This window comes from Pleurodeles waltl, chromosome 7 (genome assembly GCF_031143425.1).
Source record: "Pleurodeles waltl isolate 20211129_DDA chromosome 7, aPleWal1.hap1.20221129, whole genome shotgun sequence".
NCBI classification, from domain to species: domain Eukaryota; kingdom Metazoa; phylum Chordata; class Amphibia; order Caudata; family Salamandridae; genus Pleurodeles; species Pleurodeles waltl.
The window spans coordinates 1,475,923,867-1,476,047,708 of record NC_090446.1 but is presented as its reverse complement, the minus strand read 5'-3'; the positions used below and the strand labels follow the sequence as shown (position 1 = coordinate 1,476,047,708).

Sequence of the window (123,842 nt, the reverse complement as noted above, 5' to 3'; positions counted from 1 at the left end):
AATTACCTGTACGACTTAAGTTAATTGTTTTTACAGGGGAGAGGTGTTGTAGTATCTATATAGTATCCTGTATAGTGTTTTCTTCTGTATAGTGTTTTCACTGTTTCTTTTATGCTTTACATGTATATATACATGTATACGGTAGGTATCACACTGTACACTAGGGTAATTACCATACCTGTCAACTGGCTTAGAGTTTGATTTATATTTCTTTCAGATGGATTAGAATGCTCACTCACAGTTGTGGGTTGCTGTGAGTGACAGTGATCAGTTCTGCAAAATTATCTCACAGGGCAGGATGGTGCTCTCTTTAGAGAAGTTGATTGATTTTTAGGAGTGGTCAGCCCCACATGGACTTCTGATGCTTTCCAATATAGACCTATGTCTCTCTTAAATAACACCATGTTTTTTTCCATGAGGGTAAAGAGAAAAATAAAATTTCTCCGCCAATTATGCTTCCAAACCAACTCCTGCAACAACAACAAAGTGATGGATGAAATGCCTGAATTAATCTCAGCCACTGGAAATTGCTCAGGGCTGCACCCCAGTCCATCATTTTCCGCCCACCATTCCACCATAGTTTGTACCCAACCATATGCATATCAGTCTTAATCATGCTCCAATAGAAACAGTCAAGCCAAACTACCAGACCAAGTTCTCCCTGAACCGGAACTTAATCAACCCAAGACTGGATTTGTCCTGCTTAAGGCTCATAAGTTCGGTGTGCCTTTGTTCCAGTGGCACAGTGAGCAAATGACCCGCATTTTGGCACGCCTGTTGCACTTAAGGCGTCAACTGCAACAACAAGGTAATGGATGGAATGCTAGAATTTATCTTAGCCGCTGGCAATCACTCGGGACCGCATCCACGTCCACCGCTCTTTACCACAATGCCACTTCAGTTTGGAACCAGTCATAAGCAAATAGGTCTTGACAAAAAATATTGCAGCTGTGTTGCTTCTGAACCATATCTTTGCAGAAATAAAAATAATCTGATCAAGAAGGGAACAGAGAAGCTTTTGGCAAGAGAATTGGTTCTTAGGTCCCAGGTTCAAACTATTCCACAAAAGACCTTCAGCTTCATGCCTGATTGTCACAAAAGCTGAGGTTAACAAAAAGGGATACAAAAGGTGCAATGACGCAGCAGCATTCTGCTTGTAGATATGAAACATGAAAATGAAATAGCGAAAAAGCTCTTATTTATGACGTGGAAGGGTCAAAAGCAGTTTACTGCAAAAGCTAAAATAAGTTGTAAAAAAATTACTGGGGTGGGGGTGGTGTAGGAGAGGAGCAACAGCGGAGTTGGTCATGGTAGCAGGTTAGGGGAGGCACGAAAAAAGGAGCACATGAAGGAGAAAGCAGCAAGGAGGGTGGGGGACATGGACACGAGGGAGAAAACATGGGAGGAGCATACGAGCAAGAACAACACAGAGCACAGGAGGGAGAGAAGCTCACAGGTAAAAGATAGGAACATGGAGCATCGTGAGGAGAAAAGCACATGGAAAAGTGAGAGCAACACTGAGCACAGGAAGGGAAAGAAGCACACGAGGGACATGGCTGGAAAGCATCCACTCTCATGAAGTAATTAAGTAGAACGACAAAAAATATCCCTAAAAGTAATCAGTGAAGGGCACTAGTAAAGAGGTTATGCTACAGAGGAGGAACAAATGCAGGAAGAAGACTAGCCACCAAATAAGAAGAAAGCAAATCAGTGATAATAAAGCCAATCAAAAGCAGGTCCCAGCCCCATCTCTCCCTGTGCTGCTTCATCACTCTTGCTCCTGTCTTCTCCTTGCTTTTCCCCCATTTTTTGAGTGCCTTCTCCTTGCTTATCCCTCCTTCTCACTAATTTCTCCTGCTTCCCCTGTCATTGGTGTGCCCTCTCCTTGCTTTTTCCCCATTTTGCTGAGTGCCCACGCCTTGCTTTTCCCTCTTTTTTACTGCGTTTTCCTTGCTTTTTCCCCCATTTTTTGAGTGCCTTCTCTTTGCTTTATCCTTGTTTGTACTACTTTCTTCCTGCTTTTTCTTCTTTTTTTGTGTGCCTTCTTCATGCTTTTCCCTCATTCTTACTGCTTTTATCATGCTTTTTTCCCCATTTTGTGTGTGCCTTCTCATTGCTTCTCTCTAGTGTTCACTGCTTTCTCCTTGCTTCCCCCCTTTTTTTAGTGTGCCTTCTCCATGCTTTTCCCTCATTTGAGCTGGTTTCTCTTAGCTTTTCCTCTGTTTTTCTGCTACGTCTTCTTGCTTTCCCCTCATTTTTACTGTTTTCTCTTTGCTTTTTCCTTCGTTTTTTGTGTGCCTTCTACTTGGTTGTTCTTGTTTTCACTGCTTTCTCCTGGCTTTTCCCTTCCTTTTTGTGTGCCTTCTCCTTGCTTTTCACTCGTTATTACTGCTTTCTCTGAGACCTGCAAGCACCTGGATAACCTGTCAATTGATTACCTGCTCTTTACAAATCCTGATTGATGTACAAATGGGACTTCCTCTATTGTTCTTCTGCAAATAAGTGATTGAGTTTCCTTGTTTAACAGATCAAGATGTTGGTGTGACCTCCTGCGAGGAGGATTTCTGGTAGGTTTTTGAACAAATTCCAGGGTATATCTCGGCTGGATTATATTTAACACCCACTTGTCTGAATAGATATCCTTCCAACAATTGTAGTTACTGGATAAGTTGCAATGCTGTTGCTGAATGCTTGCGGTAAACAGTACCTGAAAATTGCCACTGGCGTCTGGATGTAACGCAGTCTTGTAATCTGTATATCAGACATTCTATCATCAAAAGGCGTGAGCAGATTAATGGGAGGATTACAGCATTGGTACCATTCTCAGTCAGAATGCATGGAATGGCTACAGGATCTAGTAAAGTATGTTACAGCAGTGGCTGGGAAAACAGATATAAACAAGTTACTACAGAGGTGGCCTCTTCCAATTCATTCAGAGAAGCCCAGGGACTTCATAGGCTTCTGTCTACTTTCAGGAATCTAAGGCTGATAAAAAAGGTAATTGACCAAAGTGACTACCTTCGCTGAATGGGCCCTCCAATAACTACGAAACAACAGGACGCTGAAACAGAGTCTGGGCCTGGGCCCTTGACCGCAATACCAAGAACTGAGTGGTACAGATTTCAGGAAACATTCAGGCACCAAACATCCTTTTTCAACCAGACCCAGTTACCAAAGTCACCCAAAGGGCTGCTAAGCTCCTTAAATGCATGGTTCCTGCAGGGACCCAACTCCATCTGGCTCAGAGGAACGAGCTGCACTGTTGCCTTGTGAACCACCCCTTGTGGATCGCCCCCACCATGTAGGCTGAAAAGGCTCTGTGTACTGAGCACATCTCTGCTTCTGTACACAGTGCTAACTCAGAACAGAGCTCACCAGCGATGGGATGTTATCCAGGTTTCGCGTGACAGGTGTGGGGTAGGCAGTTTCCCCTAATGCCATCTAGCTGGAGTGTGTCTCTCCATGGTTGCGAATGCTAAGGTTTGCTCCACAGGTGATGAGGAGCAGTGGGTGGAAAAGAAAAGGGGGTGGCCATGTGAGGAATGCCATCCCTGGAGTCCTTCCTCCTTCGCCCGGGAGACTAGGCGTGACAAGCCTTATAGCTAAGCCTATCCGAAATATTCCTCTCTCCCTTGCTGCTGTCTACGATGATTTAACCTTCCTGTCCTGTGATATCATTTCCTGTCTAAATAACATCAAAGGAGCTTGGGTGGAGATCGGTGTGTCACAACACGTTCTTTCTCCTGATTTGTCGTCACATTCACTGCCCACTCGGTTACATTTTTGTCCGTGTTTTTTGCTCTTTTTCTGTAGCAGGATTCCTGGGATTCTTTTTTCAGGAATACTTTGAGTTAAACCTCAATCCCAGTGTTTACAATGCCTTTCTGCTGAACTTCTACATTGACTATCAACTAAAATCAAGAAGTACCAATAGTACATAGAGGGGCTTGTCTGCCCTTTGTGTCTTTTTCCTCTCAAATGGCACCCACTTGACACCTTGTATGTTAAAATACAGGGTGGCACCATGGCTGTTGCGACGAGTCACCCTTTTCTTATGTATTTAGGAAGGAAACTAGGGAGACACACGGAGTCCAGCTCTGAGCCTTAACTGGACAGTTAAATAAGCCAAAGGGTAGAGCCAATGTTACCTCGAATGTATAGGGAGACAAAATGGAGGTCTGATGTGGCCCAGTGAGCTATTAGCTGCAAAAATCAGTGCATAAAAAGGTTAAAATCTAGGGAGACCATGCAACAAAAGCAACATTACTACCCCTAGCAAAACCAGTTCACCAAATTGTACTGCACCTGAAAGCTAGTAATCCACCTCACTGCACTGAATGCTAGGTTCCCTACCCACCAGACACCACTGCATCCTACTGACAGTAACCCACACATCACTGCCCACTTCACAATGCAACAGTAACACACCACGCTGCACTGCATCCTAGAAATACCAACCTAGCACGCTGTACATAACCAGCCTGCTACCCTGAATCATAGCTTCACTACCCTACTGCACTGACTGCATTTTGTGGCCACTAACCCACAATGCACTGTATGATACTAATCTGGCATATCTGGCATAATAAAAACCATAACAATCATCATCTCATAATACAATATGTTTAAAGATAAAACATCTCTAAAAATCTATAAAATTCCGTAAATTCCTTGGCCGTGAAACCATGCGAGGATCTAAAATCAGTTTCTTAGTTCTAAGATGCAAAATCCATCCAGGGATAGCTAGAGGCCCTATCTACACAGTGCTGCATCCTAGGGACAAAGCCTGATTGCACTTCATGCTAGGGTACTGACAACTCTGCTCTTGTGAGGTGCCATCCACCAGTTCCACATAGTATACTGTGTCACAGGGACACTAGTCTATTGCATTGCAGTTGTATTCCATTATGCCATCCTAACCCTGATGGGGCACCAAAGAAAATTTGCCAACACCAAGCAGGTGCTTTGTCTGGAAGAGTGCATGTCTGTCACGATTAGTGTTTTGGTGAACACAAGGACTAGAGTTGTGCTCTTGTTGTGTCGTGAAAAATAGTGAGACTGCTCCTGTGTTATATGCCGAGGTTCAGACGGATAGAAAGTACGAGAGTGCAATGTGGCCTATGAGGAAAGCGTGTTGGCGTCCGGCATGCATGGGAGAGACGATAACAAACGTGTAGCCATGCCTACATCAGGGTGCAGGAGAAAAGACTGAGAATAGTCATGCTAACCTACGCAGGTAACCAACATCTTAGCAAAGAGTTCACCTCATTCACAAAGGGTAATGTGTGCACCCGGAGGTGAAGGGGGTACTTTTTCTTTTTCATCAATTATAGAACACGCTCTGGATTCAACACAGGTCTGGCCGGACACCAACATAGAGTCCTAAATCCTGATGTATATTCTGAGGAGCACGGGCAGCAGTAGGAGAATGCAACCCATAGGAATGTGTATTTAACAACTAGCCACAGTTTATTCTTTGATGGGTCCTCCATGGAGTGACAGAGGAGCAACCAGATACAACCAAGCATGGTCAATGAAGGAAGAGTCCACCCATACCTCAAAGGGAACAATTCCCAGTAATGGACATTGTGCAACCAGAAAGCGTGTACACCGGAGGGATTCACCCACTCTTCTCAGAAAGCAACCTAGAGTATTTATCATTATATAGTATATGCTCTACTGTCAGGTGTGGCAACGGAGAAGCCTTTGCACAGTGAAATATAATATAAGCCTGAGATGTCCACCCAGGTAAGGCTGGGAGAATGTATAAGGAATGAGCGTTCTACAACCAGCTTCAGTACATGCTGTGGTGGGTCCACTATGAAATGACGCAGGAGCATTATAAAACCAGCCATAATCCATTGCTGAAGACTTCACCCAGGTGTGACCCAAAGGAATGGGTGGCATACAACCAGCACAGGATAAGGTCTGATGGGTTTACTCTAGACCACCAAAGGAGAAGCAATTATGAAACAGCCCTAATATATGCACCTTGGAGCTAAAGAGGAGACACCCATTGGAACGAGAACCACACAACCAGCCATAATGTATACTCTGGTGTGTCTACCCTGGAGTGACACAGAATCAAGCATCACAGAGCCTGCCATTATATATGGTAGAGGAATCAACCGGGTATGGCCAGGAGCAATCCATAAGAATGGCAGTATCATTGGCATAACAAAGGCCCCTGCAGCCCCCGAGCTCCAGAAAGCCCCCTCAGCACAGTACACTATGCATGGGCGGCAGGCCCCTCACTGGATCCAGGTGGGAGGGGGCTCCCTCCAGGTACTTTGCAGGGGGAGGGGGCTCAAGGTTCGTTACGCCACTGGGCAGTATACAACCAAGCATAGTATATTTTTTGCTGAGCCTACCCAGGCATGACAAAGGACTAGCCACTATGGAGCTGGCCCTGCAAGATGCTCTGATTAGACCCGGCAGAGGTCAAAGCCATGGGACTAGGCAGCATACAACCAGGCAAGCTGTATGTTAGTAAAGAAAGGAACACAAATGAGGTGAGTGTACTGTCCTTATTTCACTATAAAGTTGTACAGTGAAAGGGATGGAGTAACAAAGGGCATTATGTTTCTCAAACAATTCTAACAACATCTTGTAGTGTTTTGAAACTGCACAAAAACCATAATTTAAATGACCAAGGTGGCTCAGATTAGGGCTAGACTCATAAAGCCTTAAATAATAAAAGTGGATCACTTTTTCAGGACATCCACAGCACGATATGTATTTTGCACTTTTTGCAAATTACCGCAAAGTTTCAGCCACCTTAGGCCATCTGGCAAAAGCACAGGCTCAATGACAACTTATCAATCAGACAAAGAATGTGGTGGACTGTAATACTGAACTAGCTCCGCATTACATGAGGATACTGCGCTCAGGGCAATGATCAGTCCTGTGAGACTAGGTGGTGATTTTTTACTAGTGAGCTCTAAAGTATCTTTAACCATGAATAAACACACACAAGAAATCCACACTATACATTCTAAAGACTTTAATAATAGCAATGCCCTCATCTAGTGCAGATAATATGTATAGATGTAACTATGAAGACAAACACAACAGTCGCAAGGAAAGCAACTAATGAGCAACATATTTAAAAGAACTACAACTGTGTGAAGATGTTTCAGTAATTCATTGTATAGGATGATGGAAGTAGTCATTGTTAACATCCCTCTCTCTTATATCTTAGTACCAAAAGTGTCTGCTGTTTCTTGGAGTGCAGTTCAAGCCCACATCCTTGGCTGACCAACAAGGCTGTTGTTTTCTGCTTGGTCACTTGTGGCACTGGTTTTGGCATTCACCAGGGGTCTTAGCTTTGCCATTGCCGCGCTGATAAGACAGAGTTGGCTCAGAGGAGTCCACAGCCTTCACTAGGGATGTAGCAGCTCAACTGGTACAATTCAATCTCAAAGGAAGCTGCAGATTCCCCTGGGCCTGAATCTTATGCCAGGCTTCAGTGCACTTCTCTGATCATTGTCAAAAAGGGCAAATGTAAAATGCAAGAAGGAGCATATTAATTCTGTTGCACCTTCACTATATTCTATCACACCTTATAAATCATATTATACATGAATAACTGATGTGCTATCAAACTATAATAAAGCAACCTTTACATGTTAGACATGTGCAGTCAATACTGAATGCAGTGCAAATTTATAAAAGAAAAATGCAAACTCAGAAACATGAATATATGAAATGCAATTGGGGTACATAAGCAGAAAATGCAAAGATAATGTCAAGCAAATATATGACCAAATTTACATACAATGAAATAAGGGGACTTGATTTGCATGGGTGGGTGTATCTGTAAATCCAACACCCTTAATATTCGGCAGTTAGACTAACTCAGCCCAGTTCATAAAGATGCAATGCCTGTCTTCGATGACATTCGGCAGTTATCCTTTTAAGTAAAGATCATACTTTAACAATGAACGACTGGGTGTGGAGAGATAACCTCACCCCTCCCAAGTTATCTTCATAGGTTAAACACTGTGATAATCTGTTAGGCAAACACATATCTTACCTTTTATTGGGGAGAAAAACTTGAAATTGTTTCCAGTAATTAAAGTCACAACACTTAAATACAGAATAGCACAATAATGGACAACAAATTTAATCTTAAAAGCACAAACAGGATTAAAGTTTTGTGTTTATCCCATTTCATCACAACCATTCCAACACATATACAACTTATCAGCTACATAAAAACACTACTACTGATGATTATCCAACTCAAACAATCATAAAACAAACTGTGGTCTGTTGTGGAGTCCTTGAACCCAAGGCACGAAGATACCATAACTCCAAAAGCATTGTTGGTGCAATAAAGAACAAACATGCAACATAACTTAATTGTGCAACGGAAGACACCAAGTTCTGATGTTATAAAAGCCAGAATTTACTAAATATTCTGCAGTCATTTGATTGGATTTAGACTGACATTTTTGTTTCCTTTTGACAAATATATTTTAATAATAAACAATTTTGCCAGAATTAGGAGAAATGAAACCACAGTGCACTCACCTCTTTTCTTTTTTTATACCAGAACACGAAGGAGGACACAATCTGGGTTATTGCAATTGCACATCTGCAACTCGACGGACATGTCAAGATTGCTAAACGTTTTAACTGTTTTGAATTATCCTCATTTATTTTAACTGCTAAGGTTTGGGATGGTTAGATCTAACAAGGGGCTGCTCTATTGACTTAGCTCTATGACTTAAGAACATGGGTTTACTAACCCAGCAAAATAACAATCAATCATTAGCAAAGCTAAAAGGTTTGACTTACTTTTTGAGTCATTAGTAAAACATAAGAACAACATGCTGCAGTGTAAAAAAAAAAAAACAATTGCTTTTTGTATACAACATATCTATAACAATACACCACATGGCAGGGCAAACTCATAGATGGCAGAATTGAGATGCTGAGGTCGAGGTTGTTGGAGCCTTCGGTCCCTGAGGCTCAATTCAGGAGGCCAGCCAACAAGCACTGGGAGTCACTCTTGGGTCCTCGGTTCAAGAGATGCAGATCCAGTCCTTCTCACCCAGGCGACAGCGCAGCAGTCCTTCAGAACAGCGGTACAGCAGGGTGGCAGTCCTTTCAGCAGCACAGCAGTCCCTTTTCCTGGTAAAGTATCTGCATCTAAGAAGTATACGGAAGAGCGGGTGTCTGAGGTCCAATATGTAAACCAGTTCTGCCTTTTTGAAGTGGGAGAAGCTTCTAGAGGCATGCCTTTCTTGCCCCGGCTTCAGTCTAACTACTGGGGTATCCAACCCTTTGTTTAAAGGAAGGACATAGCCTATTCAAGTGGAAAGGGGCTGTGACCAGCTCCTCCCTCCTATCCTGCCAGTTATCCAGACACACCTAGGCTCCCTATTGTGTGTGACTGTCTAAGAGGAATACACAAAGCCCAACTGTCAGCTACACCCACTTATGCAACCCGGAGACAGGCTGCAGGTACCAAATGGCTAAGGCAGGAAAATGGCAACTTTTTTAAAGTGGCATTTTCAAAATTCTAATTTAAAATTCGACTCCACCATAAGTTAGGATTTTTCATTGCAATTCCAAAGACACCAAACATGATTGAATTACCAATTCCCATTTGGAAGTTATAGCTTATTATATGTAATCAGGTAACTCCACTGTTATACTATGGGAGAAGCCTTGCAGTAGTGAAAAATGAAGAGTTTTTCACTACAAGGACATAAACTTGAAAGTGCATGTTTACTTTTTAAATACATTGCACCCTGCCCTCTAGGATGCCCAGGGCCTACACAAGGGGTGACATATTTATTACAAAGGAAGGTTTGGTCCTGGCAAAAGGTTTAGTTTGACATCTCGAAATGGCAGTTTAAATCTGCATACACAGGCTGCAATGGCAGGCCTGAGGCATGTTTAAAGTGCTACTCAAGTGGGTGGCACAATCAGTGCTGCAGGCCCACTAGTAGCATCTGATTTACAGGCACTGGGCATAGGTAGTGCCACCTTGCTAGGGTCCTACAAATAATGAAATATGCCAATTGGGCAATGATGGCTCCTCTGTATGGGCGGAGGAGCGCTGCCCCCCGCCAGCAGCGGCAGCTGCAACTGCAAAACCTTTTAAATAAAACAATAATAAACTTTGTTTATTATCGTTTTGTTTTAATGTGAGCGGGGCCACGGGGCTGACATGCCCCTGAGATAGCATTTGTGTTTGGCCGCTCGTCTGGGCCGGCCAAACACGCATGCGCTGTAGGCTGTCTCCAGACCGGCAACACATGGAGAGAGCCTGCACAGGCTCCCAGTCTGCCTTGGAGAGCCCTGGCTGGGTGCTCCCAGCCAATCCTGACGTTGCTTTGGGCAGCGTCAGGATTGGCCGCAGGACAGGCTGGGAGCCTGTGCCTGCATCCCACCAGCAAGAAAGAGGAGCATGGCGCGGGACTGCGCAGAACAGGTAATTGTTTTTTAATTTTTTATTTAATTAAATTAAATGTTAGCGCCCCCGCGCCTCCTCCACGCCCCTTCCGCGGCCAGCTAGCCGCTACTACAATTGTGTATAAGCCAATGTACCTTGTCTTAAAGAGAAAGCAGAAGCATTTTAGCATTGGTCAGCAGTGGTAAATTGTGAAGAGTCCCACGGCCAGCAAAAACGAGAGCAGCAAAACTGGAGGTCTGAAAGCAAAAAGTCAGGGGGGGAAACCATGCCAAGAAAGCCAGGTCTAACAGTTATGAGGCAGAGTTATTTTGGGATGGTAAAAAAAAGTCCCTGTGCATTGCAGTGCAAGCACTGCATAAGATGCAGAATGTTACACTTAAGAGCCAAGAGCATCGGGTCAGAGAAAAAGACTCCTCTAAATCTAGTTTAAAGACCTGGCAAAAACAATAAACTTGGTAATATCAAACCTGAAGTCTTGTGCAGTACGCGGGTCCGCTGCTGCTCCTGGCACCACCCATCTCCTCTCTTTCCAACAGGAAGAGCAGCAAACACTCCCATCACCTGTCCCTTCTCCTACTCTGCCCTCCCCGCACCCATTGCATGCACTGTGGCCCCCGAAAAAGCCACTGCACTCATTTATCACCTGTTTCAACAGATGGTAAATGGGTACGGATCTTGGTATAACATTTCCACCCAATGGAGGACAGTATGGATTTAGACCTGTTCTTCCCCGTTTCAGTGGTAGTAGTTTCTAATCCCTGGATTAAGCTGCTGGGATACCGGTATTTGAGCATTTAAATAGGGGAACTCCCAAGGAGGACCTCAGTGACTTAAAGTGGCTGTGAGTGAAGCTTTCGAAAATCACAGGGGATCATGTAAATCTTTGGCCTTTGATGGATCAATCGAACATGAAGCCCGAAGTTCAAGTTTGAACTTTTTACAGCACTTCAAACCTGCAAGATTCGGAATTCCGTCCTGGACAAATGCAGTGTTGCTTCTAATGATGAGGTCGTGTGGAACAGACTCAGACAGTGAAGCAGCAGCACCTCCTTGCGTCCATCGCAGGTACTGCATGCGTTCAGGCCCAGAAGGAAGTAAACCTACTCTTTTTTCTGAACAAGGCGGACTTTGTACAGACTAGCAACTACAAGGGCACGGGATCAGACTATCAAGGAGTATATTAACGTACAGGTAGTTATAAATTAAGTGTATTTGTTTAGCGCTTACTAAGCCTGACGAGGCGTTCTCACATACTGGTGGATCTCAGCAGCACTGCCATTACCCGGTGTGACAATGTCTGGGCATACAACGAATAAGGCAAACCGAGGTGAGGCTCATATTTGGAGGAGCCGGAGGGCGTTATGTGTAAATAGGTAGGTCTGGGGTATGTGCGATGGAGTAAGGCATATTCTTGTCTTGGTTAAAATCTAACCCCAGCCAATACCGTGACAAGAAAGGCCAGCTTCACGTCAAGGAAAAAACACATATGTAGTAGAACATCTCTATATTTATTCACCAAAATAATTAAACATGTTTGGCGGTGTGACATGATGCAAAATAGCTTCATTGCTAGGAAAAGAGACAGAATACAATCAAGGGTTATACAACTAAATAGTCTTCATAATGCTTAACTGGCCAATGAGTCACACCCAACCTTCATACAACAAAACAGTCTGGTACTCTGACCGTACAAAATGAACAATCGTATCACAAAACAGTTCTTAACTGCTAAGCAAAGTGAACAGTCACAGTCAAGGTTTATGCAACTAAATCGCCCTCCAGCGCTTGACTGGCAAACAAGTCAAGGGCAGTACAACAAAAATGGATGGCGCAGCTTGGCAGTGACGGCACAGAATCAAGGGTTGGAACACAAGATGGACCGTCATCACTTGCCAGGCTGACACAATGGTTACACAAGAAATGGCTCATCGCTGCTCGGCAGAGTGCAGAGTTCAAATCAAGAGTTATACAACAAAATGGATTTTCACTTTCACTGCTAGGCAGTGTGACATCACACAATCAAGGGTCTTCCAAAAATGGCTTGCCACTTCTCTGAAGAATAACAGTACACAACCAAGGCTTGGATAAAAAAAGCGGTGGGTCTCTCACTGGTAGAGTCCAAAATGTTCTAGCTATTGTGTCAAGAATTTTAGATTCTATTAAGGACACGGAGGCGAGGATTATGCTTCTCTTTCTTCACTGTTTAATTCACAGCATCCAGCAGCATTCTCTTCGGCTACTTTGGCCCTTTGGGTTAAATGGCTGTTAAGTGAGGCTGGTATTGATGTGTCCACTTTTGGTGCTCATTCAGTTCGTGGACACATGGCCTCTAAGGCTTTTTCCACTGGTTCTCATTTGGAGGGTATTATGGCTGTGGTGGATTGGTCTTCTGATTCAACTTTTAAAGTGTTCTATCACAAACCTTTTATTGATGTGGCATCGGGTGTGGTTAATCAGCTTTAAACTAGCGTAATCCGAAGCCTCAGGTCCTGCAATAGAATACAAAATTGTCTAGCTATCGCGTCAAGAATTTTAGATTCTATTAAGGACACAGATGCAAGATTATCCCACCCAGATGAAGAATAATTATTAATATGTTCTTGTAATTTCAATGTGCACCTGTTTTTATGTATTATATCTGAAATGACCCTCCCGTAATAATGGTATTTAATGTGGGCTTATGAATTTCTTGTATTCAATACGATCTAACGCTTCGGCTACTTGAGTTCTGTTATTGGCTTCCTACGGTGGATAGCTCTGGTTCATTGGACGAGGTCGGCTGTTCAGAAGTAGGGATCTACTGCTACAATCGATGTCAGGTTGGGCTCCCGTTGGAGCTGTGGATGTTCCTCGATTGGGTCCTGTTGTTGCAAGGCTTTGACTGTTCTTGTTATGGGACCGATATTAAGTAGAGCAAAGAAAGGAAGATGGAAGATCATAAAGAGGTTTTATAGGGCAGGAGCTCTGTGGTTGATCACATGTTTTACAATGTTATGGGAAATGTAGTCTTTGTTAAAAACTTTAATTGATTGGCTGCTGTGAATTAAACAGTGAAGAAAGAGAAGCATAATCTGAAGCCTCCGGTCCCGACATAGAATGGCCTCATACAATCACAGATCATGCAAAAGTAGGTTTCTCACAGCTTGGCTGAAGGACAAGTTACTTTACAACAACATGGCTTGTCACTGCTTGGCAGGGTGATGGGATACATTGAATCCTTATTGTTTACATAACAAGAAAATGGGTTATCTCAATTTCATTCTGCACTTAATTACATTCTAAAGAATCGCGAGAGCCAGAAGTGGGACAGCTGCAGCGGCCGCTAGGACAGGAATTATCCACATCCAGGACAGCGGTTCTGCTGGGGCAGCTCTCTTAATGCCTTCAGCATGAGTGAGGATGGTGTTGACACTTCGAAGATGGTTCACCACGTCCTCCATAGTTACCCGAATATGCGGATTTATTTCAAGCATACGGGGGACAATGGCCGCATATTTCGATCCATGAAGCAAATTTTGAACATTTTGAGGACTGCAGTGATCCCACTCAAGCACGTACCCCAAGATGACTTCGGCGATCACCTTCCCCATCGACCAGACATCAGACTTTCGGGTACGAATGTTTCCAGCGTGGGCCTCCGGGGCGGCATACTGACGGAACCCCCTGTTTTGACCGCTGGAGAAAGGATTGCCGCTCTCAGTGTAGTTAACAAACTTGGCTAATCCCAGATCAATAATCACTGCCTCTTTTGTTGACCGTCTGACCTATAGCAACAGAAAATATATTTGTTTTATTGTGGAAATTAGTTGAAGAAATTAGGTCAAGGTAAGATAAATCAGCAAATGACTGACAGACCAGTGCTTACAAAATGTACGTAAAGCCGGAGAGGTCTCAATCTTATAGTGGCCAGAAATAGTGACCCTAAATGTAAAGACAGTACAGTCTGACTGAACAGCAGAGAGTAGCTTATTCTAGTGGAAGGACGAACCTATAAAACTAGGAGTTAGGTAAGGATCAGCAGTGGGGTTGTGCCCCCCCCCCCCCAGGGGATTCAGATTACATCACAGACAAGGACAAGACTCCTCCTCCTCCTCTGTGGGCCCAATGAGCAGCTCTGCAGGAGAAACGGGGAGGCGGGGAGTCATAAAATATGTCACTACTCAAACATACCCGCCCTCCTGCTACTATTTTTAACCTAAGTTAAACTTTAGAAAAAATAGCTGAAACCCAGCCGCCATCCCCCACCTTCCTCAGACATTAGAAGAATACCTGGGGCCCCAACACCGTTCCCCACCTCCCACAGACTATAGAAGAAAACCTGTGCCCAGGCATCAACCCCCACCCCCTCAGACAGTAGAAGGTCTGGGGCCCAGGCTCCATCCCCCTCAGCCATCAGAAGAATACATGGAGCCCCACCACCGTTCCCCACCTCCCACAGACTACAGAAGAAAACCTGTGCCCAGGCATCAACCCCCTCCCCCTCAGACATTAGAAAGTCTGGGGCCCAGGCTCCATCCCCCACCTCCCTCAGCCATCAGAAGAATACCTAGAGCCCCACCACCGTTCCCCACCTGCCGCAGACTTTAGAAGAATACATGGGGCCCAGGCTGCATCCCGCACATCCCTCAGAATTTCGAACAATACCTTGGGCCCAGCCTCCATCCCTCACCTTCCTCAGACTTCAGAAAAATACCTGGGTGCCAGCCACCTTTGCTCACTTCCCTCAGGCACTCCTCACTAGTTCCTATCCTAATAGTATCTGGCAGGCTACCACCCTTTCCCAACTTCCCCAGGCATTATCTCCCCTTAGGTAGAGGTGGTGGATCACCACCTACCATTCCTCCACTTCCCCAAGTCCTGTGGAGGGAAGTCATGAGAGGCAGCGCATCAATGCTGCCATTCCGCTGCCTGCCTCTACTCAACAGTATGATGACACAGCAGTGGCCTCACAGCAGCAAATTACAGAGGACACATCTTCTCGGAAGATAATGACTTATGGAAGCCATATAGAGCATGCTATTACATATTTTCTATAGAGAGGTTTGATTAGGCATCAAAGTCTAGTTATGTAAAGCTCGACTGAAGCTTGGAAGGCCAAAGTAGAAAACACAGAGGTATGGAAACATATTTATCCAGGTCTATCCAGCAAGTCTTAGTGTAATGCAAGTAAGTTACTTCAGGTGGTTAATGCACTTGATCTGCATATAATCTGTGAGCAAAGGCTTGAATCATCATAAAATAGCCAAGAGGATTGTGAAAGCTACACAGTTTTGCATCTAACTGATCTCAAGTTTCAGTACTGATAAAATACCTCTGGGGGTTATGCACAGGCTGCAAATTGTATGTAACCTGCAAGGTATGCATTATAATCTTTGCAGGTTTTAACTTAATCCAATCTTCATTCTTCTAAGATTGATGAAATGGGTCCCTCTGAGTTAGGAAGTCGTACACGGGGACTTTTAAGTTCAAATAATATTTCCTTTTATTTAATGTGCAAAATAAATGGTTATTATTAGGGCAATTACACACACAGAACTACATACAGAACTTGAAATTATGATTTGCAAAAGGCTTGTGTGATCTTACCCTTGTTCATAGTTTAAAAACAAAAATGACTTCATTAATGGACTCCAGTTTACTAAATCAAATGGTTTGGAAAAGTGATTGGTCAAATTTAGCCGCAGCTAAACGTGTGTTGCCTGGAACTGCCTAAACTCACTTCCTGGAACTGGGGCAGGAGAATATTTATCTGAACCTGTTCGGCCTCCGTACCCTGAGCAGCACCTCTACTGATTAAGTCGGTGAAATCTGTCTAACACTCTTCTCCCCTGCTTGGGACTGTGGGATTTGTGTATTTTTCCACCATACTTCTACCAAGGGGGATTCTCAGGTTCTCAGTAACAACAAAGAGCAGGACAGAAACATGAACATAAGTGAAATATAGACTTGTATGTAGATGTTATGAAAAATGATAAGCAATGTGACATTGTTTTGAGGGCTAGCTGAAGCATTTACTGATTTTAAAACTTTTTGTGTCCCATTACGATTTGAGGCGTTATTTATCGCCCCTGATAAGGAAAATGTCACTTACCCAGTGTACATCTGTTCGTGGCATTAGTCGCTGCAGATTCACATGCTGTGCACAGTCCGCCGTCTGGTGTTGGGCTCGGAGTGTTACAAGTTGTTTTTCTTCGAAGAAGTCTTTTCGAGTCACGCGACCGAGGGACTCCTCCCACTTAGGTTCCATTGCGCATGGGCGTCGACTCCATCTTAGATTGTTTTCCCCGCAGAGGGTGGCTACAGGCTCCTGGGGAGGCGGGTGGGCGCATGTGAATCTGCAGCGACTAATGCCACGAACAGATGTACGTAAGTGACATTTTCCGTTCGGTGGCATGTGTAGCTGCAGATACACATGCTGTGCATAGACTAGTAAGCAGTTATCTCCCCAAAAGCGGTGGTTCAGCCAGTAGGAGTTGAAGTAGTTTGAAATAAAGTTTTTAGTACAGCTTGACCTACTGTGGCTTGTTGTGCAGATAACACATCTACACAGTGGTGCTTAGTAAATGTATGAGGCGTAGACCATGTTGCTGCCTTACATATTTCGTTCATTGGAATATTTCCTAGAAAGGCCATGGTAGCACCTTTCTTTCTGGTTGAGTGTGCCTTTGGTGTAATAGGCAGCTCTCTCTTTGCTTGAAGATAGCAGGTTTGGATGCACCTAACTATCCATCTAGCAATGCCTTGTTTTGAAATTGGATTTCCTGTATGAGGTTTTTGAAAGGCAATGAATAGTTGTTTTGTCTTCCTAATTAGTTTTGTTCTGTCAATGTAGTACATTAGAGCCCTTTTGATGTCTAATGTATGCAGTGCTCTTTCAGCTACCGAATCTGGCTGTGGGAAGAACACTGGTAATTCTACTGTTTGATTTAAGTGGAACGGTGAGATAACCTTTGGTAAGAATTTTGGATTTGTCCTTAGAACTACCTTATTTTTGTGTATTTGAATAAATGGTTCTTGTGTGGTAAATGCCTGAATCTCACTCACTCTTCTTAGAGATGTGATGGCAATGAGAAATGCAACTTTCCACGTTAAGTATTGCATTTCACAAGAATGCATGGGCTCGAAAGGTGGACCCATGAGTCTTGTTAAGACAATGTTGAGGTTCCATGAAGGAACAGGTGGTGTCCTTGGTGGTATAATTCTCTTTAGGCCTTCCATAAACGCTTTAATGACTGGTATTCTAAATAGGGAAGTTGAATGAGTAATCTGCAGGTAAGCAGATATTGCGGTGAGATGTATCTTTATGGAAGAGAAAGCTAGATTTGATTTTTGCAAATGTAGTAAATATCCTACTATATCTTTTGGAGATGCGTGCAATGGTTGAATTTGATTATTATGGCAGTAACAAACAAATCTTTTCCATTTATTTGCATAGCAGTGTCTAGTAGAAGGTTTTCTAGCTTGTTTTATGACCTCCATACATTCCTGTGTGAGGTCTAAGTGTCCGAATTCTAGGATTTCAGGAGCCAAATTGCTAGATTCAGCGATGCTGGGTTTGGATGCCTGATCTGTTGTTTGTGTTGTGTTAACAGATCTGGTCTGTTGGGTAGCTTGACATGAGGTACTACTGACAGGTCTAGTAGTGTTGTATACCAAGGTTGTCTTGCCCATGTTGGTGCTATTAGTATGAGTTTGAGTTTGTTTTGACTCAATCTGTTTACTAGATATGGAAGGAGAGGGAGAGGGGGAAAAGCGTACGCAAATATCCCTGACCAATTCATCCATAGAGCATTCCCTTGGGATTGATGGTGTGGGTACCTGGATGCGAAGTTTTGGCATTTTGAGTTTTCTTTTGTTGCAAATAGATCTATTTGAGGTGTTCCCCAAATTTGAAAGTAAGTGTTCAGTATTTGGGGGTGAATTTCCCATTCGTGGGTTTGTTGGTGATCCCGAGAGAGATTGTCTGCTAGCTGGTTTTGGATCCCTGGAATAAATTGTGCTATTAGGCGAATGTGGTTGTGAATTGCCCAATGCCATATTTTTTGTGTTAGGAGACACAACTGTCTCGAGTGTGTCCCCCCCTGTTTGTTTAAATAATACATTGTTGTCATGTTGTCTGTTTTGACAAGAATGTATTTGTGGGTTATCATGGGTTGAAATGCTTTCAGCGCTAGAAATACTGCTAACAGTTCTAAGTGATTTATGTGAAACTTCCTTTGATGTATGTCCCATTGTCTTTGGATGCTGTGTTGATTGAGTTGTGCTCCCCACCCTGTCATGGAAGCATCCGTTGTTATGACGTATTGTGGCACTGGGTCTTGGAAAGGCCGCCCTTTGTTTAAATTTGTACTGTTCCACCATAGAAGCGAGATGTATGTTTGGCGGTCTATCAACACCAGATCTAGAAGTTGACCCTGTGCATGTGACCATTGTGATGCTAGGCATTGTTGTAGGGGGCGCATGTGCAATCTTGCGTTTGGGACAATGGCTATGCATGAGGACATCATGCCTAGGAGTTTTAATACCATTTTTGCTTGTATCTTTTGTGTTGGATACATGGCCTGTATTACCTTGTGAAATGTTTGAACCCTTTGTGGACTTGGAGTGGCTATCCCTTCTGTTGTGTTGATTGTCGCTCCTAAGTATTGCTGTGTTTGACACGGCAAAAGGTGTGACTTTGCATAGTTGATGGAGAAACCCAGCTTGTGAAGGGTCTGTACGACATACTTTGTGTGACGTGAACACCTTGTTAGCGTGTTGGTCTTGATTAGCCAGTCGTCTAAGTAAGGGAACACGTGTATTTGCTGCCTTCTGATATGTGCAGCTACTACTGCCAGGCATTTTGTAAAGACTCTTGGCGCAGTTGTTATTCCGAATGGCAACACTTTGAATTGGTAATGTATTCCTTTGAATACGAACCTTAGGTATTTCCTGTGGGAAGGATGTATCGGTATATGGAAATACGCATCTTTTAGGTCTAATGTTGTCATGTAGTCTTGCTGTTTGAGCAGTGGGATTATGTCTTGTAATGTGACCATGTGAAAGTGGTCTGATTTGATGTAGGTATTTAGTGTTCTGAGATCTAGTATTGGTCTCAGAGTTTTGTCCTTCTTTGGTATTAGAAAGTACAGTGAGTAAACTCCTGTGTTTTCCTGTATTTGTGGTACTAATTCTATTGCGTCCTTTTGTAGTAATGCTTGAACTTCTAGTCCTAGAAGATCTATATGCTGTTTTGACATAATGTGTGTTTTCGGTGGGACGTTTGGAGGGAATTTGAGAAATTCTATGCAATAGCCATGTTGGATAACTGCTAAGACCCAAGTGTCTGTTGTTATTTCTTCCCAAGATTTGTAGAATTGGCTTAGTCTTCCCCCCACAGGTGTTGTGTGAAGGGGTTGTGTGACTTGTGAGTCACTGTTTATTTTGAGGGGTTTTGGGGCTTTGAAATTTTCCCCGATTTCTTGGGAATTGGCCTCCTCTATATTGTCCCCGAAAACCTCCCCTTTGATATTGGCCCTGGTAGGTAGGTGGTCTTGTCTGTGAAGTGTTGGTTTCTGTGGGTTGACCCCGAAACCCTCCCCTAAAAGGTGTTTTCCGAAATGTGCCTCTGCTCTGCTCTGCGGGGAGTAGAGTGCGCCCATGGCTTTGGCTGTATCGGTGTCCTTTTTTAGTTTTTCAATGGCAGTGTCTACCTCCGGCCCAAACAATTGCTGTTCATTAAACGGCATATTGAGCACAGCCTGTTGGATTTCGGGTTTGAACCCAGAAGTGCGCAGCCATGCGTGCCTCCGTATTGTGACTGCAGTGTTTATTGTCCTTGCAGCTGTATCGGCTGCATCCATGGAAGACCGTATCTGATTGTTCGAGATACTTTGTCCCGCTTCGACCACTTGTTGCGCTCTTTTTTGGAACTCTTTGGGTAGGTGTTCGATGAAATGTTGCATTTCATCCCAATGAGCCCTGTCGTATCTCGCCAAGAGTGCTTGCGAGTTGCCGATACGCCACTGATTTGCTGCTTGTGCTGCAACTCTTTTTCCTGCTGCATCAAATTTGCGGCTCTCCTTGTCTGGAGGTGGTGCGTCGCCTGATGTATGAGAGTTGGCTCTCTTACGAGCTGCCCCCACAACTACTGAGTCGAGTTGTGTTGTAATAAATATTGGGTCTGTGGGCGGTGCCTTATATTTTTTCTCCACCCTTGGAGTTATGGCTCTGCCTTTAACTGGCTCCTGAAATATTTGTTTTGAGTGCCTTAGCATTCCTGGGAGCATGGGAAGGTTCTGATACTGGCTATGGGTGGAGGACAGGGTGTTAAAGAGAAAGTCATCCTCAATAGGTTCCGAATGTAGTGAGACATTGTGGAATTCGGCTGCCCTTGCTACAACCTGTGCATATGATGTACTGTTCTCGGGTGGTGACGGTTTAGTTGGATACGAGTCTGGGCTATTGTCAGACACTGGAGCGTCGTAGAGGTTCCATGCATCGGGATCATCCTGGCTCATTGTGGTATGAGCTGGTGAGTGCGTTAGTGGTGGAGTTTGCGCCGGTGATGCATGTGTTGATTGTGGTGGAGAAGGTGGTGGTGTTACTTTCTTTACCACCTTTGCTTGTGGTTGCTTGTCCCCTTGTTGGAAGGCAAGTTTCCTTTTCATCTTGATTGGGGGAAGAGTGGTTATCTTCCCTGTGTCTTCCTGGATGTGAAGCCTCCTTTGAGTGTAGTCAGTTTCTACAGTTTGAAGCTCTTCCCCAAATCTATGCAATTGGGTGTTTAGTCCTTGTTCCTCTGTATAGGAACTAATTTTCGGTTCCGAGGCTTTTTTCGGTACCGAAACCGTTTCGGTAGTCTTTTTAGGCTCCAAAGAAGTTTTCTTTGATTTCGGCGTGGTATCTCGGTGCCGAACATCTTCTGCACCGCTGTCTCTGCGCCGAAGTTTCTCGGAGCCGGTGTCTCGGCTCCGAGGTTGCTGTGTGGCGGTATCACGACCGGAGTCGGATGACTTCGGCACCAGCATGCCCTTTTTCGGTGCCTTGACTCGGTCACCAAGTTTTTGGGTTAAGCCATGGCCTGTTGGCAGTGGCGTCCCCTGGGCTTTTGTGGACTTTTCGTGAGTCCTAATTTTCGACGTCTTACTCACGGTTGCTATGTCTTTGGCGTCGGATTCCCCCGAATCCGACTCGTGGATGGAGAACGCTTCCTCTTCGTCCTCGAACCGTTGTTGTCCTGTCGGCGTGGACGCCATTTGCAATCTCCTGGCTCTTCGGTCTCTGAGCGTCTTCCTCGACCGAAACGCTCGACAGGCTTGACACGTATCCTCCTTGTGCTCGGGGGACAGGCACAAGTTACAGACCAGATGTTGATCCGTATACGGATATTTATTATGGCATTTAGGACAGAAGCGGAACGGGGTCCGTTCCATCAGTCTTGAAGTCGCACGCGGTCGGGCCGACCAGGCCCCGACGGGGGATCGAAATTACCCCGAAGGGCCACCGGAGCTCTTCAAGATTCAGTGTCGATTTGTTCTAACTAACCCGATACCGAACGCAACAATACCAACGATTTTTTCCGAGATTCTAAATAACTTTCCGACCCGAAACACGGAGCGAAAAGGAACACGTCCGAACCCGATGGCGGAAAAAAAAAACAATCTAAGATGGAGTCGACACCCATGCGCAATGGAACCGAAGTGGGAGGAGTCCCTCGGTCGCGTGACTCGAAAAGACTTCTTCGAAGAAAAACAACTTGTAACACTCCGAGCCCAACACCAGACGGCGGACTGTGCACAGCATGTGTATCTGCAGCTACACATGCCACCGAACATAACAATACCGCAGTGTAAGCTATTTACCAAGTCCGATAAATAACACCTAATATGAGTATATGGAGAAAGACATGGTGTTTAATGCATCAAAATCCGAATGATGCCATAAATACCGTACACATTTCTCCTGTTAAAATTCAGAAGGATTGACATTCTGGAATTTAACAAAGCTTGAGGTATTTAATGCATCTGATAACAACTGGACGCAATAAATTCCTTATAACTCATAATTGCGACCCATGCTTAAACAGGGGTTTACACACTGGTCGGAATATAACGAGTTACTCATAATCAGGCACTTTCAAGGGAAATTGAGCATAAAAATGAATACTTTTGTCACCATTTTATCAATTGTTTCATGGGGTGGGTGAACATAACATAGTCCTGCGGATGGTCGGGCTTGGACAGTACACCATGAACGTGCTGCAGTATTTCAGGACTGCCCTTTCAGAGCATTTGACTTTTAACAAAGTTATGTGACAACTAGGCTGTAAAGAGGCCTAATTGGCCCATTGTTTCACATGTTCCCAGGCTATAACCCAACCAGATCCCCCGGAAAAACCTGGGCTTGGTCACAAACTGCAATTTGTAGCATGCATATGTCCCGCCACTTTCAATGTTCACCGGCTGTTACTGTTGTTCTCAATAATGGCTTCCCCTGGAACCCAGGAATACCCAATGGAACTGTTGATAAGTAGCTTTCAACTAGGGGGTTCTTTGAGCCTAGACTTTCATGGTGCTTATAGCTTCTAAATGGTTTATCAACTACCTGCAGCCCCAAGTTGACATACCTACTGTTGTCAGTTACCCGACTGCAATTTTGGTTTTGTATAGACCCCAGATTCAGTTGGAGGGAGCATGGGAGGCAGAGCATCAGGCAGGATTGACCTATGTGGCGGGCAGGTCCTGGATTCATGAAATATGCAGTCCTTCACCAAGGAAACACCAGCTAAGAGAGGAAATATTTGGCCAGTGGCTGCTTCTTAATGACATGCTGTACCAGTGCACCATCCAATTCTGGAATCCCAGGTGATGCTGGGGTGATGGACGGGTGAGCTGGAGCAAGGTATACCGGTGGAAATGATGCTGCAGGTAACACGATGTGCACGGTTGTGCAAAGGTGATGAAGAGAAGAGCAGGTAGTGCCTACATCACACAGGCCATAAGGGTGTAGTTCCCACTGCAAACCAGATTGGGAGGACTTTCAGCATGATCAAATGACACCTGGTCAAGGCACAATTCGGAGGTGGGTGTGTCTGTGTGTGAACAGAGTCTCCCCACTAATTTTAGAAAGGGGTAAGCTAACAGCAGTTGTACTGGACCAATTTTGAGGGTGGGGGTGCTGTCATTAATGTTACATCACTAAAGCCATAGCAATTGTGAAAAATACAAGCATCACACCATAAACAAGTGTAGCAAATGTACTGCGTCAATTCAGCAGGACAGTGGTAAGGATATGGTATCTAGCCAGTTGTGAATTTTAAAGCATTTTTGTGATAGCGCACTGTCATTTACAAACAGCAAATTTTAGGTTAATATGGGCAATACATTTGCATGGACATGCAGTCTTACTAGTAAAACTATATCACACACAAACAGTGTGTGGAAATTGGGTTTCAGTGAATATTTATAATTTGCTCATCACAAAGTAAAGTATCTTGATTTGTTTTGATCCCATTAAAATATTTGGTTTCGTCACGCTTCAGAATCACCAAAAATGTGCTTCATTTGTTCTCCCCTAATTGCTGATATATTGTTAAATGTGCGTATAGTTAATTTACAGGTATTTAAATGAAGTTGTGTGATAGGAAAAAAAAACTGAACTCCTGCACCCTTTCCTTTCATTTCCTGTACGCCAGGAAGATAGTCACCTAGGCCACCTTTACAAAATCCTCTCACTTTGAAGTCAGAGAAATAAAAGTAAACACCAGTTTCCGAATAAGCAGCAATTTGTCAGAAGGCAAAGCATGACCTTTACCTTTGAATGCACATCAAATGTGGCAAGATAAACACAAAATCTAAAGGTATCTTTATTGCTCACTTACCTTCTGAACTCCAACATGGTAATTTTGGGGGGTGCTGCAGCACACCCGGCACCCCTAATTCCAGCTCCTATGGCTAAGAGATGTCACCTTGCGCACCAGCACTGCAGCTTCTTGTCTTTGCAAACAATGCATGTGTGTAAATGGCCTTCGGATGTTTTTAAACCTCCATCCCACTGGAGGTGCCCTCTTTGTTAGTGGGGATGGTGCAAGAAGGGGTTACATTTCAATCTCTTATCTACTACTTGAAAAACACAAAGTGTGAAGCATGTTTTTGCTTTGAAGCTGGATAAAGGTCACCAGCAGGTCACAACTAAGCAGTAACAACAATCTTAGGCCCTGATGTGGAGTTCAGTGGACCGGTTACTCTGTCACACAAGTCACGGATAACCCGTACGCCGTATAACAAGTGTATTGTATTCAGTGGCTCAGACCGCGGGTGGGATATCCATCAAGTTTGTGAACTCTAAATCAGGCCCTTAATGTTTAAGAAGTATGCGTATGAATTTCTGTTTACTCACCAAAAGCAGCTTAAAAATGAAATGACCAAGTTCTACACATCTGTTTAAAAATATTGTCATTTTCAGCCATTTCCGAGCGGCTACACATTTAAATGTGGGAAAAACACATGATTTTGAAAAAGTGAAAACAAAAAAAGTTCCATTCACATTTCTTTGTGGGTATGTTAATTGTAGAGTTTTGGAAACATGGGAGGCCATTGTCGTTTTAAGTGAGGATTATTACCAAGGCATGCGGTCCTCTTCTTGTGACGCCGCCTCCTGTAGCGTCATTGTGAGTTGTAGACAAATATTAGTCCCCCCACCATTTTCCTTAGGACTTGTGCTCTGGGTCTGATATGGCTCATGGATCGAAGCAGAGAGTGCACAGATACACTGGAAATAAAATGCAAACGTAGGCATCGTCCTGTAAGTGTACAAGTAAATTGTAATGTACCATTTAACGACTCATCCATTAGTAACTAAAATATACTTGTGTAGGGTAGGTACCACAATGTACACTAGGGTTATTTCCATACCTGTCAACTGGCTTAGAGTTTGTTTTATATTTCTTTCAGATGCATTAGGATTCTCACTCACAGTTGTGGGTTGCTGTGAGTGACAGTGATCAGTTCAGCAAAAGTATCTCACAGGGCAGGATGGTGTTCTCTTTGAGAAGGTGAATGATTTTAGGAGTGGTCAGCCCTACATGGACCTCTGATGCTTTCCAATATAGACCTGTGCCTCTCTTAAATAACACCATGTTTTTTCCAGGAGGGTAAAGAGAAAAATAAAATTTCTCAGCCAATTATGCTTCAAAACCATCTCCAGCAACAACAACAACAACAACAACAACAAAGTGATAGATAAAATTCTTGAATTAATCTCAGCCACTGGAAATTGTTCAGGGCCAAGTTCCCCTGAACCGGAGCACAAGCAACCCAAGACAGGAGTTGTACTCATTAAGGCTCATCAGTTGGGTATGCCTTTGTTCCAGTGGCACAGTGAGCACAGGACCCACATCTTGGCACGCCTCTTGCACTTAAGGTGTCAACTGCAACAACAACAAGGTAATGGATGGAATGCTTGAATTTATCTTAGCCACTGGCAAACACTCGTGACCGCATCCAAGTCCACAGTTTTTGCCCACCATGCCACCTCAATGTGGACCCAGTCATATGCAAATCATTCTTGCCAAAAATATTGCAGCTGTGTTGTTTCTGAACCAGTGCCTTGGCAGAAATAAACATAATATGATTAAGAAGGGAACAGGGAATCTTTAGGCTGATGACAGGAAGAGAATTGGTTCACAGGTCTCAAGTTCAAACTATTCCATAAAAGACCTTCAGCTTCATGCTTGATTGTCACAAAAGCTGAGGTGAACAAAAAGGGATATAAAAAAAAGTGCAATGACACAGCAGCTTCTACTTGTAGGTATGAAACATGAAAATGAGGTAGCAAGAAAGCTCTTATTTATGAAGTAGAAGGTCCAAAAGCAGTTTACTGCAAAAGCTAAAATAAGTTTTTAAAAAATGACTGGGGTGGGGGTGGTGTAGGAGAGGAGAAACAGCGGAGTTGATCATGGTAGGAGGTGAGGGGAGGCACGGGAAAAAGGAGCACACAAAGGAGAAAGCAACAAGGAGGGTGGGGGACACGGACAGGAGGGAGAAAACAAGGGAGGAGCATACGAGCGAGAACAACACGGAGCACAGGAGGGAGAGAAGCTCACAGGCAAAAGATAGGAACATGGAACATCGTGAGGATAAAAGCATAGGGAAAAGTGAGAGCAACACTGAGCGCAGGAAGGGAAAGAAGCACACGAGGGATGTCTGGAAAGCATCCACTCTCATAAAATGCTTAAGCAGAAGGCAAAACAAATTCCCTAAAAAGTAAGCAGTGAAGGGCACAACTAAAGAGGTTATGCTCCAGAGGAGGAATAAAGACAGAATGGACAAGACTAACCACCGAATAAGGAGAAAGTAAATTAGAGTGATAATAAAGCCAATCAATAGAAAGGGGAAGCTGGTCCCAGCCCCAACTTTCCCCGTGCTGCTGCATCACTCTTGCTCCTGTCTTCTCCTTGCTTTTCCCCCATTTTTTGAGTGCCTTCTCCTTACTTTTCCCTCATTCTCACTAATTTCTCCTTGCTTTCTCCGTTATTAGTGTGCCCTCTCCTTGCTTATCCTTCGTTTGCGCTGCTTTTTCCCCGGTTTTTCTGTGTGCCTGCTCCTTGCTTTTCTTCATGTTTTTTTTTTTTTGTGTGCCTCTCTTTGCTTTTCCCTCGTTTTGACTGCTCTCGCCTTGCTTTTTTCCCTGTTTTTTTAGTGCCTTCTCCTTGCTTTTGTCCTTGTTTGCACTACTTTCTCCCTGCTTTTTCTTCTTTTTTAGTGTGCCTTTTCCTTGCTTTTCCCTCATTTGAACTGCTTTCTCCTTGCTTTTCCTCTGTTTTTCTGTTACTACTTCTTGTTTTTCCCCTCATTTTCACTGTTTTCTCCTTGCTTTTTCCTTCGTTTTTTGTGTGCCTTCTCCTTGCTTTTTCTTATTTTCACTGCTTTCCCCTTGCTTTTCCCTTTCTTTTTTGTGTGCCTTTTCCTTGCTTTTCACTAATTTTCACTGCTTTCTCTGAGACCTGCAAGTGCCTGGATACCCAGTCGAGTGATTAACTGCTCTTTACAAATCCTGATTGATTGATTGATTGATTTATATACAGATAGGACTTCCTCTATTGTTCTTCTGCAAATAAGCGATTGAGTTTCCTTGTTTAACAGATCAAGATGTTGATGTGACCTTCTGCGAGGAGGATTTCTGGTAGGCTTTTCAACAAATTCCAGGGTATGACTGTTGGATTATATCTAACACCCATTTGTCTGAAAAGATATCCTTCCAACAATTGTAATTACTGGATAAGTTGCAATGCTGTTCTGTTCCTGAATGCTTGAGGTAACCAGTACCTGAAAATTGTCACTGTGGTCTGGATGGAAAGCAATCTTGTAATCTGTATATCAGACATTCTATCATCAAAAGGCGTTAGCAGGTTAATAGGAGGATTACAGCATTGGTACCATTCTCAGTCAGAATGCATGGAATGGCTACAGGATCTAGTAAAGTATGTTACAGCAGCGGCTGGGCAGACAGGATATAAACAAGTTACTACAGAGGTGGCCTCTTCCAATTCATTCAGAGCAGCCCATGGACTTCACAGGCTTCTGTCTACCTTCAGGAATCTAAGGCTGATAAAAAAGGTAATTGACCAAAGTGACTACCTTCGCTGAATGGACCCTCCAATAACTACGAAACAACAGGATGCTGAAACAGAGTCTGGGCCTGGGCCCTTGGCTGCAATACCAAGAACTGAGTGGTACAAATTTCAGGAAACATTCAGGCACCAACCATCCTTTTTCAACCAGACCCAGTTACCAAAGTCACACAAAGGGCTGCTAAGCTCTTTAAGGGCCTGGTCCCTGCAGGGGCCAAACTTCTTCTGGCTCCGAGGAACCAGCTGCACTCTTGCCTTGTGAACCACCCCGTGTGGGTCGCCCCCACAATGTAGGCTGAACGGGCTCTGTGTACTGAGCACATCTCTGCTTCTGTACACAGTGCTAATGAAGCAGAGTTGAGTCTCCAAGCCTGGACAATAGTAAGTGGTCCAAGTCTGAAGCTGTGACTCATGAGTGTAATGAGTGGGATTTCCAGTCTGATGATTTCTGTCCATCCTGAAGCCTTCACAGCTTAGCTTTGCGGGTTAGGGTGTCCAGCAATAGCATAGCATAACTTCCAGTCAAGAAAGCTACAAAGTAATGCCTGCCTCCAACACTGCTAGAATGCAACCTCCACGTGATGGCAAATCCACCTTACTGAAACCATAAAGCTGAACCTTTACCATTGGGAACTCTCACAAGGAGTAGTTCAATTTCCAGGCACAAGCTACAATATAACATTACAGTAATGCAGAAAAGAATGAAAAGTGGTTAGACAAATTTACACTATTACTAAAGACTAATGAATTGGTTAAAGGTAAATCGAAAAAAACAGACTGGGGTTCACTGTTTGAAAGAGTTGAAACATTTGTGGTGCACATGTGTTAAACAGCAGTACAAAGTGTACAATTGCTTTGGCGGGCTCCAGTCATGCAACCTCACTTGTTTACTTACCATGATATTGTTTGGCTTCAAATCCTGATGGACAACATTTTTGGAATGAAGGTACCTCAGGCCATCGCACATTCCAAAGATGATGTAGTCCTTATCTGCAGTTGACAGCTTTGGAAAGAATGAAAAAATAAATAAATTCCAAACGAGTAAAATACTCCTATAAATGGGTGACAACGTTCCTAAGGAAAGTCTGAACATCCACATCAGCAAATTAACAAGCACTAGTAAATTCAATAGGTTTCGCCCATGTGATTAATAATAAGCTGTTTTTTGTTGTAGCGTGGTGAACAGTTGTGCAATTGAAGCAAAAAGCTTAAACAAACATTGACAAATCCAATAGGTCTTGCCTATATGAAATTTCTTGGCTTTGTTAATGTGTTTTAGCTATGTTGCAAATGGCTGAAAGTAATGTAAAAAAGCTGTATGACACAGCCAGCGCTGTCCACGTTACACCGTTAAAAAAAAAAAAAAAATCAGTTATGTTGCACTGAAGCTAGCGCTGCTATATTAAACGGCTAACAAAACATTGACAATGCTGATAGATCTTGCATAGGCGAGCCCTATTCGCTTTGTCAATGCTTGGTATGGAATTCTTTCTGGTAAGTTATAAGTATTTATATAGTGTTTACAATGGCTAAAATGCTAATGTTATAGACAGGAGAATGCCCTTGCCAAGGTGTTAGTGTGTCTAGATTTGGAAGCATTTCAGGACCATGTGCCATATAAATGCGCTGAATTTAACGTAAGATGTAGGTAGGCAAAAAGTCCAATAGGTTACAGATTGTATTAAAGTGATTCTTTAGGCTATGTGTTACGTTTGGTGCAATAGTTACAAAAGAACCAAAAAAGCACTCCTAACTGCTTGCTAGTAGTAAAATATAGCAATAATCAGTGTTCATTTGTTTTCCTACAGCATTTGGCCCCTATGCCACTGCGCCTGCTTCACCATTCAAATCATGGCCCTGGTGCCTGTAAGGTAACTGCGCCTGTGACTGCTTGCTTAGTAGCAACATACATCAATAATCGGTGTTCAGTGGCTTTCCTGGAGCCTTTTGCCCCTTTGTCACTGCACCTCCTGCACCATTCAAATCATGGCCCTGGTGCCTGCAAGGTAACTGCACTTTTGACTGTTTGTTTAGTAGCAAAATATTGCAATAATCAGTGTTCAGTGGGTTTCCCGGAGCTTTTGGTCCCTGTGCCACGGCACCCGCTGCACCATCCAAATCATGGCCCTGGTGCCTGCAAAGTATCAGCGTTTGGGACTGCTTGTTTATGGCAACATACAGCATTGAATGGTGTTCAGTGGGTTTCTTGAAGCTTTTGGCCCCTGTGCCACTGCACCACCTACACCATCCAAATCATGGCCCTGGTGCCTGCAAAGTAGCAGCACTTGGGACGGATTCCTTCGTAACAACATATAGCTGTAATCGGTGTTCAGTGGATTTCCTGGAGCTTTTGGCCTCTGTGCCACTGCACCTGCTGTACCATGCAACAGGGTCATCCAGGGGGCTGCCTTGGCAACTGTTTATGGAGATGAAACCAAAGTAAAAACACTTGCAATGACCGGTTCCCGCAGCACGGCTCCCGGGTCCTACTCCTCTGGCTGGCTGTACCTCTGACGAGAACGAGACACCTCCAGCAGCTGTAGACTGAGAGGCTTTGAGGGGGGTTTGCGGGGAGCGGCAATGAAGTGACCCAGCCTTGACTGTTGAAGGAAGGGAGGCCGCACTGAGGGATGTTTCTGCACTGTGGCTGGCGGTACCTCCTCCAATGAGAACAAGACATGATGAGCTTTAATATTTATGTATATATTTAACAATTTTGTGTGGCACTCAAACAAAAATTAAGGTATAAGAGAGCTTTAGACTGCAACAAAAGATGCAATAAGGTTTATCTGTAACAGCGGATGCGATGGAGGCAGTCAGAACATGAGCTGTAGACTGAGAGGGAGGCCGCGTTGAGGGGGGTTTGCGAGGAGCTGCGGCGAAGTGACCCTAGACGCGATAGCTTAACAAGAGTACCGAAAATAGAAGATAAGGGGCAGGGCAGAGGGTATGGGATAACGGGCCGAACTACCGACCTTGCAGCTGGGGAGTCGGATTCGAGCCTTGGCTCAAAGTTTGGGGGACGAAAAGGAGTACTTGGGACACTGATAAGAGCAAACACACGGAACAACAGGATATAGTGTGCGACAGTCAATAGAAACGGAGAAAAAGAACGTGGCAAGCACACAAGCCAATAATAAGTAAGGGCGAGATGTAAGATTTATATTAAACACAATAGACTTCAAAAGCACAGCGCAAGCGCTGTGCAGGTGAAACCTAAAAATGCTCCTATGTTATGTTATATGAGCGTCTGAGCACACTAAGGAATATACAGAGGTTATTAATGGTTTGTGAGGACTGGTTGGGAGGTGGGCAGAAGGTTTGTGGCACTTCCTACTTTGAAGCTACAGAGCAAAGCAAATATAGTTCCCCAACTCCACCCAATTGTATGTGCACAATAAACCCCTGAAGGTTTGTAGCAATTCCTACTTTGAAGCTACAGAGTAAAGCTTATACAAGCACAATTGTGCTACATGATTCCACACTGTATCATGGGTGCTTCATGCAAGGGATTTTCATTGATGCTGGGTACTGTTCCCCAACTCCACCCAATTGTATCTGCACAATAAACCCCGAACTTTCAGTGGAAGGGTGGTTGACATGGGAAGGTGAATAGTGGTGACGGAGTAAGGTGGGAACGGTGGGCTCCTGAAGAGTGCTCAGTAGCTGCACACAGGTTGTCACAAGCTTCAAAAACATACTAATACTATGCAAATTGTGGATGATGGTAGCTTTTATATTCCTCTTGTATTTTATATCCGTTAAGTAAATTCTGCACATTTAGAATGAACTTTGATTTGAACTGATGGAGAAGTGCTTGTCTTGTTACTTTTGGTGGCTACCATGATGATGTTTGTGGGGTGGAATGTGGAAAAGAAAGCAGATGGGGAATTATTAGAGTTATTCTGTGGTTGACTAAGAATCTGCTAGTATGTGGGTGCTCAGACTCTAATGAACATGTCACTATACCACTGCCTTATTACATGCGCTAACGGATATATGGACGAACAATAGAACAAGTGCCAATCTCAACCTACAGACTAATAGGACATCACACAATGGCCCTCATTATGATTTCAGCGGTCTGTTCCATAAACCACGGAAGGGTGTGGGCTGTGCCGTGGCCGTGTGTGTATGTGTGAGTGAGTGTGGATGTGTGCGTGTATGTATGTAAGTATGGTGTGGGAGTACGTGGCTCAGGGGGGGTTAGTACCAGGACCGGGGGAGGGAGGGCTTTGCTGCTTGGGGGGGGGGGGGGCGGTGGGCCTGTGATGGGGCGGGGGCTCCTACATGGGGGGTTGGGGAGTCCTGTTATGGTGGGAGGAATTTGAATTCCTGTCGCCAGTATCCTTTCCACCAGGGATTTCGTGGCAGGGCTGGCGCCACAGAATCCCTAGCGAAGGGATACTCGTAATACCGCCAGCAGTGTTAGGTGGACTAACGGGTCGAAGGTGGTCAACCTTTGGCCAGGCGTTCCCACCGCCCTGGCGGTACAGGCAGTGAACTGGCTGTGATGCAGCCAGTTCACCGCCACAATCATAATTTGGCGGTCCCGCCCCGCCAGGCTATCGGCGGTCTGACCGCCACCGCCGACGTGGCAGGAACGCCAAACTCATAATGACCACCTATGTGTCAAACAGGTTGGGAGAGGATTCAGTATTACTACATTATTATTTATTTAGTGAGTACACATAAATTGAGGCATCGTGACCCTAGAAAAACATTGCTGGACAGAATGTGTTTCATAACCAACGTTGAGAGATTTTACAAAGACACCAAGTACTGTAGTGCCCAGTGACTCACCATACTGTCTGTATTACTACTATGTGCTAACATTCCGCTCACACTCATGACACACTTGCCCCCTTTCTTAACTGGATTGCAGCAACACCCCAAATAAACTACAAAGGAACTTTACTTATGCTGGGTAACTAAAAAGACAGGACAGTGATAAAAAAAAGCAATGAAAGAGGGACTCACTTTTGCTCACACTGCCTATTAAGGCTGAAAATCTGTGTAGCCTCCCACATGACTATAACGCCTGCTCTCCCTCACTATCGCCTAGTAAAATCTTAATGTGTTGTCATGAATACCGCCAGAAATTAGAATGCATTACCAAATGGTGTCAGAGCCTCAGAAAGTGAGTATGTTTTTACGCAGAAATGTGCTCTCAGTAACTTTACAACAGGCTGCCTCACTTTCAACCAGGACAAATAAGAAATTGTTTTTATTTTCTCTGCTATGCCAGAAAAGGGGGTAAATACGTTTCCAGAGCACTCACTTTGACATATCATATCAAATATTCAAAAATGTCTGCTTCTACAGCTCACACCTTTTTCTAAAGTTCATCAATAATGCTTGTATTATGCATCACCTTGCCTGGAGGAAATATTAACTCTTCCAGAGTGCACCCTTCAATGAATTCCAGTGGAATTTGCCATCCATCTGAGCCTGGCTCTGGAGGGCCCAGCAGCTTCACCACATTTTTGTAATTTAAGGTTCTGAAAAAAAAGAGAGGTACAAGTGAATTTATGGTTAAGATCATTCAGGGCTCTTCAAGTACCTTTGCACACATAAAGCAAGTTCTGCATCGAGATAACCAGTAAGGAATTCACATACACTGACCTCAGCACTAGCTCAGCAAACACACTGTCCTATTGGGACACCTTCCAAAATCTCGACAGGCTAGTTTACAGTCACGTTTAGTGGTCACAATATCACGACCAGAATACCGAGGACCAAAATATCAACAGGTAAGTATGTATAGATTGGCTACAAACTCTGCATCTACATACCTTGAGATTATATATTACTTAGTGGCGGTCGCCACTAGGCAGTTATATTTGAGTCAGCTCTACCATTTTTGTGCTGCAAATAACTTTGCCAACGACTGACGAATCTCTACAAAACGTTCCAAAAAGAAGCTATGTTTTGACTAGTTTGTACATGGTAAACAAAGGGGGGAGACGGGGGGTTAAATGGGAGGTTCTATCCTCCTTGAAGCTTCAGTAAACGTATTAGGAGACCCAACCCAGAGGGGAAAAACTTCCACAGAAAAAAAAGTTTTTTCGTTAGAAAAACCCTCACCCACCAGGGTTACCCCTTGGTAGCATGCTTCATCATTGGAATTCCTCCCGTTCTGCTGCAGAACGAGGCGTGTTGCGACCGACCGAATACGTGGGAGCACTATTGGTATCAGCGATGCGGATGCTAGAAAAGGATAGGAGTGGTGGGGTCTTGGTAAATTAAAAATACCCCCCACTGGATGATATTACTAGTTTAATATGTCTTACAGGGGTGGTATGATTAAAAAGGGGTGTCAGGAGGGTGGGTATATTATGTACCTGTCACCTTAGTGGTCTATATGTTTTGGAGTTTACCCCTAAACTCCTCTTCAGGACCAAAGTGATCTCCCTAGTATCACTCCTTGTGCGCCTTACACTAGTAGAAGTACTTTTACTATTTACTGTGGTAAGGTGATGTATACCAATTAAATTAAATTAAATAAATACTACCCATCAGTGTCAATGCTCTGCTGGACAAATCTGTGGAAGAAAAGATAAAATAGTAGACGTAAATGTATCTCTCAGGGGTGTGGTGGAGTTGTCACCATCACCCAGCCAAATGGCATCAGTAGCTCCTACATAAAAACGAATACAAGATGTACTACATATAGGAAACACTACAAAACACTTAAAACACGTGAGGAACCTTTAGGAAAATATACATGGTGCATGCATGACCTACTTTCAGTGTTTATGCTAATTGCATCATATGTCCTCCGGGAGGGGGGTGTGCTTATAGTCTCACACTGTAAAATATACACAAATGAAAATGTGGTGAAGGTCAAGCTCAACAAGCACGTTCTAATCACTGCCGGTGGTCTAGGGCATACAGAGTACTTACTTCCTCAAAGTGACATTCCTGCCTTAAAACCTACTCCCCAACTCGCCGTGGCCTGAAATAAGACCACAATCCCTGTAGGGATCCGGTTTAAGTAATGGAGAAGTGCTCACATGACCAGGCTTGTTGGAGCGTGAGAACACTAGGCCGACAACCTTCCAAAGATGGTCGCCCGGTGAAGGGCTAAAAGGGCCCTGAATAGTGGGTGCCCCTCGAGATGCCTGTATCTTTGAAAAAGAAGGCGACACACAGGGAAAACTCACAGGGAGGAGGTGGGAGGGGGAGACAGAGTGTTGGGGGGGAATGGGGATGGAGGGTGAAAAACAGGGGGGGGGAAAGAACAGGGGAATAAAGGAGGGGGAGGGGTATACGGAAAAAGAAAAAGGACAAGAAAAAATATAATATAGTAACTAAAAGAAAAGAATTAAAAGAAAAGAAGTTGAAAATATATACTAAATATAGAAAAAAATATAATAAACAAGCATTTACAATGCAACGGGTCTCGCGTTTACTCATGTTAGAGCTGATCATGTTGTAAACTCCTAACCCGACTTTTCACCTATCGGGCAAAAGTGCATTTATGTACACAACCCGAAAAAGTGAAAATAACTATGTAAAGCGTTCGACTTCTGCCAAGCGAGATTGCGCTCGTAAATTAGAGAAAAAGAAGTCCACGAGCCCGATGGAAAACAGCGAGCCTCGCATGTTTTCTGTATTGGTCGCTGCGCTCGAGGAGGGCTAGCCACCGGAAAAGGCATGACGTATGCTTGCCTTCAACTAATGAAAGCAAGCAGATTTTGTTAGGCAAGCCCACGAACCAATAAAAAACACTGACGTGAAGTTGACAGGGCTCCGAGCCCTTTTCTAAATACAAAAGCATCTCGCAGGCTCGACCCTAAAAAATAAAGAGGGGTAAAACGGAACGAAGAAACTGAGGAAAAAGGAGGGGGAAAGGGAGGGAGGAAAGAGGGAGGGGGTTCACAGATTGTGCTTTTTGTGACTTAGGCCCTCATTACAAACTCGTACGCTTGGAAAACCGGCACGCCGGTCTTCTGTCCACCGGCCCTATTAACAGTTACTCGCTGGGCGGAAACATTATTTCTGTCCGCCGGCCCAGTGGGGAACAGGGCCTTAACATTGAAGCTGGCTCATAATTGAGCTGGCGGCAATGTGGCGGTGCTTCGGGCGTGTCGCACTTTTCACTGCCTGGAAGTCCGCCATGGTCGTAATGTAGAGGCTGGACCGCTGATTTGGTAGAGGTCCGACCTCCACCGTGGCCCTGGAGGTCTCATGACCATCAGCGTCGTAATGAGGACTTTAGTGTAAATCTGTTCAGTAGTTTTTTGAGAAATTGTTAAGGGTAAAAAGTAATTTCACATATGGACGGTTGGGTCCATGAGAGTTTCAAGAGAGTCTTGCGGGAGTGCCAATTTAACAATAGAGAGTTCTGATTGGCCTAGTGACCTTTATGTCCTATGGTCCATCTCATCAGATGCTCAAACTAGTTTATATGAGGGGGGGGGTCATTCCTGCCCCCGAACCTCCAAAGGCCCAGGGGAGCGCACTCTGGGGACAAAATTAGTTTATATGGGAGCAAAGCCACGGAGCAGAGCCACGTGTACCCTGTTCCACCCTAATCTACCCTTCCCCACTCCATTCTACCCCACCCCACGCGACTCTATCCCACCACTCCTACGCCCCCACTCCAACCTACCCCACTCCAATCCTCTCCAATCCACTCTACCCCACTCCAATCTATCTACCGCATTCCAATCCAAACTACCTCAATCAAGTTTTCCCCAATCGACCCCACTCCGCTCAAATCTACCCCAATATCTCACTCCACTCTACCTCACCCCAATATACCTCACCCCAATATACCTCACCCCAGTATACCCCATTCCAGCCCACCCCACTCCAGTCCAATCTACCCCACTCCAATGATCCCATTTCAATCATCTTTTTCAATCTACTCCACTCCAATCTACCTCAGTCCACTGCACTCCACTCTTCCCCAAACTACCCCACTTTGCTTGAATCTACCCCACTATTTCTCACTCCACTCTACCCTGATCTACCCAACCCCACTGTACCCCACTCCAGTCTACCCCACTACCCTCCAATCTACCCACCAATGATCCCACTTCAATAATCCCTCTTTATTCTACCCCACTCCATCCCCATGTATGCTACTCTAATCTACCCAATCTACCCCACTCCACCCTATTCTACCCCACTACTCTTCCCCAATCTCTCTCACTCCACTCCAATCTCACTCTACCCCACTGCAATTCTTCCAATCTACCCACTCCACTCTAGCCAAATCCACCCAACTCCGCCGTACCCAAATTCACCCTAAACTACTACACTCCAATATACCCCAATCTGCCCCACTTAAAACTACCCCAGTCTACTCCACACCAATCTACTTCACTCTAATCTACCCCACCCTGGCCCAATCAACCCCACACTAACTCAATCTACCCCACTCCATCCCAGTCTACCCCACACCACTCTATCCAACTTCACGTCAACCTACTCCACTCCAATCTACCCACTCCACAACCAATCTACTCCAATCTACCCAAGTCCAAACTACCCTAATATATCCCAATCAAATGTATCCCACTTCACCCCAATACGCCCTAATCTACCCCACCCCACTACATTATACCCCACCCCAATGTACCCCAACCCAAACTACCCCATCACATCCCAATCTACCCACACCACTCCATCCAACTCCACTCGCCTCCAATGTACCCCACTTCACTCCAATCTATCCCACTCCACTCTACCCCACTCCACCCGAATCTACCACACCCCACTACATTCTACAATACCCCACTCCATTTTACCTCATCTCACTCCAATCTACCCCACTCCAACCTACCCCACTTCAATCTACTTTTCTCCAGTCCAATCTACCGCACTCCAATTCAATCTACCTCAATCCACTGCACTCCACTCTTATCCACTCCACGCTTCAATCTACCCCAATCTCACTCTACTCTACCCCACTCCACTCTACCCCATCCAATATAACCCACCCCAATCTACCCCACTCCAATCATCCCACTTCAATCATCCTTATTTAATCTATCCCACTCAAATCTACTGCACTCCACTCTACCTCCATCAACTGCACTCCACTCTTCCCCAATCTACCCCACTCTGCTCCAATCTATCCTAATATAGCTCACGCCACTCTACCCAGATCTACCCCACCCCACTCTAGACCACTCCAATTTACCCCAATCTAATCCACCACAGAACAATCATCCTACTTCAATGACCCCTCTTCTATCTACCCCACTCCGATCTGTCCAACCCCACTTCACTACAATCTACTCCACTGCACTCCAATCTACCCCACTCCAATCATCCCACCTCAATCATCTTTATTCAATCTGCCCATGCCAATCAACTGCACTCCACTCCAATCTACCGCACCCCACTACATTCTACAATCTACCCCAATCTAATCCACTCCAAACTACTCCATCCAATATACCCCACCCCAATCTACTCCATTCCAGTCTACCCCAGTCTACTCCACTTTAATCTACCCCACTCCAACCATCCCACCTCAATCATCCTTATTCAATCTACCCCACTCTAATCTACTGCATTCCACTCCAATCTACCTCAGTCACCTGCACTCCCCTATTCCCCAATCTACCCCACTCTGCTCCAATCTACCCCAATATATCTCACTCCACTCTGCCCCGATCTACCCAGCTCCACTCTACCCCACCTCACTCTAGCCCACTCAATCTACCCCACTCCATTCCAATCTAGGTCCAATCCACTCCACCACACAACAATCATCCCACTTGAATGATCCCTTTTTAAACTACCCATTTCCAACCTACTCCACCCCACTTCGCTACAATGTATCCCAATCTACTCCACTCTACCCCACTGCACCCCAATCTACCCCACTCCAATCATCCTTATTCAATCTCCCCCACTCCAATCTACTGCACTCCACTCCAATCTACCTCAGTGAACTGCTCTCCACTTTTCCCCAATCTACCCCACTTTGCTCCAATCTACCCCAATATATCTCACGCCACTCTACCTAGGTCTAACCGCTCCAATCTACCCCACCCTACTGTAGCCCACTCCAATCAACCCCACCCCACTCCACTCCAACCTAGCCCCAATCCACAACAATTATCCCACTTCAATGATCCCACTTCAATCTACCCACTCAAATCTACTCCACCCCACTTTGCTACAATCTACCCCACCCCACCTAGCTGCAATCTACCCCAATCTACTCCACTCTAACCCCACTCTAATGTACAAATTCTACCCATCTCCACTCCAATCCTCCCTACTCCACTCCAATCTACCCCTTCCCAATTTACTCACCCCACCATACCATACACCTGTCCATCCTACTCCACTTCAATATACCCCACTAGTCTCCTCTACTCTAATCCAATCCACTCTTAAGCCCCCACTCCACCCTACCCCACTCCAGTCCAGTCTACTCCTCTCCAATCAACTCCTCTCAATCCACTGCACTCCAATTTACCTCAATACACTGCACTCCATTGTTCCCCAATCGGCCAACTCAGCTCCAATCTACCCCAATATATCTCACTCCACTCTACCCCACTCCAATCTATTTCACTTTACTCCAATCTACCCCACTCCAATCACCCCACTTTAATCATCCTTCTTCAATCTGCCCCACTCCAATCTACCAGACTCCACTGCAAAATACCCCAGTATATCTCAGTCCACTCCACCTCACTCATTACACTCTACCCCACTCCAATCTACCCCACACCAATCATCCTACTTCAAAAATCCCTCTTCAATCTACCCCACTCATACCCATTAACCCTTCTCAAATCCAGCCTAACTACCAAACTCCACTTCACTCTTCTCAGATTTATCTCCCAATCTATCCCACTCCACTTTCAATACTAATCCAATCTACACTCCACCCCACCAAAACTACACTCCACCCCACTCCACTCCACTCTAATCCAATCTACCACACTCCATTCTATTCTACCCCATTCAACTTCATTCCATACTACCACGTGGCACTCAAATCTATCCCACTCCAGTCCAGTCTAACAGACTTCACCCAAATCCACCCCACTCCAGTCTACTCTACTCCATCCCAAACTACTGTACCCCAATCCACCCACTCCAATTTACCTCAATCTACCCCAACCTAACCCAATGTACCCCACCCTATCCCAATCAACCCCATCCCAATCTACCATACCCCAACCCTATCTACACCACACTCTATCCAACTCCACTCCAACCTACTACGCCCTACTCCACTCTACCCCACTCCATTCTACCACGCTAAACTGCAATCTATCGCAATCAACTCCACTCCTATCCCACTCCAATCTACCCCCACTTCATCCTAACCTACCCCAATCTACCCCATCCACTCCAATTTACCCAAATCCACTGTGCTCCACTTTTCCCCAACCTACCCTACTCCAGTCCAATCTACCCCAATATATCACACTCCAATCTACCCCACTCCTATCTACCCCACTCCAATCTGCACCCACCCACTCCATTCTACCCCACCCCATTTCATTTTACCCAACCCCACTCTACACCAATCTACTGTGCTCCACTCTTCTCCAATCCACACCACTCCATTATCCCACTTCATTCTACCTCACTTCATTCCAATCTACCAGACTCCAATTTACCCCACTCTACTCCACTTTAATCTTCTCCACTCCACCCCAATCTACCCCACTCCACCATGCTAATCTACCCAACTCCCCCACTACAATATACCCCACTCTAATCTACCTCATTCACCCCACTCCAAGCTACCCCACTCTTTCCCCACTCCACACCAATCTATCCCACTCTACTCTAGCCCCAATCTACCCTATTACATTCTACCCCATTCAAATCTACCCCACCTCAGTCCACACCACTAACGTTTAGCCATGCTTATCAGCAGCCACACTTGTGTACAACACAATTACATAGTTTAGACCTATGGGCTTTGGCAAAGCTTGTAACTCGTAGATGCTGTTTGTGTCTTTATTTGATTCTAGCTTTTGGAGGCATGTTCTGCTGGCATCATCTGCTAGGTTTCACTCAACTTCCTCGAGTCCCTCTAGGTTAGCGCATTAGGGTGTTTCTTTTTATGTCAAGCTGTTCACTATTTCTACACATTTTATGTGTATTTTGAATAACCTGGTTTGCACTTGCTATTTTGTGCTGATATGAAGATTTTGAATTTATATTGATGTAATCGACACTAAACTTTGCCTCAACTGATTGAATTGTAATTTAACTAATCTGCTAAAAAACCTTAATGGTTTGCAAACTACTCGCTCTCCTTCATTCTTGTTGGCCCACGTGGATTCCCAGGATTTGAAATGCATTTAATCTGTTGTTTTATGCCTCAGAACTAATAAAAAGATCCATCTGTGTGGTGTGTTTGCGTTTGCGTAGCAAGGTGGAAGAATGATTTTGTATGACTGGGTGGGTCTTACCATGTAAAACTACTGCAATACCCAGTAGTGGGCCTCGGATTCACGCCAGTAAACCCTAGCTCAGTCCTGGTAGAGTAGCAAAGCAGAAATCAGGCAGCTTAGAGGAACATGTGTAAATCATTTTACAACACCCATATGGACGATCAGTAAATGACATGACTCAAAAGAAATCCAACACCAATTTATAAAAATAAACTGTGTGTTTATCTTATTTTAGGCACCAAATCATTTGCAATAAAATGCAGTTGACCGGACTTATGGATTTTTACATGATAAATGAATCACTGCTCGGCACTCTTATCATTGAAGACAATGGGAGAAAAGCACACTATGCCATCAGTCACTTGTGGGGTGAGTTCTGGGGAACCCACCTGAAGTTAAGTTCTTGGAGGCCCTGGGAGCAAGTAACCTCAGCCAGATACATTTTACTTGGTCCGCAGGGCTTATTTGCAGAGTGTTGCTGGCTGTCTTAGGTGCTGAACAGGGCTTGTGGTTCCAGTAAGGGTACCTTTGCAAAAGATACCTTGTAGGGGGAGTTTAGAGCTGGGAGCTGGTCTCAGGTCAGGATTCACCAGGCAGAATGACTCGGGTGCACCCAGGGGTTCCGGATGCAGAGGTGTTCCTGGCTGCCTGTAGTGCTGAATGGATCCGTGGGTGCTGTCAAAATGCAGCACCAGGCAAACACACACTTCTGGGTAGATGTCTACACTACCCTTCAAAGTAGAGGCCTTTGGGGACCCAGGACCAGGATTCTATTGCTAGTTCTTCACTACCTTGTCCGGCAGCTCCTGGTGCAGAATTAGCCTCTCAGCTGTCAATCACAGGCTGGTCGCACCAAAGATGCCTTGCCACACACTCACAACACCTCCTTCAGGATGCAATCTCTCAGCAGTGGGGCCATTGATGATGTCGATCACTACAGCTGTGGGACACTCTGGAGGCGGTGATGTCCGGGGAGGGGGTTAGTTACCGGCTGGTGACCAACAAGCCTTGGTAGCGGCATATGGAATCCATGGGTACTTTAACAGCCGGAGGCTTTCAGGAGGGGAGTAGCGGCTCAAAACTTGGATAGAACCTCACTATCATTCCCAAGATGCAGGTCACCAAGTTTCTTTGGGTTCACTCAGGAGGAGCCCATCAGGATGCAGTTCTTTTGGCACAACACGTCATTACTTCTACAAGTTGCAGGGGACTGGTGCCACCAGTCAGGGGAGTCTGCTTTCATTTCTGGTGTAAACTGGGGTCCCTCTTGCAGGGATTGATGAGTTTCAGCCACGGGCACATGTAGATATGTAGTCCGAGTATATCGTTTCTTCAGAACACTTGAGTGACCTCTCTGCGCTGCAGCAGAGTCGAAAATCCTCTTGTCGGTGATGGCATCTTCTTTGTGTTTCTTCTCAGTTGCAAAGTCAGATCTGAGTTTCTGAGGCCAGGGGAGACCCTTAAATCCTAGTTTAAGGGGCTTTAAGTGCGTGGGGGACAGTGGCCAATGAGCTACTGGTCCCTGTAGCTGGCCGCCCCTGCAGTGGCAACATCCTGAGGGTGTACCTCACTAAACTACCCAGAATGCTCCAAGGGAGGGTCTTAAAATGGCAGAACCTTTTCTTGGCTGTACAGGCCTGCTAGCCCACCCTAGGGGTATGGCTAGCCCTTTGGGAGTGCACGCCTCCTGACTAATTAAGTTTCCTGCCCGATGGACTGGGCAGGGCGGAAGCCATTTGTCCTCCGGTGCTCTGGGGGGAAAGGAGATCACGTAGTCAGAGTGTGAAGATCCTTTGAAGCTCACCACCCTGATTACAGTAAACACTAGCCAGCCCGAGAGGGATGAGATGTGATCTCATTCCTGCTCAAGCCTTTTGTCTCCGTCCTGTGGACGTGCTAGCATGACCAGCAGAAGGGCAGACCTCTGTCTTGGTGGAAAAATACCCAGGAAGGCCAGTCAAGGAAGTAGAGAGCTGGCGTCATGGTAGGCACCCGCTCAGGACGCCATCTGGGTGCATACTAGGTAATCCTGGGCATGAAAATCGGAAAAAAAGCACAATGTTTGACACCAAACATGGGGCGATTCTGCTGGGCCATCATGGAGCTGGAAATCTGGGGTCTGCCTGGTTGCCAGCCGATGTTATCTAATGGGCTGCTGGTCACTTGCGTAGTTTTACGTTTAAAATCTACCACTGGGGCATTTATGCTTGTGCATATATGTCCGCACTCAGAACACAGTGCACCCTGCCTCCTGGGTTAAAGGAGGCCTACCTTAGGGACGTCTGGGCAGTGGGCAGTGACTGGACTCTGCCAGCACTTGGTGTGGCAGAGTCGAACTGGAGCAGGCTAGCTGCCCGTGCAGGCTGACATGGCAGCTCTACAGGCTCAATTTTACTCAGCTCACACAGGGTGGCACAATCAGTGCAGCAGCTGTGGTGACCCCTTTACCAGCCAGGCCACCATTGGTACCTAATAAAAGGGACTTACAGGGGTTGGTAAGTTCTTGCCAATTGAGTTTGCAGATTTAGAGTACAATTTAAGGGAAAGGGCACTGAGGTATGATTTGCAGGTCTCAGTGCACCACCAGGTCAAAAACAGCAGCATCCGGCAGCAAAAACTTGGGGGGTGACCATACAAAAAGTCAGTACTTACAATAGCTTTCACCAGTGTTCGGGAAGGGGTGCTGACTGACCGGCCATCAGGTTTCAGAGCGCTGTACAAAGCATGCGTATAGTCAACAGTGGAGTGACATTGTAAAGCGTAGCAGAAAGAAAGAAAGAAAGAAAGAAAGAAAGAAAGAAAGAAAGAAAGAAAGAAAGAAAGAAAGAAAGAAAGAAAGAAAGAAAGAAAGAAAGAAAGAAAGAAAGAAAGAAATGACCAACTGAGCCTGTTTGGCTGAATTTTTCCAGACTAACTGGAAATCGTTTGGCACTCTCCTAGCTCTGGAAATACATGATGGCGCTACTCTATGGCTCACTGGATACCATCTGCAATCTTAAAGTGTGTGACGCTTTGGTGGGCATGCACTCCAGATTGTGGAGCTGGCGAGCTCCTCACTCCCTCTAAGCTAGAAGAAGCCGTGGCTTGGTGAAGCGCTGCTCGTCTTCTACTCACTGAAGAAAGCCTGATCTACCCCTGGTCATGGGAAAGACCTCTGAAGATTGGATCTTGACAACTTAAGTTCATGAACCTCTGCTAAGACAGACAATGAAGATATACTGCCGAGAAGGCTGACCCCTGAAATGTAGATGGGGTGGCGGGGTGCAAAAAATAATTTTAGATTACATTAAGTGGAACAGTGTTCTTCCTCCCACTTTTGGCGGGTGCGAGTTTGTTTGATCCAAAGCCACTGTGAGGCAGGAGAGAATAAGTTAAATAAGAGGTGGGCTAGGAAGCATCCTAGTTTCAGTCCAACAGGGGTGCAAATGTTTCTACACAAAAATGTTATCCTTGTCCAAATGTCCACATCTAGACCTTCTACTGCTCTTAGCAACACCTCTGGGAGGATGCTGCCAAGCGAACACACTTTGGTGTCCTTCACAACACACACAAACTTCGAGACTGTGTCACCTTGTTTTGCTGGTGCCGATGATACTGTAATGACTTGCTGCTGGGGTCTGTGTCTGCAATGCGAGTCGCAAACTTATTGATTATTTAATCAACCACTGATACAAAGTAATTAATGCTTTGAACGGTGCTGGGGGGAGTGTGATCCTCCATTGTGTTGCTATACTTGTTATTTGAGAACAGCAGCCAGTTCTGAACATTATGTCATAGGACCACAAGCCCTTTCTTTGACCACATACTGTTGCAGTCTATGTGACTTTGAGCTTCTCCAGCACTAGGTGTTTGTTGATGTTGTACAGTGTCTACAAGGCTGTGGAGTGTGGGCTGGTTTCACTACTGAATAATATTTTAACATCTGCGAAATGGCTGTTAAGTATCCATAAGCATGAGATTAGCAATCTGCTTGTGAGAATGTCATCGCATGTCGTTTGTATTGTTTCTGGAGCACTCCATTGATTCGATGGGGCATATACTCCAAATATATTTAATACATGAATGTGAATCTTCTCTGGTTGTTCTAGAAATGGCACCTGGATCCACCCTCTCCCGACTTATGGTAGGCATTTTCCTGTCCAGCTCTTGCTTCCATCAGCTGTTATCAGTTATAATACTCAATCTTTTAGTAGAGGAAATCAGTTTTCCTGGTACTCTGATTCCTCAGAGGTTGTAGAAAATATCCATAATAAGAGAAGTTACCATATTCAAATGCATGTCAATTGTATAACAAATGTGCAAGGCTAAGAACTTGCTGGGCAATTTATTCATCTAATATTTTAGATTTTGCTGAATTAACCAATGGAAATATCCTACATTTGTGATTTTCGTACGATTGTAGCCGCCTGAGATCAAATGTTGTAGTACTTCGGGTGTACGACTTAATTTTCAACTTAAAATGTAAAAAATTCTTTACACATGGGTTATCTTTAACGTGCACAGATGTATGTGTACACATACATGTGACTGCTAGAGCAAAACGGATACCCCCCTAATTAGGGCAAAACAATATCCCGCGTATTAGTCCGCACAGAAGCACAGTTTACGACTCCAGTTTAAATATCAGTACAGGCCGTACGTGGCGGGAGACCAGCCTCAAGGCACATTAGGGCCCTTGAATACAAACCAGTGTTAGGGATTTCCACCAGGCCTGGTATCTGCTCGCCTGCGGCTGCCAAAGCCTTTTTTCAATATAATGCAATCTCTGTCCAAAGTCACTGGAGCGCTTTACATGAGCAAAACTACATTACAGTGTCGGATTATTTCATTTTTTTAAAGCAAGGGAGATTAAGTGATCTCCACCCCCATCCAAAGTCAGCCACTCTGGCCCTAAGCCCACATCATCTTCTCGCAACATCCTACCTTGATTTCCAGAGTCATCAGCCTGTCGGGAAACCTTTCAGTTTCCTCTCAGCCAGTCCAAGCCCAGGTATAACGTCATCCGACTTCAAATGCTTCCTACTACAGAGCCATTTCATTGCAATAGAGTAACCATGCACTACTCACTCGTAGACGCGACATTCTCTTCTGAGGTCGTCTTCATCCGTTATCTCGTAAGGAACACTTTTGATAGCGGCCACTGAGCCATTATACAGTCCTTTACGCACTTTGCCACAGCAGCCTTCACCAAGAGTGTAGGACATGATTGGCAATGAGGCAGATCTTCACCCTGAAGAACAAAGCAAACAACAAGCATTTGCAAAGGCAATCGTTTGACACTTGTATATGGATACGATTCTCACACGCTTCAGTAAGATGCAGAGCACAGGTACTACTGTATAAGATCAGCAAGGCAGGCTTCTTTTCTCATAGAAAATGTAGAGACAGCAGCAACAGTACACGCTCCCCCCTCACAATGTACAGCACAGTACCTACAGTGCAAAATGTACACCACAACAGCTCGACTGAAAATCTCCTTCCTCACAGAATATGTATGTGAGTTATTGGTTCCGGGGGTGTGGGTTAGGTGAGAACTAATAAATAATAACCACACCCAAGTCAGGGCGAACCACTAAAGCTCTCATTTAACCTGTGCTCCACCCCTCTGGTGGGTAGGCCATGTGGGGCCTACCCTGTCAGACCATGATCTCAAACCTATTAAGTTGCTAGCCTTGAACACCAGACCTAGAACCCATTTAATAAGAGAGCCAGAAATATTGTACAGACGGAGCCGAACAGCTAGCACCACTGCCCCACCGAATGAGCCTTTCACCAACAAACTATAAATAAAGTGCCTGTGAGTCCCAAAGTCTTCTAATGTTCACACAATGCAGCAAGGGTAGTGGCGGTCAAGGAGCCGCACCTCCGTCACGTTACAGTTTGTATTGGATAGCAAAGTCAAAGATACGAGAAGCTGGTGCCGTGTTGATCGAGTGCCCAACTACCCAATAGGCACTGAAAGTTGTGTATCCAGATACACAATGATAATTGTTGCAAATTGACCAAGGCACTCAGAAGAGTAAAGTCCAGTAAGATCAATGGGAAAGGGTATCCCTGGTGATGTAGGTCCAGAAGCGGAGAAAAAAGCACCGATTCCAAGTTGATGTTAATCAAAGTCTTTAATTCTTAGACAGCATTTGTCATAGGTAAGTTTTCGTTTTTGCAGAGAAACAGCCAACACGTGTTTCGTCACACAAGTGACTTTGTCAAGGCTGCAAAACAATATTCAATGCTTACTGTCATATATTATTCTGAACAATAATAGTACTTAGCGTATATACATGTGAAGGAGCTTGGATTGTGCCCGTGATCCGCTTTGCTTGAAACTGTGTGAGCATGCACACGCTTAGTGAAGAAAAAAAAAAATGATTGGCATGGCGGACTAAGTGCTCATATGTGTAAATTCATGGTTACGAGGTGAGGGATGAAAGAGGAGAGAGTAAAATGGACATCCAAGAGCGTCCAGTGAGAGTTAGAGAGCATTAGAAGTTCCAAAGGTAAGGTATCCGAGGTGCAGACCGAAATACCCCAGGTGTTATATGGTGGATTTGAAATCGTGGATGTTGAAGAGGAGGGCAAGGTTCCACCGAAGTTACTTAGCCCGGACAGAGAAGAATGTGCCGTATAGCGCGGTGGGGAGAGAAAAACATGCTAAGAGTCACTGAATTTAAATAGCGTACCTGGGCCAGTCCGGCCAAGGAAAGTATGACCGTAAATTGGTATGCAGGTAGGTTGAAAGAATGTGTTGGGTCTTGCAAGTTAATCCATCATCTCAACACTAATGACTTCAACTTAATTTTCACACACAAGGTGGACCGCACCCAAATCGAATTCCTAGATCTTCTCCTTTACATCACCAACCACAGGATCACTTCCAGACTATACAGGAAACCAACTGCGTGCAACTCTATCCTGCACGCGCAGAGCGCTCACCCACAAACACAAATCAGAGCTATCCCTTACGGGGAAATGATCAGAGTTCGACGCAACTGTACTGACCCCGACGTCTTCAAACAAGAACTAACCAAATTGACACACTGCTTCCAAGCACGCAGCTATACCAAGGAACTCATTTCCACGGGAATCAAACGTATATCCTCTAAAGACCAACACTCGCTTCTCATTAGGGGCTCCAATAAACCACCTAAAACATCTTACAAACGGCCTATTTCCTTCATCACGCAATACAACTCCGCCAGTAAAACCATACACCGTGTCCTTAAGAAACATTGGCATCTACTACTACTGGACTCGTGTCTAAAGAGCTATATCAACAATTCCCCAACCATGACTCACAGCAGGGGGCGTACACTCAGAAACATACTATGCCCCAGCTTTCTCTTGCCCTACACACACAGACACACTCCTCGACTTGGATCCCAACCAAACCAAGGGGTTTCTTCAAATGCGGAAACTGTATCTCATGCCAATTGGCTCTCAACAAAATCACTTCTTTCTCATACAATACGAGACTTACTTACAAAATCACGAGCTTTATCAACTGCAACACCAGATTTTCAGTCTATTGTATTATATGTGTGTGTGGTCTGATTTACGTTGGCAGCACGATACGCCCTTTGAAAGAACGGATACAAGAACACATAAGAGCTATCAGGAACTTTAACAGTACATACCCAATTGCTGTCCATTTTAAGACTATGCATGGCGAGAGGGACCTTCTCAATATCAGGTTTCATGGTATCGCCCAGGTCACTGGTTCACCTAGATTGGGTGACAGAACCAGGGACCTACAGAGATGTGAGGCGGGTTGGATACTAAAACTCCGGGCAGTAGAGCATGGACTGAACACTGACCATGAACTACATTTTTTCCTCACCTAGCTCTGTAATGTATGCCTTTGAGCTCTATGAATATTCACTGTATATTATCTAATGACTCTTTTCTGATGGATCATGTATATATACACGTAACAAACTACTGCTATATGAACTTGCACTTGTGACTATGTTTACCTGTTATCCTTGCAATACTACGTGTGCATAAGAAGGTTTTCAACTACGTTCTAAGTGTAGTATGGAAAGTGTTGTTATGTGTGACTCGCACATCTGTCCTCATTTGAGTTACAATACTGTTATCCCAGTGTCTCCCTTGTTGCACCAACCGAATAAGGACACTTAAGTGGACACATTTAATGTACCACCACTCACTCACAAATAGCATGTTAGACACTTTTCACCTGCCTAGCTTCCCCAATCACACAGATAATGGGGTCTATCTGTAGTACTTCTGCTACTCGGCTAACGTCCTGCCCTCTTTTTGACTGACTCGATATCACCATTACAAAATGGCCGCCTCTTTCTTCCACAATAATGACTCCTTCCTGGGACGTTAAGCCAGCACAGTCCTCTTTCTACTTCGCCGACACGAACTTCATTTTAGGGACGCGCGGGGCTCGGAGAACCCAGACGCATTCCTTTCGGACTCCAGACGGACCGAGCAATTCTAACGAGGTACATCGTTTATTTACTTTTTGTTTTTTTCCAACTCTTTTTTCCACTCTTGGTCGCGCTCTTTTTCACCACGATTACACTGACCATGCCTTCTAATTAGAGCCTGGAATGGCGTTTTTCTGTCTCTCCGTCACGCCAGATACCTCCATTACCCTTTATTTTTTTCCTTAAAAAAACGTTACCCAGCAACTTACACCCGACTGTGCGGAGCCCCGCACAGGCACTCTCAGGACGCTGTGTCTTGCACAACCGGTCTCCGGTGGCACTGTACAAATTAACTCCAGACACGCTTGGATAACAACAAGCGCTCGTTTCTTTTCGCCGACCTGGTTTCCTTAGTGCACGCATTTATGTTCCATGGCTAACTTGTACCGCTTACATACTTACCTTCCCTTATCTATGTCCGATTGAGCTTCTCCTTGGATCACTAACCGGTCTCCGGTGGCATTGTACAATTAACTCCAGACACGCTTGGTTAACAACAAGCGCCTGCTACTCTCTGCCGATTTTTGTTTCCTTAATGCCCACATGGATGTTCCTTGGTTAACTTGTACCATAGATATACTTACCTTCTGTTATCTATGTCCAATTGAGCTGATCCTTAGATCACTAACACTACCTCTTACTTGGGCAGTAGCGCTAAGCATTGATTAACAACCTTCTATCAGGCCCCTGTTCCCCCCTGTTACTGCCTTTGGATCTATCCACTCACAGTACCTCTCAGCATGGATTATACGCTTATACGTTCTCTGTACATTCCACCTTAGACTCTTTCATATTTCTTAGGAACTCGGTTGGAGGCTTATCAGGGCTTCCTTGCCTACCTCTTCGGTTACTGGAGGAACAGACTTTTAACTTGCAAGACCCAACACATTCTTTCAACCTACCTGCATACCAATTTACGGTCATACTTTCCTTGGCCGGACTGGCCCAGGTACGCTATTTAAATTCAGTGACTCTTAGCATGTTTTTCTCTCCCCACCGCGCTATACGGCACATTCTTCTCTGTCCGGGCTAAGTAACTTCGGTGGAACCTTGCCCTCCTCTTCAACATCCACGATTTCAAATCCACCATATAACACCTGGGGTATTTCGGTCTGCACCTCGGATACCTTACCTTTGGAACTTCTAATGCTCTCTAACTCTCACTGGACGCTCTTGGATGTCCATTTTACTCTCTCCTCTTTCATCCCTCACCTCGTAACCATGAATTTACACATATGAGCACTTAGTCCGCCATGCCAATCATTTTTTTTTTTTTTCTTCACTAAGCGTGTGCATGCTCACACAGTTTCAAGCAAAGCGGATCACGGGCACAATCCAAGCTCCTTCACATGTATATACGCTAAGTACTATTATTTTTCAGAATAATATATGACAGTAAGCATTGAATATTGTTTTGCAGCCTTGACAAAGTCACTTGTGTGACGAAACACGTGTTGGCTGTTTCTCTGCAAAAACGAAAACTTACCTATGACAAATGCTGTCTAAGAATTAAAGACTTTGATTAACATCAACTTGGAATCGGTGCTTTTTTCTCCGCTTCTGGACCTACATCACCAGGGATACCCTTTCCCATTGATCTTACTGGACTTTACTCTTCTGAGTGCCTTGGTCAATTTGAAACAATCTTCTAATGTTCAACCAAACTATCAATTTAGGTTAATGCCCTATGACTTGCGATTGCTGCAATTCTTCAAGAAACGTCACATTTTATCAACAGCCAAGTCATATTCTGGTCTTTAGAAAGTAAATCTTTTTACAGTTTTAGTTTTACAAAGGCCAGGTTTATCTCTCTCAAGTTAACAAATTGATGTCTTCTACTCAATGGAGTACAGTTAGCTGCTCAATGGTGGTGTGGCATGTTTCACCATGGGTTGTACCAGGAAGTTAACATAGGCTGCTGCTTAGTTATTATTAAAGTCTGTTTGCACAGACACAGAAAGTCACTCCTGTGATTTACTTGCCTTCCTAGGACTGGCTAAGCACAAATCCAGAAGTCCCACTACAATCAAAACTCCCATCTTTTAACTGAAGCAGCATATTGGTCCTTTTCAGTGAATGGAACCACATATATGTTGTAAATTAGTTTGAATGTGTATTATTTAGTTATTTACCAGAGAAAGAGCAGAAAATACACAACAAACTCAGCACTGAACTAATACCGCCAGCACTTAGTCTCCCCAATACCGTGCAAAATCCCTTTGACTCCCCAACACATAATAACAGCACCATCACCAGAGGCACCGCATAATACATCTACCCATAACACTGTACCACCGCTGCCATAATCTCACTACTAACTTACTGTGTACATGCGGTGCGGTGTCAATCAGTGAGTGTGCACTTTTTCAGAGGTTTTATAGTGTGTAACAATGTGAAGTTTTATGCTTAATTTTTAAATATTTTTATCATGTGAGTGTCGATTGGGATACTAAAACTTGTAACTTTTTCCTACCTGTGAGTTATACTGCTAGCATTTTGGGGGCTTCTGAGCTTATTTTACCGGGTGCTGGCACGTGCGCACCGGCAACGTCTGTTCAGGTCTTTTTCTTTAGGGGATTGAGCCGGTTAGAGCCCTCCTCTTCTTGAGTTCTTTGGCAGCCATCTTGAGGGTAAAACAGGTCCGCAGGCTAGCTGCTGACCTGTGTGAACGGCATGTCTGGGCCCTCGGTATTTAAACCGAGGGCGACGCGGCCATGCAGCGGACGCGCAAAGTGGGCGCGCCTAAGGCAAGCCCGTCTGCACCCAATCGGGGCCCGGGTCTGTGGACTCTGGCCCTCTAAAACAAGATCTGGCCAGCATACATTATTCCCCGCAATCTCTCAAGACACCTTCTGAGGGACAGGAGTGTGGGGGCTGTGTTCGTGTTTCCCCTGATTGGATAGATAGGGGAAGATGCAACATGTGCATTTGGGCTCTCAAGACTAAGGGCCATATGTACGAACACATTTTCCCATTGACACAGAATGGGAAAAACCCTTTGCTACATCTGGCCCAATGTCTTACATAGACCCTGCCAATGCCCCTCGGCAGGTTCCGTCAAAGAGCTGGGATGGGAAAAAGGACGCTAGTGTAAGACACTTGATATGTGGACTTATGAATGCTCGCTCTCTGATTAAACACAGTACTAAAATCAAAGACATGACTGAGTGCTTGAATTTGGGCTTTATTTGTTACTGAGACTTGGGCCAAAGATGATTCGGGCCCCGACTTTGTAGCTGCCTCCCCACCTGGATTTACATTTTCCAGACTTGACAGAATAAGTGGCAGAGGAGGTGGATTAGCTATTATTTTTAAGTCAGAATATTGTTGTAAGTGGGAAGCCATAAATGCTAAACCAGATATCTGTGAAGGAGCCTACTTTAAGGTTCACCTGAAAAACACTACGCTATTTGAGGGCCTTCTGATCTATCATCCTCCAGGTCCTAAAAATGATTTTTTCCAACATTGGCCGAACGTTATAGGACCCATCACTACGGCCTCCAAGTGAATTATGTTGGGGGATTTTAATATTCATCTTGAGGACACTCAGGATCCGAACACTGGTGAGTTCCTGAATCTCATGGCGACTCTTGACTGTCAGCTTAAAGTTACGTCGGCCACCCATTGGGCCGGCCATTTACTAGATGGGATATTTACCCTCCTTGACAATTGTGCAGTGTTGGAGAACAGGGCACTTGAGCGGACGGATCACCACCTCCCTACTTTTAGGGAGACAGATATTTTGCCTTTGTCTCCCCATCCCCTTCCACAAAAGAGCATTAGACAATGGGGTAGGATAAAGGAGCAGAATCTTATCCCGGCCTTGATGTTTGGCTGGGAGAAACCTAAGGAACAACCCCTGTCTGTTATAGACAGATTAGATTTTGGGGTCAAAATGGCTATTGATCGTCTGGCCCCCTTAAGGACATCCCATTCCCAGGCCAGGAAGAAAAGCTCTTCTCCCTGGTTTACTAAGGACCTGAAGGCCTTACAAAGAATATATTGAATACAGGAACACAGGTGGAAATTAAATCAGAATTCTGCAGAAAAAGAGAAGCTTAAATAAGCACTCAGTGACTATAAATGTGTGATCAATAAAACTAAAACTGATTTTTATACATGTAAAATCAAGAAAGCAAACAATGTTCCCAGAGGACTTTTTAGAGTGGTAGGCTCCCCCACTGTTCCCATTGCCCCTCTAGAATTGGAAAACACTCAAGAATTTTGCAATAAGGTTGCTAATTTCTTCAAAAATAAAGTCGTTCAAATTCAAGCTAATTTTGCACAGCACTTTGGGGTGCAAGATCCCCATGAGCAATTAAACGCCTCAGTTAGTAATGGTACCCCTTTTGTCACTAATTTCCAGCCTCTGCGGAAGGAGAGGATCAAGGAACTTATGGAGAGAGTCAAATCAGGCTCTCCCAGCGATCCCTGCCCACATCATATATTGAAACTTGCCCCTGAGTTGGTGTCCTCAGCCCAGGTACCCGTGTAGCAGGAGATTCTGAACACCAGAGCACTTCCTCCATCATGGAAGGAAGCGATTGTCATCCCTTTGAAAAAGAAACCTGATGGTGCAACAATTGATCTCAAGAACCTCCGGGTCCATAGCCTTGTTACCCTTTCAGGTTAAAATTTTTGAAAAACATCTTAATATAGACCTAGCTAATTTCCTACAAGAATGAGGTTGCTTAGATCCTTCTCAGCACGGCTTTAGGAAAGCTAATAGCACAGAATCTGCCCTTATCACCACCTCAGATTTGATTCAGAGATTGGTTGACAAAGGGGACGGAGCTATTTTAGTGCTACTGGATTTATCTGCTGCGTTTGATACCATTTCGCCTCATTTAATGGTACAACAATTTCACCAAGCGGGCGTTAGAACAAAGGCATTAAGTATTCTGAAGTCCTTTTTATGCAAGGGTTCTACCACAGTTAGTTGTGGCGATTTCAGAGCTCCCCCGTTTCAACTTCCTTGTGGGGTCCCACAGGGCTCTTCTTTCAGTCCCACTTTGTTTAACCTTTATGTGGCCCCTTTGGCTAGACCCACTCCTTCGGCTTTCTGGCTGCCTCCTATGCTGATGATACTCAGCTAATTATGCCAATTAACAAGAACTGGGAGGAGGCAGCAGATACATTCCATCACTGTATTCAAATAAATAGCGACAAAACTTAGATTATTTTTTCGGCTCTAGCAGTGATATGTGGAGCCCTTGCTGTTGGCCGCAATCTTGTGGTGACCTGCCTGCCCCAAAAGCATCCACTAAAAATCTTGGGATCATGTTCGCCAATACCTTGTCCTTCAAGTCCCAAGTAAATTCTACCACCAAAGCCTGCTATTGGACTCTAAAAATTCTAAATAAAAATGTTCCCCACCTTCAAAAGGAACTCAGAATTTCAGTATCTCTTGCCTTGGTGATTTCCAAACTTGATTATTATAATGCGTTGATGTTAAATATTGTCAAAGGTTCCCTCGACAAATTGCAATGGATTCAAAATACTGCTGCCCGTCTGATATTAGATCTTTCCCGCTCAGCTTTGGCTAGCGGCAGACTGAGGCAGGTGCATCAGTTACCTGTCGAGAGACTCATTACATTCAAGGCGCTTTGTCTAGCTCACAAGGCACTTCATTCAGTAGGGTCGGAATACCTTTGCTCATCCTTACAGTGGTATGTGCGAGGCCGTCAGCTCAGGTCTCCGCTTGATCTCTGTCCCCCAGAGCCACAAAGCTAGGTGGGGAGACAAAGCTTCCACAGTGGCGAAATGTTGGATTACCCTTCCTTTGTCCATTAGAAAGGACAATAATTTCCTGTCCTTTAGCAGCTCAAAACTTGGCTTTTTCCAAACTAATTTTTCGTGATTTCCGGCTGCCACACTACTTCTTTAGATGTACCACTTCCCTTTCACTTTTTGCCACTTAGCTCTTCGATGCCATGGCCGGAATGCGATTTATAAATACCAATACATACATACATTACAACTTTACCACACCTTCACAATCAGCACAACCTGTCAACTACACACTGCCACAGTTCAGCACTGTAGTGCATCAGCAGGACAGCAGTACCGCTCCTACTCTTATTATCATCATCGTCGTCGTGTTCATTCAATACAATACTAATATAGTACGTAATTATGATGATTAAAAGAGTTATGTTAACATTTGTTTCCATTCTTCATTACAAGTTTTGTGCAGATCCACCAAGTGAGGGCACAGAAAAAGGAAGAGTCTCAAAAGTGCCATTTCCCACTTGAATTCCAAGACGATTCTTTGCTCTTTTTTACAGAAAACATGGCTGAATGGAATGTCACCACATTTGACACAAAGGTAGAACATTATTCAAAGATTGTGTGTTTGACTATGTTCAACAGTTTCCCAGAAATTAGTGTTTGGAAAAGTGCCAGGGTTTGGCATGAAGAGGTTAAATTTTAAAGATAAATCCCTAAAATGTATGAAGGTACCCTAATTTGCTGAAGGTACCTGGATCAGGATCTGCAGCCCCCATGGGCCAAAAGTGGAAGAAAAACTCAGATCTGATTTACAGAGAGAGCCTTAAGAACCACCAATCCAAAAAAAGATCTGTGGTATTGAAGAGATCACCAGCATCAGATTAGTATTAATCCACCATCAGGAGAAAATGTTGCAGCCACCATTATGCAGGGAATCATCCTGAAACAATTCACACCCCGTCTATGCGTGCGTCTGCCAAAGCGACTCTCCTTGCAGTCAAATCGTTAAAAAACAAACAAAATAAAATGGCAATTTCTTCACTGAATTTGTGAATTCTCCACAGACCACAGCAAAACCACTGGTACCCTGGGCCCAGCCTTGTGGTCCTGGTGTCAGTTACCAAGGGCAAGCTTCACTGAACCATGTTAAACTGATGGGGGTCCGCATCCCCAGCTCCTGAGACATGTATTCTGTATAGTTCCTTGCCAAAGGGTAAACTTTTGGTCGCTGTTACTAAAACTCTGAGGAGGACAGGGTACAGTGTCGAGCTGCAAAACAAGCCCTGTGCCTAAGTGTTACTGCTTATGGCTTAATTATACTATATTAATACATTCATAGGATCTCCGGATCCATCAATAATCCAATTTCAGATTCATTTGCAGAACTATCAAGGGAGCTACAAGAAAACCATGTACCAAAATAGGGCTCTGTCTTAGGACCACTGTGGATCCTTGGCTCCAAAAGATTGTTAATATATATATATATATATATATATATATATATATATATATATATTCATTACAAAGTCTTGGGGTGTATAATGTATTTTTTGTGCAGAGTTATAGACAGAATTGGATACATTCCAATACATTTCTAAGGGAGATGCTGTCAAATGAACTCCATTCCTTTGCATGTCGATCCAGGTGTTATTGTTCTAGATAACAACCCATGCCACGGTTCCAAAGGTATGCAGAAATCACTTTGTTTCATTGTTCCTGGGATTTGACTATTTCTGGACAAAACAGCTCAGACAATTTCCATTTCTGGATTTGATGTATCGTTGAATACAAAGGGTGTGATGGGGAACAGGTGTGTTAACTTTCCAAAGGTTTCTTTAATTTAAAATGATAAAGCAACACCAGTAACTGTGCCTTAGTCATTCCCTCCACAATGAATAACCATTACATCAGGTTGCTCACGTGTGAAAATGCTTTCCACCAAAGGTATAAGTTGATGCCATTTTATTGCATGGATGCCAATCCATGTTATGCTCACATTAAGCAACCTATCCTTGTCAACACCACAAGATCTCACATATTCAGGATCCCATTGGACACAGGAGGGGTCAACACTCCACACATGATGCTGGAGTCATGTGCTCTCTGAGAAGGAGCTGCAGAAAGGGAAGTTGTCATCAAGGAAGAGTGATTTGAGTAGAAGAAAGTAATTGCTTCAAGGTAGTTACTTTGTGATTGGCTGCTGTCTGTGAAGTAGAATGAGATGTTCAATTACAGGTAAAGGTACAGTGAAAGGTAGCCAATAGCTTGGGACTGTGCCCTGTAGAAAAAGAAACAGCTTCACCTTCTCAGCTTTGGAAGTAGGCACCATGTACTGAAAACGCAATCTTTGCAATAACCGGTTTAAACTCAGAAGGTGATGTCAAGGGCAATCAATGATTTTAAAGTTGCAGCCTCTGAAAGAGCAGGCTATGTGTAGTGAACTTCTAACCTGCCTAGAAACTAGGAACGTGGTCTGATGTGGTAACCTTGAAAACTGGTGCACAGAAGAAACCAACTTTTTTATTATTGGGTACTAATGGTATGCTAAATAAAACCAATACATTTGCTTGCATCCAATAATTTAAATACAGCTTACCTCTAATTAGTTATTACATCTTGACCCCGGAGATTCATAAGGGTAGAATTTCATTCTAAATCTAGTTAGTTCTTATACTGGCTGAGGACGTATGTGTGGTTATTGTCCTTATGAAGATTTTCATAGGAACATTTCCAAGAATGTCTACAAAGGATTAGAACATCTGTTGTTTTAGACCTACTTGGATGTGATTTGTTTTCCTACTCTATTGTACATGATTTTATACATTATATATACACATACTGTATTGTTAACATTAAAGAACTATAAGTGATACGTTATTGAAGGGAAACTGAGTGGTATATGAGCTTGTTATTACAGACATGCTGACCACTGTTAAAATGTATTAGTGAGAAATACAGCAGCAGGAGCATTAACCGTACAACTACATAATTTATAAAGAAAATAAGGAACAATTTGGCACGTGCGAGTTACAGGAGAATTCATTTATGGTGTTTTAAAACTAAATGCTAAGCAGCTGTCATTTTGCCAAGGTGTATTACAGGCGCATTAACCATGCTGAAGTAACTTCCACACACCCGGTGTCAGAGTTACCAAAGGGTTGCAATGGAGCAAAGTAATGCAAAGTGTCCCAAGCAGTGCATAGTCGTTCAAGGCTTTTTATTTTGCAATGGAAAAGGTAATTTATGCTGGAAAGCTGCCTGTGTCTCCTTTTGGAAATAGCACTTTGTGCTGCTTCGTGTTACTTTATGTCAAGTGGCCATTACTGGAGTATCACTTGGGCAGATAATTGTAAGCACTCATAGTTTTTGACACAAAGCCTGATTTACTACTCAATTATTCATCACAAGTACAATGTGTGGAATGTTTCAGAATTCACGTGGATATTGATCTGGAAGTGTATGTCTTCAATACAAATCTCATGCTTGATGGTATGCACACACCTCTGCACCATGGCTGTGAAACCATGAAGAAAGCCTTTGAGAGCACCAAAGCAGAGGATGACTGTTTCAGCAGGCTGTGCACAGTGGAGGTGTTACATATGGAGGAGGGTGAGATGCAGACAAAGTGGCTCACCCCTGAGTGGGGCAGAAGGTCATGTTAAGCAGCGGAGTGTACATCAGCGGAAGTTGGCCAGAGGCCCTACGTCTCAACTCCACTGCACACAGCCGATGTCTGTGAGCATCGGGTCTCAGACACACAATGAGGATGGCGCAAACAGCCAAAGGATATGCATATGATCATTCTGATGGCCACTGATAGTACGGTGCAGGGCCTGGCCAGAGGCCCACAGATGGAGGCCAGGCCCTGCACCCTACTCCCGCTGTGCACACCGCTGAACCTCATACTTGCAGAGCACAGCCAAAGACTGACCACAGAGGTTGGGTACAGGGCCAAGCCCTGCAACTCATCCTGACTCTCCAGCCCATGAAAGGTGGGCGCTGAGCCTGGTTAGAGTCAATGCCCTGTGGCCCACCATGCTGAGTACAGCCATAGTCCATGTGTAGCGGGAGTAGATGCCTGAGGCCACTGCCAGGCCCTGTGGCCAGAATCTGCTGTGCATGGCCAAAGGAGCCACTATGTTCCTGATTATGGTGTCTTTTGGCATTGGGTTTGGAGATAGTACCCCAGGGCTGCTGCAGTCTCACACAGTGTGTTGTTGCTGCTTTTGGGTGGGCTGTTTATGCTTGCTGGGCTTGTCTGGGCTGTTAGAGAAGGTTGTGGTTGCTATTCGCCATGACTATGGAGGCAACGCCTGGATTGGGACCCGCTGGCCGAGTATGTTCCAGCTTTGAAACTGGGTGCTACGGCTGTCAGATGCATGAAGATCAGGACTTCAGCTGGGCCGGATACTGTGTGTGTGTGATCATGTGCTGATCTGCTGCTCATGTCGCCAAAGACTGCCTCTAGAACTAAGGAGCACGGTGCTTGGAGGTGGTTAGACCAGGTGAGGAGCAACTGAAATGAAAAAAGGCACCCATGAACGCATAAGCTGCCTGCTCACATTTGCTCTTGTTGATATCAAGGGAAGTCTACATCACCCTAACATCAGGGGGAACAACAGAGACTGAGTGTGTGCACCAGTCCCACTGAGGCAACTCATTGCCCTAATGGAAGCATTGCTGACAGTGTTGACTCTAATGGCAACATGGCTGTGGACAGGTCTTATATATGGTTCTGGTAACCAGTGGCTCATAGAGACTTTGGCTTTTCTTGTGGCAGTCACTGCTTCAGTTTGCCTTGGATACAACACATTTCTGGATCGACCACATTCTTGCATTACTGACTGAAAACTAACATTTTGACTGACCACTATAGAAATGTGGTGTAGTCTGTGGTGCAGCACAAACAACTCCAACTGAGAGTAGGAAGAATTGGCAATGACCCTAGCTGAGAGTTGGCAACCGACTTAGTTGATAGCAGCTTGGGGCCTCTTCTTCCTCCTCAGGAGCCAGGTGGGCCATGTGAGACATGGAAAAGGAGATTATAAACAGACTAAGTTGGCCAAAATCAGCTCTAAAATGAGTAAAATGAGCAGGAAGTGTCCAGACATTGAGGAACAGTGTGAGGCTGGGGATACGGAGGAACAGAAACGCAGAGCAACTTTCTCAAAACAGATTTGGAGAATAGATGGCTCTCAAAAGTACATAAGGTGATGTTGAAGAATGCCCTAATAAGTAGGCCTTGATGTCAATGATAATGTAGATGTGAATCAGAAATAGCTCTTGGCCATGGGAAAATTTCAAGTAATAAAGGTGAAAATTGGAGACACAGAAGCACGCTCAAGGAGCAATAATACACAAATCCTTAGTGAGTCTGAAGCAACATAGAGAAAGCAGAACCTGTTAACCGTGTTGAGGTCCATTGTGTAACGTATTGTTTTTTTTGTGTGAAGATTCCAGTGCATGGCAGTTGAGGCAAGTTGGCTGTGACTTCTGGAGCTTCCAGGTTGGGCTTTTTACAGTGGCGACGAATAGGTCCACAGTAATGCCATAACAACAATGAACATGAAACAAGTGTCTGGAGACCTTTTTTGCTGGAGACTCAAGGTACTAGACTATTTCTGGATGTCACCAGAAGACGTCTCTGCAGATAGGGGCACTGAGTTCATTGCTGGAGCGTAGCCGGGCGAGAAGAGCGAGTTATCCTTATTTCCAGAGTGAAGCCTCAACCAAGTGACAGCTGATATCTGCTTTGTCATCATTTTAGAGATGGATCGCCTTGGAAGACACCACTATTTTGCTAGGGGGCATAGTGTGAAAGAGCTAACAGGAAGTGTCCCACAAAAGCCCTAACATATGGGAGGCTAATTTATTGGCTGCCACTCATTGCGTCAGAGTACAACCAATGCACTGTGTCTGTGTCTCTCCAGTACGCAAAGCACCACCATCCTCAGCAACCAATCCATCTTATACTGACAGACTGCCATAAGCCAGGTTTGAACATGTTGCCTACAGAGCTGCAACTGGGAACTGATTCGACCTTCAGAACTTTGGAAGGTAACTGAAACAAAGACCATTTAATCAGGTGAAATACAGCTGAAGAGGCAGCATGTCTTGTGGAAAATAAATGTAAAGGGTCACCTTAAAACTTCTTAGAGTAAGGAGCAACTAAAACTTTAATTGGCATAATGGAAGAAGTGAGTCCACGTCTCAGATTTTCCAGTTCCAGGCCCTCTTGAATTTAAGTGGCAACATTGGAAGGAGGGTTTTCATACTCAATTAGATGGTACACATGATTATGTCTTCACTACAAAACGAAAGCTGCCTTTCCTTAAACATTGTTTATGGCTATAGTGTTATAATGCTCTCAAGCACTTGCCTAGAATGTAATTACCCGTAAGAGAAGGGACAAACACCACTGATGAATACACTACTGTAATAATAGGGTTGGACAAGGGGTAGAGTCTGATGGAAAATGTAGTTTTATAGACAAAGCAAAACCAAAGTATGTTAACAAAAAAAACATCTGGGTTAACGGAGTTAGAAGCACATATTGTTCTCAATGTGGTATCAGAGGGAATGTTAGTAACTCAAAAAATTGCACTTTCATGACTAACATCTTTTAAATGTAACAAAAATGGTTGCTCTGTTGTTTGAAGCAAGTGGGGGGAAATATGGTGAATATGGTAGGTAATGAGGAATGAATGAGTGGGTGCAATCAGGGCTGGTAGAAAGTGATAAGGATCGTGGTTATGTTTTTACTGTAGAAGAGAAGAAAGGTAATTCTCCCTTTTGCACTGTGTGGGTACCAGATGTGGAAGTTTTATCTGGTGGCAGATTAAGGATCCATAAATACCCTGATTAGGGAAGAAAAGTTCAAATATTTACATTAGAAATTACAAAATCCAAAGTTCATCTGTTTAGTTATGGGAAGAAATTAGTGGACGTAGAAGAAGAATTCCAATAGAAATTATCTTTCAAGAGTAACTGCATTGATAATGCCACCATTTATATTGCAATAGATGGTTCTTGTTTACATAGGTGGGAGGAACAAAGAGAATTAAACATAATCCTAGATCCGAACCATCAAAATAGTTTTCTTCGATGAGAACAGATACATATGATACGACAAATGGAAGCAGAGGCTTACCTACGTCTTTTCAGAAGAACTTTTAACGCTAAAAGGGTCCACTCACAAAACAGAGATGAAGGAAGAGTAGGCATAAGGTATGGAGAATGGCAATGCATTGTAGAGATGATCTGAGGAGAGGGTTGAAGTGGCTGATAAAGCAGAGCAGGACAGAAGAAACTGAGATTTCAGTTTTTGGCTCCCCACATTCTAGCATGCAAGTCCAATGGAGAGTTGAGGATGTATGTGGATCTGCATGAAAACAATATCTGGGTAGACTGCTACATCCTGGTTAAAAAAGTTAATCCAGCTCAAAGTAGCTTTGTTGTTTACCACAATAAACATGTCATCTGGAGTCACACCATCTAACATCCTTTGAGTTTCGTGGAGGGCAGTTTTGCTACAAGAGGATGCTCTTTACATTGGCATCCACCTTTCAAGAGGTGATGCACGTCTTGTTCTGTGATGGGTGAACTGGGTGACATATGTCCAAGACAACATCATAGTTTATGGAGTAGATGGGTTTGAACACAACATTGTTTGAGAAAGTGTTGTCTACTTTGAGGAAGAACGGTGCGACACTGTGAAATGAGAAGTGCAACATCGGTATTGACACTGTGGATTATCTAGGTCCCTGAGTTTTGGGAACAGGGTGAAGTCTAAAGTCTATTTACTGAAGGCAAAAAGTGAAGTTCCCTGGCCTAATGGAAAAGATCTGTTGCAAGCATCTGTGGGATTGGTGGGGTTAAATTCACGTTTGTGACACTATTTGCTGAGATCATAACACACAAGAAGCCACTGTCCAATAAGAACTGTCGTGGTGTGAGCAGTGAGAAACGAGACTTTTGACTGGTCGAGAGGGACTTTTCATATCTAAATACTGGAAACCATTTTATACCAATGAAAGAGTATTGTAAAGGCCTATGCAAGTGGGTACGGCCTTGGTGCTATTGCGTCTCAGACCCATTGTGTTTAAAGAGAGAGATGGGAAAGAATAAGCGGTGGTGTCTGCACTGAGGGCGCTTCCAGGAGATGAGGAAAACTATTCTGCAACCGAAAGACAGGCTGTTAATGACAAGTCTCAAGTTCCTTTGTCAGTCAAATCCACTGATGTTGGTGAAATTGGCCATGCGCACTTCAGGGCCCGTTGGGATGTTATGAGATGTCCCCAGTATGCCATTGTGGTTATCAAAATGGCCTACAGTCAAATTCATGGAAAACTCACTACAAGGGGCAATGTATAACTTTAGAAGGACGGTTCTAACCGAGAAGGTGAGGTGATGGTGAACCACAACGCTCTGTAATGTGTGGCTAAAGAGTTGGAGGAATAACTGGTGTTTGTAGGCGTGAAACGTGACGACTTCTATGCATTATTCAAGAAGTGATGTCACCGTAGAGCATTCTAACCATGAGTAGCACTTTCAGTTATCAGTGGCTAGTGCACTCAAGTGGAAGGAGGAAACGAGTAAACTGACAAATCTGAGCACAGATGGGGCTTATTTTGTGTTGCTGCAGGGGAGTGGGTGGAAGGTTACTTAACAAGGAGTGGGTGCAAAGGAAACTTATGCACTCTAGGAAGTTGCAGGATATTTGTGCAGGAGAAGTGCAAAGGCAAGAGTGAAAGGAAAGTGTCCATAGAGTCTGAGGCCCTACCTATGAGTTAGCAGAACAAGTCTGATGAGTGCATTAGCTCCTGTCACGACATATATCAGAATATCAACATTTGTAAATAAATATTGTCAGGCCAAACCTGTCCAATACTTTTCACGTAAAAGGAAATACCTGTTAAATACTGCAACATGCAGAGTTTTGTGCCGTAAGCGACAACATCTGACTGTTTATCCCTATTCAATGGGTATAGCTTGTAATATGTGCAATTTACCAAACCAGCCAAATATCTACTATACGGTATCCTTATTTATTAGGTCCAAAATGGCTTGGGTCAGAATTAGGAAGAATCAGTGCATACCGAAAGCTGAAAACTGGTGAAACCTGAAAGGGTGAGGTCAAGGATTATGTTTTGTGGTTGGACAGTGGGAAGGTGTGGAGTAAAATCAAGATTTGTTTGGTGGCAGGTTCTGAAGTAAGGTAAAACTTTTGGATGAGATAGACTTCGGATAAAGAGTATGCAAGTTCCATAATAATAATAACACCTTCAGTTAAGAAGCGGGTAGGGAGTACGGAAAGCACTGCTTACCTGAATTATTTCCTCCAGCGCCTTTTATTGTGTACTGAAATGAACCTTTGCACCTAGGTGTGAGGAATATTTTACACTGTGTGTCACTGCTATTTTGTACAAACAATTGCTGTACGTATTTACATTTATGGTCGCATTTACTGTTTGTTAATTTTAACTTGACATGCTTTCTGAAGCCCCACACTGACAAGACTGAAGTGCTGATCTTTGGCACCCATGCCCCCCTCTGCAACGACACTTGGTGGCACACTGAACTCTGATCCATCCCTACACTAAAAGAGCATGCCCGCACCTTTGGCATCATCCTGGACACCAAACTCACCAAGCAACAACAGATCAACACAGTCTCCTCCGCCTGCTTCCATACTCTCCGCCTGCTCTTCAAAAGGTTCCCCATCAGCAAGCCTTAGCCATCTGCCAACTGGACTACGTCATCACTGTACGGAGGAACTACTACCAAACTCATGAGAAGGCTCCAGACAATACAGAACCCACGGCCAGAACCTGCCCAAATGGAAACACATCACCCAACACCTGAGAAACCTCCACTGGCTCTCCATCCAGAAAAGATGCCAATTCAAGTTACGGATGCATGCCAACAAAGTCTTCTGGAACCAAGGACCAGCATACATGAATCACCGCCTGAACTTCAACCAACCATCCAGAAACCTTTGCTTCTCCTCCCTTGCCCAGACACCGCACATCTGCCATAGCCACAGCAGAGGGATGCCCTTCCTCGCCACCTCTGAACATCACCCTCGCTGACAGACTTTAGGACGAGACTCAAGACCTGGCTCTTTCACTAAGTCCAGCATCCTATCACCTGGACACCCTGACGGGTGATAAGCCGCACTTTACAAGTACGGATTGATTGATCTTCTTAAAGACTACTGAAAAATGTGTGTTTTTATTAGTGAAATGAATAAGCATAGAATTCACTAAGTGGCGTTGAGCCAACGTGTGGACTTCTTATCACCGATAGCCAGAACATAACATTTGGGGTCAAGAACAACAATTTTAATGTTCACTCTGTCAATTAGCCAAGCAGGCCTAGCCTACTGCAGAACAACTTTCTGGTGGTCAGTTTACAGTACCACATTATGAATCTGTGAAAAGGAGATTTTTACCACTAAGAAGAGATTGGTATCCACACGTATAAATTGTTCAAACTTGGATATATGATTTATTAATCTAAAGTCTTTACTATGAGGATGAACGCTTAAGGAAATGCAACGAGCTGCAAGTTAAGTTTGCATTACTGGCAGCGCTCATGCTTGCAAAATGTAACAATCTGCACACATAATGCTCCCAGATTATATTTAAAAAATCATGCAAAATCATGGAAGCTAGATTGGTTGTGAGCAAACAATCCCCAAACTGTACATAAACAATGAAAACCATAAAAACATGCACCTAACCATAAGGCAAATTTAGATATGATTTCTCCCAGGCATCATTTAATAAAACATATTTGATTAACACCAATTATTTTTAAACAGTGATTAATACTGGAGATTTGAAATGAAGGATTAGCCAACATTATAGGGCTGTGAGGCAGGATGATACTAGAGATCCTATTGTTGTACACATGAGGCAATGCTCAGTGCAAGGATTAACTAAAAACTTTCAGTTTTATAGCTTGGAGCAAGTATTACAAGACCCCCGGGGGCCAACAGAGAACTACATCTCAGAAGAAGAGAATGTATTTGGATACTGAGATTAAGAATAGTTGAGGAAGGTTTAAACACCAATCATGAGGTGGGATTTTTTCTGGGAGAATAATTGTAGTGTTATATATTTTTGGGGAACATGATACAGATTTTTTGAATAATGCCTTCTGTAATCATAATATGTTGCATGAACTTAGTGTTGAATATATATTTGCTATATAAAGTATGTAGTATAATAGGGGCCTTCATACATGCTGTTTCCATACAGTGGGGTTACTTATCCATTGAATTGGTGATTGCTGATAATTGACTTATAGGCTAGTAATTTACGGCACTTTTTTTTATTTTTTGTGTCTTAGAGCAGCTAAACACAGGACTATATTAGTGGTAATAAGCGATATACTACTAAAATGGCCGACGTGCTGAGATTGTCCAGTCCGTTGTCTTCAATCATGTAATGGTCGGGACGATAAAGTAGAGAGGAGAGCGCGGTTCAGGTCTGGAAGATGATTGCGATTTAGATGGCGGATGCGAGCGAACTCGACAGTCCGCTTTCTAGGTTGATGTCGCGGTCGTATTAAAAAGCATGGGAGGATGTCGGCTGGTCCTTTGAAATAACGCGTACACGCCACCTTCACTTTTGCCAACTAATAAGCATTTCAGCACGGAGGTAAGCGCGATTGGTTGTTAAATAGGTTTCTTGTCACATACGGTTTGAGGGGGCTCAGTATAAGTTACCTTTCTCCTGGGTGATTATTTGTGTCGGTTTGTGTGAGGGCTAGAGGACAGTTATGATTAAGAATGGAGATTAATTCACCTGAATGACGTTGGTGCTTACATAACACGAGTATATTAAATAAATAGATGTATTGTGGCATTTCGTTTTGAACTATTGGATGTAGAACAAATTGGTAAATAATTAATAATTACTCGAAATTGCTCTAGTGCCTTAGCTTTTTACCTGTATCAAACAGATAGAGAAGTAAGGAGTTATACCAAGCATTGAAGTATTGGAACACTATGGGGGTCATTCCGACCCCGAGGGCATTCTGACCGCGGCGGTATGGCCGCGGTCAGAACCGGAAAACCGGCGGTGTCCCGCCGGTTTTCCGCTGCCCTGAGGAATCCCCCATGGCGGCGCAGCTTGCTGCGCCGCCATGGGGGATTCCGACCCCCTCACCCCCATCCTGTTCCTGGCGGTTTCGACCGCCAGGAACAGGATGGCGGTGAGGGGTGTCATGGGGCCCCTGGGGGCCCCTGCAGTGCCCATGCCAATGGCATGGGCACTGCAGGGGCCCCCGTAAGAGGGCCCCACTTTGAATTTCAGTGTCTGCTTAGCAGACACTGAAATTTGCGACGGGTGCTACTGCACCCGTCGCACACCTTCCACTCCACCGGCTCCATTCGGAGCCGGCTTCCTCGTGGAAGGGTGTTTCCCAGTGGGCTGGCGGGCGGCCTTTTGGCGGTCGCCCGCCAGCCCAGTGGGAAACCCAGAATGACCGCCGCGGTCTTTTGACCGCGGGACGGTCTTCTGGCGGTCCCAGCCAGGCCGGCGGCTACCGCCGCCGGCCGTGGTCAGAATGACCCCATATATCTATGGAATAATACCATAATCCTATAAATACGAAGAATTTGTGACTACTTGTAGAACTAAAGATCCATAGAGGCAAGTGATATTCATAGAACACAAATGGCATTACTTTAATGTATGATTATTATTATGGGAGCACATTGGAGAAATGGAGTGGGCATCGCTCTCTAATGGATACAGCACGTTGGGTTTGTGAGATTACTCTCCTTAGTATGGTGCAATTATTTTATAGTGGATTGCATGCAAGTGAATTACCTATGCACTACTCACCATTTTGCTTATCAATGTATTCTCAATGAACTTCGAACTAGAATTCATGGGTGAAGCACCGAGATGGATCAGTTTGGTAACAAGCAATCTTTGAAATTAATTTTTAAGCTTAACAACTCGTATAATAGTAAATATATATGCTTGAAGAATACGTTAATGTTAATTTTGACATTATATGGGGATTAATTTTTGTTGATTACAGCCTTGATGGAAGTCAAAGCGAGTATTGTTCGCATGACAAAACACGTGTTGGCTGAGTTGGATGGAATTGAAGAAATGATGCAATAAATGCAAGAGGATTTGTTACTTGAGAAACTACGGAAAAGAACTTTATTCATGTACACGAGTGCCTTGGAGAGTGTGCATTAAGCTTTTCCTTGGGAAACTGTGGGGAAGTAGGGTGGTGTCTTCCCTTCCAGGAGCACCGTGAGAACTTTGTTGCTAGAAAACACTTGGGTGTGATACTAGTGAGCGCCATTCCTAATAAACACCCTCTGGTGTCGGTCCCTGATGACCTAAGAACACTAGCAGACAAGGAAACTCTGGCTGCCTAAGTCCTTATTGATCTGTCCGCAGTATTCAACACAGTGTCTCAATCCATCTTGTTCACCAAACTGGCAGAACCAGGGGTTGGGGTGATAGCACTTCAAAGGCTTAGAGGCCATCTTGAGACCAGGCATTAAGTCATTTGCCTGTCCCTTACATGTTGGCATACATGGCACTGTGTCTGCACTGAATCGACCCTATTTAATATTTACATCCAGCCCTTCACTGCATTGATCAGGTCTCTTGGTGTCATGCGTGAATTATAATAATGACCAATTAATTATAGCCCTTGGGAAACCAGGGCTGGCTCCTTTGAACATGTTCCATCAGTGTAATTTAATTCAGACAAAACAGAGGTACTCTGGTTTTAGAACTCCATGTCCATCAAACCCTTTCCCTCGCTTGTATGCTCTCTGTCCTGGTCTAATCCGCCTACTGCAGCAAAATCTGTAAAGAATCCAGGCTTTTAGTTAGAACAACCTGTCCCTGGATAGGAAGACCAATCATCTGACCTCCATTCGCTTCCCTCTGTTGGGGCTACTTAGAAAAAGTGTTACACTTCTTCCCTCACAGGCTCATCAGAGCGTAGTCAAGGCCACCATTATTAATCGTCTGGACTACTGTAACTCCATGTTTTAGGTGCCCCGGCCAGTGTGCTGATTCCAAAATGCTGCGTCTAAATTAGCGCTTGTCGTGCCCTTGACTCGTTGCAGAGCCAGCCAGTGGTAAAGAGGATTACATTTAAATCTCTCTGGTTGGTCGTAGGGCTGTGTCTTGCTTGATCTTTATACTTAAGACAAAAAAATCATTATTACATCCTTAGTCGCTCACTTTGTTCTCAGGATTCCCTCCTTCTTTCTATTCCAGGATTTAAGCAGGCACGATCTGGAGGCAGGGCTTTCTCTACGGCAGCAGCTACACTGTGGAATTCCTTGCCTATCACCCTGCACAAAATGCCTGTATCACTTCACTTTAGGATAGCATTTAAGACCCGACTTAAAGCTTGGGGACACTCTCCTGGTTTGTTATCGCTCCTTCCTTTGTTGCTGGGCAAGTGATCTTGGATGTCTGACAGTTGCACTGATAGCAGATCTAGGCTATTGTCGGCATTAGTCTCTTTAGCACAGTACACTTTTCCCGGTATTTGCACGCTCAACACGTTTTATAACAAATAACTAGGGTGGCTTAGAAGCCACTGCAGCAGGGAAGGAGAAACTGGAAGGCTGTGGGCTATGCAGCCCCTGGCGGTGAATGCTGCTACTGAGCTCAAGCGCCTGGAAAAGACTGGGATGTTGGCTGCACCACTGATTGGAATGCTGCCTGTAGCCCAATTCCCTGGAATAGCTTCTGATTTTTTTTTTAGTTGACATGGAAATTGTTTTGCTGGTGTCAATAGCCCCAGAGAGTGTGGCTGTCTTCAAATCTCTCTAGCGCTGAGCCCGCCTTTTCCACAAACAGTCTAGACCTATGGAAGGGCAAATTCATTAGGGTTGCCTGAACCCACAGTAAATTCTTGTCAACCTTATCGCTGTGTGTTTCCGAATCATGACGCTGGTGCCAACCGCCCTGCCAAGGCAGTTGGTAGTGTCCAGGCCTGCACAGATTGTGTTCTTCGGTCCGTCATGTACTGCCTGTGCCTGAGAAGCTCTGAGGTCCTCAGCGCGTGCCCACAAGATCTTGATGGCTATGTTCTATACAGCATGCATGCACCTGCCCACTTTACAAACCAAAGGGCAAGGCTTGAGGCAGAAAAACACCCACTTACCAAAAATGTCAATTGTTTCCGATTCCCTTTTTGGACGAGCTATGGATCGGTTACCTATGCGGTGGGTCAAACTCTGTTCCAGGTGAAGAGTATAGCCCAACAATCCACCACTGAGCCAAAAAAGAACAAGCATTTGCAATGCAATAGGTCTCGCATTTGCCATACTTAGAGATACTGGCATTGTAAATGGAAATGTCGTTTTACCTATGTGTTTTGGTTTGGAGTGTAGTGGATGTATGTGATGTGGAGTGGAATTATATGGGTTGTATTGGAATTGTTAGTTGTGGAATTGTGTGGGGTGGAATTGCATGGTGTGGAGTGTATCTGTGCAGTGGAATAATGTGGCATGGTGAATGCATAGGGGTGAAAACTGCACAGGATATATAGAAAGGAAGATAGAGAGGGATAGGTAGTTTGTGCAGGAATTGGTGAATTGACTTGAGATAGAGGAGCAGAAAGAGTGTGAGAAAGAAGGGGAATGCAGGCCATAGATGCATAAAGAGGGAGGACTTGTGTACGGGGAAGACACCCTAAGAAGAGGAGGAGAGCGCAGGTTTGAAGGACTGAAACCTCATCATACCTCTTACTCACACAGGTTGCAAATAAAACAAAGTGAGCTCTGTTCCCAAAGCTTTCTGATTATGCACGAATGTTTCACTTGTTGCTTTCAAAGGCAGAACTATTTGGTGTAAATGTTCACACTGCTTCTAGCATGTCTGTGAAAATCATTGGTAATGGAATACGTGCATAAACTATGAAAGTAAGAAAGTCCACCTTAAACAACTTCTTCAAAGGAACACCAAGGTTTGATCTTAAAGGATAGATGAACTGAAATATCAAATGGGAAATTGCCTGACTGGAATGATTGTCTTAGAAAACGCCTGCCAAAGGGAAAAAAAAAAGAAAAAAAAATGAGAGGGAAAAACAGCTCCTTAAACTACTCTCACTCGACAAGGAGTGAGTTGAGAACAATTGAATTGTTTAAAAAATATGTATTAAAACAAGCGTTGCATCAGTACATAGAAATAAGAAGCCTAAACCACAAGCGATAAACTAGGATGGAACAGGTTTAAAAAATGACTTTTCAAAGAGAAAAAAAATTCAACGTTCCTCGCTGTCTGGTGCATGGTACAGGATAACTTCTCAGCTCTCAACCGGTCTGGTTGACGACCTTAAGGTGGGTCGTTCATACACTCATTTCCGTTTATAATGCATTCTGGTACTTGTAGTTTTGATATCTTTACTACACCTCCCACAACTACTGACACCTCTCTCTGACAAATGTAAATGAAGGTAGTACTATGACCCAACCCTGAAGGGTTGTCGGATAACCACGCTTTACAGTGATACCTTGTTTCCAGCCCAGGCATTTTTTTTCTATAATTCATTGCATTCTGCAGGTTATTGTTAGGGCCACTGGAAGTAAAGGACCAAATTATAGAGCAGGGTTGACAAAATTATGTGGCAAGGAAACACAAAGTAATTGGTTTGTCATTTCAACAACTATTCAGACTGTCTGGACAAAATTGTTAGTACCAGTGTTAACACCTGAATGTAGCAATTAGCAACTAAAAAGGGACCAGTTAGCCCTTGCTACGGGTGTGCCACAGCACGGAACCAAGTGTGGCCCTTTATGTTTAGTAACTTTTGCTCGGTTTGAGGTGAAACAAACTTGTGAAATACGCAATTTATGCTACATATTGTGGATTAAGTGAAAGATGGCACTAATCTATATTTATGGAGAAGATGCCTCAGAATTATATAATGCCAGTGGCCCTGTTTATTGGAGACTACTGGTAGGGAGATATTGTGATTGCTGGTAAGTGTCACCTTGTCATGCGTGACACCTTGAGCCACTCCTGGCTTTTTAGCCAGCACTCTGCAGCAGCCTGCCACTTTTATTCATGGTTAGCGAAGACAGATAAACCCTCACCTGCAGACAGACTGCGGGTGCTCTTCTACTGCGGAGTCTCTGTGCCTGCCTGGACTCACAAGGAGAGCTGGCCCTCACCAAAGACATCAAAAGCAGACTGCTGCAAGCTACAAGCAACTAATGCCGCTTCCACAGATCATTAACTGGCCACCATCTTGGAATGGTTGCAACTACAGTAACCTCAAAAAGAAATAGTTAAAACTGAGTCACATTACAAGTTTCATCGAAATGGAATAAGAGAAAAAAATGCTTAACTATATAAGGAAAATGATGTGTTAAAAATAGTTTTGCAAAATAGTGTTGCAAAGCATAGAAACATAAATGTCATTTTAAAAGCTACTCTGTGATTGGTCCTAGGAGGCAATGGTTATGATCCTCTCTGTAATTGGTCAATGGTAGCGCTATATTTCCGATAAGATGCTGGATAAAGTATAGGTTTAGTCGAAGAGGCAAACTATTGCTGTGCCTCACACGTTTCTGCACACAGCCCCAAGGAAGCAGGCTCTTCTGCGGCAGATCCCTTCAAGTGAAAAAAAAAGAAAAAAAAAAACCTCTTTCACTTCCACCAAAACACACTGATCTATGCCCAGCAATATTTGAAGAGAGGGTGTTGAATAACATCCAGAGCTGCTGACTATGGCAAAGGGGAACAGGGTTCGAGGCTCCGCCTCAATTGCCCTGTGCCTAGTGAAAAAAAGAAAAAACACTTTAAATACATGATTATGTGTTAAAATGAAACAATTGTAAAATGGAAGTCAACTGCAGAAGGCCGATACAAATAAGTGTAATAGCAGTACAGAATGTGTGAAAGCGTACAGAGTGACAAAGAAAAGCTGACATTTAGAAAATCACAGGCAGTTACCAAATAAAAAATAAAAAATGTGCACTTACACAAGCCTACATGCACAAAAGGCCAAAGCTAGGTTCCAGGGAGCCATCGAAGCAATTAATTCAGTTTCCCAGAAAGAGTTTAGTGGGAATATTACTCCCCAGACAATGTTTCCCTTGGCACTTTCCTTATTTTACAACTAGTGCAATGTCTTCAGACACTTTCCTTTCGAGTGGTATTTGCAATTGACACATATCGAGCCATAGTTCTGTGTGTTCTGCAGAGAGGCCAAGGATTAGATGAGCATGTTGTGAGGACACCTTTCAGACACAATGACTGACACGGTTAGAAACTGGTACTGTCTTTATCCCACAACTATATCATGAACTCAGATCCACTTCCTGAATTCACCCCATCAGTTAGCTACAACTCTGTTCGCAGTAGGGCTATGCAAGACTTGCATGAAAAGAAAACTGCAGAAACACAGCGCCTGGGAAATGAAAACACGCTAGAAAATAGGGGTACCGTACCTTACTACATGAGGTAAAACGCGTGAGATTTAACTGACTGCATCACTGATTTGGAGGCTCCTTACACACATTTTTGAGTTTGCTTGTAAAGTTAAAGGGTTGACAGACTGGACTCAACAGGCGCCTGTTTTGAAGTCCGTTTTTAAATAGGACCCATACTGAGCCCCACCCATATAAAGCCCTGACTCTAACACATTTACAATTACATGTGCTGTGTGTGTCATGCAGGGCAGCACAAAAATGTAAAAATGTATTTTATCACTTTTATTTTGTTTGTGAACACCAATAAATTATAGTTATTAACTTATTAATAAAACGTGAAAGTCAAACTCTGTTATTAGTACCTTAGAACAGAGTAGCTGATTCAAGAAAACGTCGCTTGCTGAACAGTATAAAGCCTTTACAGAAAGAATTGACTTGCCTAATTTTCACAAAGCCTACTACATGCGAGTTTAACCAGTTAATAAGTGGTGCCAGGCCTTCGTTTATAATTACTCCACCTGAAAAAAACAGCACGCCGTAATCCACTATAGCCAGACAGACAGAGGATGACAACTTCGTTTAACTTTTGTCCAGGGAGAAAACTCACATCACGACTCACTAAAGTACTTTCCTTTTGTGAGTCATGGCCCATCCCCACAACAAAGAAACAGACAAACATATAATTTTAAGTAAACAGACCCTGAACGGGTTCTTAATTAAAAAGGTCATAGGTCAGTCGGGGAGGATAAAAAAAAAAAACTACAAGGCATGTTTATATTTTTAATGTTTATTTATTTAGTAATAAAAGCCTGATTGCGTTTTACTGCATAATATATGTGAAATTTGTGGAGATTTTTACGGACACTAAATTTATGGACCTGAGAAAGATGAACGCCAAACCAGCATTCTTACCTTTATGTTGCAGGTTACATACCAATCTCTGCTGCATTGGTTTGATCTGCTTAGTTACCTACTGTGTAAAGTACTACCTTCCTGTGGCATTCACTCTGATCTATGGTCTGAAATATCTTGATTGACATAAGAGACCCGATTCCTTCTTCCTCCTACAGTTCTAAAAACACACTTAAGCGATCTCCCTAACACCCGACTCTCCACCAGGACAGTGTTTCAGACCTGGGCCTTTCTGTTGCAAATCATTATTCAAGTACCAGACTACAGCCCCCAGCATGCACTAGGGTGGGAAAGGACGGCACAGGACTAGAAACATGCGTCGAGTACATGGAGTAAGACAACCTTTATTGAGATTAGTTGTTTTGGCTGTGGAATGTCACAATCTGTTCTGTCTACACTAGCCCCGGAGGCCCCTCGGAAGTCTCTCTGAAGCAGGTTTCACACCACAAGTGTGATCAAACAGCAGATTAGACCAACCAAGACCATCAAGAGCCTAGCAGCCCACAGTTCATTTTAGTTCACACAAAACAGTCTCCTCTTGTGCTGTTTGAAGGAAATGGAAGACACTGTTGCTAACGAGGTGCTGCAAGTAGGTGTATTAATTAGCAGACTCCCACCCCAGGTCACATCAACGGAAGCAAATGGGAAGGGGCTATCCGTAAATACCAAACCTTTTTGAGCCTTTGCAATGCAATGGTTCTAGCATTTGCTCGAGTTGGAGCTATTAGCGTTGTAAACTCCTACTTGCTACATAAATTGAAAATTAAAAGTGAAACAGTTTGACATAAGCGAGCTGATTCACAGCGCCACGGCTGCCATGAGCATCAGCGTGAAGAGAGACACAAAAGGAAAAAAAAGTTTGCTCGCAGTCAAACTTATCGGCAAAAGTGCAGTTAGCCATGTAACAGGGGCGATGGCCAAGGCGGTAACAAAACCTCCCCAAGGAGGGACAAACGGAAACCATTTACCAATGTCCTCACAGGATTTATGAAAGGCAAGCCCATGAACGAGTGGTAGTGATGGGCGTGCGGTGGGTGTGGTTAAAAGTCCAGATACTTAACAACACGTCGGAAAAGCAGCGCTTGCGCGCTGCTCTGCTCGACCTAAAAAGGAGCCTCAGCTGATAGTTTTCTTGTGGCAGATGCATCATGCTAGAGTCAGGCTATATAATGACCTGGTGAGCTTTCATGATTTCATAGCTTGACACAGGTGGAGCATGCCAGTTTCAGGTCCAATTTGTGCACGGGCATCGGATCATCTATCCATGCTGGTGGAGGCAATAGCACTCGTGCTGTGTGACCCACCATGTATCGCATGCCGGCACGTAAATCTGTACTGGAGTCAATAAAGATCCAGTAATATTTCCCAAGGGAACAGACAGCATCAGCAGAGGGTCCACCAATGGTAATCCATCTTAAGGCACAGGCAGCTCCATGGGACCCAAAGGCACACTATAGGGGTTCGAAATCGCACCAGAGAAATGAAGCATGGTCTTCTTGAAGGCTGCTGTGTGGTACAGGATCGATGATGGCCCAAGGTACTTGGGCATGTCAGGGCCAGCTGAAGAATCAGTTCTAAAAAAGGGGAACTTTAAGGGAGTTTGAGTTCTGCATTGTATTTTTATGGTCTTGCTTGTACTTACCCAAAGAGTTTGAATCGGAAGAGGATCATTAACAGGAACAGGCTTGAAACTGGGACTGTGGAAGTAAGACCGCAGCTTCGACAAAGATCTCTTTCTGGGATTGGTGCTGTAAAGCTGTGTCTGCTAGACCTAAATGGCCTTTAGGTGCATAATGGCATACATGATGCATGACTTAAGGAGTCATTACTCTAATCCAGCCACCAAAGGCACAGCTTGCCTTGGTCCATGACCAAGCATCTCTTACCTGCTGTCTCTACATAGTATTGAAAAGGAGAATTTACGCCTGGAAGAGGGTTTATTTCGCCAGGTCGAAATGGCAAGTGTGGTAGGTGCCAGCTCTGCCCCCTCTTTAAGTCAGAGTGGCCCATCCTGCCAGCACTTACATTGCCTTTGTCTCACTTTCAGAGAACAGTGCGCAAGCAAAAACTGCTAGCTACACTAAGTCATGTGACCCAGGGGCAGGATGCAGGCACCAAATGGTCAGGGCAAGAAAATGGCAACTTTCTAAGAGTAGCATTTTCACAATTGTGATGTAAAATTTGACTTTACTATTAAAGAGGGCTTTTAATTACCAACACATCCCCGACGCAGGACTTTGCATCGTTAGCCTTCATCAATGGCATCCTCAACGAGGACGCAGGACCTCACATCACAAGCCTCATCTATGGCTATCAGTCCTGCCGCCATGTGACATATCCTCGACAAAGGACCTTGCATCGTCTCTAGAAGCTCATTAGAACCGCCGCTGCGAAAGGCATCCTCAACACAGGATCTCGCAACGCTCTGCAACCAGGAGTTAAGGTACTTTGTGCAACAGGCCTAACTGGGTCCTGGTACCCGGCCTGTGCTCCATCGCAGTTGGTCTGAGATTACAACATTGTCCCAGTCCAGCGCAACCAGATAACCACAATTAGGGCTTTGTGCCTTTAGGGCACTAATTTCAGTTAAATCTTTAAAACTGCAATTCTTCAGTCCTACCTATTGGATTTTTGTTATTTTGGTCTCAAATAATGTATTAAATTGTTCTACATTGGTGTGTGATTTTTCTTGTGTTCTATTTTCAAGTGGAGTACAGTGTCTGTGTATGTCTTATACTTACTCCCCCCCCCTTAGACTGCTCGACCCACACAACTACTGAAAGTCAAGTACTGAAAGGGGTAGTACTTGGCCCAGTTACTCAGGACCCATTGAAGGTTGGGCCCTGAGTTATCGGGAGTAAAAGGCCTCCACAGGTGGGCCCAGTAACACCTACTTATCCTCAGAAAGAAGTTCTGACACTACTACTTAACGATACCCTTCACCGAACCCTTAAAAAACCCTAATTGCTACCCTTCCCTGAACCCTACAAACATCATACTATCCCTTAATGCTACTCTTCCTTGAACCATACAAACTCTTGCTGCCCCAAAACACTACTCTTCTCTGAACCCTAAAAGCCCCTTTCTACCCCTTAGTACTACCCTTCCCTGAACTCTACAAACTCCTTACTACTCTGCCTGCTGAAACCTTGGGGAGTCTAAAAGTAAAGTACAGGGAAGAATTGTGAGCCACATTACTGATTCCCCTGGTTCCTAATTTTTAAGGTAAACCTCAAGGCCCCCTGTGTGATCCCTGTTATTTCTATCGCCACCGACCTCTTCGCAGTTACTAATGCCCCTTGTATTGGGTACTTTGGGGCGAATTTACTGTGTGATATCAGGAATGTTGTTGTAAGGCTGTTTGTGGAATCGAGCAACAAAAGCCTACTACCTCCTTAAAAAGAGTTAGGAGAACACTTTTAAGGAATCCGTTTACAGAATGTCGGATGTACTGCCATCACACCACAATTTACCAATACTGTCACTACAACCGGTTATTGTGGCATTACCACAAATTTAGAGATAAACGTCATTTTCCCACGATTATCGATGTAAAAGTAGCGTAATATTTTTGCTTGTGCTGTGGTACTAATAAGCAAGGAATGTAATATTTTTCTCTTAATGCAAAAGAAGCATTAAATGCATTAAGAACTACTCTCCAAGCTGGATTTTTTACAGCTCCCCACATATTCTAAATTATCACCGACTTAGCATGTCTGTGAAATGACAATATACATCAAATGTGTGTGCATAACACGCCTAAATGTTTCATAATAATGTCTTAGCTAGATAAGGCAAACTTCCTGTTGTAGGCCTATCTTGACATACTTTACAATTCTTTACATATGCACAGAGTGGGCTTTGATGTGGGCTCCCCCAGAGGAGTATGTCTCTCTCGCCTCAGACTTTACTCCATATGGCACTTACACTGCAGTCTTTACAACGCAGGTACCTAACACGCAGGTAAGTGTCCCCTTTGAGTTTTTACCTTCACACTCATCCTTTACCACGTGGTATATTACAACAAATATAATGGCGCGGACAGAGATAAAGTGTAAGTTAGGATAATGTAAATGTAAGAGTTATTTTCGGCTTTAATGGTGGGCAGACGTAATGGTGATATGGGTGAATTTAAGGTAACGGGGTGGGTAGAGGTAAAGGGGTGATTTGTGGGTAATGGTAAAAGGACGTAAGGGTGATCGTGGGTTTTAGGGGTGGGAATAGTAAAGGGTTATGGGCGAATTCAGAGTAAAGTGGTAACAAGGGGAAGTGGTGATTTCAAGGCTAATTTTCGGACTTGAGGGCTCGTTGGTAGTAAAGGGTTTATGGGTGTATTTAGGGGAAAGGTGTGTGTAGTAAATGGGCATAAGGGTGATTGTAGGGCTTTACGGTTGTTAGAGGTAAAGGGAGGTAATGGGTGATTTTAGGGTTTGGGGTGGGTAGAGGTAAATGGGGCAAATATTAAATCTGGCGTAAAGGAGCAGGTAGAGGTAAATGAGGTAAAGGGTTTGTTAGGGTTTAGGATTGGGTAGAGGTAAACTGAGGTAACGAGGCTTTAAAATGGGGGTTAGAGGATACCTTCGAGAAAAGGATACCCCCTACCATTTCCCAGCATTATGAAGGCCAGTAAGAGAGGCTTTAGTGCGATTTACACTTGTGCACGTAAAGCACAAAACAGCATTTGCGAGTACCTGTGTTATCATGTGTTGGTACTCCAAAGTCTATTGGCTTTGCCAATGCTTGCTATAGTCTCCGTTGCAACGTGGCTTCCAGTGCTTAATTTCTGCTTGTTGTTTCCGGTGCTCATCTTATTTTTTTAAACGAAAAAGCGTCAGAAAGGGAGAAAGTAGAAAGCTGCAAGAGTGAGCTGAGGGGGCAGGGAGTGGCTTTATATGGACTGAAGAGGCCCGAGTTAGCTTCAGGATTACGGCGCCTCAGTATTCCGTGTTCACACATTTAATTGCAGCAGCCCCGTGTTTAAGAGGAGGGCTTTGGGCACCGGCACCTTTTTATTTACAAATTAAGCACTGGTGGCTTCAGACTGGTGAGAAGTGATACTGCATCGCGCATCCATCGTACAGATATCGTCGGAGTTCAACGCACCAGCCATGCTGAAAGCAGGGGGGCTATCGTTTTCAGCAGCGGCTAGGAGCATTTCCGCCGAAGCACCGCTGCCTTTAGCAATGCTTGTTACATATGTGATTATACTGACTGCTGCCACCCCACCCGCCTTTCACCCACCCCCATCCGCTCCGCCCGTCACTAACTCAGAAGATAACTTCCGAACGTGGGAAGCGGTGATGCAGGAAGGGATGCTGAGACTGACATGCACACCCGTGGGAGGAGTTACTCGCCTGTTCAGATAGTTAACACACACCGACTCTCAGCGAGCCACGAAATGTGACGAGTAGGGCGAGGGCCACGGAGGCAGCCGGGACCAGCGTCCGATCAGATGATGTCCGTTTGGAGGACCAAGTCGTGCTGCGGAGATGGTGTCTAAAATGGCAATAAAAACCGTGGTGCCTCCTTTTTTCAGAGGTGCTCTAGTGGTACCTCCCCAGGGGAAACTTGACGTGTCCGGTAAAATCGTCGCTGAATACCAACCTTCGGTTTCGTTTCACGGATCCTACCTCGTGCGAGCTGGGCCGCTCTTCAGAAGGGACGTGTGCCGAGCTCCAACCACTGTTCACACTGTGCACCGCCCAAACCGCGTTTGAAACTCTTTTGGAGTTTTAATGCGGCAAAGGGTACGTGTTTGTGTTAAAAGTTCAGCATTCTCCGATAAGGAAGGAGAGAAGACGCCACTTACTGGGTCTGGCTAGGTAGAGCTTGGCTTGCGCCTTTAGCGAGCTAATGGTAGTAGTAGCACAGCTTTCCCAGGTCCATGCGAGACGTGCTGCTCCAGTTCAGGTTTTTTTTACTTCGAATTATGGGACTGTGGTTTATACCATTATATAAAAGGACTACAAATCCCAGAAATCAAAGGGTCTGAAAAACCTGGACTGGAGCAGGACATCATGCATGGAGAACTTGGCAGCTATATAATGTGAGTATATGTGATGCACGAGGCAGGAGGAACAGTAAGGGTGAGGTGGAGGCATTCTGGGTGAGGTGGTAATGTACAAGCTTCAGGAGGACTGAAGGCTGAGTGGACTTTGATTCTCATTCCAAACCTCCTGAGCCACATGTTTTTCAAGGAAGGAACGTCCCCCTCATTTAGCTGCTTTTGCAGCCGGTTACTCACATAGCTTCACAGCCGGGAGAAGAATAAAACACGACTAAACCCGTGAATTAAACCAGCAGTGCACTTAAACATTGTTTATCCAGTGAGTTATAAATATACAGATGAAAATGGAAGGATGACCTGTAAAATAATGTTAAACTTTGTTATTAAAAGAAGAAAGAAAAAAAGAGGACAGTGTTCAGGTAAAATTGGGAGACTCGCCCAATGTTATGCACCTATCCCTTTTCCAGCTTTCTGAAATCTCCTTGCATTAATTCATACATGCAGTTATTCATTTATATGTGTTCCCAGTAATGGGATGCTTTCTTATAGGTTCTAGTTCATCACTAGATTCGTTTTCACATAACAATGTGGAGAAACTGCATAGAAGACCTGTGCACCAGCATTTTAGCAAGAGTTAAACTTTAGCATCGAGAAGCACTTCTGATATTTACAGTGAATCCAGCTCATCCTAGCAAAGATTTTCAGTCATAGGTAGAGTTTGATCTAGTAGATTTCACCGCTATGCACTTTACTGCCGATGTAGCACTTTTTCCTCAGCACCGGCTGGCATCTAAGGAGAGTGGTGGGGCGGGCAAATCGGTGGTGAGTACTGGCATGCACTATTGTGCCGCAAGCAAAATAATAAAAATACACTTACCTTACGTGCACAACACGTCCTCCTCCTCTGCAGTCCAGCGTTGAGTGCAGGCCCCAACCAACTCCCTTAACCAATCCCGGAGCTGCTCTCATGCTGTTAATCAGCCTAAGAGAAACGCCATGATTGGAAGGAGCGGCCTCTCTCGGCGCTTCCGAGGGCACTGGAGGCCTGTACTTGCTCTAACCCAGCTTAAGACAGGTGGTTTAGAGAGGTTTCAAAGTATGTATTTCTGGCTGGGGGACATGCACACTTTTAACTTAAGGCAGCCCACCCTTCTCCCTGCTGTTGCCACTCAGCAGGCCCCGTCCCGCCCTGACACTCTGTTCAGGATGGGTGGATGAAAAATAAAATGATAATAAATAAACTTTATTTTATTTTTAATCTATGGGGCTTTTGGGGACATTTCATTTGGTGGGACAGTGGTCCTCCACTCGGGTGCCCACCCATGTTTTTCCTTCATCATCAAAGTAAAACAGTACCGATGAACCGGGAGCGGTGTTAATTCCCTTGTACGATTTTGTTGCTCCTCACTGGATCTCGTCAGTATGTAAATGCAGTATCAAATAACATTTCACAATTAAATGCAAAGATTATCTGGCTTCACAATAAAACCATGAAGGTTTGTTTAAGCCTTCAATCACTACAGAAAGCAAGTAAATGGCAAAGAGTCATTTGTTTTATAAAAGTATAAAGCTCAGAATAAAATACAAAGCATGAAATATCAGAACAGAGAATAATGCAGTTCAGTAAATAGTTTATAAATCAGAGATCAGGACGACTGAGTTTTACTTGCTAAAGATAAAGGGAACCTGAACCCAACACCCTCTGGATGAAGCTCATTTTATAGGGTGAAATACAATACGCTCTACATATTTTAGTGTGAGCATGCAAAGGATCATTGATCCCACACAATCCTATTACAGAAAGAACAATGCAGTATGAAATCCCATTTCCCAGCACTGTCCCACAGACTTTAACCATTCAATGACCATCCCTGGTGCTCCTGTGACGCTTTATAAATAGTGCAAAATCAGTGACAGTCAATGTTAGGTTCTCATGAAAAATTACATTGCGGTCCCAGTAGGTGCAGCCTTGAGAAAGCATTCACTTTACTAACACAGCATGAGGAAAAAACTTGAGAATGAAGCATCATGGTTTACACGAGAGAATGACATTGTGTTTCGAAACATTATTTACAAACAAATTGTGTGCTGAGTGCATGGTGTGGAAAGACAGAAGGATAACTGTCTGAAAAAATAAGATGATGACAGGCAGCAACAATCATTTTGAATTCAAGGCCTACCTTCCTCATTCTAAAATAAACACATCTTCACAGCAGAATATCTCAAACTAATTACACGTTAACTACTGTGTGCCGGTGTAGCAATGCATTTTCATTAAAAAGCAACACCAATGTGTATATACTAGTTCTATTTCCTCTACAACCAATGCTATATGATTGACCAGATATTGGTACTGGCAATAATATTTATCAAAAGTACAATCACATCGTTTTCTTGGATCCGTATGACTGCTGAATATAAGGTTTTAGAAAAAAAGACATCAGGACAAAAAACGAAAATAATACAGAATTAAAGATAGGTTTTCAGTGGAAACAGGGATCACTGACTGCATAAGTGAAAAAGGAGGGGAACTCCTGGGCTTTACAGCTGCAGTGGAGAACAATGTATCTCCCCGATGGTTGAAGCCTTTGCTTTAGATTTTTGAAAGTCCTAGACCATAGTTGTCTTGCTGGTATATGCCAAATTAATTATGTCGCAATGAATGCAGAATTCTTGGTAAAAAATAGATTTGTGGACAATAGTCAGTGCTTTAGAAGAGATTCTTTACTAGTCTCCGAGGCAATGCAATTTTTTGAGTGGTGGAAATTGATTCATATTTCCTTTGACCTCACACAAATGTCATGAAGCTTCATTTGGAATAAGTTGAATATGGGCAATCAAGGTCTTGAAAGCATCTAACAATATAGCATTCCCACAGTCGACTCTTGATTGGATAAATGAACTAACCACAGGAGTTGTACGAAATCCACTTTTTCTGCGTAGTCACCCTAGATTTTTTAGATTTTTTCTGGATCCAAATGTTTTTTTGACATTACAACTCTGTGCCCTTTACCCCAACTAAAGAGGAGTAAAGTGCCTGCGTTCTCCATTTAAACATGTCAAAATTGACTTGAGCCTGATTGCTGCATTTAACTTTTCTATAAGGCTATAATATATGGTGCGGAAATACCCCGGCATGGAAAGTTACATGCTGCTCGTGGACTGCGGCATCTATTGTGGAATTTTGTGGGTTGTAAGAGTTACATAAGATGGGAGATGAACTGAAAATCCTGGTCGGAAGGAGCAGAAAGAAAGGAACTGACATCACTGTGCTTGGGTGGTACTTTTATGTGGCTCCATTCCATCTCATCCAGGGAGGTAAAAAGCTGATGTGGAGCCACACACACCACCTGTGTGGCACCACCTGCTGGCATGCAGAAACACAGCGGTGGAAACTGCATGAATCTATTGTGTTGCCTGGATATATTTTGTCTCTCAAGACATGGGGGCAGATAGCTTTTCATAAAGGGCCCCATACCAGTGAATAAACTTCCTCTTTATCTGCGTACTTGCTCATATTTTATACATTTTAAAAATACATTTAAAACATAGTTGTTTTAAATGCCTTAGCCTGCCGGATCAGTGCAGCGCCAAGATCTTCCTGCGGGAGTGAGCGGAGTGCTATATCAAGAGACGGAAATACATATTTTAAAGGTGAGGAGCCTAGAGTTAAAAGTATCCAGCAGAATATTTTGTATTTGGATAATTCACTGATATGGTTTTCAGTGTGTGTTGGACGGGAGTAAAGGTGGAGTGGTTATGCTATGGGCCCAAGTACGCTCAATCTGGAACTCATAAACATATACATCCCTCGAAAAGCGGCCACCAAAAAAACAGCCATAGAACATCTAAACAAATACATTATTGACCTCCAAGAAGGTCTGCAGCCTTCAGAAATAATCCTCTCCAGGGATTTCAAAATGAACCTACTCGGAGCCCACCAAGACGAAGAGTTACTAATAACCCAGTACACGTTCTGATCAGCCCCAGAACAAACTCAAAACTTTGCCTTCAAGCACACCAAAATGGGCAAGGCCCCTATAAGGAAATTAGGGTGTCTCAACTCAAGTACTATCAATGGTCATTTTCAAACCGACAGCCCACTGTCTTTCACTTATCACAATCATGAGAATAGCTCTTTAATAGTGTTCACCGTATTCTCTGTCCCACTCATCCACCAAGTCTCTAGCTCTTCAATACTGCTAAGTAATTAATGTAAACACCACCGCATCCTTGTGGAAAGGATCCACCATCTCTCTGATTTATAAAGTTGGCAATGACTCGTGTCACGCCAACTATCGGCTCATAGCGCTACTGGACGTGGACCCAAAATTATTTGCCAGTTGTCTCCTTGAGGAGCGGTCATCTTGGGCTACTCAAAGGCATTCAACTCCATTCAATCAAACAGGGTTTGCCAAAGGCATGGGAACAACATCAAACTTAATTTAGTTTAGTTTATGGGATTTATAGAGCAATTGGCTACCATAAGGCTTCCCAGCGCTGACAGAGGACCCCAAAGAAATAAGACTAGGACTTAACTGAAAATAGTGCAGTTTTAAATTTTCTACGAAAAGAGAGTTCTGAAGTATCTTGGCGTAGCTCCAAGGGGAGGGAGTTCCAAAAGTTAGCAGCTCTGCAAGCAAAGGATCTGCCTCCCTCTCTGGTTTTCTTAGCACAGAAAAAGTTAATTAGAAAAGCTGATGAAGATCGAAGTGTTCTCCGAGGGGTGTAGGGTGTAACAATTCGTCTAAGAAAAACCAGACCCTTATTTTGAAGGCCTCAGTGCACATGGCTTTAAAGCTAGTACGTTGTTCGATAGGAAGCCAGTGAAGAGTCGTTAAGCTTCTGTTTGCTATCTCCCATCCATCTGGCACCATCTAGAAGACAGGAAGATAAGGTGGGCTGATCGGAGTTAACTTTGGTGGAAAAAGAAAAAAACAACTGAGTGTCATCAGCATAAGACACCAGGGATAGACCGTAGGGTTCAATGATTTTTGCCAAAGGGGACATATAAATATTAAAAAGAGTGGGGCTCAAGGAAGAGTCCTGTGGCACCCTAGCAACTGAGTAACAGAGAATTGGAAAAAAAGACCAGTCCAGGACATGAAAGGTCCTTTCCTTCAGGATGGAGGAAAGCCACTTAAAGGAGGTCCCTTCAAATCCCATCTGAGATATTCTATCTAGTAATATCTTGTGATCCACAGTATCAAATGCAGCACTCAAGTCTAATAAAATGATTGCTGCATATCCCCCCCGAGTCCAGGTGTTGATGAGTATTTTCTGTGATAGCCAAAAGGGCAGTTTCAGTACTGTGTAAAAGTCTGAAACCCATTTGGGTGTGATGAAGGTTATATTCTCAAGGAAACCAGTAACTTGTTTATTGATGTGTTTTTCAATGATTTTAAATTCTATCTGAAGAAGAGCGATTGGTCTATAATTACTCAATAGAGTTGGATCAAGCCTATGTTTCTTTAGTACAGGTTTGATAACCTTAGAACCTAAGCATGCTTCCAATGTTGTAAAAACTGAGTAGATGTAACAGAGTTATTGAGAACCTTGGTTAGGGCAGGCACTATGGCATCTGAAACTAAGGCTACTACATATGGTGGGGGAGGGTCCAGGGGAGAACCTGATTTTATAGTACATAGATAGCTCCTCACTAAAACTTCCGTCAGAGGCTGAAAGACTGCAAAAGTGGCTCTCTGAAGATGGGATTCCTCTTGATGTGCCAATTTGGCCTCTTGGGGGAGATTATGAAGGAAAGTTCCTTGGATATCTAGAATTTTCTTTTGGAAGCAACCTGCTAAATTATTGCTGTGCTCCGTAGAGGCTTGAATTAAACTGCTAAGAAAGGGATCTTGGGTCAGTTCTTTAAAAAGTAAAAAGATCTCTTTAGAGAAGTTGGAAGATTGTTCTATTCTAGAGGAATAGAATGTTCCCTGTGCAGATTCGATTTCCGCACGGTAGGATCTAATCTCTCTTCTATATTCACATTTGGAGGCATCATCATAGGATTTCCTCCAATTTCTTTCTAGCTGCTTGCATTCTTTTTTTTGCTGCCGCAACTGGGGAGAGAACCAAGGAGATTTCTTAGTGAGGGCATTTTTATGGACAGTCTTAGTCAGTAGTATGGTGTCTAAAGAGTTAGAGATCCATTTGTTAAATAAATCTGCTGACCAAAGCTCATTGGTAGAAAAAGAAGGGCGATAGTGTTCTAATGTGTCTGTCCAGTCTTTACGACTTAACTTAGACCATTGGCACAGAGTTGAATTGCTGGATAGTGGTTGTGTAGGTGCAGAGATTGTGGGAAGCGTGAGCAAAATTAAACAAGCATTTGCAATGCAACGGGTCTCGCGTTTGCTCGTGTTAGAGCTGACAGCGTTGTAAACTCCTAACCCGACTTTTCACTGGTAATGAAACCTATCGGCAAAATTGCATTTATGTACTAACCGGAAAAAGTGCAATTAACTGTGAAACCGGGTCGATATTATGTAAAGTGCTTGACTTCTGCCAAGCAAGATCGCGCTGGGAAAAGAGAGGAAAAAGTAGTCCACGAGCCGGACAGAAAACACCAAGCCTCGCATGTTTTCTGTACTTGGTCGATGCACTCGAGGAGGGCTATCCACCAGAAAAGGCATGACATGAGCATGCCTTCCACTAATGAAATCAAGCAGATTCTAAATGGCAAGCCCACAAGCCAAACACAAACACTGACATGACGTGGACAGGGCTCCGAGCCCTTTTTAGTTACAAAAGCGTCTCGCTTAGCAAAACGCATGCGCAAGCGCATGCGATGCAGGCTCGACCCTAAAAATGATCAGACCAGACCAAAGTGAGCAGGGCCAGGGCTGATAGATTTAAATGGTTACTGAACACGAAATCAATAGTGTGGCCTTTAATGTGAGTGGGGCCAATAATCAATTGTCAAGTCTAAGGCTGCTAGATCCATGAGTAGGGTTTTAGCAGAATTATTGTGTTCGTCGTCTGCATGAATAATAAAGTCACCCAGAATGGTGAAATTAGAATTCCTACAGGCAAAATCTGCTATCACTTCTGGTAAAGCCTGAAGGACCTTCCTATTAGGACCTGGAGGGCGATAAATCAATATTCCAGAGAAGGTAAACTTGATGGCTTTGTCCCTACTGTTCGACCAACACAGGAAAACTAACCTGCCCCACTACCTATGCATTATAGTCTATGAGGCAGCGTTTGACAGGGTGGATCGAGGAGAGCATTGGAGCAAACTTGCTAGTTGGAAGATACCTAGCCCCATGCTGCAAGCCTTGATCGTACTCCACAAGGATCCCTGGGTCAGAATAAAGCTAGGGAACGCCACCATCTTTCAAGAAAGATCTGGACCCACCAAGGACGAAGACAAGGGTGCGCATCAGCCCCCACACTCTTTAACCTTTTCTTAGAAGACCTCCCTACCAGACTTGCCCAGGCAAATTCACAAGATTCAAAGTTGGGCAACACCCTGCTGCCCTTCCTAATGTATGCGGAAGACCTACTCTTGCTTAGCCGCTCAGAGGCTTCTGAACACTGCATTCTCATATTCTAGCCAGCACAAATGCTATGGAAATTATCCTAAAGAAGTCTAAGATTATGATTTTGGGGAAACCATCATTGAGCCACCACCAATGGTACCTGAAGAAGGATATGTAGAAGTGGTATCAAAATACAAATATATGGGCAAGCTACTTGATAGGTAAGGCTCCTTCAAGCAACATTTGGAGCTCATGTGCCTCAAAGCCAACACCCTCATCGCAGCCTTCAAACACCTAAAAGTGGTAATAGCGACATCAACATTCGCATCCCTCCATAATACTAGTCCCGACCATAGCTTATGGCAGGGAAGCCTTAAGGGACAGAGAAGCCACTCATCCGGACAAAATCATTTCAAAACTTTTCAAGTCAGTTTTTTTCAATACAGCGTTACTAGTCTCCACCCCAGTTGCGACTAGAATTTGGTCTAACCAAACAATCCTTAGCAAAACAAGGAGCATTCATCAAAGTCTGCTACAAAGTAGGGAATTCAAACAATGGAACCCTGAATAGCCATGACTGGGAAGGAATTTGCAGCAGAAATGACTCCTGTCTTTCTGGCTCACTAACCACTCTCGGCCTAAATGTAAAATTGGATTTAACTGTAAACTACTTCCTAGTGAAGGCTACTGTAAACAAAGCATTAAGAGAAACTTGCTGCTGGTAGACAAAGAAACATTTACGCAAAGGTGGCATGCCTGGCTTACAATAGCATCCTATGATAAATTAGCACCTCAATCATATCAAATCAAGGACCACAACATCCTTTTCTGAAATACCGCCTGGGCTGCTGACGGTCACTTGATCCTTATCCACTTGGAAATGTCCCATCAGCGCAGGGGCCTGCTAACTCTGTGGAAAATCTACTGAAACCTTGGTTCATCAAACTTGCATATGCAAAGCAAATCTGGAGAGTTGAAAAACCACTTTAAGACCAGCTTTTAATCAGAGGGGGCTACGCCTCTGCAGACCAGTCATCATATCTGTCTTCAGTTCCTCAGATATTCAGCTCAACTGTAGACTGACGATATACCTTAAGTTTAAGACTGATGTTGCTGCGCTTAAACACAGTTAAGACAACAGCACATTAAACACTTTAAATAGATTAAATTACTCAGTCTGGTCAAAGAAAGCTGCCTTTCCGCGGGTTACTTGTCTATCAGACCAGAAATTAGGTACAAGTCTTCAAACTGTGAAATTATACACTGTACCCATCCAGAGATTTTTATACACTGTTGCTAAATAAAGTATTAAACTTTTAAATACCTTTATCTTGTATTGCTACTCCCTTTTGTGCTTTCCTATTTTAAAAAGCCTCAGAGTAGTACTTAGGTATGGGTTTTAAATAGTGAAATTATAGCACGGTATCTGTAACCATCACAACCTTATGTCTTTAAAGTTTTTATGAATGTAACTGTCTAATAATTTTAGTGCAAAGGTTTTAATTACTACCCCTTAGTTACCATTCCCTGAACCAGAAAACCATAATACCCTTTAATGCTATCCATCTCTGAACCCCAAAACTCTTTACTACCACTTAATTCTATCCTTCCCTACATCATAAAAAACTCCTTTCTACCTTTTAACTCTACCTGTCCCTGAACCTTAAAAGCCTTTAATACTATATTTAACTGAACCCTAAAATCCTATGCTACAAGATGTGCACTCCTACTCTGAGTGCCACCGCTGCATTGATGTCTGGACCCCGGTAATGATTTCTACTCTTTGGCGAACACGGATCATGCATGTTTAAGTGACACAAGCGCAGGGTGGCAGCTTATCAGTTTTGTATTGCATAGAAATCACTAGTGTGAATAGGCCTTTTTACCTGTGTCACTGGAGTGGTGCCTACTGACCCACTCATATAAAGTTCTGCTGTTATGTACTTAACTCACCCTTGGCCTGCGTGGATTGTATGTAGTGACTCTTGTGTGTGCATGCAGGGATTTTTGCCTCTGTATAGTACAACACAGGGAGGGTTGTGTTCCATTTTGGGAGCTTGGGACCTAGAGAGGCTAATGGGGTGAGGACTGCAACCCCCAGACAGGAGATGTGGATTGCTGACAATCCTGAGGACTGGGGTGGGAGCAGGCACTGAAGGAAGGGGGGCAGAGCATCCCATGTGCACATCACTGGTCTCTTTGATTCCACGAAGAGGTACAGGTCAGTGGCATCTAGGCTCATTGTCAAGGAGATGGTGGGACTGATAAGGTTGGCACTGTAGACCGGGCCACTCTAGACTGGGGGAATCTTAATGGGGGAGAAGGCTTAGGCTTTTGAACTTTTGTGAGGTGTATTTCAGTAGAGGATGACTGGCAGGTGTGATTCCTAGTTATTTCCTTGGCCTGTGTTGTGGGAGAACTGTAGCCATTCCTGCAGTGATAGACTGTCCCTTTGACAGGGGCAAATGAAAGAGCATCTCATAGAAGCTGAGACCCACAGCCTGAATTTCAAAGGCCCAGACACTAAATCACATGTATAAGATATAGTACTGGAGTCATATTAGTAGTAAAGAGAGATATAGTATAAGAATGGAAGCATGAAACAGCACAGTCCCCTGCTGGGTCCAGCTAGAGAAGATCACCAAGACCTCTAGGTGCTGGTAGCAGGACTAGGGACCAAGGTCTGCTAGGGTCTCTGCTGGGTGAGGGGCCATCCCTGAAGAAGTCAAAAAACACTTTCCAATAATCTGGAGCACCGGCTTTCCACCTGCCAAGACCAGTGTTCCCTGCAAGGGTATATGCCTCACTCCTACCTACCCCTCAGAGAGCCTTGGATTGCTCAACCCATGCTACCACTGAGTCACTGGGCCAATAACTCCTGCTTGTCCTCTGAAAGGGGTTTTGACACTACCACTTAACAATACTGTTGGACTTTGCTCTCTGCAGGGTCACTCTCAACCTTTTTGCCTTTACTCTTCCTGTTTTCTGAATTTCATTTTTGTTGCTATTAGCACTCTGTACAATTTACCACTGCTGACCAGTGCTAAAGTGGTTGTGATCTCTCTTTAAAACATGGTACAATTGTCTTACACCTGATTAGCATATTTACTTTGTAAATCCCTAGTATATATTGTACTCCATGGTAACAATGCCTCTAAATTAAATGCTAGTAGTGTGCCTGCAGCACTCATTGTGGCACCCACTAAAGTAGCACTACGAAACATGTCTTAGTCCTGTCATTGCAGTCTGTAGGAAGGTTTTAAAACCGCCAATTCAACCTGGCAAAATAAACCTTTTGACAGCCCCAAACCTTAATTTTTAAGACATTTAAGTCACCCCTAAGACAGGCCCTAAGCAAACCATGTAATTAAAAAAAATAGAACGTGTTTTATATGTCTAAGTTGTGAAAAACTCCTAAATTAATTTTTCTTTGCTGCAAGGCCTATTTCTTCCACTGGATAACATTGGGTCACCCTATTACATTTAATAAGCAATATTTTTGATTGGGAACAGATAGGTATTTCAAGCTTGGCCTCAAATGAATTGTAATTTAAATTCCTCTTTAATGGTAAAGTTGGATTTTGAGTCACAATTCTGAAAAGGCCACTTTTAGAAAGTTGGCGTTCTCTTGTCCTAACCATTTGGTACCTGCTGCCTGTGTCCTTAGTCACATTACTGTGAATAGCTTGACAAATGGCCTTTGTGTATTCCTTTAAGACAGTGAGACAAAGATGGGGTTAGGTGTTAGCAGGATGGGCCATCCTGCCTGTATAGGTGGTGTAGGGATGTTCCCTGCCCCTTCCTTTGTAAGTATGCCACCAGCCTTTCATCGCCCTAGCCTACTTGGATCCTGGGCCTGCTCCTCGTGGCATCCTCCATGGAGAACTGGACTCTTTGTGCCAGACTTTAAGAAGATAACTTTCTCAGTTGGACTAACCTGGTCTTTGTTTCCAGTCTGCACTCCATTGCAGTCAGCTGAAACTTGTGACTTTCCCCAGGTTAGCACGACCAAATAAACATAAGCAGCACTTGAGGTCCTATACTTACCTAAAACTTTAAAATAAAGTACCTCTGTTTCAACTGATTGGATTTTTGTCACTCTGGTATAATTTTATTTATTAAAAAATACTCTATTTTTCTACATTGGTTTGGGATGTTTCTTGTGTTGTGTTTTTACTTTGTAACTGTTTGTTTGTTGTGTTTTTACGTTAAGCCGACTGCTTTTATGCCAAGCTACCAGAGAATTAAGCACAGTTTAATTTAGTGACTTTTGAGGTTCACTCTGACAAGGATTGATTTAGAAGGGCCTCATTCTCTCAACCAATAGCCCAACTTCCTACAGCTACCCTTCCCTAAACATTTAAAACCTCTTAATGCTATTTTTCTATGAACCCTACAAACATCATACTATCCATTAATGCTATCTATCCTTGAACCTTAACAACCAAAACTATACCTCAACACTAGCTTTCCTTGAACCCTTGAAACCCTTAATATAGCATCATGGTACTCTAAGTCACCCCTATTGCAGGCCCTCCTAGCCCAGAGGGCAGGGTCCAACTACCTTTGTGTGAGGGCAGCCCTGTACTAGCAGAGGTGCCCCCACAAACTCCAGTTCTATTTTCCTGGACTTCGTGAGTGCAGGGATGACATTTTACGCTTGTACTGGACATAGGTCACTACCTATGTCTAGCTACATAAGGGTAACTCTGAACCTGGGTATGTTTGGTATCAAATATGTCGGAATCCTACCCCAATACTGCTGCCAGTATTGGAAGTATGATTCCATGCACCTGTGGGCTGCTTAGAGGACCTGGGACTGCTCCTACCAGCCTTCTGGGGTTTTCCAGAGGGGTAGCCTCCCCAATCCACTGGTATTGTTAGACCTTCGGGTGGTCATCCCCCAACTTTTTGCCTGCCTTCCTCCACTTGTCTGACACTGTTCTTGCTGGTTTTAGGACTCTGCACACTTTAGCACTGCTAAAAAGTGATAAAGTGCATATGCTCTCTCCCTTAAACATCCACACACAGGATACTCAATCACACCTGCACTCACCTGCATACTGAATGGGTCTTCCTGGGCTGGAGGGGGTGGGGGAAGGGGCTTGACACTTACATTTCAAAGGCTAGTGGCCTGCACTCACACAATGGACTGCCAAACCCCCTGCTGGGACCCTGGCAGACAGGATGATACTAAAAAGGGAACTTGTGCACTTTAAAAAAAAAAACACACTCTGAAGTCTCCCACACTCCAAAGGCATTTTTGGATATATAAACTGGGTCTCTGACCCCACCAACTCAGACACTTCTGGACCTGAACCAGCAACGTGTCAAAAGGAACTGCCTGGTTGCGCAAAGGACTCACCTGGACTGCTTTGCTGTGAAGGACTGCTGCCTTGCTGTCGCCCTGCTACCTTGCTGGCCTCTGACTGTGCTCTCCAAGGGCTTGGGTTCAGCTTGCCTCCTCTTTCTGAAGTCTCAGGGCCAAAAATACTTCCTCTCTTCAAGGAAACTCCTTGTGTGCCGGAAATCGACGCACAGCCTGCTGGGAACGACGCACCGTCTGCCCTGCGATGAGAAGATCACCGCACAGCCGAACCGGAACAACATCGCCTATCTTCCCTAATGAAAATCAACACAGCGCCTGCATTGCCACTGGAAATTCGACTCACAGCCCTGCCGGATCAGTGCACAGCTGAACTGGAATGACACAGCCCGGCTTCCTGAGTGAAGAATCAACACATCGCCTGTCGTACGACAGAAAATTTGGCGGATCAGCTACTGGATTGATGCAACACCTGTGACTTCGTCCAGCGCGCCCAGGATTTTCACGCATCATCTCTGGGCATCAAAAGACTCCTGCATCTCAGTGAGGAACCAAGCCTGTGTGCCGGAATTTGACCCAACGCCCCTTGCAGCGTATAAAGAAATGACGCATTGTCTGTGCCGCACTGGTAAATCTGATGCACATCCTAATTTTCCATGCATCTCCTTCTCTGCGGTCTTCGTATGTGATCATTTTGATGCAAACCAGGTACTTTGTGCACACAAGAGGCAAGTGTTGATTTCTAAGATTTAGGACTTTTTGATATTGCAAAAGTGATATTTCAATTTGTGCTTATTCAATCTTTATCGTTTTGACCTTAACTTAACCAGATAAATATCTTATATTTTTCTAAATCTGGGAGGTTTATTTTTGTGGTGTTCCCGCTGTGTTATTGCACAAATACTTTACACCTTGCCTTCTAAGTTAAGCCTGACTGCTCAGTGCCAAGCTACTGGAGTGTGGGCACAGGATAATTTGGCTTGTGTGTGACTTACCCTGACTAGGATTGGGGTCCCTATTTGGACAATACCCCTGCCAACTAGAGACCCTATTTCTAACAGGTATGCTTTGAAGGGCACATTTGGTGCCCTCCATGCATAAACCAGTTTACACCAGTTCAGGGAACCGTAGTCCCTGCTCTGGTGCGAAACTGGACAATGGAAAGGGGAGTGACCACTCCCCGGTCTATCACCACCCCAGGGGCGGGGCCCAGAGCTCCTACAGAGGGTCTCTGGGTTCTGCTATCATGAACCCAAGGTTGGAAGGAACCTCTGGGAGTAGCTGAGTGGCGAGGACAAGCAGGTGACATTATAGCCCACTCCTGATACGTGCTCACCTGGCTAGTTGACCAATCGCCCTTCCAGGGATATGTAGGCTCTCTCTCTTCTGTGGTCCTCAGATTCGGCTTGTAAGATTCCAGCAGGACTCCTCTGCCACCTCTGCTTTGACTTCTGGCAAACTGGAACTGTGACTGGACCCCCTTAGGAACCGACAATCTGCATCCACAAAGAAGACTCTGCTTGCAAGGTTGTTTCCACGGCTCCTTCCAGCTTCTGCAACATTTCCCCGGCTGTGCATCCTCTGAGGGCAGCAAGACTGCCTGCATGAGATGGAAGAAGGAATCTCCCTTGGAGGGAAGGAGTCACTCTCCTGCATCCACAGGCACCAACTGCAACGGCGACCGGCTGAGTGGATCTCCTCTCATCCTGAGCTGCGTGGATCCTGCATCATGGGTGGTGGTCCAAGTAGTCCTCTTGGTCCTCTGTGCCAGTTGTCCAACTTTGGTAGAGGTAAGCCTTTGCCTTCCCACGCAGGACAGTACCCCCATGCACCGTGCCTTTTGCAGATGCCAAGGCTTGTTGGCATCTCCTCCAAGGGATCCTCAGGCTCCGTGTAGCCCCAGCCCTCAGCAGTCCTTTAAGTGGCGCACTTCCCTCTGCGTGCTTCTCCTATGGCAAGGAACACTTCTCCAGTAGGGCAGCGTGGGCTCCTCTGTGGCTCCTGGTTCCTCGTCCAGTGGGTCTCCTGTGGGGGCTTCCTCTAATTCTGTGGACTCTCTGCCCTACTGAGGGTCCTCCTAGGACTCCTCCCATGGGGTGAGTCCTCCTGGACCTTGCTGGTCCCCGGAGGCTCCACTTTTGCTTCACCGTGACTTCTGGCTTTGCCAAAGCTTGTTGGTGGCTCTTCCACGCGACTGACCGACTGCACTCATCCATCCAGCGTGGGACGTCAACTGCATTCTCCAGGAAGTCTTCACCTGTTCCAGGGCTGCATTCCTGACTGTCTTTGTCCAACCGTCGACCAACTCCTGCAACCACAGCTGGGTGGATTGTAGCTCCTGCTCCCCCTGGACTCTTCTGTGACTTCTGGGCTTGGTCCCTTCGTTCCACAGGTCTTCCTCTGTAGGAATCCACCTCTGGCTTCTTGCAGTCTTGTCTGGATGTTGCCTTTTCTTCATTTTCTTCCTTTTGGGTGGTTTGGGAAAAATCCAGTAATTTACTCCTTTCTTCCTGGTTGCTGGGGAGCACTGTGGTACTTACCTTTGGGATTTCTTAGTTCCTCCTGCTCCCCTCTACACATCCCACTTACCTAGGTGGGGGGTCCTGCATTCTCATTCAATTTTTTTAGTATATGGTTTGGGTTTGGGCTCCCCCTAGGGTCACTACTGTCTTATTGCATTTGCACTGTTTTCTATCACTTTCTATGCCTATTGCTGATAACTAGTGTACATATTTAGTGTGTTTACTTACCTCCTATTTGAGGGTTGCCTATCTAGTGTTTTGGTACTGTGTTACTGTAATAAAGACTCTACTTTCGTAACACTGAGTGTTTTCTTACATGTGTGAAAGTACTGCGTGACTACAGTGGTATTGCATGAGCTTTGTATGTCTCCTAGATAAGCCTTGGCTGCTCATCCATAGCTACCGCTAGAGCGCATGGCTTCTAGACACTGTCTACACTACACTAATAGTGGATACCTGGACCTGGTATAAGGTGTAAGTACCTTAGGTACCCACCACACACCAGGCTAGCTTCCTACAGTAAACTTTACTCCTTTGACCTTACTCCGCATGACACTTACCTCATAGTCTTTACACGCACGTAAGTACCACACAGGTAAGTGCTTCCCCCATGGGTTTTTACCTTTACAACACACCCTTTACCATTCTGTACTTTCCTTCACATGTAAAGGTGCAGGTAGACGTAAAAGGGGAGTTAGGATCATTTAAGGGTAAGGGTTATTTTAGGGTTTAAAGGTAGGCAAAGCTAAAGGGGTTACTGGTAAATTTTGTTTAATGGGGTGAGTAGTGGTAAAGAGGTGATTTTAGGGTAATGGGCTGGGTAGTGGTAAAGGAGAGTAAAGTGATCGTAGGGCTTTAGAGGGTGGAAGTAGTAAAGGGTTATGGGCAATGTTTCCTCTAATTTATTTCCTCTGAGTGGCACTAAAGGTGTTCTGTGCACTGCAGCTAAGGTTGTGTACTCTCAAGACAAGCACCAACTTAATATGCAAGCCCATGTGGTGTGCAAGCTACCAAAATCAGTAGCATAGTAAGCATGCCATGAACTCTACCGCAAAACAGAAAAAAACTGCCCCCCTCACCTCTGGGTTGGTATTAAAAGACAGCCATTACAGATGAGCAGTGGGCTTCTTGCACCCCTGGGCATGAGTGCCACTACATCTTGTGCCCTAATCATTCTACCTATAATTGATATCTAGTCCTATCTGCATGCCATCATCTCCTCTTCGCACCTTTTCTTATCCCTAATCACTTCCACTCAATCTGGCACACTTCTTATTTTTGTCCTCCCGTTTTTAGGTCGAGCATAAGCGTATAACCTCTTGTATACTTTAAAGTATACTTCTTCTGCGGGCTTCCAGCTATTTTCATTTGTTAGCTTCAGTGTCATTTAAAAATCCTTGCTTGCTAGTGGTCAGTCATGCCTCTTTGTCCCTCTTTCTGTGTGGGAGCAGGGACCAACTACTGTATAACTATGCTTTATCCGGTTTATCTGGTCCGTAAAGAACATTTTATTTACTTTGTTTCCTGCTCCTGTCCAGGGAAGCTTCCCTTTTTATTTGCAGAGCATTCTTGCTCTGAGCTTAGCTGTAAACAAGGCTATAAATCAGGCTGTAATCTTGATCACATTTGGTCTTTGCGGGCTCTCTGCACCCTCTCTCACCTGCCTGGCTCTCACCCTTACTTGGCTAGGATTTTCTTTACCAAGTATGCCTGCCTGTGGGGTGTTGGGAGCATGGGCGGAGGATCGCTTGTAATTGCTTACAGCCTAGGCACCCAGCTCTACCAGGGCTCCGCAATCCTTAGAGACAGAGCCCACTTCTGGTCCACTTGCAGCTCCATCAGTGCACCTCAATTCACACACTCCAAGCTTTCAGTCATGCCAGTGCCAGGAACCCCACACGCGCCAACTGCCACAGCACCTCGGTTCTTCCAGTCAGTACACTCTGCTGCTCCAGTACTGGGACCTCGGGTGCAGCTCCATCAGTGAACCTCAGTTCAAATACTCCAAGCCCTCAGCCATGTCACTGTCAGGAATCCCACACGCTCTGTCTGCCAGAGCACCTCTGTTCTTCCAGTTAGTACATTCTGCTGCTCCAGTAATGGGACCTCAAGCGCAACTCCATTAGTGCACCTCAGTTCACACAGTCCAAGCCCTCAGCCGTGCCAATGCCAGGAACCCCATATGTGCTGTCTGCTAGAGTACCTATGTTCTTCCAATCAGTACATTCTGCTCCTCCAGTAATAGGACATCAGGCGCAGCCTCATCGGTATACCTCTGTTTACACACTCCAATCCCTTCAGCCCTGCCAGTGACAGGGACCCCACACGCGCTGTCTGCCAGAGCACCTCAGTTCTTACAGTCAGTACCCATCAGTGAACCTCAGTTGACACACTCCATGCCTCTCAGCCGTGCCAAAACCCCACACATGTTGTTTGCCACAGGACGTCAGTTCTAGTACACTCCGCTGTTCCAGTACTGGGATCTCGGGAGCAGCTCCTTCAGTGCACCTCAGTTCTACCCCGGCAAGCTCACTTTCATTCCTATACTGGTACCCCGTTCACATACAGTTCCATTACAGCAGCTCACTTCTAATATTCAGTCCCACTACCAAGCCAATACTGGACCCAAAAGAGCAAAACACAGCTCAGCCAGTGCACCTCAAGTCTAACATCCAACTTCACTGTTGATGGGAACCACCACAGCTCTGCCAGAATCTATCAGTTCTAACATCCAGTGCACATGTCTTCTCAGGACTCCTCGCTTCTGTGCTTCAGAGGCAATGCCACTCCCATGTTGGGCCCCACTAGCAACCTCACCAGGGCACCTCAAGGCTAACACTCTGAAACACTGGCACGCCAATACTAGGTTCCACACATAGCTCCCTTAACATACCTCACTTCTGACCTTGTGTACCCGTAACTATTCCAGTACTGCAGCCCACGTACAACTTTGTCAGTGCACCACAACCCTAACCTGCAGCGCCCCATTATTCCAATACCAGGAATTACATGGCGCTCCGTTTCTCATTCCTCACTCGCTGCCTTTCTATCATTCTTGTCTATACCACCAATCCTGATCTCAAGCGGCCCAATATTGCTGTATTGGGGTTCACATACAACTCTGCTAATGCACCTCCTGCTGTTCTGCAGTGCCTCCTGCTGTTCCACACTGACTTTCATTTGAGGGCACGGGGAAGGATATTAAATCTATTCTTAGCTGCCCTCTTTATTTGGGAGGCTCTGTTTCACCTCCATTCTTTCCTTTACTCTATTTACTCTTAATGTTTTCTTTCTCCCCCACTTTTCTCTTTCCAGCTCTTTAAATCCACATTAGCTCTTTCAACTGATTTTTTTCTACTTCCCTCCCTTTTTTTTTTTTTTAAATTTCCCTCTTTCTCTTACTACCTCCTCTTTCAAACTCGCAAAAAACTTGGTTATTTATTTCTTTGATTTGTTCCTCTCTTTTTTCTACATCAGGCATTCATTCTTTCATTATTTTTATCTCTTACCTTCATTCTTTCTTTGTCTTTTTTATTTCCTCCTTCCTTTGGCTCGGTATGTGTCCTTTCACTTTAAAAAAAATCTTTCTTCCTTCCTTTCACTGGTGTTTTTCTGATCTTCAGCTGTCAATTCACGCTTTACTATAAATCCTTCTTTTTCCTGTCTGTATGTGGAAGCCACAAGTTACTTGTCAGGACCCGAAGTGGTTTTCCGATTCTGTGTCTGTGGGAAGTGTGTCAGTACATACATGCCCCAGTTCTTTTGTTGCTTGTTTCTCTCACCATCTCACTTTCTTCTCTAATGTTCATTTTCCTTTGTTTTCACACTTCTTTCATTATTTTTTCTCTATCTTTCTTTTTCTAGCTTCCTTCCCTGTTTGCTTTTTCTCACACGTTTGAGCATTGCACTCTAATGCCAAATGTTTATTTCAGATAAAGGTTTATATGATAATTGTAAATGTTTTAAGATTGAGGAAGAAAGTAAATAGAAGTGCTTTAGTTAAATGCTGGCCCACTGGAATTATATGGCAGGAAAAGATGAAATTATGAGGCAGGGTTGACCAATTCATGTGCCAAGAAAAGTCCAGTTATGAATTTACAATGCCAATAGCTCTGACTCAAGCAAATGCAAGACCAATTGCATTGCAAATGCTTGTTTAGTTTTGCTTCTCTCCTTGCTCCTCCTTACCCTCCCTACTTTTTTCTCTATTTCAGCTTCGTCCCTATTTTTCTCACAAACTCCCTCTTCTCCCAATCCTTTTTTCATTGCACCCTTCCTCTATCAAGTCTATATCTGGACTATGTTTCTCTCTCACTCATTTCGTTCCTCTCCTTGTCTCTCATTTCCTTCTTTGTCACCTCTTTGTCTACGTATCCCCTTTTGGTTGTTTTATTATCCTTACCTTACTTTTTATTTCCCTTTTCCCTCTCCTTTCTATGGTTCACTCCCCTTTATTTACCTCTTAATTTCTTACTTGCATGCATCTTTTTCTCTCTACACTCAAATCTCTCCTCTACCTCACACTTTTAAATCTTCTTTCCTTGCCATCTTTCTATTATGTCTGTCCTTCCTACTTTTCTCCTGTGCCGTCTTTCCAATCTTCATTCTTATCTAATCTCCTTTTCTCTGCTCTCTCACCATTCTTTCCATTCTGTCTTTCCAGTCTCCTTGTCCATTGTCTACTGAGGTCTCTTGTCTTCCTTTATTTCCTCTACTTCATACCCCGTTCTTGCTCCACTATCCTTTCCCTCCTTAATATCTCACCTGCATAGTTGCCCTCCTTCACCCTTCTCACACCCTCTTTCTATCCATCCTTATTTCATTTCACCCTTTGTTTTGTCTTAATTTTTGCTTGCTTTCCAACGTATCCATCACCTTTCACCTTGACTCCTTGCCTTCCTGCACAAACCCGGTGAATGGATATTTGGCCTCTGCCCTGCTGCAGCCTCTGTAATGAGCTTTACCACTGCCTGACTAGGACCGGTTTCCCTCTAGATGGCAATGACTCTTTCCGAGCCCCTCCTCCCAGGGCAAGAGACCACACATAATCAAACCCAGGGAGGCACTTTCTTTTCTTAGCAAAATCAGGGTAAAACCAATCTTGGGTTGCTTATGTTCCAGTTCAGGGATCGCCTGGCCTGAAGTTTACCTAGACTGGTCCTGTGGCAACACGATGAAGAATGACTGGCACATGGCTGGGTCCAAACTGAGCTAGCATGGAGAGCAAAAGAACAATGGGTTGGAACACTACCTGAATGATTGTCAGTGCTTTGACTTATTGCAAGCATTCACCCCATCACCTTTTGAGTGCCTGATGTTAGGAAAATGGTGCTGCAAGACTTATGTGCTGGACTTTATGACAGCCATGCAAGGGGTGTCTATAAGACAATGGGTACCGCGTGCTGCGCGTCCATTCCAACAAATGATGCAGAGAATGGAACTTTGTCAGAAGCAATACAGAAAGTAAGTGCACTACTGTAAATATGAAATGTGAAATCATTGCGCAAAATCAAGCACAAATAGAAACTACGCTGCTGTTCACAGTCTAAAACCAGTTTGGGCCTAGCCCCCACACTGACACAAGCAAAGTGAAAGATTAATTCAAGGATGTAGTGAAGTAAGGAACATGAAAGGGTCATCTGTTAAAGGCCAACTCATATCTAACCAACCTACAAGTATTTCCGACATCAGCACACGAGTCCTCGGCACACTGTCTGTGCCTTCAAACAGATTGCAGACTGATTAGACAATGGGAACATAATTGAATTAGCCCAAAGCACAGAGATGCACAAATTAAAATGGGTGCAGGGAAGAAACCAAATTCCGAACACTTATAAATCACGGACACACAATGCTGTCAACATACACTTCGAATAAATTGCATTTACAAAAGGGCAGGTACCCATGCGTAGGTCAAAGAATGCTCAGTCACAAACCTTTGTCGAACGTATAATGAGGGGCGAGTAATGACTCAGCCAAGGAATTCAGAGTTATGGGGTCACATATTTTCAAGTGTTTTTCCATTTCAATCTGTAAACTTGCAAGTGATCTATTATTGTTCATGTGTAATAAAGTATGGTACTGATGTGAATTAAAAAGCCTATCTGTGAACAGGCATTTGAGAAAAAACGTAGAGGCAGGTCGTGCAGGGCTGAAGTGCAGTCCGCAGTGTTTTTCTCCCTGTTGCAACAGTTTTCATCTTTGGATTGCCAAGAAGAGTCTGCGTGGTCATTTTTGAGACTCAAAACTATTTTCGTTCACCCCATAACTTTATAGTTAGGACCTAGTTCCATAGGAAAAGCATTTCTTGTTTTGCCAATAACTTTGGTGCCACAAGACAAACCCTCACAAAATTTTCAAAACTAGATTGCCACTCACTGCAGCTGCTGTGTTGAAAGTTCCAAGTTGAGCAGTCAAGTGGGGGCTGAGAAAAAAGAGGGTGTCTTCCCTATGCAATTTGCCATAGGTATTTTGAACACGACTACAGCCCGAACCACTGGACGGAATTACATTAAATTTAGCAGAAAGCTACACTTTGGCCCAGAAAGATCTCATTTTTTAATTTGGTGCAAATCTGTTCAGTCATGTTTGCGTTATTAAAGAAAAAAGAAATTTTGCAATGCTGTGATTGGCTGGCTGCAACCTGACATGAGAGTTGCAACCACCAATTTATCTATCCAGATACAGTCCTAGGGCCTCAAACTGAAAGTGTAAAGTGACTGAAGGGGGTCAGGGTAGAGGTACCCTAACCCCATGGGTTTAACAGAAGGGTCATTGCCCAAAAACATTTTACTTCCAAAGTGCGCAAATCGTGGTGCTCAGCGCCCTCCCGTGTGAAACTGCGACAGATCCAGCCCCAATGGAAAAAAATAGGCCCACTCAAAGCCCAACTTATACCCTCACACTACCACTTATACACCCACTCTCACACCCACACAGCCACTCACAAACTCATTTACAAGACCACACCAACCCTCGTACATCTATGGAGAGACCCACAGAGTCACTTGTGAGATTAGGCCTTGGGAGATGGGGCACCCAAGGATGAAATACGGTCAGGGAATGGGGGGTCACGTACCCCCCATTAGAAATGGGGTCTTTGGTTGGCAGTCAGGTTGCCCCCTGTCCAAGCAAGGACCCTCACTCTAGTCAGAGTAAAGGAGAAACACCTTCATTTAACCCCTACTCACCCCCTTGGTAGCTTGGCACGAGCAGGCAGGGGAAGCCTTTGATGACCCTGAGACTTCAGCAACAGGAGGCAAGCTCAGGTCAAGCCCTTGGAGATTCTTTACAAGCAGGAATGCACAACAAAGTCCAGTCTTTGTCCCCATTCACAGGCAGAAGCAGCAACTGCAGGATAGATCTACAAAGCACAATCACAGGCAGGGCAGCACTTCTCCTCAGCTCTTCAGCTCTTCTCCTTGGCAGAGGTTCCTCTTGATTCCAGAAGTGATCTAATTTTCAGGGGTTTGGGTGCTCTTCTTATACCCATTTCTGCCTTTGAAGTAGGTCTACTTCAAAGGAAAGTCGCTCTTGTTTGTGGGATCCTGCCTTGCCCAGGCCAGGCCCCAGACACACACCAAGGGGTTGGAGACTGCATTGTGTGAGGGCAGGCATAGCCCTTTCAGGTGTAAGTGACCACTCCTCCCCTTTCTCCTAGCACAGATGGCTCATCAGGATATGCAGGCTACACCCCATCTGTCTAGAGAGAGGTGAAAACAGCCCAACTGTCAGACTAACCCAGGCAGGGAATCCACAAACAGGTAGAGTCACAGAATGGTTTAAGCAAGAAAATGCCTACTTTCTAAAAGTGGCATTTTCAAACACACAATCTCAAAAGCAACTTTACTAAAAGATATATTTTTTTATTGTGAGTTCAAAGACCCCAAACTCCATGTGTCTATCTGCTCCCAAAGGGAATCCACGCTTTAATCATATTTAAAGGCAGCCCCATGTTAACCTATGAAAGAGATAGGCCTTGCAACAGTGAAAAATGAATTTAGCAGTATTTCACTGCCAGGACATATAAAACACATTAGTATATGTCCTATCTTAAACATATACTGCACCCTGCCCACGGGGCTACCTAGGGCCTACCTTAGGGGTGTCTTACATGTAAGAAAAGGGAAGGTTTAGGCCTGGCAAGTGGGTACACTTGCCAAGTCGAATTGGCAGTTTAAAACTGCACACATACACTGCAGTGGCAGATCTGAGCCATGTTTACAGGGCTACTAATGTGGGTGGCACACCCAGTGCTGCAGGCCCACTAGTAGCATTTGATTCACAGGCCCTGGGAACCTGTAGTGCACTGTACTAGAGACTTAACAGTAAATCAAATATGCCAATCATGGAAATCTAATTACACATACATTTTACATAGGATCACTTGCACTACAGTACTGGTAAAGTGCCCAGAGTAACAAAAAACGCAAAAACAGAGTCCAGCACACATCAACAACCTGGTAAATAGAGGCAAAAGGTTAGGGGAGACCACTCCAAGGATGCCAAGACTAACACGTGCCCCCCCCAGCTGAAAGTGGGGAGCAACTACCCAACCTCATGGGAGTTCTCATCACTAAGGCGGAAGAATCTGGACAGACCATCAGCATTTACGTGTTCTGTACCAGGGCGGTGTTTGACCTTAAAGTCCATTCCCTGTAGGGAAATGGACCATCTCAACAGCTTTGGATTCTCACCCCTTACTTGCATTAACCATCTGAGGGGTCTGTAGTCAGTCTGAAGCCGGAAGGGAGTCCCAAACAAGTAGGGTCTTAGCTTCTTCAGTGCCCAGACCACAGCAAAAGCTTCACGCTATAAGGCACTCCATCTACATTAACTGGGAAGTAGCCTCCTGCTAATGAAGGCTACAGGTCGATCCAGGCCCTCTTCATTAAGCTGTGAGAGTACTACTCCTATACCATGTTCTGAGGCGTCTGTTTGCACAACAAACTCATTTGAGTAGTCAGGTGCCTTCAGCACAGGTGCTGTGCACATGTCAGCCTTTAGGGCACCAAAAGAGGTCCGGCAAGCCTCAGTCCAGATCACCTTCTTTGGTTGCTTCTTGGAAGTCAACTCAGTCAAGGGGGTAACAATGGTGCCATTCCCCTAGACAAACCTCCTATAATAGCCAGTGAGGTCTAAAAAGGCTCTCACCTCAGTCTCGGTAGGTTTCCAAGCCAGAATGGTGTCAATCTTTGGCTGTAGGGGTGCCACCAGGCCACTCCCCACCTGGTGTCCCAAATACACCACAGAGCCCTGCCCTATTTGGTACTTGCTTTCCTTAATAGTGAGGCCTTCCTTTTGCAGGGTCTCCAACACTTTTCAGAGGTGTTGCAAATGTTCCTCCAATGTGGAACTAAAGACAGCAATGTCAGCCGGGTAGGCGGCACTGAACTCATCCAGTCCAGCCAACAACTGGTTGACCAACCTCTAAAAGGTGGCAGGGGCATTCTTCATCCCAACTAGTAGTGCCCATCTGGTGTGGAGAATGCAGACTGCGCCTGAGCCCCCTCAGTCAGGGCGATCTGCCAATACCCAGAGGTAAGATCAAATGTACTTGGGTATTGCCAGCTCCCAACCGGTCAATGAGCTCATCAGCTCGGGGGATGGGGTGCGCATCAGTCTTGGTGACCGCAGTGAGCCCCCAGTAATCCACACAGAACCGGAGTTCTAGAGCGGCACCAGGAGCAGCAGGCTTTGGGACCAACACCACAGGGCTGGCCCAAGGGCTACTGGAAAACTCAATAACCCCCAATGCTAATATTTTAGAGACTTAGGGGCTCATTATGAACATTGCGGTCTGGGCCACCATGCCAGCGGTGGCAGTAAATACCGCCATCCGGCATGGCGGCCCAGACCGCCATAAAATCAACCGCCCAAAACCCCATGGCGGAAGACACCGCCACTGCCAGCGGTAATGCTGGCAGGGCGGTGTATTTCTGTCCGACAGGGCAGCGCTGCAAGCAGCGTTGGCCTCTGGATAATGATACCCATTCCGCCAGCCTTTTCCCGGCGGTTCACACCGCCAGGGAAAGGCTGACGGAAAGGGTATCTTGGGGCGATGTGGGGCCCCCGTGCAGTGCCCCGTCGCGCAGGTCACTGCCCGATTTACGGGCAGTGATCTGCACGACGGGTGCTCCTGCACCCGCCGCACAGCGGCATTGAGCCGCTGGCAATGTCCCGGCCATGCATTCTGCTGGGCCGGCGGGCGGAAACAATGTTTCCACTCGCCGGCCCAGCAGAATGTTCTTTATGCGGCCGGCGGAGTCTCAAGGGAGCTGGCGGTCAGTGAAATGACCGCCAGAACGAACACGGCAGTAAACACCGCTGTGTTCATAATGACCCCCTTAGTCTTTAATGTTAGCCCTTACTCTGTTAGTCACTCTGTAAACTGTGGGGGTCATTACGACCCCGGCGGTCGGCATTAATATGGGGGTAAGTACTGCCAACAGGCTGGCAGTACTTACCGCCATATTATGATCCGCCAATGTACCACACCGACCGCCACGGCGGTAACAGCCGCCGGGCTGGATATATCCATCTCCAGCCCGGCGGCCGTCACTGTTCCGCCTGCGGGATTATGACCCCACCTACTGCCATGGTTTTCGTGGCTTCCTTAACGCCACAAAAGCCATGGCGGTAGGCACTATCGGTGACAGGGAATTCCTTCCCTGTCACTGATAGGGGTCCTCCCCTCTCCAGTTAGCTCCCCTCCCACCCCTCCACCCTCCTACATTCACGCCCCCTACACACACGCATACAAACACCCATTCCCACATGCATCCACGCATGCATACATTCATTCACACACACATCCGCACTTTCATACATACACACATTCACATAACATACACGCACTCACCCCTCCATACATGCACACACGCATTCAACAAGCAACACACACCCGCATCCACGCACACACATTCACACACCCAACACCTCCCGCCCCCCGTCGGAGACCCGACTTACCTGTGTGCAGGGGGTCCTCCAGCAGGAGACTGGATGGGGTACTGCTGCACCCGCCAGCAGAACACCAACAGGTCGTATTATGGGTCATAATACGGCTGGCGGCAGACTACTGCTGGTGGAAGCAGCACCACCTTACCGCCATCTGCTGGCATGGCCACAGCTGGATTTCTGCCATTCTTCTGTCGGAAGTCCGGCTGTGGTCATAATACGGGGGACGGCTGGTAGCCGCTGTGATGGTATTTTGGCGGCCGTCGCTGTGGCGGTAGGCAGTTCTTATCGCCAATATCATAATGAGGGCCTATGTGTTTAACAGGAGGACTGTCCCCAGTGTCCACATCATGGGTACACAAGTGTGTGACCCCTGGGATCAGGGAGAACAGTGAGGCGAGCTGACCCAACACGTGGCGACAGTCCCTCTGTTGTTCTGGGGTCAGGGAGGGGGAGAGGATCACTCTCTTCAAAGACTCATCTTTTTCTCCAGCAGACAGGAGGTCAGGAAGAGGTTCACTCTCTTCCTCCACCTCATCTGTTGGTAGGAGCATGGACAATTCAGTCCGCTCAAAGTGTGGCTTAAGCCGGTTCACATGCAGGACCCTTAAAGGGTTCCTGGGAGTCCGCAAGTCCACCAGGTAGGTGACTTCACTCTTGTGCTCCACCACCTCAAATGGGCCTGTCCGTTTGTCTTGGAGCACCCTAAGCTCCACTGGCGCCATTACGCACACTTTTTGTCCAGGCTGAAACTCGACCAGAGTGGCATTCTGGTCATACCAGCGTTTTATGTCTTCCTGGCTTGCTTCCAGGTTCTCCTGTGTGAGACCCCTGAAGCGGGCAGTCTGTTTCTCAGAGCCAGCATGTAACTGAATACATCCTAGGGGGGGTTTACTAGGGGCTTTCTCCAAAGCCTCATTGACCAGACTCAAAGGTCCCCTTACAGGGTGACCATACAACAGCTCAAAAGGAATAAATCCAAGCCCTTTTTGAGGACCCTCCCTGTAGGTGAACAGAAGGCACAGCAAGAGGACGTCCCACTTACGCCTCAAGGGCTCTGACAGGCTCATGATCATGTCTTTCAAGGTGCAGTTGAATCTCTCAACCAGACCATTGCTTTGGGGGTGGTAAGGAGTGGTGAACTATCAGATACCACTTCCTTGGGGAACCCCATGCGGGTAAAAAAAACCATCAATACAGGACCCACCGCAAGGGAAATGATTGACCGCAGAGGAATGGCTTCTGGGTACCGGGTGGCATGGTCCACCAAAACCAGGATGAACCTGTTGCCCATGGCTGTCCTGGGATCCAGAGGCCCCACAATGTCGATACTAACCCTTTCAAAGGGGGTAATAACTACAGGAAAAGGTTGGAGGGGAGCTTTATATTTCCCCCCACTCTTGCCACTTGCCTGGCAAGTCTGGCAAGACCTGCAATGAGCATCTGAGTGCCTGCGCATTAGGGCCCAGTAGAAGTGGGTGACAAGCCGTTCAAAGGTCTTGTCCTGCCCCAAATGTCCTGCTAAAGGCACATCATGAGCCAACTCTAGCAGGAAGGCCCTGAAGCACTGGGGTACCACCAGCACACGGGCTGACCCAGGCTCAGAAACCTTAGGCTCACTATACAGGAGGCCGTCATCCCAGCAGATGAGGTGAGACCCTGGCTCCTTGCCAGCCACCTGCCGCAAACCCACTAGAGTAGGGCATGTCTTTTGTGCCTCACAGAATGCCTCCCTTGTGGGTCCCCCTTCCTGCTGCCACTGTGACAGCTCAGGGACCTCCCCTCGTTCAGCCACCTGTTCGCCTGTAGGTTACGGGGCGTCACCCTCAGGCTCCGCCTCCTCCTGGACCATGGGAACTTCTGGGGCCAGTTTCCCACGCCCCCTTCCCTTCCTCTTTTTAGCAGTCCCCCAGGTCATGGTTTCGGGCTCCAGGGGCTCTTGACCACCCTGACAGGCTGCCATTGACATGGTGGATACGCATACACACCCAGGCAGACCCAACATCTCCAAGTGTGACCTGTGTTCCAACTCCTTCCAAGGGGAATCCTCCAGATCATTGCCAAGCAAACAATCTACAGGCATGGTTGGACTCACAGCCACCTTCAAGGAACCCAAGACTCCCTCCTCCCCCAATTCAAAGGGAACCTGCGCCACTCTGCACAGGCGCTCTGGGTTGTCCACTGCAACTACTTGGTAAAGTACCCGGGGATCTATCTGCTCTTCAGACACCAGGTGGCTCCTCACTGTAGTCACACTGGCTCCTGTGTCTCTCAGAGCCCCTACCCTCTGTCTATTGATGGTCACCCACTGCCTGTACTTTTTAGTGTTCTCAGGCACTAGGGTTCTCTGGACCATCTCACTGTCCCCTAGTGGGACAAGGGTCATCTCAGCTGGCTCCCACCGACCTGGAGCCAACTCCTCCCTAAGCGCTACACTAGCCAAACCCTGGGACTGCGCACAAGTGGGTGCAGATATACTCTTGGGGCACTTGGGGTCCCCCCTCACATGACCCACCTGACATGCATAACACCTACGTGGGGGACCTCATTTCATAGGTCTCCCTTTGGAGAACCATGGCTTCTTTTCACTGGGGGTCTGGAAATCCTTACCCTGGCAAATAGGCTGGGGCCCTTTTGAGAACTTACCCTGTTTACCCTTAACCCCCCCTTTCTTCTGAGAGGGACCCTGCCCACGCTTGGTGTGGTCTACCCCATACCTCTTGTGGACCCTGGTGCGCCCCCAGAGGTCCGCTTCATGCACAAGCTTCCTGGGGTCAGTCAGTTTGCTGTCAATTAGGTGCTGGCGCAGCTCTGGAAAACAAACTGTACAAGTGCTCCCAAGCAATCAAATTGTAAAGCCCCTCATACGTTGTCACCTTACTGCCCTTCACCCAACCATGCAGTGACCTGCAGAATGAATCAACACATTCAAACCATGTTTGGGATTCCTTCCTCTTATAGGACCTGAACTTTTCCTTATACCGCTCAGGGGTGAGACCATACCTTGTGAATAGAGCATCCTTCATTACAGAGTAGGTGAGTCCCTGAGGATCCCCTAAGGATGTCAGTCAGAGTATCCCTCCCTTCTACCTCAAAGTGATTCCACAGACCCATCCCCCAAGGAGCTTCAGGGACCAGATTCATATGGAGAGCAGACTCATACCCCTTGAACCACAAGAATAGGTCATCCTCCCTTTTGTAATCCTTCATAAGATCTTTAGGAATGTAAACCCTCCTCTCAGGCTGCACTGTGATATTGCTGCCACCATCTCTACTGGACTGGCTCTTCTGTTCTAGGTCCCTCAAGGTAAGCTCATGAGCCAGCAGTATCTTCTTTTCCTCAATGGCAATAGTTCTCTCTTCCCTCTCTATCTTGAGCTTCTCCAGCTCCAATTGTTATTCCCTCTCTGCATGTAACTCCGTAAGGGTCAGACCCTTGGAGGACATACTGCTACCTGCCCTGGAGACTCTCTCCCTCGACATAACATGCCCACCCACTATACCGTTGTGCATGGATTGCACCTCCTCCTCCTCCACCTCCACTGTGTGCCCCGAAGCTTTTTTGGTTGTTACCCAGTTTCCTCAGTGCCTTCTGCAGCTCCTCCTTCCTGGTGGAGCATTTAATGGGACAAGCAAGGTTTTTGCAGAACTGCTTTAACTGTGCAACTATATAGCTCTCCAGTTTCTCCAAATCAAAAGCAGCTCCAGCTGATGCATCTCCAGACTGAGACATGATGAAGGGTTAAGAGTGCGAAGTTCCAAAGGCAGAAAAACAAGTTCCCAAATGAAGTTCAAAAAAGGTCAATCCGGGGGATCAGAAAAATATGGAAGTAGAACAAAGAGTCCCAAAAGAGAAAAAGCAAAAATCACAAGAAAAGTATTATGTAGTCACATAGTGGTCTGCACTGAAAACAGTAGCGTACACTTAATCACTGTATGTCAAGTACAAATACAAGTCCAATCCGAACCGCTGATCACCAATGGTAGAAATCGGGGCTTTGGTTGGCAGTCAGGTTGCCGCCTCTCCAAGCAAGGACCCTCACTCTAGTCAGCGTAAAGGAGAATCACCTTCAGTTAACCCCCGTTCACCCCTTTGGTAGCTTGGCACGAGCAGGCAGGCTTAACTTCAGAAGCAAGGTGTAAAATACTTGTACCAACACACACAGTAACTCAGTGAAAACACTACAAAATGGCAACACAGGTTTAGAAAAATAGGTAATATTTGTCTAAACAAAACAGGACCAAAATGACAAAAATCCAACATGCACAAGTCAAGTTATGAATTTTTAAAGAACAAGAGACTTAAATCCTTCAGAAAACAGTGAGAACACTGTTAGCGTGAAAAAGTACCTGAGTTGCGTCAAAATAACACCGCATGGGCGAGTGTGTGTCAGAAAAGGCGAGTGATGAGTCGATTTCTCACTTGCAAGCCAGACCGTGCATCGTTCCTCCTCAAGTCGGGTCAACGTGCGTCGTTTTTCCTTTCTGCAGGAGAGCGATGCGTTGATCTGGACAGGCATCCTTGGGTTCAGGCAGGCTTTGCATTGTTTTTCCGCACCCAGCAATGTTGCGTCGAAAATCCGGTTGCACAGTATCACAAAACCACGCTGCGTGGGGTTTGAGTCGTTATCAGCTTCCGTTAGCAGGTGTTGCACGTCGTTTCTCCAGCCACATTACGTCAATCTTCCAGCCGAGATGCAGGTGGAGCGTAGATTTCAGCCGCGAAGCCGGTGGTGTGGCGTTTCTCAGCCGCATCTCGGAAGGTGCGTCGAACATTTCCCCGCACGGCGGTCTGTACGTGGATTTTCAGTCTCTGACTGCCAGCTTTGCCTTTCAAGGGCCCAGGAACTGGATGGGACACCACTTGGCAGGGCAGAGAGTCCAGGTGCTGGCAGGGGAAGTCTTTGATGGCCCTGAGACTTCAACAACAGGAGGCAAGCTCAGGTCAAGCCCTTATAGATTCTTCCCAAGCAGGAATGCACAACAAAGTCCAGTCACAGGCAGGGCAGCACTTCTCCTCAGCTCTTCTGTCCTTGGCAGAGGTTTCTCTTGATTCCAGAAGGGATCTAATTTTCAGGGGTTTGGTTGCTCTTCTTATACCCATTTCTGCCTTTGAAGAAGGCCTACTTCAAAGGAAAGTATCTCTTGTTTGTGAGATCCTGCCTTGCCCAGGCCAGGCCCCAGACACACGCAAGGGGGTTGGAGACTGCATTGTGTGAAAGCAGACACAGCCCTTTCAGGTGCCAGTGACAACCCCTCCCCTCCCTACTAGCACCGATGGCTCATCAGGATATGCAGGCTACACGCCAGCTCCCTTTGAGTCACTGTCTAGAGAGAGGTGAAAACAGTCCAACTGTCAAACTAACCCAGACAGGGAATCCACAAACAGGCAGAGTCACAGAATGGTTTAAGCAAGAAAATGCCTACTTTCTAAAAGTGGCATTTTCAAACACACAATCTCAAAAGCATCCTTGCTAAAAGATGTATGTTTAAATTGTGAGTTCAGAGACCCCAAACTCCACATGTCTATCTGCTCCCAAAGGGAATCTACACTATAATCATATTGAAAGGCAGCCCCCCATGTTAACCTATGAGAGAGATAGGCCTTGCAACAGTGAAAAACGAATTTAGCTGTATTTCACTGTCAGAACATATAAACCACACTATGGCCCTAATTCTGAGTCTGACGGGCGGCGGAGGCCGCCCGCCAGACTTCCCCCCTCCGAAATACCGCTCCGCGGTCGAAAGACCGCGGAGGGTATTCCGAGTTTTCCCCTGGGCTGGCGGGCGGTCTTCGCAAGACCGCCCGCCAGCCCAGGGGAAAACTCCCTTCCCACGATGACGCCGGCTCGTAATAGAGCCGGCGGAGTGGGAAGGTGCGACGGGTGCAGTTGCACCCGTCGCGTATTTCAGTGTCTGCTTTGCAGACACTGAAATACTTTTAGGGGCCCTCTTACGGGGGCCCCTGCCGTGCCCATGCCATAGGCATGGGCACGGCAGGGGCCCCCAGGGGCCCCGTGACTCCCCCTCCCGCCATCCTGTTCCTGGCGGGAGAACCGCCAGGAACTGGATGGCGGGAGGGGGAGTCGGAATCCTCCATGGCTGCGGAGCGCGCTCCGCAGCCATGGAGGATTCCTACGAGCGGCGGAAAGTCAGCGGGAGACCGCTGGCTTTCCGCGTCTGACCGCGGCTAAACCGCCGCGGTCAGAATGCTCGTAGGAGCACCGCCAGCCTGTTGGCGGTGCTCCCGTGGTCGGTGGCCCTGGCGGCCACCGACCGCCAGGGTCGGAATGACCCGCTATATGTCCTACCTTAAACATACAATGCACCCTGCCCATGGGGCTACCTAGGGCCTACCTTAGGGGTGTCTTACATGTAAGAAAAGGGAAGGTTTGGGCCTGGCAAGTGGGAACACTTGCCAAGTCGAATTGGCAGTTTAAAACTGCACACATAGACACTGCAGTGGCACGTCTGACCCGTGTTTACAGGGCTCCTAATGTGGGTGGCACAACCAGTGCTGCAGGCCCACTAGTAGCATTTGATTTACAGGCGCCCTGGGCACCTCTAGTTCACTGTACTAGGGACTTACCAGGAAATCAAATATGCAATCATGGAAATCCAATTACACATACATTTTACATAGGAGCACTTGCACTTTAGCACTGGATAGCAGTGGTAAAGTGCCCAGAGTAACAAAAACAGAGTCCAGCACACATCAACAACCTGGGAAACGGAGGCAAAAAGTTAGGGGAGACCATGCCAAGGATGCCAAGTCTAACACCCCCCCCCCTTAAAAATAAAAAGTGGCGGTCCCCCATCAAAGTTTGGCTGCCTTTGGAGGATTAGCCACATTGCCTGGTCCCAGTCCAGACACTGCAGCTAACCCCTACCATGCACGGCCAAAGCCTGGGCTTGTCTGCATGTGTGGGGTTAGGGGGGTTGGCCACAGGGCCTGGCCAAAGGCCAGCCACTGCATCCAACGCCCACTGCATTTATAATAATAAAATAAAAAAAACTTAGAAATTCACTGAAAAAGACAAAGATTACAAGGGCTTTAGAGGTAGGAAATAGCATTTAAACAAACCTTAGAAAATTACTTAAAAACAAAGGTTACAGGGACATTATAGTTAGGTTCAGAATTTACACACAAAACCATGGAATTTCAGCTGTTACATTTGGAGTTATGTCAAGAAACTATTACTTGTGTCATAAGGTAACTATAACTTGCGACCTCACCATGCACTGCTAATTACCCCACATATTACATCACTCATGACATCTCCTATGACAGCATTGATAATAACAGAGCAACATTTGCTGTAAAATTGTTGATGACAAAACGGTGTATGGGAGGGGCGTGAGTTATAGTGGCCTTAGGGCACGAGTTATAGTTTCTTGACATAACTTCAACTATAACTGGTGTATTTCTATGGTTTTGTGTGTGTAAATTCTCAACCCATAGATAATGTCCCGGTAACCTTTGTATTTTTCAGTGATATCTCAGACATTGCAACGAAGGGTAAGCCCATACATTGTAAAGTCCTGTGGGGTATTAAAATGCGTTGTAAAGGCCAAAGTATTGTAATGCTAGAGGAGTAAAGATCTGCCGTGTAGCATATGATATTCACTGGCAATGTATTATTCCGCCTTTCAGGAAGTGCTTCCATTAGAACAGACGAGGATTATAAAAAATAAACAACTATGCTGATTATCAGGTTCAGTTATTTTTCTCTAACATACATTCTACACAGAAGGCAATTTTTATTTTTTTCAGCATAAACAAAACCAGTAGGACCGGCTTTAATGTGATAAACAACATTTATGCACACAATGCAGGCAAGAAGCATTTGTTATTTACAAATACTATTTTTTTCATTTGTTGGTACACTAAAGTCAGACCTACTGGCTTTGCCAAAGCTCGTGTCTAGTCTCCGAGGCAGCGTGGCTTCTGATCGGTAAAAAGTGGTAGTGCATATTAGCACGTCATGCATCTATCATGTAGAAAACGTGAGTGTTCAATGCATCAGCCACGTTGAAAACAGCGAGGATGTCGATTTTCAGCACCGATTATGCACATGGCCGTCAGCAGTGCTGCTTATCACTCCGCTGCTTTTAGCAATGCTTGTTAAACATTTGTGACGCAGCGGGTGTGTTTCATGCCCTGCTGGCTTCCGGGAAAAGGAAAACTGACAGGCGGCGCTCCCCGCTTCTTGTCTACTCCCGTATGAAGGCACCCCTATGATGACCAGTCGCATCTCCCCCCCAAACTACCCCAGCCTTCAAAGACCACCCCCCTGGTTTGCTGTAATCCACCTCTCCTTCGGCTGCTCATGCAAGTTATAACTCGCAGTAAAAAGTGGCATGCGTGATTATACTGACTGCAGCCCCCCACACGCCCTCCACCCACCAACAGTCCCCCGCAAGCGCATCACTAGCCCTAGTACACGGAAGATGGCGTTTGAGCCAGTAGTGTAACAAAACTTGAAGGGGTCCCCCTGTACAGTCCCAAGAGGAGCCCCCTCCTCTCTGTACACAGGCAGGGGCCTGCCGCCCGTACACAGTGCCTAGGGGGGCTGCTCCTCCTCCCCCCCCCAATCCGCGCTGCGAGTGCCTTTGTTACGCCACTGGTTTGAGCTGATAAATTCGCGACATCCGTGATGCAGAGAATGCCATGCACACGCGTGGAAGGAGTTACTCGCCTGTAGTTACCGGACCTCCCAGCCGGACGCCGAAATGTGACGTGTAGGGAGAGGGCCACAGTGGCAGAAGGCCAGAAGAGATGGGGTCTGAAATGCGAAAAAAAAACTTGATGCCTCCTTTTCTCTGAGGTGCCGATCCCACCTCGCCAGGAAACTGTATTTAAATACCAACTTTCAGTTTCATTTCAGAGATCCGACATCAAGATTGCTGGGCCGCTCTTAAAAAAGGGCGGTGTCTCCAAGCAGCAACCAGTGTTCACACTGTACCGCCCAAGTCGTTGCTTCAAGCTCCTTTTTCATTTGGCAAAAGGTTGCTACTTATTTTTTTAATCCGCATTCTCCATGTAAGGAAAGTGAGACGAGGCCACTTATTGGGTCTGGCTAGACAGAGCTTGGTTCATTAGAGAGCTAATAAGTATGGTGCAAGCTTCACTCACATCAAGAGACCCATTGCAGCGCCAGCATATCCGTGCACACCTCACAAGCACACAATAGGCGCAGCACGTGCAGCAGAGGTGAATCTTCATTCTGGGTTGGTGGGTGGTGGTGGCAGCCCTGCAGTTTTCCACCGTCTGTCTCCATTTGCTGCCCCACTTCAGGTTTTTTCTTTGCATTCTGGGACTTGTAGTCTTGTTTATTCCATTATTAAACTGGTCTACAAATCCCAGAATTATAATGAAAAAAGTCTGGAATGGTGCAGGACATTATTCGTGGTCCTGGAAAATGTGGTAACTATGTGATGTGAAATAATGTAGCAGGTGTAGAGGAAACGTAAGGGTGAGGGGGAGTCGCGTGAGGTGGCAGTTTACAACCTTCAGGAGGACTGACTGCAGAGTGAACTTTTTTTCTTTACTTTGCTCTGTTCCAAGTTTTTGGAACCTCATTACATTAATTAATTACAGTGACTTTCATTGATTTGCCTTTTTATTTATATGTAGTCGCGGTAATATAATGCTTTATTATAGGTAGATAGTGCATTACTAAATATTCAGAGTATGATATTTAGAAAGAAACAATCGTTTTCCAAAAATCTACCAGATAATTCACGTTTCGTTTTGCAACTTTCACCACATATCACAAGGTTCCTTTTCACATAACAATGTTCAGAATCTGTACATAAAATATTTTCACATGCTCTTTAGCAAGATTGAAACTTTATAATTCCAAGAGGGAGCATCACATTTATACACACCACCACAGTTACACACAGTCTAGTGCTTTCTAACAAGCTATCTGCAACACATCTCAGTGAAGAGGGACCTTTCTTCCCAAGCATGACACAGACTGAAAGAGCACTGAATTATGAACAAGTATTTTTGTGTGAGGCAAAAAAGGAAACTACTATTCATGGCAATTTGGTGCTAATGTACTTATTAGCTACAGACCAGAGAATAAAGGACTCCATCATAGACTGATGCCCTAATATTGCCATCTACTATGTTGCCAATGTGTATTTTTTTTCATGTTCTGCATTTATTCTGTTCGCCACAGTTTTCATATCTACAAGCACAATTATTCCTTTGCACCGCACTAGACTAGGGCATCAAACGTCAAAAAAGGCCTCCTATAGTATGGCTTTCTTGTGTGTGTTCATCTTTGGGAAAAGGTGTTCCAGTAAGTTACTTGAAATCAATGGATTCCTTCAGTCTCCACCCAGTACGCATTATCCCCAGGTAAGATGTGGTTAATGAGTGGGTCGTAGACTATCTGTGTTTCTCGCAAAAGTTTGTCCAATCCTGCGCTTGCCAAAGGGCTTCTGAATGTCCAACTGGGCTGTGTTTACAGGCAGACCTGTAAAAAAAATGATCAAGGTGTCCAATGTGGGACTGGCTAGCTGAGTACTTTTAGTGGCCGCACTCCAGTACTTCCCAAGTATTACTAATGGAGAGACATTTTTGGTAATATTGTTTTCCTCCCTCAGTTCAGACAAGTGCTCTGCATCTGTCAAACGATTTGTTAAGTTCTTCAGTAGTAAAAGAATTTCCCTGCTTTTGACTGAATTTCATATTGATCCCGGAATCTCTGTTAAAATGGCAAATGTACAAATGTTGAATCAATATCAGAGGGGGAAGGGTTCCTGGACGTCAGTTACAGTGAATACAGCTGATCACATTGGAAATGTATACTCATGGGTAATGTTTGATCCAGTAGATCCTGTCAGTAAGCGGACATCCTATAATGCATACACACTTGCTCCATTCCCTGCACAATCTATGCTTTATTATTAACAGTATTTATCAAGCACTCGATCACTGATGTTTCTTGGAGCTGAATGATGGCTGAACAGGTTTTTAGAAAAAGCCATTAAGACAAAACTGCCATCAGTCCCTGACAGTGAGTATCAGGTAACCTCGTGTTTGATTTGGGCTCTAGCCTCACCTGTGGGTGTGTCATTTCCTGGGCCCTTCTATTGACATGAGTGAAGTCCTGTACCTGTCCTGTGACCCGGAGGGGGGCGCCAAGTGTCCCCTCATATGACCGACAGTGGACTACTGTCTCTGTTACGCATTTAGCATATAGAGGGGTGTTGGCAGCAAACAGTGCATGAAAATGAGTTGTGACCGGATTTTTTGATTATTAAAATTTCAGCTTCTATGCAATACACTGTGAAGATCTGATCCCTATGCACTAACCTGATTCGAAGTGTGTACTGTGCTTATTTGTGTATGTCGCCTATAAATATGTAAGGAAACAGTCTGTGTGAGTGACTCAGAGTGATGGAGGCGTCCGGGTTCCATTTTGGAAACGCCAGCCCTCTTCTGTGCATAAGAATAAGGTTTTTTTCAGTGGAAGTGACCTGCTGAACTCCTGAAGCTCAAGAGAACACAAAAATGATGACAGAGAAGAAATGGTTCCTTTCGAAATTCGACTAGGTCCTTTTACTGAGAGGGGCTGCTGATCAGTCTTGTGGTAGCATTGCCATTTGGACTGTCTGATGTTCAGAGTGGGGGGTTTAGGTGAGTCTAATAGTTTGTCTCTGCCCTTATCACTGTTCCTTGCAGCTGTTGATAGCAAGGTACAGAAAGCCCTCCTGTCTTGTGTGTGTGTTTTGGATACCCCAGGCTAGAGACTAACTGGCTGTAATGGGCATCATTCTACACATAGGCTGCATCTGAAAATCCACATCTCCTGTCTGCTTCAACCGTATAGAAGTGAAATCCACTGACCTACTTGTTATTGCAGTTCCAAGTTCTCTATAACCAAAGAAGGGAGTGCTCTGCATAGTACTCGGAGGACTGCTATGCAACCTGCACTGGTATTGACCTAACAGCAAGCTTTAGAGAGGTGAATGAACCCAGTCTCTTGCCTTGCTGGAAGATGCTGATCCTCTGATCTGAGGCACCTAGAAGCCAACTTGCTGCTAAGCGAGTAAGCGAAGTAAGCACCTGCCAATGCTGCAAAGGTGTAACTGACCTGGAGGAGCCACAGCTGCTTGATGCCCATTGGTGTGTGAGTCCACCGGCCAAAGGAAGAATGAGCAGAGAGATCTGCTTGAGTTAAAAAGCGTAAGCACCAGTCGCTCTGTGAAAGTGATTTCTAGCTATGCTGAGTGAGCCGCCAACTAGAAATTGTGCCTCATATATGATGTACGGTCCGGAAGAACCGGTGTCAGGGCAGACTGCACCTGATGTGAACACTGTCACTGAATTCAAGATCCCCAATGTTTAGGAAAGTACCATCTTTCTTGGCATGTTACGCTCAGTTTCTGCCTGATTGTCAGTGTGTTTTGACTGTGTCACAGGGATCCTGCTAGTCAGGACCCCAGTGCTTATGGTTTGTGGCCTACATGTCAGTATGCTTAACTGTGTCACTGGAGTCCTCCTAATCAGAACTCCAGTGCTTATGCTCTCTCTGTTTCCAAATTTGTCACTATAGTCTAGTGACTACATATTCCACTCCAGATTGGCATACTGGACCCCACTTATAAGTCCCTAGTATATGGTACCCAGGTACCCAGGGCATTGGGATTCCAGGAGATCCTTATGGGCTGCAGCATTTCTTTTGCCACTCACAAGGAGCCCATACAAAGGCTTCTACAGGACTGCCATTGCAGCCTCAGTGAAATAGTGCAAGCGCTATTTCACAGCCATTTTCACTGCACAGGTAACTTATAAGTCGCCTATATATCTAACCTTCAGACCCTGAAGGCTATGTGCAAAGTTACTGTGTGTGAGGGCACCCCTGCACTAGCAGAGGTGCCCCCACGTTGTCCAGGACCAGTTTCCCGGACTTCGTGAGTGCAGGGACACCATTATAAGCGTGCACTACATATATGTAAATACATATATGTAGCACCACAATGGTAACCCCAAATATGGCCATGTGAGGTGTCTAGGATTGAGAAATTGTACCCCCAATCCGATTCTGGTTTGGGGGGGCAATTCCATGCACCCTGGGGGCTCCACCATGGACCCCCAGTACTTCCATACCAGTCTTCCGAGGTTTTCACTTCAGCCCCAGCTGCTGCCACCTCACAGACAGGCTTCTGCCCTCCTGGAGCTTGAGCAGCTCAATCCCAGGAAGACAGTACCATGCATTTCCTTAAGGAGAGGGGTGTTACACCCTCTCCCGTTGGAAATAGGTGTTACAATCATGGGAGGGGTATCCTCCCAGAGCCTCTGGAAATGCTTGAAGGTCACAGATGGTGCCCTCCTTGCATAATCCAGCCTACACCAGTTCAGGGACCCCTAGTTCCTGCTCTGGCATGAAACTGGACAAAGGAAAGGGAAGTGACTACTCCCCTGTCCATCACCATCCCAGGGGTGGTGCCCAGAGCTCCTCCAGAATGTCCCTCGGAGCATCTGAGTGGCCAGTGCCAGCAGGTGACGGCAGAGACCCCTCCTGATAGGTGCTTAGCTGGTTGGGTGACCAATCCCCCTCTCAGGGCTATTTAGGGTCTCTCCTGTGGGTGTCTCCTCAGATTCGGTTTTGCAAGTCTCCAGCAGGAATCCTCTGCAACCTCTGCTTCACTTTCTACCGTCGGATCAACCGCAGAACTGCTCCAGGAACTCTACAACTGCAACAAAGTATCTAAGAAGGCTACTGCAACTCTGCAACTTCAGCTCCTGCCAGCAACTACAACAGTTTTCAGGTTGTGCACGCTCTGAGGACTGCCTGTCTTCATCCTGCACCAGAAGAATCAAAGGAATCTACTGTGGAGTGACTGAGTCACTTCCCTGCTTCAGCAGACACATCACTGCAGCGACGACCAGTACTCTGTGTCCCCTATCCTGGTGACGAGCTTGGATCCTGGAACACAGGTGGTGGACCAAAGTGACCCATTCCAAAGGTCCAACTGTCCAAATTTGGTGGAGGTAAGAGCTTGCCTCCCCGAGCCAGACAGTATCCCTGTGCAACGCGTGTTTTGCAGCTCCTAGGGCTCTTGTGCACTTCTCCAAGGAATCCTTCGTGCACAGTGTAGCCCAGGTTCCCATCACTCTATGCTGCAACGCTCAGCTCCCTGAGTTGTTCTCCGGCGGCGTGGGATCTCTTTGTGTAGTGCTTCAACGACTGCCATTCACAACTCCTTTGTCCCAGTGTCCTAGGACTCCTGTGGGGGCTGCCTGGTCTTCTGAGGGTTCTCTGAAGTGCTGACAGCCCCCTCTGTCTCCTCAGTCCAAGTTGAGACTCCCAGGTCCCTCCTGGGCCTAGGTAGCGCCTTTTCCCACCAAACGCGTCTTTTGCGTGAGCCAAGGCTTGTTGGTGGAAACCAATGACGAAAACCACCCTGCATCCTTCTACTCGACGTGGGACATCTCTTGCACCAAGCAGGAACCCACAGCTGTCTTCTTTGGTGCATCTCTGACTTTTCCTTCCAACCGGAGAATCCACTTTTACACCTCCATCCGGGTTAGCAGGGGCTCCTATTCTTCCTGGACTCTTCAGCTGTTCTTGGACTTGGTCTCCTCTTTCCGCGGGTCTTCCGGTCCAGGAATCCATAGTTGGTGTCTTGCAGTCTTGCTTGGTTTTTGCATAATCCTTTACCATGATTCCTAGTGTGTTCTGAGGAAACTTGCTGTACTTTACTCCTGCTTTCCTGGGCTCTGGGGTGGGGTACTTTATTTACCTTTGGTGTTTTCTTACACTCCCAGTGCCCCTCTACACACTACTCTTGCCTAGGTGGGAAACTAACATTCGCATTCCACTATTTTAGTATATGGTTTGTGTTCCCCCTAGGCCCATTGTGATCTATGGTGATTTTCACTATTTTCTGACTGTTTACTTACCTGATGTTGGTTACTAAAGTATATTTTATGTGTAATACTTACTTCCTAAGGGAGTGTAGCCTCTAAGATATTTTTGGCCTTGTGTCACTAAAATAAAGTACCTTTATTTTTGGTAACACTGAGTATTGTCTTTCATGTGTGTGAATACTGTGGGACTACAGTGGTATTCCAAGAGCTTTGCATGTCTCCTAGTTCAGCCTTGGCTGCTCTGCCTGCAGCTACCGCTAGACAGTCTGGCGTCTAGACACTGATTACATTTCACTAATAAGGGACAACTGGACCTGGTATAAGGTGTAAGTACCTGTGGTACCCACTACAAACCAGGCCAGCCTCCTACACAATGTAGTTGCCGTCATGCCTATGCGGCCTCTGACCTCACCAGCGATCAAGAAGAGGGTCCACTGCTCGGCGAGAGCCCACCTGAGAGGAAGGTGGCATCCGCTGTCATTGTGCTGCTGACCCTCATCAGGATAGCGAGCTGAGTCTCCAATTAGCACATCTTCACCCAGAAGCAGGAATTAAGAGAGATGAATACTACGGACTACCTCCAGAAATAGACTCTGAAGGCTTTATTGTGGCAAGACTGTATCAGGCAAAGACTTATTAAGTACTGAGTACAACAGATTGTACTCAAGAGTAACCTGCAGCCAAGGCTAGATACATAAGATATGTGTGCTATACTCCCACCCTTTCCATCCAGAATCATAGAGTGAGCCAACAGCACATTTGAACTATCCTTGACAACAAGGGTATTGGATTCAAGATTGTCTTGGTATATTAACTTATATAGGGGTTTGCATGGGCAGTAGTAACTGGCTATACACCATACAAAATGTTTTTGCCATACCCATGTACCCGCATGACTTAGAGTTCCCTGGGAGGGCTGGAATCACACAGTGATCTATCATGTGTCCAACTATTGCAGAATATCAAAGATGTGAGTAAAAAACTTGAACAAAGGCAGAGTTTGTCTGACTCTGCCACTGAAGAGACACCTGGTGACTGATGGCTCCCTAAAGTGAGAGAGCTCATCAAGGAACGGATTCCTGATCAGTGTTGTTCAGCCTATTACAGGCTACCCGTGCCAGTTCTTGGGATAGAAGGCATTTACACGCTAATCCTGTCACTGCTGCCAGGTGCAAAAAAAACAGAAAATGTCGATCGATCACATAAATAAGTATTATGTGGCCAAGTCTGTTCAGAGACCCTCCACTAGTGCCAAATTGTTTCTACATTAGAACAGTAAGTCCTCTCCTTATTCTGGAGTAACCCAGAGAAGAGAAGTTGGAGTCACAGGACTCATCCCAGGGACGGCCAATAAAGTACTGACACATGTGGTGCAAGCAATATCTTAAAATACATCTACAGCAGTGGTGCAACACCAGCACCACTGCCAATATGTTAATGTATTGCTCCACCTTTGCAAGAAATAGTCTTATCAGAAGATGAACCTCCCACTTTTGCAAAACCAAGGTTTTTTTTCCTACTATCACCCGGAAGCAGCAACATCTAAAATCAGTAGGCACTACAGAAAGATAATGCTGTCGCTCAGGCTTTAACAGGTATATTTGTTCACCATGGTCACATCTTTGCATATCAGCAGCAACTCCACACATTGGTGCTTATTGGCTTCGCTGACTGACA

General features: G+C 45.1%; 1 protein-coding gene across 2 annotated transcripts; it reads right to left on the bottom strand.

Moving 5' to 3' along the window:
- Nucleotides 1-11,918: 11,918 nt before the first annotated feature.
- On the bottom strand, nucleotides 11,919-116,208 carry LOC138246532 (probable serine/threonine-protein kinase DDB_G0284251). Of its 2 annotated transcripts, none has more exons than XM_069201192.1 (5): nucleotides 115,972-116,208; nucleotides 46,502-46,664; nucleotides 33,415-33,541; nucleotides 28,936-29,043; nucleotides 11,919-14,193 (listed from the first exon to the last, which is right to left on the bottom strand). In XM_069201192.1, the coding sequence occupies exons 2-5, from the start codon at nucleotides 46,636-46,638 to the stop codon at nucleotides 13,708-13,710; spliced, it is 858 nt and encodes a 285-aa protein (XP_069057293.1). In that variant the 5' UTR covers nucleotides 46,639-46,664; nucleotides 115,972-116,208; the 3' UTR covers nucleotides 11,919-13,707. The 2 variants fall into 2 exon arrangements, with proteins under 2 accessions (XP_069057293.1, XP_069057294.1); XM_069201193.1 differs by lacking the exon at nucleotides 115,972-116,208 and adding an exon at nucleotides 81,859-81,879.
- Nucleotides 116,209-123,842: the final 7,634 nt, after the last annotated feature.

Coding starts and splice junctions, on each gene's coding strand:
- LOC138246532 (XM_069201192.1), bottom strand. CDS start 46,638: ATGTCCTACACTCTTGGTGAAGGCTGCTGTGGCAAAGTGCGTAAAGGA. Junction 29,044..33,414: donor TAATATTTCCTCCAGGCAAG/GTGATGCATAAT, acceptor TTCTTTCCAAAG/CTGTCAACTGCAGATAAGGA. Junction 14,194..28,935: donor TGAAGCCAAACAATATCATG/GTAAGTAAACAA, acceptor CTGTTGCTATAG/GTCAGACGGTCAACAAAAGA.